Source organism: Quercus lobata, chromosome 2, assembly GCF_001633185.2.
Source record: "Quercus lobata isolate SW786 chromosome 2, ValleyOak3.0 Primary Assembly, whole genome shotgun sequence".
Taxonomy (NCBI): Eukaryota; Viridiplantae; Streptophyta; class Magnoliopsida; order Fagales; family Fagaceae; genus Quercus; species Quercus lobata.
This window is the reverse complement of record NC_044905.1, coordinates 18,350,382-18,472,277: the sequence shown is the minus strand read 5'-3', so window position 1 is coordinate 18,472,277 and position 121,896 is coordinate 18,350,382. Positions and strand designations below refer to the sequence as shown.

Here is a 121,896-nt window from a genome sequence, read left to right as displayed (position 1 = left end):
AAGGGGAACCACCCCCCCCCCCCCCCCCCCCAAAAAAAAAAAGAGAGAGAGAGAGGAGGAAAGAAAAGGATTTATAAGGCACATTATATATAAATTTAGGAGTCAAGATCACAAACTAACAAAAGTGGCAGTCAAGAGTTACAAAACAACTTCTCCTTTGTCAATTTATCCTCATTCATGAAGAAGAGATTAGAGAAAAATCTGCCAAGGAAGAGTCAGAAATAGTGAGATGAACACATCAGGGAATCATTTACCCAATGATTCCAAATATCAATTAAGTTGGAGCAATTTATCATCTAGATCATCATGTCAGTCATGCTTTATCTGAAAAATCTTTGCGAGTGAATATTTTACAGACTTAAAAAGACACATACAATTCACAATGTCCTGTTCCTTCTTAGAACACCGGACGCAAACCAAATAACTAATGTGCAACAACTCATATTTGTAAGGAATTGAAAAACAACAAAAGAATTAAAGGCATACCTCTAGTCATGAATCATGATTGTTCAAGCATTCTAATGAGAAAATTACTAATTAAAATAATTCCTATGTGGGCCACATATTTCAAAATATTTACCAAGTTATCAAACATAGATGCCAAATTTTAAGAAAATTTAGAGTTGGAAGAATTAACTCAGAGAAACAACTCTTTGATTACAGGTTGCAGATGACCGCACTTATATGATTAAGATGATTTCTCCTAAGAATTCTCCCCCCCCAAAAAAAACTTCATCCTCAAAATTAAATGAAAGAACAAATGAAATACTCCGTATCAAATGATGAACAAATTGATGGAGCGTAATACAGATATATGGCATTACAACTTCAATTTTACCTCATGAGAGTACCACATAAGCAATTATACGTTTGTGCATGTGGTATGTACACACATAAGCATGTATACAGAATTTGTCACACCTATATGTGAAATGGGAATGAGGTCAACAAGTAAGGTTCATTAGAGGGGGTATTTGAACCCTGAATGTCTTGTTGGAAACACCAGTAATGCTAGTTGAGCTACATGGTTCTTGGTGCATTGCGTGAACATCCTTAATGTTACCAAAGTAATCAAAGATAGAAGCAGAATACCCAGGGACTGCTTGGTAGACTTATTTAATCACTTGTTTTCAGTTTTTAAGCAACATTACACTAATTTCCACGCACTTTTTCACCCATGCATATTTCGACACATATTTTCAAACATCAAAACACATGTACCAAACACTCCAATTTTCACACAACCAAAATTTATTATTTGACCCAAACTAATCATACACAAACCCTCCAACAGTAACACAACAACATCCATGATTAACAATTCGAAATCGTCAAATTCCAACGAAATCACAAACACCCAGAAGCGTATTAGCCCCCAAAATAGCATTACCAATACATACATAGACACCCATTTCATATATAAAGCATGTAAACAAGCTTAGGATTCAAGAAACTACGCGACCAACAACGGGGTACTTAGCTTCGAACTTCTTCTCCCAGTCGTTGAGGACTCCGATCTCCTTGTCGGAGAGGCCATCGAGAGAGGGTGTCACGTCCTCGTCGTTCTTGCTCATCTTGGCCAGAGCTCTGCTGGCGTCTTTGCCGGCGAACATGGCGTAGGGACCTCCGGGGCCGTAGAAGGACTTGCCGTTCGTGACATCGAAGATGCGACCCTTCACAGCCACGTAGAGGGGCTTTGATGCGTCCGTACCATTGTATTGGGTAAGCTGTTGGGATGTCAAATCCATTGCTCTGCGATTGAGTTTAGACTTTCTGAGAGACTGTTATGAGTATGAATGGCAGTAACTATAAAGAAAGAGATTAGATAATGGATTTGGATGGAGCGGTGAGTGGGAAAGGCACTATATATTTATTTAAGTAAAATTTCATTTATTTATTTTATTTTATTTTATTTGTTCAATTATTTTTTTAGTAGATTAATATTTGGTCAATATTAAAACTTAAAACTTAAAACTTAAAAGTGCTTTTATTTTTTTGGGGCTTTTCTTTTAAAATATTTAAAATAGTTGGTAGACAATTTTTTTTTTTTAATAATAAATCTAGTGGCAAAATTTTTAATATATATATATATATATATATTTTTAAATGGTTAACATGACTTGTTATAAAATAACATAAGTTGTAGTTGTAGATCACGAGAGTGATATCAACAATGCTGAAAAGAAGCTGAAAACAAAATTTATATTGCTAACATTATTCAATGATTTAAATTAGAAGGTAAATTCAATAAGAATACTGTTTAAATCACACTCGTCAAAAACACTTGTGGACTTTTATAAATGCTATGACCTTTCTTGTCCATGTTGATGGCTATTTGTTCGAAAGAAGTACTACGTTTATAATATTTTTACAACACTTTCATAATAAATTTTAAGTGTCAGGTTGTTATAGGTTTTTAACTTGAATTTACTACTAAAATTATTTTTTTGCCTACCAATAATAGTAAGTAACAACTTGTCATCTAGGATGTGTTATGAAAATATTGCAAAAATATTGTTAACATAGCATTTCTCTTTGATTGAATCTCAATGACTTGGAGTTTCTTTTCTTTAATACCTACGGAAATAGTAACCTAAAAGAAAAAGGGGCAAAAAACTTGGAGATTTTGCTAAGCCTCCTGGCTATAATTCTCAAATAATTGAAGCATCGTCAACATTGTCTCCAACGACTCTTCACCGTGACCTGCTATTACTCTTTTACATGATGAGATTGAGTTTTGAATTTCTAAATATTTGGGTTTATTTTTTGTTTATAATTATTATCCCACCTATTTTATGAGGGTGAAATCGTGTGTTACGTTTTATTTTTTTATGGTAAAAATCTGATATAGCACATTGGTAGTGGAGGGTATAGATAAAGCCTTCTACACTACTCTTATTGAATTTATTCTACTGATGTATATGTCAAACTCACGAGTCTCAGAAATAAGGTTTTCAGGTTTAAATAGGATGATAGTTGTAAAAGTTTAATGTTGGTTTGTTGGTCCTTTTGAATTTTCTCTTTAATTGAAAATTTTGACTTTTGACTTGTAAGTTAGAATGCTTTATGCGTGCAAGTGCAAATGCTTTGTTGGTATAGTTTAAAATTATAGAGATATGCTATATTCACAATATTTTCATAAAAAATCACATGTAGTAAGTTGTTATTAGTTCAAATTTGAATTCACAACTTAAATTATTTTTTTGCTTACCATAACAACCAATAACAACTTTCCATTTAGGATTTGTTGTAAAAATGTTGTGGACATGACATTTCTCTAAATTACAAGACATTTTTATGATGAGCAATGCTTCAAGCATAATAAATTTCACAACTTTTTTCACACCTTATTGAGTTGGCATAATATAATTAGTTACAATATTATTGTGATATGAGATACCACTAATTGTTGTCAAATTCATTGTGTATTTAGACTTCCTCTTTATATTATTGACATTTTATCTTTGTTTTGTGGTTCCTAGAAATGCTATGTTGGTTTGTAAAAGCTATGTTTGCTCCACACATATACCTAGAGGGTTGTGGTAAGTTGACAACTAGACTAAAATTTAGTTACTCTATTATGAATGGATTCATTATAAATACTCTTCCTAACTAATTTGTTGAAGATCCATTGTTGACCTCAAAATATTGGGACTAAAAATTTATTTTTTGATAATGCAATGAATCGTCAATGAGTCAATCGTCCAAATATGCAGTCATTAGGAGTTCTTGAAGAATAAAAGATCTACATAGTACATTGGTGTGGTGTCAGCCAAAGACCTTCTAAAGGTTAAATTAGCAACTCAACGATTCTTAATAACTCCAAAAGTATGAGAATTGAGAAATTATACATACCTTAGAGAGAAGGGGGCTTGGTGTTTATGTAGTGGTATAGACTTGACCAAGTTCCCGTGAATTTAGGATCTTCCCTCATGGAGAGTCCTAAGATTTTGAGTCTAACTTCCCATAATTGGAGGATGTGAATATGTAGGAGGATTTTTTGGCATGGTGTGCAAGTTCTTTCCATATGGAGAGAGTGTAGTTGAAGATATGCAAATGGCTTGGGAGACTAAGTGCAGGGGGTCATCTGCCAGGTCCTGTTCGTCTGTCACAATGGTGTACCCGACAAGTGGTCATGGGATGGATTGCATTGCAAGGAACCATGCATGGGTAGCTGGCGATCCTCTTGCACATGACGATCCCTCGGAGACAGGATGACTCTCGTGTGTTAGATTTATTTTGCTTTGGTGAAAATATACCCTATCATTGTTGTTGCTGCCAACTTTCTTTATTTTCTCTTGTTCTACTTGATTAGTTGATTTGCAATTTGATTGAAGGAAAGTAAGATAATTCTGGAAGTTAAATATAATGCACTCCTTTCATGGTTCTTTATAAAAATGAGTACGGAAATCTCTTAAGGTGTATAAACTAGAAATTTACTTCTCTCGTGACTTTATGCATATTGAATAGCACAGAGAAGATAATTTTTAAAGCTTCGAGTCAGCTCCAACTTTTGCTCGCAAACTGTGTGGTTGCCTGATTCACTTTGGCATTAGTATAATCCCTTAACCTAATTTAGCTTGGCGTTAGACCTGAGATGTGCATATAGCACTACGCGTAGAAACTAGAGTCTCATGGTTTTCAGTTGTCTTTCAAAATACAATTGAGATCTATATCTAACAGAGAGCCATCTATAGACTATTGCTACCATCGGCTCTCTGGTTAAGGGTGATTTGTGAAATGCCAAAATGTTTTATTTATGTCTACAAACAATCACAGACCGTTAGTATGAAGCAATGAAGGAACTACATTTTGAATAAAGCACAAATCATGATACCATCAACGTTTGCTTACTACGAAGTATTGGATTAAATATTCCAGCATCATCCACTGACTCACAGTATGTTCCACAAAACCTAGCCACTAGTTTGATAAAATTAAATTAAAACATCTGGCAAATCGTCCACATGATGGCCATGCGAAATAAGCCAACAGTCAAAAACAATATCAAAGTTTCATCCGTCAGTCTATTTTAACCAAACATGCACATCAACGTAAAGGAATACCCCCACCAGAATACTCAACTTCCTGAAATCAAAGAAGAAAATGTTAGGATCTTGATAGAGCATTCTGCAGTAGGGCGTGTAAAGAATTCTAGTCAATAATAGAACAAATTTGATGTTTACTACAACCCAATAGCTAGGATAAATCATCAAGAGCAATAATTGCCACAAAGAAATGCTTTAAGAACCAAGCATCAAACCTGATTTCAAGTCTAACTAACAAAATATCATACCACAGAACCCAGAGCAGTCATCTCAAAGTGTAGAACATTAACCTCAAACTATTATTTTGATGGCGTGGAACCTCACCACGGCCCCAGAACAGTGATCTCAAAGGGTAGAACATTAACCTTAATTTAAAATTTTTTATTTTCTTTATTTTTATTTTGTTTATGGCGTGGAACTTCTCCAAGGCAAGGCTCTTTGGACCCATCCTTGGGGAGTACACCTTGGATACACGACTCCACCCGCTAGAACTGTGTACCAAGTAATCCAAGAGAATTTCTAGTGGGGATACAAACCTAGGATGCCTGGATCTACAACTCATCCCAAGCCTCCCACCACTAGGTGGCAGCCTGATGGGTTAAATGTTTGATATAAGGAAGTGGAGTCCCAATCTTTGCCGGACCATATTAAACATGCATTTGCATATCTAAACTACAATGAAATTTAGAGATTGGCAAAAAGGAAACGACTACTTCTATCCCTTCATTTTTAAAATTTTCTTTTTATAATATGATACAGTAAATTACACACACACACACACACACCACCAAGTGGGTCTTGAACCCACAATCTCACCCAACATCCCATTATTATGAGAGGAGGAAGTACTAACCGAGCTATAGCTCATTGGTAACTTCCATCACTTCATGTTTTTAACTTTGGGAAAAGCATGTCAATGGCCATTCATGAATTTTTCATGTTTATATTAGTAAGCAAACAATTTCAGTGTGTTCTCATTCTTCTTTGTGAGATAACTAAATTCTTCACCACAACAAAAAAGAGAGGAAATATAAGGAAAGATAGGATTCAAAATGAGGAATTTCACTCAAAGATAGGAGTGACCCATATTGATGAGAATATGAGGAAAAGCTGTTGGAGATGGTTTAGTCATGTGAAAAAAAAACCAATTAATGCACTAGTAATGAAGAGATGGTCAATTCAAGTCAAGAGAAAGAAAAAAGGAAGAGAAATGCATAATATACATTAGTAGAAGATGCAACCCCTATCCTGTGATAAATTATAACTCAACCTCAATCCAGTAATGTTTACATCACATGGCAACAAAAATAACAATTTTTTTATTTTTATTTTTATTTTTTATTTATAATTGTACAATATTCCAGGAAAACATTCTTAAGGATCCTTATCGTCAAGGTAGACAAACTCTTTCAAAATCTTAAGAAGTTTTATTCACTGTTTTTCTCATCCTCCACCTGTTATGTAGGGTAGGAGAGATGCCATTTAATATACAGAGCATTTTTTAATGCACAATAGTTTTATTCGAAAGGGGAGATAGTTCAAATACACAAATTGTGCATTGAACACTCCTAAGAAATCACAATCTTTTTTTTTTTTTTTTTGATAAATAACGTAAGAATATTATTAATAGTAGAAAAATTGCCAAGCCGAGTACATTGGGGATGTACTATGGGGGCACAAATCAAGCAACAAAAGAACAACGGTCAAGAAAAGTAGAAAAAGGAGAACAAAAAAGATGAGAAAAAACCACACTCCATTCAAAGAGAGTGAGTAAGAAAAAAGACTTAAATCTCCAGCAAAGAACCTTCACAACCCTCAAAGCTTCTAGCATTCCTTTCACACCAAATGCACCAAATCAAGCAATGAGGCACTAATTTCCAAACATCAATGTGACGATGTAGCGCGAACTTTCCTTGCCAAGCCTCAAACAACTCAAGAACAGTATGAGGCATAACCCATTGAATACCAAACAAGCAGAAAACCAAAGACCACAACTCCCAAGCTATAGAGCAATGAAGTAAAAGATGATCCACCGACTCCCCACACCTCTTACACTTATAGCACTAGTCAAGCACTACCACTCGTCTTTTACGAAAATTGTCTGTTGTTAAGATCTTACCTAAGGAAGCAGACCAAGAAAAGAAAACTACCCTTGGACGAACCTTCGATTGCCATATCATTCTCCAAGGAAAGGAAACAAGATTAGGAGGGTAGAAGGAGCTATAATAACCTCTAACCTCAAAACCTTTATTCCTTGCAGGCTTCCAACAAACCATATCTAGGCCAAGCCCCCGCACTGTCGAAGAATAGACCAACCTCATAAACCGGTCAAAGGCTTCTTCTTCCCAATCTTGTGGTGGATGACAAAATTGCACATTCCAGTGGAAGCTCCCAGCAGACCAATCTAAAATTCAAAAGATCTAACCCCTAGATTAGAAAATGCAAGGATACTACCCAAGGTAGTCATCCAATCAAACAAAGATCTTAAAGTAAATTGCTTAGGAAATTGATTTGGGCATCCCATCAAAAGTCTCTCTCTCTCCCCCCAAATTGCCACAATACGTATAATGATATTACTTTCTATATCTTAGTTAAACTCCGAGATAACTGAACCTCTTGTTGAATAGACAGAAAGTTTAAATACAACAAACCAAACAAATTTTCCACATACTCTACTTTCCAATTCAGAAAGTGTCCAGTGAATTGCAGATTCTAATGCCTTGTACCTCTAATATCAATAAGATACATGACTATTGAGGCATCCTTATCCTATGCTAATCTAACCCGATCAGGTCTTTCAAGGGATAGTCAACACAACAAGTCATACCAAAAAATGAACTCAAGAGCCATCTCCAACAACAAACTTAATTAGTTCGAAAAAATTATTCCACCCGCTAATAATTATCAGTAGGCCTACCCTGTGTGAGTCCCTCGAAAAAAAAAAAAAAGTCTTCATACTTCATACAAATGACTAAAGATTCTCTTGTCAGTTCCAAACCTCCGTAGCCATCAAGCTAGAAGGGTTTTGTTAAAAGTACTCAATTTGCAAATCCAAATCCTCCCTCATTTAAGAGTGAACATGCCTCATTCCAGTTTGCTAGATGGAATTTAGAAACATCACCCATTCCTCCCCACAAAAAATTTCTCTGAAGTTTTCCTATCTGTTTGCAAAATAAATTGGTATTGTAAAGAGTGACATGAAGCATGTAGGAAGGAAACAAAGTTTACTCTTAATGGGAGTGATCCAATTGCCCTATGAATTCAAAAGGAGATCTCGTGATTCCAAATTGGAATACTCAGGTAATAATATTCACATAACTCTTTAGAGCTAGGCACACTTTACCTGCTATTCCTGATAGGTTAATCACTATGTTCTCTCAGTTAACTCCAAAAATTGTCCAATCTAAACTTTAGAAGCAAATAAGAGAGAATTTATTCCACCTATGTATTTTCCTAAAAGCCCTAGACACAAAATCCCCTAAAAATGACACTTTTTGAAGTCTCCAGGAGACCACAGATTTATCCATGTAACCAAGTAAATCTACCAATTCTCATCAAAGGTGAGAACGAGAAAAGGGTTGGGGATGGGTTAAGCCCAGTATATGTATAGGTGCTAAGTAACCGTTCAAACATGGCTAGCCAATATGTTAAAATTTGGAAAATGAAGCACAATAAATTAGAAAGCAATTAAGAATTTAAGAGTATGTTCAAAGAAGAACAAAGATGTCAATTAAAGTATCTGTTCTGTTGGAATTGGTTTGCTGAAACAAAAAGATAAAGAAAAATGATAAGGGATTGGCAGCAACATGGTTTCTTATGTGAACATTTGGACTGTTTGATGTAGAGTATTTGGAGGGAGAGGAATAATTGGATTTTTGAAGGAACCGAATGATTGATTCAAGAATTGAAGACTTCTTTCTTCTATTCTTTGTTTGGGTGGACAAATGTGTTGGGTGTTCTCTCTTTCAATTCTCTGTCTGATTTGTGCTCAATAGATGTAGTTTTTACACTTCTTAGTTTTGTTTGTCTTCTGCTTCTCTTTGTACACGGTTTTTCTTGTACGTGTTTTTTCTACCAATGAAGTTTATTGCTTATCAAAAAAAAAAAAAAAAAATTGGACTTATAATGGAGCAGAATGCTGTTCAAAACTGAGGCTGCCAGCTAACAAGTTTGGACAAGCAATAGTGGATAGACTATATATAATCCATGTCATTTTCCAGCAAATTATACTTATGGGATATTATGTCAACAGTATACAAGGAACTTTTAATGTTACTATTAATGAATGTACAAAAGTCAAAATAAGAAAATTGCAATAGTGATTTAAATCATTTGCCGTTTGGTTTAATATAAACAATGAAAGTATTCTAGTATAATTTAGAGGAATACCAAGCTTAAACTGCAATAGAAGAAAACTAAAAAAAAGCTAGAGCCACTAGTAGTCTGCTTAAAGTTTTGGCTACTAAAACCATTCAACCCAGCTAGAGAAACATTTCCAGAAAACCCAATTTAAAAAATAATAATAAATAAATTAACAAATTCAATCATCATGGGAGGAGGAATTTAACCTGTGCAGGAGGTAATGAAGAGACCCAGTCTGATGCATGTGTGGGAAGAAGACCCAAAGTGTTAAGCTGCCAAAACAAAAATAGTAATTAAATAAAGGAATTTAAATACTAAGGAACAAGGAAGCATGTCAAAGGAACAAGAGAGAGAGAGGGATTGATATAAGCCTTTTTATTTTTTTGAAAATTGAAACAAGGTGATAATGCAATTAAAACAACAAATGATGAAAAATTGAAAGTAGATCTCACCTTCCAAACACCCAGTGCTAAGCCCCCCAAATTGAGGGCAATGAAGAGTAACTTAGGCCCAAGAAGCTCTACTTTACTGTCTTTATAAGGTTCAAAAACTGCAGAACCAAAATTAGAATTACTTGAATGAACTTGGTGATCAAATTGAAGATCTGAGTAGAATATACAATGAGAAATGCAGGATGCAAAAATCATGTGAAAACTACAGTAAGCCAAACACGAGTGCCAAAATACAATAAATAAGCCATGTCGATCATGATTGGTTATGCAGAAAGGATACTCACATCAACTGGTCAAATTCATTTTTCGAAATGTCCACCACTAGGGGTGGATGAACTAATTGACCCAAAGAATAAAGGACAGAAAAGAACAATTTGTATAAGCAGCACTAGATTTCTTTATTAGATTTATTTTCCATACCCCTACAGATAGGAGGATTGGATCCACCTCGCACATGCACGGAGGAGTTCTTTTTGAAAGGGGGAGGGGTGATTCTTTGATTCACTATATGAAAAAAAATGGGGTTCAAACCTCACTTATCAAAAAAATTGTGGTTTTGAATCTCCAAAAAGGATATGTCCAAGATGTGACACACATAGGACAGTCAATAAGAACAAACTAGTCTGAAGCTATTCATTCTTCCCAGAATATTTTCAGTTGAGTTGCCTTTGAATTATGGCTGGCTGAGATTGCTCACATTTTTTCATTTTTTTGGCCCTATTCAACTCTGGGCTTAGTTTTAGGCCTAGCCAGATTTAGATCAATATGTGTTTTCATACTTGTGTCATTTATATAATTATGCTCCTTTTTCAAGCACAAAGTTCACAAAATTCCTTTCTTTTCTTTCTTTCTTCTTCTTTTTTTTTTGGTGGCTAAATGACAACATTCAAATGCTTAAAGTGTTGAAACTTACAACTCAGGGTAATGGACTAAGGGGTCCAAAACTAGTTCCATACATAGAATGTTAAATTAACCTTCTGTTTTTGGGCTAAGTAGTGAATTTGATTAAGAAAGAGAAACTTGCTCAGGTTCACAGGATATATAAATGTTAAAATTTTCACTATGATATGCATCAAGAAATCTTTAATTCAGATAGCTGTAATCAGTCTGAAGCAAAACAAATGAGTTGGACATGGAATATTCAGAACATGATGACCTGAGCTTCAGCCAAGGTTTTCTTTTCCAGGGCCTGGCTCAAGCTGACCTTGGTCCCTGGCCCAGCTAAGTCTGGTTGGATTGAAATGCCTAGACTAATATGCAATCAATTCATGGCTAGCAAACATGCCATCACTCTAAAAGGTAAACATGAAAAAAATTCGCTGATGTGTAAATTTCGTGTGAACGAAACGAAACATTTATAATGAATAAGAATGAGGGGGGTAAACATTTTTCAAGTTTAAATATCATTATAGCAATATACATTAATGACATGGCTTCCGTCCTAGTAATTTCATTTGATCATTTTTTTTTCATACATATGTTTAATAAATAGTTTGCTTAGCTTCTAACCCAGCTGATAAAAACAAGTATAAGGGGGGAACAAACATAAGAAGGCTTATTACAAATATAGCACAAGGGAGGTAAACAACCTTAAGTGATCCTAATGCCCTGAAGGGTCGTCACAAACCAAGTGCATCATAGTAATAAATTATCAAAAAATATGTAAAGTTAGTGGATTTTAAGTTAAGTAATCTTAGATTTTTCTTCATTTGTAGCCATGGATTCAGGCCATGAAAATTGTTTATGCTTCATGGAGAAGTCAGAATATAAAAAAGTTGGAGATATAAAAACAAAACGAGCAATTTGTCTCATCTTACCCTTCCCAACCCCTTGTAAAGCACTAATTGGCTGCCAAAGAGCCGAAAATGTGATACCAATGCTAAACAAATGCACCGTACTTCCAGCCATCCACATCATGAAACCCATCATTAGTAAATTCTTGAAAGGGGCCTGTGCCACTTCCCAAGCTTTCTGTTCAAACACAAACAGATTATGACATTAAGTACCTTCGCTTCTGATCCAGTCCCATTCTAATCAGCAATAAAAATCAATACAAGTTATGTTTAACAGATAGGATGCACGGACATGGTACAGGTACGATAAGGCGACACAAACAATTTTCGAAAAATTATAACATGATACGGTAGATAAGGCATCGTTATGACATGGGTATGACACAGGTATGGCACTCCAAATGAAGTGTCCGTGCATCCTAGGAATACAGCCTCATTCACATACCAAGTATTTAATAAATCTAACTCCTGAGTATAACATAATCAAACTCCTAATACTAACAGAATAACAACAATCAATAAAACTTGTCGACAATTCAAATGACTAAAGGAAAATAAAACACCTAAGGATGATCACTTCCATAAATATTTCCTGTAAAACCTCATTACCCCGCAACAACAACTATCACCAAAAACAACTTCAACATAGCCTAATTGAATCCCCTTTCTTCCACATATTTCACAAATTTTAGAAACTCACCTCAATATAATTAGGGGTTATTTTGCAACAATTAATCAAATAAAAATTGTCCTTAATCGTAAAACCAATCGAAAAAAAGAAAGAAAGAAAGAAAGAAGAAGCAAAACCTGAGATTTCCAGTTGGCTTCAGCATCCTTCTTTTGGCGACTCAACGTTGAATCATCCTATAGAGAATGAATACATATATATTTATATGTGAATTTTGATCCAATAAAGAGAGAGAGAGAGAGAGAGAGAGAGAGAGAGGGAACCTGATCTTGGGAGGCGCGAGAGAAGCCAGGAGGGTCAGGGATGTCGCGAGAAGAAGGAGATGCAGAATTGTCAGTGAAGTCAACGCCCCATCTTCTACCTCCTACCATTACTCCCTTTCCCTTCTCCATCTTTCCTTCCTTCTCAAATCGAGATTTGATCTCTCGCTACTGCCTCTTTGTGCTTCTTCTAACTCACTCAACTGCTCGCCTTTGGTTACTCCTTTTTTTTGTGTGTGATTTTTTGTTTTGTTATTTTCAGCTGTTGGGTTGTGGGCCTCGTGGTTTATACAACATTTACATGGGCCCAATCAATCTGACCTGATGTAATGAGCTGGGCCTCTTATTTTCTTGATCAGACTTCCTAACTTTGGAGTTCCTACATTTTGGTTGAAGTCTAGAGATGGAAAAAAATGTTCCGACCTGTCTGATTTGCCATGTCCTGCTTTGGAGCAATGTTTATGGCTATGTAATTGCACACAACTTTAGTAATAACAACTTATCATAAGGCAAGTTGTGGTTTTTGAATGACAGAGGTGTGGTGATGGGATCACCACCTCTATTATTCACAACTCGCCATATGGTAAGTTGTGATCAAAGTTATGTACAATTATGTGGTCCTAGTATTTTCCTTGGCTTTGTCCCATGTAAATTTTTTCCCTCCCTTGTGATGAGTTAGGAACAAGTTTTGCTCACCCAAATGTATATATATGCATATTTTATTTATTATAAATTTAATATATTTATAAATATAATTTAATTTTTTTTTATAGATGCTAATTATAATCTATTTTTTTTATACGTATATTTTATTGTCACTTTTAAAATAATTTTTCATCTTCTCTTAGAACTTTCACGATTATCATTTCCCTTTTATGTTTCATATTTATCTTATCGAGTTATAGTAAAACAATTCCAAATATCCCTTATTAATTAGCTTGAATTTAAAAACTGATTCATGACAAAGTTGCATAAGAAAAAGAAATAAGTGACGTGGGTATGACCGAAGTATAAAGTCACGCATCTCTAAAAACAAAAAAAAATACAATCTGCTGGTGGGCCCTATATATTTTCTTCAAGGTGGAGCAGGCTGAAAACCAACCAAGCTCATCCCCTGATCAACCATGGTAGAGAGTAGAGACCAAAGAATACTTGTAGGTCAGCCGTCCTTTTTGTTGTTCATGTTTTGCCTGTCTGATTTGGATTTTTGTTCCTTGTTTTCAGTTGTGGTTTCCTCTAGCCGCAATGAAAATGATGTAACTTAACAAAAGAATTAGTCCAAATTTACGTCATTGAGATCTTTATTATAATGAATCCACTGAATGTTATTGAAAGTTATATAATAAACTAACTTTCGATTAATCTTAAGATTATAATAGTATTTTAATTCTTTTTGTTCATAATTTAGATATTTCAATTGAAAATATCAAAAAGTGTCGATCAATAGAGTTACGAGGAATTTGGCATAAGTTTAATTGATAATAGTATAATTGACCCGTGTATGCATAAGTTTAAGTTAGTTATTCACAGTGGATCTTATCAGTTATTACCCAAATTATATGCTAAGGTCCTACAATATATTTAGGGTTTGTCTGTGTGTGTGAGAAGGAGACAATATATGGTTGGCATGCGTGAGAACCTTGCCAACAATCCTTTGTTATAATTGATTTTTGAACACATCAGTAAGGCTTTGTTGGGAAGCAAGGATAGAAAGTGATTCTTAATCCCCATCATTTTTCTGTTTAATAGAAAAGATGAAATTTGGTATAGTGGGCCACTAATATTGGATGAAGTAAATTCTTTCTGGTAAGACAAATCATAGTGCTTGGGGAACATTTTCTTTGAGTAACAGTGATGTTACTACTCAACAGGCCTGAATAGTGGGCTTGGAAAATTCCAGCATCCTCACCAGGTCTGAGTCTCAGAAAGGGCAGTAGTGGGATTCTACTATAAGCCCATACAATCAGAAAATAAAAGAACAAAGGCAAAGAATTAAGCACAACATCTACCATAGCAACATGCTACTCTGATTACCTAATGGTCACACTCACAAAAATAGGTAGACTGTCAATGTGCATATTTCTATCTTAGGTGAACAACAGCCTGTATCGTGTAAATTATGTCTATGTTAACCGTCTGCTCCTCCAAAATTTATATGTGGTTGCTATGACTCTTTCTTGCATGAAAACTTGTCTGAAAGGTTTGCCAATATAAATCCTGCAAATACCTGAATCCAGTTGAACTAGTTAAATGAACTTTCTACTCTGGTAAGGTTGAAGTAAATCATTGGATTTTATGCCGAGAAGCTGGGCTTCAAAGGCAGCAATGACTTTCCAAATGGCCTGTGAGTGAGAGAGAGAGAGAGATACCTGAATGCACCCAAGGATGTAGACTACAGAGTAGTGACGGCCATGTAATACCACATCAGCTACCATTGCGAGCGGAATTGTCAAGGACATGCCTAGTGTTGCAACTAATGGAGTTGTCCAAACAACAGAAAGGGCCCTGAAATGTTTTACTAGAAGAATCAGATTGCAATTACATCAACATGAAGAAAGTACTAGTATGACTGCCGAAGTGCTTATAGGCTGTTTGGACGCCATAAAAGAAATGAAATCAAACCAATCCTTGTGCATCAAATTGAAAAGGCGATGCTGGAGCCTAAACAATTATTCTTAAAATTTGATTACAAAAGGTACAGTTTTAATCATCAGTGGTTTAGCTAGCAGTAAATCCAAAAATATTCTTCACAAAATATTTGAAAAAATAAAAATCCAATAATATGCAATTATTACTATGTTTTCTTCCTTATGCTAATGGGTGGAGGTTGACTTCATTGTGAATTAGTATGAAAGATCAAAATATAACATTCTTATGTTTTAGTGTTGTCAAATCAAAACCCAAAGTAAATGGAGGTGGCTCTACTACTTACCAAAAGTAATCTGACAGAACACTTCCCAGAAAGCCATTTAACAGCACAACTTCCTCAACAGACGCTGAATGTGGAAATTTAAATGGAGGTTCAATCCCCACAGCAGTGAGTGGCCACACTGCATGAAATATCATTGCTGTGAAAATCCAACTATAGGAAACTGGTACATTAGAGCTATTTTGTTATGAGATTATCACAGCATTCTCAACAAGATTGTTTAGTTGATTTGAGGTAATATAATTGAAGCATGAAACTGTGACACAGCAGAACAGCTTAACTAACAACAACTACTTCATTAGGGGCGAGGTCCCTGGAAATCCTAATTATGTGAACTCAATAAGAAATCGTTGTAGCCAATTCAACTTGCAGTATCTTTCACACAAACAAAGCTCTTCTCTCATCTGTATAGAATTTGATAGAATAACATTTCTTAGCAATGGACCACTCAAAACACTTCTTCTGGGAGGTCATCCTTTGACCTGTTTAGTGAAATTCTAGCTATCCCCTTAAATTGTAATACCATGGATATCGATCTTTGAGCTTTCATTTAAAACACTAGCAAAAATTCTATCACCTCATTATTTATCAAGATTCAACAATGCCTATTAGACCCCAGTTATCCGTAGAGCTCATCTAAATCAAGGTTGATGAATGAGGAGGTGACACAGTCCACAGGAAAAGAGAAGAAAGATGGTGGGCAGAAAACAAACCACCACCTCTGTAATAAGATGGTATGACACCCATGAAAGCTTTCACATAGATTTCGAAAAGAAAAAAACTGTAAAGAATTGTGCTTCTCTTGCTCCAAACACACTGTATGGTGTCAATTGAGGCACATTTCCAAGCTAGACTCCTGTCCAGCCTTCAAACTTAGTTATTATCAGAGTGACATAGACAAACCAATTTCCAAATTCTTGTAAGGAAGCAATGGATTCAAACAAGAAGGGCAGCATCTAGATTGACCTGACCAAATTATGAGTTTCAGAAACTTCAGTTTATATGCTTTTGCTCCACTATCTGAATTTTCATCTAGAAGCATCTTGAGATATAAAGCATTGCGAGTCCTGAAACTCATGATAGATGACCAAACCAATGGTGGTTCAGTTGTCTGAAACTATCACTGCCATTTTATCAAATAATCTTGATATTGTCAAAGATTTCGGAAAGTTTATCCTAAAAAACCACAACAAACAACTGCTATACCCTAATTCCAGTTCAAGTATTTTTAAATCTTACTCCTACAAATTTGTAGTTATAAAGACAATACATCAAAAAAATTAATAGTTCAATTACCAAGCCACCAAAGACCAAGGAGAGAAAAGAGACCAATGTATCCAAAAAACTTTTGCATATCAACCTTGTCCCCTTCTGATCCAGAAGATTTCTTCAGCAGCACTGTACTAAGTACACCAGTAATTTAACAATTACACAGGGGACTTAAAAAAACAATTTTAAATTCATATCACCACTTCAATTATTAAATCCAAAAAAGAAAAAGAAAAAAACGGTTTTGTTATGTTTTACCTGTAAATATGCCATATGATACCGCCGAGAGAAGACCAAAAGCATCCCCTGTGATAGAGTGCTTTCTAGGCCTAAGCAACAAATACATGGTTCAAATTTCGGATAAATATTAATACTGGTATCTCAAACAAATTCAAGTGAAAGTAAATATCTCTGCACATAAGGTGAAAAAACTGAATGAAATTTACAAAATATAATAGGCTTTGTTAGCTGTAGTAGGAATAAAGATGTAGTTCTTGATCCATAATCACATTGACGTAATTGCCAATCTAGTCTACAGCCAAGATAAACAATATCTTGATTCTAGGTGGAACATAAGCTCCCCTCTTATTTTTTATTTTTAAATGCAGAATGCAACAGAATAAAATCTGTTTAATGATGAAAATTAGCTCTCTCTTTTTTTCTTAATGATTATTTTTTTTCATTAAAACATGATTGCCAAAAGACCGAGATAGAATCTTTTTGCTGACTTTATTTCCTACATAAACCCAGTGATTGTCAGCAACTTGCAAAAAACACATGCTATCAATCAGCCAACCTATTAAGTATTAAAAATATTGGAGTTAAAACATATTATTGAGATATAGCAACATGCCTTTTGACCATGAGCAGTCTAAATTTATACTATCGGAATACTTAACAATGTACAGAATCGGGGTAGGAAGAAAAAATCTTCTGTTGGAGCGGCTGCCCCCCCACCTCCCCCTCTTTTTCCCCAAAAAAAGGAGAAAAAATAAGAAGCAAGGTTTTCAACTGTAAAAATTAATGCAGATAACATCTCTACAATGCTTATGGATGCAATCTAAATCTATAATACCATCAAATTACACAGTAAAAATGAAATAGAATAACGTTATGCGCCGCACACAAACAGATAACTAAAAGTGGTATGACATTATCATATAGGAACTGGGTTGGCAGAAATGTAGAAAACGCTTTATAGAAGCCTTCTACTGCTAAGAAAGCAGTGATAAACTCACTCAGAGATGCTTTGCAGTTCAGTAGGTATCCAAGTGTTTCCAAATGTGGTCATGGCAACACCAGCCATGCAGATAAAAACAGCAACAACCTTTGTGATATTTACCGACTCTTGGCCAAGAAGAGCTCCAAAGAAAAGTGTAAAGAGCCCAGATGTAGAAGTCAGGACAGTTGTACTTGCTACACTAGTATTCGCCAGTGCAGAGTTCGATAAATACTGCATGACATCAAAACAAATGTAACACTAATTACATTGCTTAAGAAATAGATATTGATAACTGGCATATCATGAAAAAATCCATAAAACCAACATTGAGGATAGACACATGTCAAAATGAAAAAGAATTTATTACATGCGTAACAGTTTGCAATGTTAAACTAGTCCTACTCCTAATGAAATTTACAGACTATTACCTAATGGATGCATTTACTTTTTAAAAAATAAAAAAGTAATATAAGCCTCGAATCCAAAATATCATGGTACACTTTGACCAATTGTTAACCACATTGTTTGAGAATAAGTCCTCAAAATCATAGGGGCCATGTTGATTTAGCAGACAGGACAACCTCCTAAGTCAACAGAAGTACAATGAGATGTTATTGGCTTAGCAGATTTTTTATAAAGTCAAAGTTGTATTGAATGATCCACATCACCAGATCATCATCAAAATATGTTTTTCAGCTACCACATTTACAACTTACTTGATATTGATCATGAATTTTGAGGTTCTCTGGGGCTATAGAATCACTGAATTTTTCAAGATCTTTAACTATTTTCACAGGATCCATTAAGCTTGTAAAGGTGCTTTTTAAAGGTGAGATCATTGTATTGAGGGACATTAATGAGTTTATTGACTTTGATGTATGGACTGCAAAAGTGATTAGAGGTTTAGATTATGTTGGTTTAATTTTCTAGTTAATGATCATCAACAATAATTCACTATATTTGTTTCAATCTCCTTAATTTTCTCTAGGATTCATTACCTATGACTGCCCGTCCGGTATCAAGTACAAATGGAGAATACAATAATCTCAGAATTTAAAAATGAAATGCAAAGAATGAAGATGTAGGAAATAGAAACCTTTTTTTTTTTGGGAAACTTGTGATATGAATGAAAATAAGAGAGTATAAGGATTTTTTTTGGGATAATTCAATAGTTATAACTAGTGGGATGGGAGATTTGAACCCTATTTCTCCTTATAAAGGAAACCTGATAATGCTACTGCGTTACAAGGCTCTTGGTGAGAGCATAAGGAAATGATTTAGCCTGTATGTGACATTTTACAACTTATCTCAATAAATTGACAGAAGTTTCTAGTTACGTTCTCCCCTAGTTGATAAATCTCATAACCATGTATTCTTAAAATTTAAATGTTTTCCCCCATTAAATGATGAGTTGTTCATTGCCTTGCCCTTTGCTGCCTTTTCTAATTTTCAATCAAATCCTGCAGGCATACAATTGTTTAAGTCAAGAAACATTCTTGCAACATTAAGCATTGACCAGATTATGCTGCTGTTTTTGGATGTCTGTACTACTAATCCACTCAGACATTTTCAGCCAACCAAATAATTTAATTTTGCCACACAATGCAAATTTGAAGAGAAGTACAAAAGGTCATACACAAAGAACAGAAGATATCAAAATGAACATGTTACCTCTGTTGCAAACCATATTGGAGTAAGATATAAACCACACTTGGCAATATCCCATGAACTAAGTTCACAACTTTGTTCAAGCAACTGAGACTCATCTTCCTCATTCTTCGCGATCAAAGGCCACCCCTCTTCCCTTTCACTAAGATCCTTGTCAGTAATTAGGCCGTTTTCCGTTTCTGGTCCATGGTGCATTTCATTAATTCTAAGAGGGGTATTAAGTCCAGTTGAAGTGCTTATAACATTTGAGTCAACACAAAGGTCCTTATATAAATATGCATTCATTAAGCTGCAGATCCAATCTTTAAGAGCTGCAATTGGTAGATAGACCACCATAAGAGACACCCCCAAATAAGTGATTGCAAATGGCTGCTTATAGTCTGTGAAAATTCTCTGCAGCAAATAAGTAGTGTAAGTTTAAAAGATCCTTCAAAAATAAACTTGACTTCTGATAACACCAGCTTTTGCTGTATAATTTGTGCATTATACAAGATTGAGGCTGCTCAAAACCAAACATTGTTCACAAAAGAACAAAAACTTTCTGTAGTATCTGTGTTATACAAGATGCAGTGTTGCTCAAAATCAAGCATTTTTCACAAATGAAAACAAATTTCTAGACAATGTTATATAGAACAATAAGAAAGAAGAATATATATATACATAAAGTGATGCAAGAAACAAATTAGGTGATATGCTTTTAAACAATTACTCAATGGGTGCATCTGTTCCTAAAGCCTTAGGATATGATTACCCAAGAAGGTGTTGTAGTAATAAGAAAAATATGGAGACAATGTATTACCAAAAAGGGTCAATTACACCCACTCAGCCACATGGCATGTTTAAATGGGCGCACATCAAAGGGCCTAGCAAAGACTCATTACACTTACTCTTAACCTTAGTATCCCGGACATTGGACCAGCCTCAGAGCAAAGCTTTTTCAGGCACACTAAATGCTGACAACTGTCAGTTGTGCCCAAGCACATAGTTAACTTAAAAAAGTGGGGACAACTGACCTCTACTTGATTAATATGCAAAGCACAATCTTAATTTGTAGAGATCAGTAGGGAAGTCTACATGTCAGAGTCTTGAATGGAATTGAAAAGCAACAAACACTTCATCGCCAACCCAAAATTCTTCAAAATTCTTTGTCCATTGAGAATGGCATTATGTTAGTATCACCCAAAGAATCAGAGGATGCCAATTTGAATCTGTCATGGGTGTTGGAACAATGAGAGAGCTATGGGGAAGATGGGGGCTAATATTTAGCAGAGAAGTTTTCATTTTTCAACAATTTAACTGAATATCTATCAAACCTTTTCCAGATGTGAGGCAACTAACTATTTATCTAGAATTTTAAGTATATGCAAATATAAAAGCATATGAACTAGTTCAAGTTATTCACATCAACAGTAAACGTGGAAAAGAAAAGGTTACATAATCAAGGAATAAACAATCTGTAAAGTCCCAAGAAAAGTCTCAACTGAGTATTATACAAATATTTAGGCCATTTGGCTTAGTTGAAGAGCGATTGCAAACATTTGGGAACAAAAAAAAAAACTTCAATCGGATTTGACTTTACATACTGGATCCCAGGATCAAACTAGCAGATAAGGGTAAGTTACAAAGCTAAGGGATACTTGCAAATTGTCACGTAATACTAATAAGCACATTGACTTAAAACTTCAATTTTACATTGTGTGCAAACAATTTTGAATATCAGAGACACCAGATTAGTAAATTTTATTAAATTACCGTTAACAAAAATATTTCCCTACCAATTAAAAAGGCTTATATAACCACGTATACCAACCAATCCCACCAAAAAAAAGTAATTTCTTGTTATTATTAAAACCAATTATATTCAGATTAATCAACACGTATGGATAAATATAAGAACAGAACAAAAGAAAGAACATTTAAACTAGTTTTACCTAGTTTTGTTAATAGCAATAAAAAGAAAATTAACAATTCAGACTCTTCTTTTCTTCAACTACCTTATCTTAGCAACCTAACCGGCTAACAGTAACAGAACAAAGTCATGAGAAAAAGCATAACAAACTAACAAACCCCATTATGCGAAAGAAAGAATCCAATCAGAAATGAAACAAAAAGAGAGATACTACAAAGTATAAGCCCTAACCTGAGTAACTTCTGCAGAGGTAACCCATATGAACACAATTATGCCAATCAATCCCAACCCTGCATTGTATTTCCAGCCCATTACTAAAAACACCAAAAAAGTCTCTTTTGCTTTACAACCTAACCCGAAATGTAAACCGGGTAGGCTCAAGTTTTGCTATAAAATCAGCATTTTCTCTGGAAAACTCTGGAGCATTAAAGCAAATTGTTTAGTTAATTTGTGTATGTATTGTATTTATGGCCATGAAATTAGCCGAGGTTATGGAATCCAACGTTTGGAAGTTGACATTTGTGGCAACATTTTTAGTAAAGTCACGAAATAATTAGTGTCAATTGTCAAACGGCTGGGACAGACTTTGCTTTGAAGTCTTTCAAGTTTCAGTTTTTTTTTTCTTGCTTCTCTTCAGTGTACTGTAGGCAATAAAAGCTTTGTGAGACTGACAAGTGGAAGTGGCGCTCGTGGATTAAACTATTAATAAAGAAGGTCGTTGTAGTATCAAGTCTTTTGGCCGGATGTTGTGATACACTGGTGCTATTGCTGTAAGATAAGGTGCTACGCATGTGATATTCCTTCGGTTGTTATTTTGCCTTTGACTTCGATTGACTGATTGTTGTACTCAGTTGCTGTAGTCGGCAGAGTAATGTAGGCGGCAGAGCAACGTTAGGAGTTATAACACAAAAACTTAACACAATTTATACCACAATTCGGAGTGACAATTTTTATCTATATTTATGAACCCATCTATTATTCACATAATTTGGATAAGTTTTAACCTAACTCATTTGAATATTTGAGGATATTTTGGTCATTTTAGAAATTTTGGAGATATTTTGGTTATTTTAGTGGTTTTTGAGCATATTTAGTAATTTTAGAAATATTGGAGGTATTTTGGTTATTTTAGAGGTTTCATAGATATTTTGCTCATTTTAGAGATTTTAGGGATAATTTTGGATGTCCAAGGATATATTGGTAATTTTGGAAGTATAGGAGTATTTGCATCATTTTAGGTATTTAAGGTTATTTTGGAGATCAAGAGAGTATTTAAGTAGTTTTAGAGGTATTTGGATCATATTGGGTTAAATGAGTAGGTTATTAATAAAATGGGTTGGGTTAGTAATGGATAATTAATTTATATATAAACGGGTTATAAATAAATAAATGGATAATTACACACCCAACTCATTTATGACCCAACCTGCTCATTTGCCATCTCCTAACCACAACTAGCGACAATCGAGTAGTAAGTGGTGGAGGTGTGAACTCATATAAACACACTACTCACAACTCACCATATGACGGTTACGGATTGAGACAAAAATTGTATAAGTTTTTGTGATCCTTGCATGTTTTTTAGTGGGCCATAGTGACTTTGGCAACCTTAAGTTGTTAAGACCATATTTGTCCTCTTAACTATTAATTTTGAATTGCTAAAGACTTGGCAAATTTGAATCTGGAACTTGATAACTTGATTGAACTCGAATGAAAAAAAAATATGGCGTATCGAAAATGGGCCATAGAAATAGCTACATGTTTTTGTCTAATAAGTTGTGTACTCAAACTCGAACCCGAACTTAACTTGCTTATTAAGCTTTTATTATAAAATTTAAAACTTAATTGTTTTTATTGACTCATTTTTAATGTATGTTTGTGTGTAATAAAGTCATATTAAATCTTCTACATTGTAGATGAGAATAACGACATTACTTATCAACTTTACAGTTAATTATCAAATATAAATGTTTTCCGTGTCTAATCTAGTAACATGTTTCTTTTTTGGAAATAAAATATAGAAATCCAGTAACATGTTTTCGTAGAATAAGTTTTTGGCCCAAACCTGATTTTACTTGAATTTGACCGAGTTGATCCCTAAAGAGCTCAATTGAACTAGTTTTCTAGGTCTCAATGCTTGGTAAAGGTGATGTACCCACTTTATTATTAGCTAAAATCAAGGCAAGATACCAAATTTGGACAATTTCATTATTACCATATATGACTCTAGTTAACCATCTTTAATATTGTGATCTTCTAAAGAAACAATCGCACAATATCCTTCAAACAATCACTCCTCTGATACCAAATATAGTCTTTGTCAACCACCATTACTATTAGAGTCCTCTAAGAGAGCAAATCACATGATCTCCTCCAACAATCACTTTTTTATAATTGATTATATAATTTTACGATTCCTACTATGTAGAGATCAAGACTTTTTGTATTTTATAAGGAGATGTAATCACATTATTATACAATAATTTTTCTCCATTATTTGGTTACATTTGAACGATTTTTTTTAACCCGCCTCAAAACATAGTGAGAAAGAAGGAGAGGCCTATTAATTCAAGGTCACTACGAAAAGGGTCGGTCAAACAAAAGGAAAATCCACCACACCCCTGCTCAAACAAAAGGGAAATCCTTAACCCTTGTTTATACTGTTTTTTAAAAATAAAGAAATTATAATGCTATAATAACAGCTTCATTACAATGATAATGGTAATGGTGGTAGAATTTGATGATAGTACTGGTACAATACCAAGATGTTGGTGAGAGTGATGGTGACATTGAATAGTCATTATAGTGGTAGACGTTGATGGTAATTATAAATAAAGGGATGACAATGGGGCGGGGCAGGGCTGAAGGATGGGGTCTTCATTCCCACCCCGCATGGTTTTATCTTTCTTACCTCATCCTCGCCCCTTGGGGCCCCACGAAGTCCTGCTCCACCCCGTAAAACTCTACTTTTTATTAATTTGCCCTACAACTAGTACAATTTTTTTAATGAAACCTATTTCATTGATAAAAATATATTTAAAATTACAACTAAATTTATCCCATCAAATCAAATCAATTTTTTTTTTAAAAATTGAATAATATATCCAAGTGTTTAATAAGAGAATCATAAAAAAAAAAATAAAAAAAAAATCTCATAATATAACACATAACAAAATAAAGGAAGATTAGAATAAAATAAGCTAATATTGATATATTTGTTTAAATAGTAGAGTTTTAGAGTATAAAAAATTTACAATTATAACCTTTAGCAACACGGGACGGGATGAGGACGAGGAGGGGTGGGTCTAAAAAGTTTAAACTCATCCCTGTCCCACCCCGTCGTACGGGGCTAAAATCTTGCCATATTCCTGCCCCACCACCTTTGCGGGGCGGGAAAAACCCACACATGGCGAAGTAGGGAGGGACGGGGAAAAATTGCCATCCTGTGGTGATGGTGTTGATAGAACTTATAAATGACACTGTTACCTTTCATAAATATCATTTGCCTATCGTTTTTATTCATTTGATTACTTTAATATAAAATACATTTGAATTTGACGTTCAAATTTTCAAAACAAATCCCCCAAAGCAAACTTTAAACAATCTCAAGATTCGTAACCCTAAAATAATAATTTTTAAAGGGGATTAGGATAATAATAAATAATTTTAGTAATATGTCAAACATACTAAAAAAAAAACACCAATTATTTTTGACAATTTAATAATTGAGAAATGAATATTTAAACTTTGAATGTCTCTTGTGTGTTCCAGTTAGCTCAACTGGTAAAATCTTTGATAGTTGTATAAGAGATCTGGGGTTCAATCCCTGCTTACACCAAAACTGATTGGTGTCTTGGTCTGATAATAAAGAGTTATTATCAAGAACAGACGCTATAGTTTGAAATTCTCTCTTAAAAAAAAAAAAAAAAAAAAAAACACTTTGAATGTCTCCTTCTTCTTTTTTTTTTTTTGAATAAACGGCAGAGAATGTCTCCTTTTAAAAGACAAGAAATATAGTTTAACCTTTTGGCTACTAAAAACCATATATAAGTAAAAAGAAGTGTTTGGAGGCGGTTGAGACTTGCAGATAGCTACGGTAGATAAGAGTCAGGATCAGACAAAATCAATCTGATCAAATAAAATAAGACACTTTTCTTAACTCCTACCTACCACCATGAGAAAAGAGGTTGAAGCGATGAATCATTTCTTTTTAAATTTAACATAATTCCTTGAAAATCCGATGTGTGGAATTTTGCATTTAACTTTAAAAAGTCCCTGCTTACAAATATCACAGGCAGATGTTTTATTATGGTAGGAATAAATTATTACTATTATTGATAAAATGAAAAAAATAAGAATGAAAAGGAAAGGAAAACTGTCACTTAATTTGCCCAATGGTGGACCTTGTCAAAAACAGATGTACCAAAATTGATGGGGGCAAGGCAATTGAGTAATTGAGTCAAGTTGTACAGGAAAACTGGGGTATTAAACTTCTTTGTCTAACAAGCTCGTGAAGATCATTAACAATCTTGAATACAGCATCAGGCCGAGCCAGTTTCAACGCATTTTGCGACATGGCCTTCAGCTCATCAGCTTTTGGACCAAACCAGTCTGCAACAATTTTTGCTATCTCTTTGGGAGATTTAGAGAATTTCCCACATCCATTTTCAACAACATATGGCACATTTCCAACCTCCTGCCAAAAAAAATAAAAAAGGCAAAATTGATAGAGCTTTAGTAGATGATTGAGGGGAGATAAGAAGAGAGGGAAAGGGTGGTGACTGCAATCTACTGTTTATGACAATGATGATAATTTTTTTGATACGTAACAGATGATGTTCGTGTTATTATCCAATGCCAATATTATTAGACCGGCTTGTTTGAAATAATGCCCTTAATTGAGCATCCAGTTTCAACATCAAATTCATGGAAAAGCATGCATATAAGATAAACATATGAACTCACTCCAGTAAGTTTCTGAGACATGATAGGACTTGTAACATCTACGCCTCTAGTCTGTCTAGTTTAATTATTTAAGTTGTTCACTCACTACACATTAGTTCTAAAGGTCAGTCTGTTTAGCTCTGTTTGATTTAGCATAAAATGAGAGCTTATTTTTACTGAGAGCTTATACACAGTTTTATAAAACGTCAAATTTTTTTTTTTAGGTACAATAAATTTACACAGCTTACTTTTTAAACAAAATAAACTAATGAAAATAAGCTCATCCCAAGTCCCAACACACTTCAATTCACAAAGTAGAAAAGTTGTGATTGAATTGCAAGATATCTACTCTAAAAAAAAAAAAAAATTGCAAGATATCTGCAATCAAGTTAACGGAGATTTTACTAAGAGAATAAATGTAGATTGAGAATATATAGAACAGTTTACAGCAAAAAATTACCTGGCCAGCAATGAAATCGTTCAGAATAATGGGAAGGCCTTGAATCATGGCTTCTGCAATAGTCCCCGGCCCCGCCTACAGAAGCAAGCTGTTAGTAAATGGCTGATATATAATTAGAATTTATAATCATAACTTTTGTGAGAGACATACCTTCGTAATGATGCAATCACAAGCTCCCATGCATTCCTCCATTTTGGTGACAAACCCCTTCACCTATGTTAAAAAATCAACTTTGGCAAATTATGTCTGTATATAAATTTATAGTACACATGAATGAATTTACATAGTAGTGTTTTTATTGAAGTTTGGCTATGTATTTTGTTCCTAGAAAATACAATCCTCCATGACCATTGCAACAAATTATATAACAAATGCTAATCACAGAGTTATCTCAAATTTGGGTGGCGTCTGTTTCATTTCTGAGGGGAGGAGGTTCATGGGTATAGAGTGTTGTGAGACTTGGAGTGAATACAGGCAGTCAGAAGTACATCCAGATAAACGTGACAAAAATCTCAGTTTCAGGGATCACTAGGCACCAAGTATAACTGAACAGCTATAGTACATGAACTTCAAGGAGGTATTATTGCAGTATCAATAATGACATTGCATGTCTAGTAATTCCAAATAACTTCATACAATTTCAAACACAACTCAGATTTTTTGATGTTTCAGTAAATAATAGTAAAATATTTTAATACATGAACTGAATTATATTTTATGCTTAATGCAAAAACACATGAATAGTGGAGCCTTTATGGAATAGTGTTTATTTGGACCAAGAGATATTTTTTTTTTAATAGTTCTTTTGGCCAAGAGATTGTTTCTAGAGGCACATAAATTGCAGCTAGAAAATTAACTAAATCATAAAAAAGGCACGTAAATAAAGTGGGCCACTAAGCACTAATTTGAATTGAACCTTCAAAATAAACAACATGATTTCAAACAGGCATATAGCAATCAAGACGGTGGGTGGGTTTCAGAGAGTATGTTAATACCTGGACAGGAACCTTCCAATCAATTGAAAGCAATTTGCTGGCAAGCTTTTTGTTGCGGCCGCAAATCACGAGCACTTGGCCTATAGGTTCCCCAAGATTCTCGTCATATAATGCATCCCCAAGTGCTCGAGCAGTAGCCTCAATAGGGCCCATCCCTTCTCCTCCTCCCATCAGCAACACAGCAGGAAGATTCTCGTCCATTCCTAGATCTCTTCTTAGTTCAAACTATAAGTATTGAACAAGAAGTGGGTTAACATTAGTCAATATCATAGTGTTAATGGCATATCTGACAACAAATAAACATTAGGATGCATAAGAATTAACATAACCATCAATTCTGATGTAAAGAAATCCCAATCTGTAACATATCAGAGGAAAGATGCTTTAAAGCACATGCAGCACATATTACAAAGAAGCTTATAAAAAAAGATCAAGTGGTATTTTCCATGAATAAGTGTACAAGGACCGTAAATTCTACATCAAACATACAATGCAACAGGGTACAAACCACATCAGACAGGAACCAAGATTAAAGAAATCAGTTAGAAAGTACCAACCTTTGGCCGAACAGGCTTAATGAAGGAAGGCCGCACAGGAAGTCCATAAACCTTAATTTGGGAAGGCTGGAGTCCAGCTTTTAAGGCCCTCTTTGCCACCTCTGTTGATGGGCAATAGCATCTAGTTACTAGTTTATGAAACCTGAAGATAAAAACATAACTGATCAAAACTATACCTATAGAGTATCATTAAGTAAGACTGAGTGCAGAACTGACCATGTAGGATGGCAAGTGCTTAGATCTGTCACTACTGTGGTGAACACAATCTTCTTCAAAAGACCCTTTGACCTCAAGATACGAAGTGGAACATGTTGCATCAGAGGATGTACACTGATAATAATATCTGGTTGGTATTTCATCAGTCCTTTGGCAACCTCTCTACAAACCAACACAAAAAGAGAAAGGAGAAGATCAACAAATAATAGAGCTAAAAAATTCCTAAAAAAGGGATTATAAAACTCAAAAAGGAAAAGATTACAAAGATGTAATATATAACAGGGGAGAAGTGAGATAATCTACTGCCAAAATGTAACAAAAAAACCTTCTAGCATCATGGCTTGAAAGGCAAAACAGATTCTATTACTGTTTATCCAATATGGAATGCTGTGACTCCTTAGCTGTCACTTTTTTTATTGGTAATTTATTGGTAAGTTATACATTCACCCAGTGGGTTTTGAACCAATGACCTTACCTCCCACCCATTCTTATGAGAAAAGTGCGTGCCATTTGAGCAAGAGCTTATTAGCTCCTTAGCTGCCACTGTTTTTCCACCCACCAGTACTCTAGCAAATGAAATTCATATGAGAGGCACAGAAGCCAATCATCTATAAAGATTTAACAATCCAAAGAGGGAGATTTTCTGAAACATGATTCTGCTATCTAAATTCCTTTGGCATGTCACTCTATGATGTATTTTTAATGCCCGACATGGTGAAATAGTTTGAAAACTATAGTAAAATCCATATGCAACGTTATACCAATACATCTCTAAATGTTATGGCAGCACAAAAACTGACTATACTTCTCTATTTTATGATTTTATATGCTTATGTGCATGTGTCATACTTTGCATGTTCAAGCATAAACACTCTTGATAATTCCCATGTTTTCACAATCAAAATGTCATTTTGAATGGCCCGAGGGTCCAATATTTGAAACTTCAAAACAAGAATTAAATGGAGATGAAGGTGTTCAATGGGGAAAAAAATCTTAGAAGTTCATGCTTATTCATATCTCATGCATGATCAAAATACAGAATTGCACAAGCTGCAGCGAGAGACCAGAATAATCTTACTGCTCCCAAGAGTTAATAAAAACTCCAAGATCTTCATGATATGTACATATAACCTAAATCAACGTTTATCCATAAAAACATCAATTGGTGCCGCCACAAACTGAAACACTAATTCATCACATATATTGCTTTAAATAGAAATTATAATCTTCTAAAACGTTTTCTGCATTAGCATGACACAAACAGGTTACCAAAACTCATCCCAAATTGAAGAGGTCTGCTATGGATTCAATTAATGGATAAGAACTCAGAGGCCAATTAGAAGAAAATGCATCACATAATTAATTTACCAAAAAAAACAAAAAACATGTATTAACTCAGAGACTAACAAAGTCTCACCGAGCTATAAATGTTGAAGTTGCAGCAAAATTAGATTGATGCACCACACGTGGCGTACTTGCATAATATGTCACTTTCCACAATGTCCCATGTTTCACCAAGAAATTATAGCTCCTAGGAAGTTGATTAAATGGCCAAGGCGTATGATCCGTCCATAAATCAGTAACAAACACCTGTGACACGCACTCTTAACACACAGAACATGATCAACAAATACGCAATTCATACACCCAAATGACTTTATTTTCCCAATTCCTCTATTTGGTTTCTATGAAATTGTGGAGAGAAAGAAAGAACATTGAAGTTGCTTTTGGCTTCCTAAAGTTTAAATGTCTTCTGAATTGAACCAAATAGATACATTACTCTCAGCCGACTAAATGTTCTTATATTATCATGTGATCCATCATCATTCACATTAAAATAAAAGTTTTTTTTTATTGAGAGAGAGAAGGAAAGAGCAGAAGCAACGGTTTACATGGTTTAGCCTTATGGCCTACTTTTAAAATAGAAAGCCCTTAGTGGCTACATTTTTTACTATTCTAAAATTTTTTTGATCATATACTACTATGAATTGTGTATTAAACGAACCCAATATAGGGGTATATATCCACAAACAATAATTGAAAAAAAGGGCAACAGATTGTGCCTGAATCAAGGATAATTAATATGCCTTGATTAAGGAAATACTAAGGGGCCACGACTAAGGTACCTATACAGTAAAACATAAATTCAGAAAAAATAAAAGTATAGAGTAAAACAAAAGGGGCAGACACATTAAGTCATATAAAACATGTCCATATACTATCAATTCAAGTCCCTGGCAATGCAAACTTGAAGAACCTAATTTCTAAAAGTCTGTTCTTTTTCCCACATTTTCTAAGCAACCAAACAGAAAGTATTAGATTGAAAAAAAAAAAAAAAAAAAAACCGAACAATCCTTCAAAAAACTGACCTGATACTCATCCCCAAACTGTTCATGAAACGCAGCCTTGATAGCTTCAGCCGAAGCCCGATGACCCCCACCAGTGTCACTCATCAAAATCAAAACTTTTTTGGGGGTTTCTCCGGCCACACCATTCAAAGCCAACCCATCATCTTCCAATACACCACACCCATCTTCTCTAATCCCATTGTTGTCCCCCGAACCAACCCGAACCGAAGCAAACCCAATTGGGATTCTCTCACAATGGAACTTTATAGCTCTGTTAAAGTCACTGAGAATTCTCCGAATACCCGAAACGCCTCTACCGCCCAAACTCAGTGAGGCACGCACGTTGCGCTTTTTTGAAGCAGTAGTACAAGCAAGGGAATCGAAGTGGACGAAGTTGGAGAGTAAAGAAGAAGAGCAGCCATCTGAGTTGTTAAGCTTTGTACTACTGAAGGAAAACCGACCCAATTGAGATACGAAATCGAAGACAGGACTGGTTTCTTGGGTCACAGAGGAACCGTGATGCATGGTTGTCGTTTTTTTTTCTTTTCTTTTCAGTTAGCAGAAGAAAGTGATAATGAATATATATAAGATTAATCTATCCACTAATCCATGGTGGTCTTTGTCATCCAAAAACGACAAATTGGGTTTTCGCTAATGGATATTAGTAAAACTGAAAATCAGGTATGTAACAGAGACTAGTGAGAGAGAGAGAGAGAGAGAAAATCTGGGGCAGTGGTTTGTGGCCACAAAGAGAGGATTTCGGGAAAGAGAGAGAAGATTCTGAGAATTGGAAAAAAAAAAAAATTGTACTTTGGAAAGAACGAGGAGGAGTTGGAAGAGAGTGAGTTTAGGTTCGATATGGGTTTGGTTTGGTTCAATTTTGGTCACAAAGGTTGGTGTTTTGGTCTTTTAAGAGTCCTTTTGGGTCTCTATGAGTCTTTGATGAAATTTTATAGTTCTTTGTCTGAATTGGGATTTGATGTTGGAATTCAACCCCCAACAAAAATACTAAACCAGACAACAATATTTACCACTTTCTTTCACATCATCCTTGTCATCCAACCCTCATCTGTAATTTTCTTTTCTTTTTTTGAGAAAAAAAATAATGTTATAGATAGTGGATGAGGGAGGTGGGGTTTAACCTAGCTTGTACATACCTAAAACAGTACAAAAGATATTATTAACACTGAGTTATTATTTTAACCCCAAAATTTATCCTATAATTCCTATCCTATCTATAATGTATAAATATTTTTACTCTAATTACCTCAATTAGATTTTTTTTTTTTTTGGTCATTGAATAAAGACTTAGGATCAAATCCTACCCTCCCTACCTACAACCTACCTACACAAAAAGTAAATTTATTTGTTGAGATCTTAATTGGATGGTAAAATTAAATCATTATAGAGTGGATACTATTTATGTTTAAATTCTATCATATATATATATATATATATATATATACACATATATAAATTATGCTATAAAGGTAATGTTTACTTACCAAGTTACCATCCAATTTTCCCTTTTTGTGGTGCTATTTCCACCCCCCCCCACCCCCATCCCACCCCCAAAGAATTGCATGTACACATGGATGGTTGCCACGTCAGAATGAAGTTTGACATTGGAACTTCAAGTCCTTTGCCCTAATAATACTCACCAGACATCTTCTAAAATATATATATATATATATATATATATATATACACACACTAACTAGACAACAAATTTTACGGGCTTTATTATTAGGACAAAGTTTAATTACAAAATTGGTTATAATTTAAGGTTACAACCTTACCCAATAAAATAAATATTACTACATATTTGAAAATTTAACCGCTAAATTGCATGTTTTTTACGCTCTTAATACACGTATTAAATTTTGTATCAATCGAATATTATTTACTATTTAATTTTTAAGCTTAAATTTTATGCATAATTTGAAACTACAAAAACTTGCAATAAAAATAATTTATTGATGACATAACTATTGATCCTTAATTTTCTAGAAATTTTGCAAGAATGGAAGATATAAGAAGAATATGTAATCCAATGGTGAATTTATCAAAATTCACCTTCAAATCCTACCTGCCTACACAAAAAATAATTTCATTTATTGATATCTTAATTGGATGGTAAAAATTAGATCATCATGGAGTGGATACCATTTATTCAAGTTCTATCATAATTATAAAAAATAATAATAACAACAAAAATTCTGCCCTGAAGGTAACATTTACTTACCATCCAATATGCTATTTTTTGTGGTGCTATTTTTTTACATAATTGTATTCAGTGTTTTAATAAAAATAATTCCACTTGAATTAAAATTCATCCCAAAAAAAAAAAAAAATTACAAAGGAAGAAAAAGAATTTCGGATTATTTATTTATTTTTGCTGAGTCATCCAATTTTTCTTCATTGATCACTTTGGCATGTAAAATGCTACAACAGCATGAATTACATTGATTAAATTTCCAACAACTGTTCATGGAATATATAATAATGCATATTATATATATATATATATATATAAGTCAATATTAGGACTTTGGGAATTTAAATCATAGATATGTCTATTAAAAAAAAAAAAAAAGCCAATTCAACAGCTTGTTCTACCTACAATATGAACTTATAATGCAAATTAATTCAATGTATAGAAAACATGCCAAATGTTCAATGTTATCCAGCCAATTCCTCATGATAATTCTTTGACCTTTTGACAATTTTGACTTTTGAACTCCTGGCCTGAGTTTTTTTTAATTTACTTACATGTAACATGTGTTTCAGGTCAATAGCTAAAAACATGTGTATAAAATCAACGGACCCTTTATTAAAAAGGAGGCCAAAAGTCCAAAAAACATGCACTTCAATGAATTTTGTGCTGCTCTTTTTGAATGGAATGCGCATCTAGTTCCATTTGTTCATTGTCTTCATCGTCATCGTCATCATTATCATCATAAAGTTGCAATTTTCTTTCTCCCAAGGATCTCATAAAGTTGCCATTTACATCTTAAAATTTGGAAATATTTTTATTTTACGGTTTTACTATTCTAACGTTACATATTTCTTTAATTCAGACCCTTCTGTTGATGAGGTGGGCCATTAAATTCCACTTTAGCTCAGCTCAAAATGATTTTTTATTTATTTATAAAAAATTTAAAAAAAGAAAGATTGAATTACCTCCCTGTATTTTTTTAATTGGATATATATTTTTGTTTTAAATATACAATGATAATAAGTAGTAGTGAGTTTTAATTTCTATTTTTTATTTAATTAATGGATGATGTGGTAGTTTCTTATTAAAATAAAATGAAATTTTAGTTAAAAATTTACGGGAGGCAAGTAAAAAAAAAAAAAAAGAATTTATGGAAATATAAATTGTATAAAAAAAGTGTATAAATAAAATATGTGAAAAGTGGAGTGTGAAAGTTCCACGCTTAGAGTAAAAAGGTGTTTGGAAGTGGTTGGTCAACAACAATCAATGGTGATGGTGTTAGACAAGGTGATCAACACTTGACAATAGTCAAGGAGAAAATGGGCAAATGCCCTTTTCGCGCAAAATTTTTAGCATTTTGTCTCTTTTCTCAAACTAATTAGGGAAATGTCCATCTTTTGAAATTTGATTTTCTAAAAATTGGGTTTCAATTTAAAATTTCATTTTTGGACAATTGAGTTATAGCAAATTGAAAAAAAAAAAATACTGGAATTCGAGCTCTATGAACTTGAGTTCCATGCAATTTTTTAAAACCCTATAGTGGCGTTTTAAAACCCTATAGTAGTGTTTTAAAACATGCAAGTTTTTTTCTTAAGTTTGATCGCTCCATAGGGAGCCCTATAGTGGTGTTTTAAATATATATAGTGGCGTTTTTTATGGAACTCGAGCTCCATGAACTCGAGTTCCATGCAATTTTTTATTTTTATTTTTTTTACCTATAGCTGCATTTCATGGAGGCCTATAGTGGCGTTTCTTATGGAACTCAAGTTCTATGAACTCGAGTTCCATGCAATTTTTATATATTTTTTAAGTTTGATCGTCCCATACTCGATTTTCTACAAATCGAGTTTTACATTAAAACTCAATTTTGAGAAAATCGAGTTACAAAAGAGGGGCATTTCCCTAATTAGTTTAGAAAAGGAGGCAAAACGCTGAAATTTTTGCACGAAAAGGGCATTTGCCCATATTCTCCCCATAGTCAATGATGGTATGACATGGCAATAAGGTTGACAAGATGTTGACTTGAATTGCTAGGGTTAATTTTAGTGTCGGAACATGATGTATATATGTGTCGAAATTAAGTCATTATGAGTCATTGAAGATTAGATCAAGTTCAAGACATACAGTGTAAGAAACAACTTAAGAAAAGCAAATTTGACAGAGTTCAACTACCATTCGATCAACTCTTGATTATCAAAGTTTGACAGCCCTATCGATTGAAGCTCAATGAATCAAAAATCATGGATAATGTGTTTTGAAAGTTATAAAGTCTATTGTGAACAAATTTCCTACTCTAGTTGATGTCAATATAAAAGGGATTATTTAGCACGACTTTCAAAGGGGCTTGAGAGGATGCTATTGTACTCTAGAGAGATATCACATCCAAGCCTAATATCATTCATTCGATGAAATCAAACTTGAAAGATGATTCCACACTGCGATTGAGGTCAAATTGGGCAAATGCTCATTTCACACAAAAAATCTAGCATTTTGCCTCATTTCCCAAATTAATTAGGAAAATACCCCTGTTTTGAAACTCGATTTTCTAAAAATCGAGTTTCAAATATATAACTTGATTTTTGGAACATCGAGTTATAACGAACGTGAACTTAGAAATTTTTTTTATTTTTTATTTGGAATTCGAGTTCCATGAACTCGATTACCATGTAAAGTACTCGAGTTCATGGAACTCGAGTTCCACTTGAATTTTTGCAAGGAACTCGAGTACTTCACATGGAACTCGAGTTCCAGAATTTTTTTTTTTAATTTTATAATTTTTTTTATAATTTTCAGTTTGTTATAACTCGATTTTTTTCCAAAAATCGAGTTTAAAAACATGGGCATTTCCCTAATTAGTTTGGGAAAGAGGGCAAAATGCTGGATTTTTTTTTAAAAAAGGGCAAAAGCCCATTTTCTCTCTGCGATTGAAGATATTGAGCAATAAGATTGAAACACACATGACACATTATTGTTGTTGCTGCTATTGTGAAGAAATCTTCTGGAGGTTCTTGGATTCAATCAAGGGTTCCTATCTCACCATAGGTGTTTTATCCTTGAAACATCCGAATAATTGAAGAGTTTAGAGGTTCTAAAGCTGTAGAAAGTTTATGAAGTAAGTTGTTCTACTTGGTTTGTAGAATCTAGGTAATAGTTTTATGCTAGATTGTAATCTTCTCTTGATTATAGCAGATTGTTTTATTGGGAAAAGTTTCCCTCGAAGTGGTTTTTTCTTTAGAGTGTTTTATATTGATTTTCCACTTTGTCACCATATCATTACCACTTTGTGTGATTAATTCACTTAACATGGATGATGGCCAACATGTTTGATATGATATGTTAGGCATGTAGGCCATATGATGTTAGGAATATGAAATAATTGTTGTAATCCCTGTGGTTAGGTAGTTAGCTAGTTGGTTGAGATTATGATGATTTAGTTAAGATTTGATCACATGTAACTCATTTAACACATGACTTAATTCATAAAGCACATGTTGAATTAACTAGCCAATTTTCTTAAGCCATGTGGGCTAATGAAATTAGGGCTAGTTTTAAAAAAATACATGATTGTAACTCAACATTAAATATCATTGAAGAATAAACCAATTGCTTACTGCATTAGTGCATCTCTTTCTCTTAATCCCTTTCTTTCTCTATGGAAGATGACTACCTCGAATTAAGTTAATTATCTAATAATTCCGATCCATCCCCATTAGGAACTACTGGGTTCCTAACATATGATGGCATGCAAGCAACTTCTTGTTTGACTCGTGAGGAATGTGAGAAGCTCCAAGGACATGGCCGGATCATTGGTGGAGTATGGGAGAATGTGTGGCCTTCTTTTAGGGTGGTTCAACTTGCATTCAATTGATCTTTAAGTTATGTATCAATTGTTATGCTTAATGGCCAAAAAAAGAGAGAGGCTATGAAGGCTGTGATTTAGGGAAAAAATTTATGTAAACAGTTAGGAGCTTAGGATGGTGGTAAACATTGACTAGTCCCAACGTTGAGCCAAAATATGGTCAATAGGGATTGAGTTGACCAATGGTCAGAAGAGGCCTTCTACAACCTAGTGAAGGCCATAGAAAAGTGACTTAATTTAATACCATTTTTAAGTTTTTGAAACATAACTTTGATACTGTGTTAAAATAAAAACAAGAAGAAGGCAATTAAAAATAATTAGTTTGTAACATGTGATTACACATGGAAACACTCAACAATAGTGATAATAAAGAGGTATTACCTAGGTAAGTGAGATGATCCTCTTGGCACTCAAATTAGAAGAATTAAAATGGACACCTAGCTAAACTACAATTAAAAACTAATTTGGATTCTACTCTTCAACTATGTACACATACACATACACACACTAATAACTACGATTATTAACATTTATAATGAATTCACTCCCATTTCAATTTTAAATATAAGCTTGAATAAAAAACAACTCCAACAACATATGTAATATATATATATATATATATATATATATTTTTTTGGTTTCCCACAATGTATCCTCAAAGTTTTCAACCAAAGACTAATCACTGTTCGTGACGGGTGGACCCTGGTGGGGTAAATCGTTGGCTTAGGGAGTTTTTTCAAAGTACAGGTATCCAGACTCAAACTGGGGAGCACACCCAGTTGAACCTAGGACAAGCACTTTGACGCCAAGTGCCCAACCACTTGGCCAACCCACCTGGGTTTATGTAAAATATTTTGAAGGCTATAAATAATTAATAAAAGAATGATGTATTTGAAAAGGTAATATTTTATGGACAAAGTTTAGCTACAAAATTGATTTTAGTCTTATGCTACAACCTTACTTAATATCTTTTTATTGGATTTGAATTTTGACAAATCCATTGTTGGTTTACATCTTCTTCTTATATTCCCTATACTTTCAAAATTTCTAAAAAATTAAAGATCAATAGCTATGTCATTAATAAATTATTTAAATTGCAAGTTTTTGTAATTTAAAATTATGCATAAAGTATAAACTTATAGATTATATAGTAAATAATATGAATATCAGATTGACACAAAAGTTTACATGTGTATTAAGAGTGTAAAAAACATGCAATTTAATAATTAGATTTTCAAAATATGTAGTAATGTTTATTTTATTGAGTAAGATTGTAATCTTATATTACAACTAATTTTGTAGCTAAACTTTGTCTATATTTTATTATTCTTTTTTTTTACAACATTGAAATATTGTTGCTTCACATGGATCTTAGATACTCCATAACCTGTGTATAGGTTTTATCCTTATCCAACTCAATTATCAACCCTATATGTTTCCTCCCCACCCCAAGAGTTATTGAATAGGTTGAAACATCTATCCAATTAAGGTGGCTCTCATAGGATTATATCTTAGATCCTCATCGTACACTGTAGTCAAGTATACTTATTCCTCGTGAGGAATTGAGGATACATGTATCTACAACTTGCATTTACATTGACTGGGTGTTGCACCCTCCAAAACACACATTCTGCTATTGTTATGAAATAAAATATGATATGAAAAATCCATTCGTTTCCAATCACATTTTGAATCCTTAAAAATGGGTCCTTCTAGAGATTTAAGGAAAATATTAAATATGCCTGCATCAAGATTAAAGGTGAAAATTATTTATTCATAAAGAAAAAAGCAAAATTAAGTACGAACAATGACAGTACATGATCAAATAAATCACTACTTGACTTTGTGAATAATCAATATTACAATATATTTTATACCCACTACCCAATGTCGTTGATCGCATTGTCCTCACCGATCTTGTTTCCACCTCCTTGAACTTGAAGTTCTTCTACAGTACTTGTCCACACATAATAACAACAATGAGTTAAGGGGAGAAAAGTGAGAAGAAATTGTCCAATAAAGAAGCAATAATAAGATTGATTTAAAAGACATCATTAGTGTTGTACTTCTTGATGAGAAGGTATCTCATGCGCTGGGCACATGAGATCTTTGTCACACTGATAGACGGCCCCCATAGGTGTGAGGCCTGCCCTGTTAGTGAGACAAATGGTGTATGCACTTGACGCATACAAAGTTTTTTCACTTCTTGATTGCTTTCTTGGGAAAATTCATCCACGCGGCCTCATGGGTTGAATTCTACCATAGGAGAAAATGTGGGTAGAGTTGGCAATGTCAAAGCCCTTTGGAGTCTCCAAATACAAAATTTTTTCACTTCTCAATTGCTTTCTTGGGAAAATTCACCCATGTGGCCTCATGGGTTGAATTCTACCATACGAGAAATGCAGGTAGAGTTGGCGCCAAATATTTCTGCATAACTTATTCCTGACAGTGGTTGGTGGAGGCCTAACAGATAGTATTGGCTATAAATATAATGGTTCATTAGTATTGAACTCTTCGTTTTTTTGACCGAGAAACTTTTCGATTTTTGGACTAAATAACTCATTTGGTACAAAAATTAGAAAGTTTAAAGGGGACACATGACACAAAATTATACTCCAATTGAAATCCAATCAAGTTGGATTTTAATTGAATTTTCTCTAAATTTTGGATATATATATATATATATATATATAGATGTAGAGAGATACAACAGACGTAAGAAGACGTGAAATGCGGTTTGGCCTAAGGCCTACATACATAATAAAAGATCCTTAATGGCTACATCTTTACTAAAATGTTATTTTACAATGAATTCTAAGTAAACTGTATATAAGAACTCACTCTAGGCTAACTCTAGACTAACCCTAGAGTTGTAGCACTTACACAATTAGTGTAATAAGAGGAAATTTTTTTTGTTTTACAAATACATTAACCTACAATATAAGTCAACCTCTTCAGCAACCACAACATTGTGAACACAACCACAATATATTTAGCAATTTCTCAAATTATATTTAAATTTAGCATGAAATTCAATGCCAATAATAAGACTTAACATTCACGACCAATTTCGTACCTATAAGAATGCTATGACTAAAAATTCATCACTAATTTCAGTAAAAGGAAAGCACAGGCAATTTGAACTTTGAAGTTACTTTATTTGCCCTTTTGTTTTTTGTTGGTTTTCATTGTATTTGGCCTATAGAAATAGAAGCAATTTAGCCTTGCTTGTTGTATTCAAGAGAAATTAGAACTCTAATAATGTTAAAATTAACTTCTATAAGTGGAATCATAATCTGAATGTAATCCTTATGTACGTTTGGAATGCCTCATCCATGAATTTTAAGCTTGTTCCGTAGGGTTCTTATGGCTTTTTCAAAGGCGTTATAATTTATCTTTGTCACTTTCGTGAATGATTTGAGTTCCTATAGGTGACTTTTATACAGCAAAACAATTGCTTGCTTCTCAAAATTATTATCTATTCTCATGATTGAAAATTAAACAGTTTTGTAACACTAATTGTGTATTAAATTTTATAGGAAAAAGAAATTAAATCGTATAATAGTTTAGAGAAAAACCTCCATTAATTAGCCAATCATATTTCATTCACATGTTGTGCTTGTGGGATTGGGAGGTCAATATTAATAAGAACCCATAATCAAAATGGATTGAGGCTGTCAAGACCATGAGCTAAAACCTAAGTTGGAATACACGAAGCCAATATGCTGACTGACATGAAAAATACTCACCTAAGAAGTCTATTGTAACTATTAATCTAAGCACTCTTTGTGTGCTAGGAAAATTAGGAGGAACAACTCTGATTTAAACGACCTAGACGAGTGAGGTGCAATGAGGATGCCCCTAATGCCATACTAGTTGGAACATCCATGGCATCTCAGACCAACCGATGATGCCAATTAGAGTCTTATAGATGAGTAGAATTGTATGCTCTGCTTTATGAAAAGAATTAGGATTCAAATCCTCACTCCTCTTTGTTATAACTATCGAATTATTAAAAAAAAAAGAAAAGTTTGGAATATGTCATATATATATAAACACATTTCATTCTTTTAAGGTGCTAGCACAATATGATCTTACTTTCATGATTCTCTAAAATTCTATGTTAATTTAGCATAATATTCAATGCCTATTAGAATACCATTACTAAAAATTCATTAAAATGTAAGCAGAGATGGTGAGGAACTACTTTATTTGTTTTATTATTCATTGTATCTGGCATATAGATGCATTTGGCTTTACTTTGATTGTTGTATTCAACCTTTATAAAAAAATATTTAATAGAGCTATTTTCTTTTATCCATGTAAGATTTTAGTGACATAACATTAATTAAATAATTCATTTAAACATGAATCATTGGGATTTTAAGAATTTTAAGTTGGGTTACTAGTATATTCTAACCTAAAATCAGTTATCATTATTCATTCTATGGTGAAATAAAATTTTAAATAACTTAACACAATTTCAATTAAAAAAAAAAAACAAAAACTTACCACCATATTCACTTTTACCCGTATTAAAACTAAAATTTCATTATAGGATCTTGAGGAGTTCTGACATAGATTTCATTTCCCCTAATCTCACTCAACTTTTATTTTAAAATTCATTGAGAATTTTACTAGGATTTTTCAAATTTCTAAATCACTATCCTCATCTCAAAAGGTCCAAAAAGAACTTTTGGTAATTACGGTACAGAGTCAATCATGTCCAATGTCCTTCATTTAACATTTCCATTGGTTTTATCAATGAATTTATTTATTATATCCTAATCCATAATAATTCCCACCACGAGCTAACATTTAAGGTTCTGTCAAGTGCAGGCAAAGAAATCTTGATTAAACCAGTAACCCAAACTATTCCGGCCTATACTATGAGCTGTTTTAAGCTCCCTGATGCTCTGTGTGATGAACTTGCAGGCATGGTGAGGCGATTTTGGTGGGAGCAATAGGAAAACCATAATAAATTGGCATGGCTAAGCTGGGACAAGATGTGTGCACCAAAAGAGGAAGGAGGTATGAGTTTTCGAGATTTGAAAGCTTTTAACATTGCTTTGCTGGCTAAACAGGGGTGGAGGTTTCAGAATTGTTCAAATTCATTATTTCACCTAGTGTATAAAGCTAAGTATTTTCTGAATGGTGATTTTTTAAATGTGTCATTGGGGAGGCATCCATCATATTCTTGGCGTAGTATTATGGAAGCTCAAAAGGTTGTTCAATTAGGATGTCGCTGGCAGATTGGTAATGGAGGTTCGGTTAGCTTGTGGAGAGATAAGTGGTTGCCCTCTCCGCCCTCATTTCTTCCTTGATGATGCCTTAGTTTCTACCCTGATTTACCCGGAGACAGCAACTTGGAAGTCAGATATAATCCATGAGGTTTTTCTTCCTTTCGATGCTGAAGCTATTCTTTCTATTCCTCTTAGTCTGTCGTTGCCTGCTGATAGGTTGATTTGGACCTACACTCCTTCAGGCCGGTTCATTGTGAGTAGTGCTTACTGTGTAGCTCGCCAAGCTTGGTGTGATACTCATTAGGGAGAAAGCTTGACCTCACAGCCCGTGGTGTCCTTTTGGCGTTGTATCTGGAAGTTGCCGCTGCCCAACAAAATCAAAGCTTTTGCATGGCGTGCTTGTAGGAATATCCTACCCACGAAAGCCAATTTGTTCTCTCGGAAAATAACCCAAGATGATGTTTGTGATGAGTGTGGGACTACTGTGGAGTCCACGGCTCATGTGCTTTGGCATTGTGTTAAAGCTAAGGAGGTGTGGACAGCTGCGAATATTGATCTTGGTTTAGACGCTGGAGAGGTGAGGGATTTTATTGATCTGGTTTGGTATGCTCGGAATATGAAATAGTGGTCCATTCAGGAGTTGGCTCGGCTATTTTCTGTGGCTTGGGGCATTTGGTCCAATAGAAATGAGATTCGGGTATGGGGGCCTTGCAAATCAGCTTCTGGTATTGTTGGCTGGACGTTGGAGTTTTTGGAGGAGTTTCAAGTGGCAAATCATTGTATTAAGATCAAGACTCCTGAGGTCGACGTTGGATGGGTTCATCCTCAGCAACCGTGGCTCAAAGTCAATGTTGACGGTGTAGTTTTTGAGAGACAGCGAGCTGCGAGTGTTGGTGTCGTTATCAGAGGCCATCTTGGGTTGGTGCGTGCTGCACTGAGCATGAAGATCCACGCTCCCTTAGGCTCTTTGGAGATTGAAGCCAAGGCGATGGAGGAAGGTATGCGTTTTGCTTGGGATCATGGTTTCAGTTCAGCTATCTTTGAAGGCGATTCCATGGTGGTTCATAACTCTCTGATCGGATCAATCAATTCTCCTGCCAGTATCTGCAATCTGATATCTGGCTCTTTAATTCAAGCTACTCGGTTCAGAGAATGTTCATTTTCTGTTGTGCCAAGGTGTGGTAATAAAGTAGCGCATGGGTTAGCCCAGCATGCAAAGTCTTTATCTAAGTCTGTCGTTTGGTTAGAATCTTGTCCTCCTTTTGTGAAGCATTTAGTGACTTCTGATGTAATGTTTTCTTCTTCTTAATAAAATTGTCGTAGTTCACATCAAAAAAAAAAAAATGATACTACGTCATCCATATTAAAATTTAATAAACGAGAGATATGTGTATAAAAATAACTATCCACTAACACATGTCTTTCATTTATTAGTGGATTAATTATTTTTTGTTAATATGTCTTACACTTATTGGATTTTAATACCGCTGACATGATATCATTTAATACCAAATACCTTTTCATTACTTACTTGCTCACTTTATTATATTACTATTACTATAACTCCATTACCTATAACCACCAGGACGAAATCCAGTTCTCCCTCCAACAACATCATACACCACCTCTAATCCTTTCTGTTGTTCATTCCCAAAAACGGCAACGTTGCTTGGATTACTATTTCTAGCAAAGGCCAAACAAGCTTTTGTTTGGCTCAACATGACAAGTACTCCCACTTTCTCCAAATCCACGCTCACATCACCATTGAAAAAAAAAAGCTTATGTGCGGAATTGAAACAGATTGGCTCTTGCTAAGGTCATAGCATGTATCAAATAGTGACATACTTGAGCTTGTCATTGGATAATTACGCATCATTTTTCGAAATATTGTTTGCAATGCATTGTATGCTGTAGGAGGCAAATGTGTAATGACTGTCCTAGAGTCAATTATAGTACCCACAGTTGAAAAAACTGATGTGGGAATCAATAATCTTAGTCCACCCATACTTATTCCAATCAAGTTGAGGCCATAGAATGATTGCCCTAGAGAAAGCATTACCATAAGTGTGAACTTTAGTGAACTCGAAAGTTCATTGCCTTTTCACAAAGTAAGGTATCCCGTTGAGCTAATTGTGGAAGGAAGACAATATGAGAAAAACTTCTTGTACTTTTGTGCAGCTTGTTGTACAAAGGGAAACTTGGCTGCGACCGAGGCCTAGCAACCCAGCAATGCCTCCAAAGAGGCTTTCATTGGTTTGGCCACAACCGAATATGAAGTTGTCCACCACATCTGATGTTATGGTTAGTCTCTTTTTGCTGAAATATCCAACTGTATATGATTTGTCATTATAGTGTTTATTGTATACGCATTGTGAATTGGTGGAGCATTTTCGTGGGCTTCCTATAGTGTGAATAAAATGTAAAAATTAATTAAATTATAGTACCAAATTCACAAGTTTACTATTGCTTAAGTTCATTTGGTAAAATTTTTTGTCATCAAATAAGAGATTTAAGGATTGAACCTCACATACGTTAAAAACTAATTGATATCTTGGGCTTGATGATAAAAGACTATTATTATGAAATAGACTTCATAGGTTGAAATGCTAGAGTTTCTATAATGAAAAAAAAAAGTGTATGTGTAACATTATCCTTAGTCTCTAAATAATCTTTTTTAATTTTTTTTGAATAATTGGGTAAGAACTTCTCCAACTTACCTTTTGCATAATGCTTGGGATTCTACTGATTTTACTAGAGGAGTCTATATATCTAGTTACTTAATAACATTACATGAAATGAAGCGAAAAAAATCCAAAAAAAAAAAAATCCTCAAATTTAGGTCAAAATCACCAAACTTTGGAAATTCTAAATTCCTCATTATGTTACTATGATGTTGATTAGAGAAAAAGAGCAGTACTAAGGACACCAAAAAGTTCACAACTTTTATTACAATTCACTACTGTGAGTTGTAAGTGGTGAAGGTAAATGATGGGTCCACACCACCTCTCAAAACTATCCACATAACAAGTTGTAGCAAAAATTATGAACTTTTTTTTTATCTTTAGTATTTTCCAGATAGAAAATAAGGAGAATTTATTTTAATAAGTAAATAAAAGATAAGTGAGTTGAGAGCATAAGGGTGTAAGACATGAAATGTCGGCATAGAATGTGGATTTGGATGGGCCAAAGATTGGGTCTACTTGCTTAAAGCACTTTTCTGCACATGGTTCACACTGTGCCCATGTGAGGTCGCTACCAGTGTCAAATGCGAGTTTTTGATCGGTTTTGGGAGTGCCAAGGCCCACGGTGACAATGTAGATACCCATGCCGATGGTGAGACCAGAATTATCTGGAAGGGTGGTGGCCTGAGATTCTCTTAATTTGTTGCCATCTGAGTTGTTAGAGAACATGGAGTGGATTGAGTTCACTCTGGATTGGTCTTGAAGGAGGATTTCAGTGTGATTGAGAATCAGTAATTGGTCTTTGAAAGCATGGGCCATATTTGTGTATCACCGTTAAAGATGCCTCCCTTTTTGGACCTGAACTTAAAATGGATCATCAATTGGAATTTGGAACAGTACATACATATATGAATATTGGATATAATGAGGATCAAAAGATTCAAAACAAAATAATTCTTGCATTTAGTCAATTACAACATGCTTTTACGTCCATAAAAAAATTTACCATTAAATCGATGATAAAAGCCAATGCAGAAAAAAAAAAAAAATAAATAAAACAAGATAAAATAAGTTGTTGCCCACATATTACCTAAGTATTAATTGATTATGTTAGATTTGTCAAAATGATACATTTTTTAATTAATAAATTGTTACGATTGTGCTTATTGATTTTTCAGATTCTGAAACCCTGCTCAGTTGTCTCATTATTCACGCAAATAAGCACTGTATTTCATGCAAATAAATGTCATAAACATTACTTTTTTGGATGTGTGTATATATATATATATATATATATATATATATATATATATATAGACACACACTAGAAGTAGTTTAGATTGCTTTAAAATAGTCTATGCAAAGGTTAGGACACCACTTTCTTATATATAAGGGATAATTACAAATAACCCACCTGTGGTTTGGGTGAAAATCACCTTGTCTACCCGTGGTTTAAAAAGTGTCACTCAACCCCCCTGAAATATGTACCGTTTGTTTTTCGTAACCCACTTCTGTTAAAATTAGGCGTAAATAGATATTTTTGCTTAAATTTTATGTCTCTCTCCTCCCAAAACAAAAAATAGCACAAAAATTGCGAGAGGAACAAGATCAAAATGGAGGGTTTTGTGAAAATTAATATTTGGATGACAAGAATGTGATGATTGTTGTGGCTCAAGGCGTGGTGCCTGTGTTGGTGAAATTGCTTGATTCGAACTCATTTGAGATGAAAGAGAAAGTTGTGAGTTTGATTTCGAGGATTTCATTGGTGGATTCGAGCAAGCATGTGGTGATTGCTGAGGGTCTTTTGCTTTTGAACCATTTGTTGAGAGTTTTGGACTTTGGAGTGCTTTTGCTAAAGAAAAAGCATGTGTGGCACTTCAAGTTCTAACATTTAGCAAAGAAAACGCACGGGCTAAATAATAGCACAAAAAATGCGAGAGAAATAAGATCAAAATGGAGGGTTTTGTGAAAATTAATATTTGATTTGGTGGGTTCACTTTGCAGATTTTTCCTCTCTTCGCCTTTGCAGTGGTGGGTTCGTAGTGGTTTGTGGGTTTTAGTTAGGACCGGATCCCATCCTGTTCCTCGCCATGATCGCCGTCGAGAAAATCACACCCATCCTACCTTGCTCTTCGACAAAGTACCCTCTCGGCGTCTCGATCATTATTAAATCCCACTTGGTCTCGTACACCTCGTAGGGAAGATTCTCGAGCACCAAACGACACCACGTGTTGCATCGTAGGTAAGCATCAAACGACGAGCAAGGGTGTTCGGAGCTGTACGAGGAGAGGAGATCGTCGGCCTGGGAGAGTTGGGTTCGGTACTTGACCGTGTTGGCCTTTAGGTACGATGAGTCCTTGAGAACCGTCTGGAACCACTTTGGATCTTCCTTGAGGAACACCGTTTTGCCACGTGGGTTCAGCGAAGTCCACATCAGTGAGTCGTAGCTGAGTGACCTAGAGCTGGATCGGCGTAGAAGAGTGACCGCTCGCCGCTGCCGTTTCTCACAGCGGCTAGTGAACAAAACAGAGAGTTTCTCGATCTTGAGTCAATGAAGCCGAAAATGAGAAGCACGCTGGCTATAAGACTAGACAAAGCTGCTTCGAACAAAGATTTTCCGAGAATCGAGTTCCGATGATTATTATTGTTCTTCATGTTTTCTCTTGAACTGTTGTTACTCATTCTCCGATGTTGTTGGGAGATTTGAAAAAAAAAAAGGAATGGGTACTGCAGAGGATAGAATGAGGATATCAATACAAAGTGTTTTTTTACAGCGTTAAATTTTCTCAAATTTGGACAAGTATTTTTATATTCTTATTTGTGTAGGTTGATTTGGGTTTTATTTATTTTTGGGTATGTTCTTCATGTTCAAGATTTATGTGAATTGAGAGAGAGACCAATACCACTTTTTGATCTTGTTTCATTTGTATTTTTGTGCTATTTTTTGTTTTGGGAGGAGAGAGACATAAAATTTGAGCAAAAATACTTATTTACCTCTAATTTTAACAGATGTGGGTTACGAAAAACAAACGGTACATACCTTAGGTGGGTTGAGTGATACTTTTCAAACCATGGGTAGGCAAAGTGATTTTCCCTCAAACCACAGGTGGGTTATGTGTAATTATCCCTATATATAAAGTGTGAGTTTGGATAGTGCGTTTACGCGTTTTCAGTGTGTCTGCGTCTTTTTCCTGTGGGTCCCGTGCACTGTTCACAGGACCCACAAGTACGAATTTCAGCAAATTTAACTTTAAAACTGGGTCACACGGCACTATTTACACATTTAAAAATTATTTTGCTACAATGTTTTCAGTTTTCAGCAATAAGCGGTATCCAAATAGACTTAAAAAAAGTTTTAAATAAGTTAAAATTATTACACGTCTAAAGTTTTACATAGAAGTATATTATATGCTGACCAATAATATAATATATTTATTTATTTGATAATTTGATAACTACAATCGGGGAGAGGGATTAGAACCTTGGATGTCTTGAAAACATTATGATGTGCTAACCAATTGAATTACAAAACTCTTGTTAATGCTCATTTTGGAAGCCCAGTAGTAGGAAGAAGCCCAACAACATGGGTAGAGAAGAGTTAGTGGATTGATAGAAAAACCATTAAGCTCGAATGGCAGGAATAATGGATCACAGACCCATAAAGTAAATAAATGGGTTTTAAGGAAAGCAAACGGGCTTAAAAGAGCCTGGAGAGAAAAGTAGTAAACCCATGGGTAGTATGTGATGTAGAAAAGTGAGAATGGATCATAGCAAGCCCAAAGTAATACAAGTAAAGAAAGTAAGGGGTTGATGGAAAACCCATGAGTCCTAAGGTTGAAGGATAAGGTAATTGGGCTAAGGAAACACAAAAGAGTTAGTAAAGGCCCATGAGAACACAGAATTAGAAAATGAGTCAAAGATGCCTAAGGAAAGCAAATGGTCCAAGGATGTCCAAGGAAAGCAAATGGGACAAAGGAGCCCATAAACAATGTAATGGGTTAAGAAAACCCAAAGTAGCATGAGTATAAATACAATGACCATATGGAATCATTGAGAGAAGAATAGGCAACAGGCCCAAAGAGGCCCAACAGGCTCACCATAGCAAGGAATAGCAGGATAGCATAGTAGGAATGGTAACAAGACTACGAAATGAGCAAAAGAGTAGGCTAGAGGAAGAAAAGCCCACAATCAAACAAGGCCCACCCTTAAGAGAAGCAAGCCATAAGAATGAGAAATCAGAAAATAGTTCACGCCATAAGAGGTCAAAGATGAGCGACAGAATGCACAGACGATCCTCCAGACCATGGCAAACGCATGAGCAGTGGACAAGCTTTGGACGTACGCAGAAGTGGAGCATGCGCAAAGCCTAGACACCACCAACTTGTACCCAGCCAATACATGAATGGTGGGTCGTGAGTCAGAGGTAAGAGAGGGTATGGTTTGGTGGTGGGGAAAAGGGAAAGCCTATTTTGAGGTTTTTGCTTAGATTCTTTTAGGGGTAATGTCTTGCTGGGATGACATATCACCCAAAAGAAGCAAGGGTGAGTTGAAACTACAAAGTGCATGCCATGAGGGATAGCAAGAGAGAATACCCACACAGTGGTGGATAAGAATGCCAGGGTGAGCAAGCAAACAAAGTAATCTTCTTTTTCTGGTGATGGGGAGTGGCGTAGCTAGCATAGGTAAGTGGTGATGGCTAGACAGTTGACAAGCCTGTGGTGGTCAGCAAGGACACCCAAGCTAGACAAAAGGAGTTAAAGGCTAAAATGGTAAAAAACCAATCACGGCAGGTAGTATAAAAAGGGGTCCTTGCCGTGCACAAGTGGGATCATCGTAACAATAACAATCACTAGGTGAGAATCCCAGCACTACCTTCACCATAAAACTACAAGTGCTAAGAAAGAAAGAGTAAAAAGAAGGGAGAAAGAATCAAGAATAACAAAAACAGAGAGGGAAAGAAAGAACTAGGAAGAAAAACAGAGTGTAGAATGGCAGGCATGCACCAATAGGCTAATCCCTTCTCTCCCTCTAAAAGCCTACCCTCTGCTAAGGATAAATGACTCATTTGGGCACAAGTCATTCAGGTTAATTCCCTCAAAGTGGATAATTTCTATAGTAGGATTATCTTGAGAGATTACCCACATTGAGGAAGTGGTTCCCTCCTTGGCCTTAGTCTCGTTGCGCAATCAAACGTGGCAAACTAATCTTTTATTCTTCGATTTTATCACTTATTATCATTGTTTCTTATCTCGTTTTTGCAACTTCACTCAGAATGTGTCTTCCTTCCCTGTTTGACTAAGGATCTCTCGCTTGTCCTGCCTTAATAGTAATATATTTCTTTTATCATTGCTTTATCATATTTGTCTGCCGTAACCCTTCTATAACAGCTGCACCTACCATGGACATGTGATTAAAGTTTTGGCAAACGAGGCATAGTTTGTGCACAGGCCGGATCAAGGTGAATTGCAATTGGACCGGTCCTAACTCCCTTATCCAGAACACTTGGGCCTAGTGCAGCAGGAGGTAGTTCAGCCCAAAATCACAAAAGGCCCACCACAACTCTTAACCATTTTTATGTTTTTTTAAGCTTAGATTCATGAATCTACCTGTCAAGACACTTTGCATGAAAGAGAAATGCTATGTCCATAATAATATTACAACAAATCTTAGGTGACAAGTTGTTATTAGTGGTTATTTATATATAAAAATTTAATTTTAGTGTTAAGTTCAAATTGAAACCAGTAACAACTTACCACCTAGGACTTATTGTAAAAGTGTTATGAAAATCTTATGGACTTAACACTTTTCTTGCCTGAAATTAGAGATGAAATTAAGGACACTTGGCACAAATATTCGAAGTCCATCTAAAATATAAAATATAAAGACAGTTGACATTAAATTAGTTGGCAATCACTTAAAACAAAATTAGAATGCAATTAGTATCTAATTTGAATTTTATATATGTGGGGCCCGAAATCTGAAGTCCCGGCCCACTTTGTATTAAAAGCCCAAAGCCCAGGCCGAGGAGCCCTACTGTCAAGGACGCGAAATGGAAACTCCTTGAACGCCCAAGAATGTGGCCGAGGACGACTTTACGTCCAACATCCCCCAGAAACACTTGAAGAAAAGGACAGATTTAGCACAGGAACAGCACAAGGGAGAAGGTTGCCAGCACCTTAATGTGGAGCCCAGCGCCTGACAAACCCATACTCATACCTTGCTATCCAGCTTTCCCCAACCACTCTGATGTGAGGATTGATAAGACAAGTAACCACCCTGAACAAGGGGAAACGGACACGTAGATGAAGATTGGGAAGAAAATACTAGTATAAAAGGGAAGCTCGTTGCATTAAAGGAGGGGGGGATCTCTATCTCTCTCTTTTTCTCTCTCTCTCTGGAGGAACCAGAGGAAAAGGGTGAGAACGAACTCACAAAGAAGGAGGATGGCAAGGACGAGACTCTCCTCGGACTAATTCCGAGGAGATAGATCTTCACACCGCTTCCGTATAAGGCTTAGACATATGGGCTTCCCTGAAAATCCCGACCTAACCGTCACCCAAAGACCAAGATCCAGCCTTCCAAAGCCCACTCTCTACAAATCGTATTGTTCGAGCCCCTTTTTATATACGAGCCCATCCTTGGGTCGTTAAAAATTGTGTCCTTACAATTGGCGCCGTCTGTGGGAAGGCTTGCACGTTGGCGCAGGTGGCGGTGAGGTCAACTCTCTAGCAAGCAAAGATTCGCGGGGCTTTCTCCATCTCTGGCGAACATGCAGCTGTTGCTCCGACATAAACTTCTGCTAGGGGCTACGCCTTGCAGTGCCAATGGCGCCGGCGGCTCCAGGGGCTTTTGGCCTCAAACCAGCTCTCCCCGCCCTGGTCTAGGGGCTTACGTTTGAAACATAAACGAGTGCAAAAAGAAAAATCACAAGTTTTGGACAGAACCAAGGCCTTGCATGGTCCTCGGACTCAAGCCTATGGGGAAACCAAGTACAAAAAAGAATAAATCACAAGTTTTGGATAGAACCAAGGCCTTGCATGGTCCTCGGACTCAAGCCTATGGGGAAACCAAGTACAAAAAAGAAAAATCACAAGTTTTGGACAGAACCAAGGCCTTGCATGGTCTTCGGACTCAAGCCTATGGGGAAACCAAGTACAAAAAAAAAGAAAAAATCACAAGTTTTGGACAGAACCAAGGCCTTGCATGGTCCTTGGACTCAAGCCTATGGGGAAACCAAGTACAAAAAAGAAAAAATCACAAGTTTTGGACAGAACCAAGGCCTTGCATGGTCCTCGGACTCAAGCCTATGGGGAAACAAGTACAAAAAAGAAAAACAAGTTTTGGATAGAACCAAGGCTTGCATGGTCCGGACTCAGCCTAAAACCAAGTACAAAAAGAAAAATCACAAGTTTTGGACAGAACCAAGGCCTTGCATGGTCCTCGGACTCAAGCCTATGGGGAAACCAAGTACAAAAAAAGAAAAAAAATCACAAGTTTTGGACAGAACCAAGGCCTTGCATGGTCAAGCCTATGGGGAACCAAGTACAAAAAAGCCAAGGCATGGTCCTCGGACTCAAGCCTATGGGGAAACCAAGTACAAAAAAGAAAAAATCACAAGTTTTGGACAGAACCAAGGCCTTGCATGGTCCTCGGACTCAAGCCTATGGGGAAACCAAGTACAAAAAGAAAAATCACAAGTTTTGGACAGAACCAAGGCCTTGCATGGTCCTCGGACTCAAGCCTATGGGGAAACCAAGTACAAAAAAGAAAAATCACAAGTTTTGGACAGAACCAAGGCCTTGCATGGTCCTCGGACTCAAGACTATGGGGAAACCAAGTACAAAAAAGAAAAATCACAAGTTTTGGACAGAACCAAGGCCTTGCATGGTCCTCGAACTCAAGCCTATGGGGAAACCAAGTACAAAAAAGAAAAAATCACAAGTTTTGGACAGAACCAAGGCCTTGCATGGTCCTCGGATTCAAGCCTATGGGGAAACCAAGTACAAAAAAGAAAAAATCACAAGTTTTGGACAGAACCAATGCCTTGCATGGCCCTCGGATCCTCAGTACCAAAGGGATTGATGCAATATAGAGCAATATGCTACCAAAAACACGATTGAGATCCCTCACTGCTCGGCTACCCTTTCGAATGAATTATTTAGAGTTTATCGTTCTCGGACGTTTATCTAGCATGCATCACACAACGCTCGTCCATTATCTCGGTTAGTTCCAAGAGTTCAATTTATTAAGAATTACCATTGCTTAATTAATTGGGAATTACCATTGTTATGCTTGATAATGTCAGTAAGTTTAAACTAGTAGGAATTTGTTCTAAGGCATTTTCCTGCTCCAAGTATCATTAAAGGAAAACGTATACTCAACATTCATTCACAAAGTTATTGCTGCCAAAAGGAGAAATATTTAGAAAGAAATAAACTCATTTTTTTTTATTAAGACAAAGAAACAGTACATGGTACAATGAAAAGCTGGAATAAGCTTACATTAAAGCTAATTACATAAGTGAAAAGAAAAGATACAAAAGAATGAAGATAAAGCCGAAGAAGAAGTGCAGAGGAGAGATTGGCTGTTGCTCCAAGATGCTGTTTAAGGAAACCATTCCTCAATACTTTTACATGCCCATAGCTCAGGCAGCCAAAGAACCCAACGTGGGGCTAGCAGTGTTGAAGAAAAGGTGCAGGGAGCACCTGGCTTCGGGCTGGCACAGTTGAAGAAAAGGTGCAGACAGCTGGAGGTTGATGGGCCTCCACGGAACCACGTCTGCAACAAGGCAGACGGCAATGATGGCGGAAATTCTTTCTTCTGACATACCAAAAATCTGGCATGACCAGAACCTGCTTCGGATTTTGACTAAAAGAAGGAGGAATACCATCTTCCCCCTATCAAAACGGAGGACTGGTTTGAATCTGTGCCATCCTTGTCCATACCATATCACCTTGAGGATTCGGTGCCTCTGAAGCGTGCGAAGACCTTTCATCCCTATCCACGCCTCAAACATCTTGCTTGAGGCTGAGTGGCACTAGAAATGAAGATCACGAATATGAAAGAAGAAGTATGATCCTGAAGAAAACAGGAGAGTTCATGTGCAGATGGAGTGACCCCCTGCCCTATTTATACACAGAAGTAAACCGGTGGCATTTAATGCATGTAATTTTCCAAGGGATGCGACGAACAAAGCAGGCTCAGCTCAATTTCCAAACCTCATCCTCAGCCGTAGGATCTGAAGATCCTCGAGAAGGCGCGCCTCGAGTACTGAAATGTCAAAAGACCCTACGTGAGCGAAAAATAAAGGAGTGGTCCTTATCTTGACACGCCTCCCATGTAAATGAAAAAATGCAAGTAATAATGGAGTACTGGATTTGAGCAAGCCGTAATGTGGGCCTAATGTCACCAAAACCCTCCTCCCCAACTGAAAAGTCGGGCAGCAGGATTTTGAGGGGCTATTGTGGGGCCCGAAATCTGAAGTCCCGGCCCACTTTGTATTAAAAGCCCAAAGCCCAGGCCGAGGAGCCCTACTGTCAAGGACGCGGAATGGAAACTCCTTGAAGGCCCAAGAATGTGGCCGAGGACGACTTTACGTCCAACATCCCCCAGAAACACTTGAAGAAAAGGACAGATTCAGCACAGGAACAGCACAAGGGAGAAGGCTGCCAGCACCTTAATGTGGAGCCCAGCACCTGACAAACCCATACTCATACCCTGCTATCCAGCTTTCCCCAACCACTCTGATGTGAGGATTGATAAGACAAGTAACCACCCTGAACAAGGGGAAACGGACACGTAGATGAAGATTGGGAAGAAAATATTAGTATAAAAGGGAAGCTCGTTGCATTAAAGGAGGGGGGGATCTCTATCTCTCTCTTTTTCTCTCTCTCTCTCTGGAGGAACCAGAGGAAAAGGGTGAGAACGAACTCACAAAGAAGGAGGATGGCAAGGACGAGACTCTCCTCGGACTAATTCCGAGGAGATAGATCTTCACACCGCTTCCGTATAAGGCTTAGACATATGGGCTTCCCTGAAAATCCCGACCTAACCGTCACCCAACGACCAAGATCCAGCCTTCCAAAGCCCACTCTCTACAAATCGTATTGTTCGGGCCCCTTTTTATATACGAGCCCATCCTTGGGTCGTTAAAAATTGTGTCCTTACAATATATATAAAGGGTTTTAAGAAATTTTAACAATCTTAATCTTCGTCTTTTCTTTATTTTATTTTTCTCTCTCTTGTTCTTGATTATATATTTATTTATTTTGATGAACCGGAGAATTTTCTCCACAAAACCAAAACAAGAAGCAATACAAAACAAGAGACAACAAACTAACCAACAGGCTCCTCCTCAAAAGTGATTTTTACAAAATTTAGCAAGTGAAGTATGTAAATGTACATTCCACATTACTTTATTTAGCTTCTTACTGATTTTTTTTTTTTTTTGGTTTTGTTTTGTTTGTTTGTGTTTGTGTTTTTTTTTTTTTTTTTTTTTTTTTTTTTTTTTTAAGAGTCAGTGGCGGCTCTAGGATATATTTTTGGGGGTTTAGTAAGAAGTTGCATTTTGGGTTAAAAAGTGAATCTTGCGGTCTATGTAATTTCTTTATTACAAAATTTTTTATAGTACATATTGGCAAGAGAATAAAAGATGAGGAATACTATATTACAACATTTTCACAACACTTTTCCAAAAAATTATAGGTTATAAGTTGTTATTAGTTATAATTTAAACTCACTACTAAAATTATTATTATTATTATTATTATTATTTTCTTCCATTAGTAAAAACTAGTAACAATCTGCCACTTAGGCTTCGTTGTGAGTGTATTACGAATATAGTGTTTCTCATATAAGATAAACTATGATTAAGCTCATTGCATCTTGTTTATTAATACGATGAAGATACTAATTATTGTTGCTAAGATTAAATTTTGGAAATCATCTATTGTTTTTAAATACAATCAACATATGAATTATTGTTGTTAAGTGAACTCCACACGAGATCTAAATACAATAAACTTTTATGTAGTAGTTTATTTCAAATTTGTTAAGATCTAAATGATTTTTTTAGATTTAGGATGAACAAATTTATACTTTTGTTGTTAAGCTTACTATTTTTTTCCCATATTTTAGATCAAATTTGTTTGTTATTGGTTTTTTTTTTTTTTTTTTTTTTTTTTTTTTGTGTGTTTAAAAAGATCAAGATATTGTCAAGATAATCATATGAAGTTCATTTCAGTTAGGCTTAAAAAAAATTTAAGTCTAGAGGGTACAAAATTTATTTTAGGAGGCTCAAATAAAAAACATAAAAAAATTATATATAATTTTTTTTTTAGCCCACCAGGCACCAGCTCGAGGGATTCATTTGAACCCCTGGATTGTACCTAGAACCGCCCATGTTGAGAGTGTATTAAAGTATAATTATTCTTGGAAAACATAAAAACCAAAAAAGAAGAAGCTAAAAGTTGAATAAATAAATAAATAAATAACCAATTCCAAAGGCACACTAAAGCCTATATTCAGCAATTGCTAGGTTTTATCATTAGTCTTTTTTTTTTGGGGGGGGGGGGTAATTATTACCTTGTAATATGTATGCTTAGACAAGTTGGAATCACATGACTTTAAAATGTTGTGGAGATTATACTTCTCAATTAATTATCAAGGACCTTTCTTCTCCAAAATAAAATTATCAAGGACCTATAACTTCATCCTTGACTTAGCCTTAATCAAGTGATCAAATTGTGTTTTCTAACCTAGAAAGTTTTTCTTTTGATTTTTCAATGAGGTTTGAGTCGTTTGACATATACAAAAGACGCATTAAAAAGTAAAGGAGAGACAGGTTTAATGGGAGAAATTGAATCAAATAATTTGGGGATTCAAAAGGTAGGCACGAAACTAGATTCTTCTTCTTTATTTATTTATTTATTTTTTCTAAAGATAAAAGATAGAAATTGTATTGATTGTAAAGAAAACTAGTTTTTCTTTCAACCCAAATATGTCTTTTCCCATTTTGTAAGTGCACAAAAATAGATCAAAGTGGTCCAAAATGGATTGAAGTGGTCAAATGGACTGAATGGAACAAAGTGGACCAAATGGACAGAATATGACCAAATAGAAAAAAGGTGGACCTAATAGGACTGAATAAGAACAAATGGAATGAATAAGACCTAAGTGGACATAATGGAGTGAAAGGGACTAAATAGGACCGAAGTGGACAGATTGGATCAAATATGACCAATTTGGACTGAACAGGATCGAAGTGGACTAAATAGAACCAAAGTGGACAAAATGGACCAAATAGGATCAATAATGGACCAAATAGAACAGATGGGGACCGAATAAGACCAAAGTGGACAAAATAAGACCAATGTGGACCGAATAAGGCCAATGTGTATTGAATGGACCGAAGTAGACTGAATAAGATCGAATGGACCGAATAGAACTTTTTTTTGGGTCAAACAAACACACTCACATACACAAGGGAGAGGGAAAAAGGATTCCAATACAAAGGCACACCACAAACTCCACTCAAAAGTTATGGTAACTTTAGTGGATAGAATGGACTAAATAAGACATATTAGGACCATATGGACCGAATAGGAAAGAATAGACCAAATAGAACCAATGTGGACCAAATAAGACTTTTGAATATTTATCATTTTTATTGCATTTTTAGGGCTCATATTTTATTTCTAATGTCTATTTTCTTTGTATTTTTTTTAACTCAAAACGAAAGATTTTAACCCAAATATAATAAAACTTCATACTTTTCAACCCAAAAATTAAGAAAAAAAAAAAAAAAAGAATTTTTGGGCTAAACTTGAAAAGGCAACCTATAAAAATAATAAATTTAAGGCCCAATTAGTCTAAAATGAACTGAAGGGGACCAAAATTGATTGAGTGGACTTAATTAGACCGAAGTAGACCTAAATGGACAAAATAAAAACTATTTAATTTTTAGGGAGAACAAATTTTCTTCAAAAAATTTTAGAGAAAAAATTACACATTATATTACCATACAAAATAATTATTTATTCTCACTTATCACATGGACATGCGACTAATTTCAGTAAAAGGAAAGCACAGGTAGTTTGAACTTTGAAGTTACATTATTTGTATTCAAAAGTGTAAGGTTGAATTTATTCAACCATCTAATTGGCTTTATTCTGTGCCAAATTTGCTTGTAATTCAGCATTTAGTAACCCTGTATTTAGGTGGGTTTGATGTAAGGGTAGTGAGTGAGATAGAGTGAAGATTGCTTAAGAGTGTGCAAGAAAATAGAGACTCGCGGCTGGGACTCGCGGCTGCAAGCCGCCAGACGCAGCACACGTGCCAAGCATGCTGGAAGATGAACAGTCATGCTAGCTGGAGTACTACAGGACAAAACAGGACAACTGGCCATACAGTTATCTCGCGACTGGATCTCGCGACTTAGTCAAGCCGCGAGGTCAAGCCACGAGCCACCCCTATTTTGTTAAACCTAACGTTTCACATTCCTCTCCCACTCCAGTATAAATACCCATTTTACCCACGATTGAAAGACAGCTTCCAGAGAGAATTTTGAGAGAGAAACCCTAAAGAAAAACAAGATTGATTCACCCATAATCTATACCTTAAAGTCTCTTCAAATTCCTCAACTCTCTTCCTCTCCATTGTCAAATCCTTGAGAGGCATTATACCAAACCTGGTTCTCACCATTATCATCACTGTGAGACAGTTGTTTGGATTTCTGGGAAGCAGTTAGGAAGGAACCAATCTTCATTGGTTGATGCTACGGTCTAGTAGCGGAATCCGGGAAGCTAGAAAAGAAAAAGGTTCGGCGCAACCTCGTTGGAGCAAGAAGCTTAGAGGGCTTAGGTGCACTGGGTAGATTAGGCTTGGAGGGTCTTTTGCTATCCATGTATCCCAACTGTATTTTCTAGTGGATTGTTTACCGCTTGGAGGGCGGCAGAGAGGTTTTACGCCGAGGGTTTCGGTTTCCTCTTCGATAACACATCGCGTGTTGTCTTTGTGTTTGCATCTTCCTTCCTCTCTATCTTTGCCTTTATACTATCTGCTGTGGATTTTATTTTGTGTTGGCTTAGATAAATTTTAACCAATTTCATATTATAGCATATGTTAAGTTTCCGCACACTAGTTGTTTGACATATTGTTTAAATTGGTTTAGTTGTAATTTGGGGGTCTAAACGTTCAAGGGTGTTTTTACACGTTTTTGAACTTTCAAAAAGAAATTAGAACTCTGATAATGTTGAAATGAAATTCTATAAGTGGAACCATAATCTGAATTTAATCCTTATGTTTGGTATGCCAAATCCACATTCATGAGTTCTAAGCCTGTTCCATAGGGTTCCTAGTTGGTAGCTAGCTGCAATAGAAAAGGTTTGATCTTTGGAACCTCGATACACAACAAAAGTCTTCAAAATAGGAAAACCCACAAAATAAGAAAATGAGAAAGAAATTTTCATACCCAAGGAACTTTTGGCACAGATCTTACTTTGATGAAATTTGAGAGGTAAGTAAAACCCACTTCTTTGTATGGTAGAAAATGAAACAAGAGTTCACATATCAAACACAAAGGATGAGAGTGGGAAAGAAAGAAAGCAAAGGAAGTGAAACCCAAAACAAAAGCCCAAAGCTACCCAACCTCCTTCCTTCCAAATGCGACTCTAGTAAAAGTGTATGGACCACCCATGTCCACAACTGTGTCTAAGGTATTAGATTGTCTCTATGAGAAAAACTTCAAGTTTCAGCTCATCTCCATTAACATCTCCAAGGGCGAGCACAAGAAGCTTAACTTTCTAAAGATCCAAGTACGTTCAAAGAAAGAGATTGCGTTAAATGGAAAGGAATCTAGTTTTTCCCTTTCTTTTTCCTGATTATTGGGAGATAGACAAATAGTTACTACCTGTGTTTGATAAAAAAATTGAATTGATATATTTGATAAAAAAATAAAAATCTATTTTCTCTTCTTCTTCTTTTTCTACAAAAAAAAAAAAAAATTGTTATTTTGGATTTAAAAAAAAAAAATTAATAAGCTCAAAATGATCTCTTTTTTTGGGTGACTAATGCTGTCATTTTAATGAAAAGATTACATTGAATAATTGTTAAAGTTAGATGACTCAAATGATTGAAACCAAAGTAAAAAGACTTAATTGAATTTTAGACAAAATTATAGAGTACAATTTACAATTTAGCTTAGTTAATTTAACCATGAATCATTAAGATTTTAAGAATTTTACCTTGGAGTTACTAGCCTATTCTAACCCAAAAAATCAGCTCTTATTCATTCCACTATGAAATAAGATTTTAAATAACTTTACACCATTTCAGGCACCCCCCAACACACACACACACACAAACCATATTCACTTTTAGATGTATTAAAACTAAAATTTCATTATATAAATGAAGAGGATCTTGAGGAGTTTGACATAGATTTCCACTAATCTCACTCAACTTTTATTTCAAACATTGAGGATATTGCTAGGATTTTTCTAATTCGCTAAATCACTAAATCCTCAAGAGGCCCAAGACCATGTCCAATGACCTTCATTAACATTTCCATTGATTTTTAACAATGGTTTTATTCATTATACCCTAATTCATAATAATGCCCACTATGAGCTAACACAAAGGTTCTCTTTGTTACTCACTTACTTTATTATATTACTATCCATTAGCTACAACCACCAGGACGAAACCCAATCCTCTTTCCAACAACATCATACACAACCTCTAATCCTTTCTGTTGTTCATTACCGAAAATGGCAATGTTGCTTGGATCTCTATTTCCAGCAAAGGCCAAACAAGCTTCTGTTTTTCTCAACACGTAAAGTATTCCCACTTTGTCCAAATCCACGCTCACATCACCACCAAAAAAAAAGCTTATGCTCGGAATCGAAACTGATTGGCTCTTGCTAAGGTCATAGCATGTATCGAATATTGAAGAACTCGAGCTTATCATCGGATAATTACGCATCATTTCGCGAAATTTTGTTCGCAATGCATTGTATGCTGTAGGAGGTAAACGTGTAATGACCGTCCCAGAGTCAATGATAGTACCCGCAGTTGAAAAAACCGATGTGGGAATCGATAATCTTTGTCCACCCACACTTATTCCAATCAAGTTGAGGCCATAGAATGATTGCCTTCGAGGAAGTGTTAACATAGGTGTGAATTTTAGTGAACTCGAAATTTCACTGCCTTTTCCCAAAGTAAGGTACCCCGTTGAGCTAGTTGTGGAAGGTAGACAATGCGAGAAAAATTGGCTGTACTTTTGAGCGGCTTGTTGCACAAGGGAAACTTGGCCGCGACCGAGGCCTAGCAACCCGGCAATGCCTTTGAAGAGGCCTTCGTTGTCTTGACCACAACCAAATACAAAATTGCCCACCACGTCTGATGTTATGGTTAGCCTTTCTTTGCTGAAATATCCTTTTGTAAACGAACCATCGCCATAGCGTACACTGTATAAACACTTTGAATTGGAGCACTGTTGTGGGCTTCCTGTATTGTTAATAAAATGTTGAAATTATTGTACCAAATCCTCAAATTTAGGATTCCTTAAAAAAAAGTGTATGTGTGAAACTGAGCAAGAAGTCAGAACTTCTTCAATTTACTTTTTGCAAAATGATTGGGATACTACTGATCTTGCTACTTAATATTATTTGAAATGAAGCGACAAAATCTATAAATAGAAAAAATCTCATCAAATTTATGTCAAAATCCCCAAGCTTTGGAAATTCTAAATTCATCATTCTGTTTCTGTTACCATTATATTAACTAGATGTAGAAAATACATTACGGCCAATTTATTTTAATAAGTAGAGTTTATTAAAAATAGCTAAGTTAATTGATTGACTAAAATAGCTAGGTAGTAATAGCAATGCCCTTTCTATTTTATTGAGTGGGATTGTATTTATATGATTTACCTCTGGTAGAAGAAGTGAGTTGAGTGCACAAGGGTGTAGGACATGAAATGTTGGTGTAGGATGTGGATTTGGATGGGTCAAAGATTGGGTCTACTTGCTTATAGCACTGTCCTGCGCATGGTTTACACTGTGCCCAAGTGAGGTCGCTACCAGTGTCAAATGCCAGTGTTTGATCTGTTCTGGGAGTGCCAAGGCCAACGGTGACGATGTAGTTACCAGTGCCGATGGTGAGACCAGATTTAGCTGGAATGGTGGTGGCCTGAGATTCTCTAAATTTGTTGCCATCTGAGTTCTTAGAGAACATGGAGTGGATTGAGTTCACCCTAGACTGGTCTTGAAGGAGGAGTTCAGTGTGATTGAGAACCAGTAATTGGTCTTTGTTGCTTTGAAAGCATGGGCCATATTTGTGTTTCACCGTCAAGGATGCCTCCCTTTTTGGACCTGAACTTAAAAGGAATTTGGAACAAATGCATATGAATATAATGAGGAAAATAATTTGAGAATTCCACTGTAAAAAAAAAAAATTGAGAATTCCAAATGCATACCTGTAAATAATTCTTGCATTTAGTCTACTACAACATGCTTTTGCGTCCAGAAAAAAAATACTATTTAATTGATAATAAATAAATAAATAACCTATGCCAGAAAAACAATAATAAAACAAGATAAAATAAGTGGTTACCCACATATTACTTTTACCTCTTTTTATTTTTATTTTTTATAAATAGTATTTTAAACCTATATTATTTGACTATTTATAAAATTATTTACGTGTATTAAATCAAATAATTTAGTAAAATATTTAAAAAATTATATAACTATTAAGTAAGTCATGTAAGTTAAAGTAGTTGAGAATATATTTCTAAATTACCATATAATAGGTAGGTTGGAGGAATATATTTAAGAAAAGTCTTTGGCAACGGGATCATATTATATATATATATATATATAGAGAGAGAGAGAGAGAGAGAGAGAGAGAGAGAGAGAGAGAGAGAGAAGGAGATACACCTCATATTTTTGTGGGGCTTATTTTTGTTTGGTTATAAAAATTAAAATATTTGATATGTTTATATGTGGCTGAAAAAAAAGAAAAAGAGAAGGAGATATACCTCATATTTAAGGTTTGTATGGATGAGAGAGAGAGAAGTACTCCTTATTTATGATGGGCCACGCCACAAAAACCAAACAACTCAATGTGTCCATTTCTCGTGTATCTAAACTTCTGTGAGATTTTTGTGAGGTTAGTCTTATTTTAAAGTTTTAAATCTAAAATTCATGGGGCTTATTTTTGTTTGGTTATAAAAATTAAAATATTTGATATGTTTATATGTGGCTGAAAAAAAAGAAAAAGAGAAGGAGATATACCTCATATTTAAGGTTTGTATGGATTGGATTTAATTTATTTTCAACCCAATTCCACCTCTCCAGATTAAGAAATTTCAATCAAACCTAAACATATAACTTTAAAAATCCAACCCTCCTATCCATAGAATCTGAGTTACTTAGGGCTGGGTTGTCAGCTATCTTGTCTTGTCATATATATATATATATATATATTTATAAAGTAAGTTTTTCTATCAAAAAAAGAAAAAAAGAAAAGAAAAAAAGAGTAGGTTTTCATTCAACTATTGAAACCCATTATTGAATAAATGAATATAATTTATATAATTCAGCATAATTTTCCAATTTATCAAAAAAATACCTTTTAAAAAAAATTTAGAAAGATTCTCAAAATTCAAAATAAACCAAGTTAATAATTAAAAAAAAATATTAATAGCATGGTTTGTGTCAAGTTACTTGTAAAAAAAACTTAAATCCGATTCAACCCAAGTTTTAAAAAATAATTAAAAAAAAAATCTAATATATCAACGCATGGAAAAATAAGTCAATGTATTGGAATTAGGTTGGATCGGATCAAGTTTACCCCGTTAGTAGATTGAATACACACTGCTTCTTATATTATATATGGACATGTTGCATTCAAAACTGATAACAGGACATCACATGTATCAAGCTTATATTGTCTAACCATACATTCTCTAATCTGAAGAAAAAATGAATTTCATTTAAGCCTTTTGAATAATAATAATTAGATGAATTAACCAAAACAAATTCTGTTTATATCTTATTCCATCTCTCCCTTAAATCGATTTTTTTTATGATCTACAAGAAAGAGACAAAGGTTTTAATATCTAAAAAGAATATATTAAGAACGTAAAAAAAAAAAAAAAAAAAAAAAAAAAAAAAAAAAAAAAAAAAAGAATCTAGCAGAGGCTTCGTTATATCTACTCAGGAAAAACTAAGACCGCATGAAACTTTTGATGAAAGAGATGTTAGAATTTTTTTTTACAATATCTGATATTATGGAATTGTGATTTATTCTACCAAATAATTTTAAATATTTCTATTTCATAAATGTGCACTTCAAATGATAGTCTTATTTAAAATTCTTGTAATGAGTTTCTTCTTTTGATCTGGATATTTTTTTTCTTTCATGTTTTAATCTTATCAACATAAATAGAATCCTAGTTCTACCATTGTTTGGGAGTAATGATAGAAGAGAAATTTTTTTTCATATATATATATTTTTTCAAAGCTTGTTAAATTGGTAAGTTAATATATGATTGGAATGATATCACTTTCCATTGGATCTATTATTGATGTCTTTTATTTTTATTATGTATCAATTACAACATATTACGTCAATAATTGTGAAAAATAAATTTTTTTTTTTTTTAACTATCATTTCCTACAATTGTGAAAAAATGTCATGTCCTTACTTATTGCATTGTTAACCATGAACATTCTTTGTGTTAATTACTATTCTTATATTAGGTTTCTCCATTTGACTAAATTGTCTGAAATAAAAAGTTATCCATCATAAAAGTTGGCATTTTGGTAATTGACACAGCTATTGCCACAACTTTCAAACTTAAATGATTCAAAATAAATATCTTAAGGCAACTATATACCAAGAATTAATGTTGCTATTACCAATGCTGATAAACAAAGCAATCAAAAATGGAACTGGTTGTTTTAAATTAAAGAACGCCCATTACGGAAGAAACTTTCCTTTGCAAGTCTTTTGGTGTTCAATAAACTATGTACTTTTATTCTAATTTTATCAATTATGTTTTACTAACCATGGCTAAATTTGTATGAGTTTTAGTTAGGTCAATTGGTATAGTATCTGATGATTGTATAAGAGATCTAGGGTTGAATTTCCGCTTACACCAAAAACTAATTGGTGTCTTGGTCTGATAATAAAGAGCTACCATTAATTAGAACGGACGCCATAAATTGAAATTTTCTATAAAAAAAAAAAAAAAAACCATGGCTAAACTTTATAAAAGAGAATCTTTTAAAATTTTCTAATATTCCATTATTAATATCAATAGAGAGTACAGTTTTGGGATCGAGTATTATTTTGCCAAATCTTAAAGGAGTGGATAGTAATATCCCAATTTTTTTCCTCTCTAGTTTTTTGCTTTGTAGGAGGAACAACGGCAATTACAATAGGAGTAAAGATAGAGATATAACGCAGTGATGACCATGATGATTTGAGAGAGAGAGAGAGAGAGAGAGAGAGAGTGTGTTAAACCTTTGGTAGAAGCAGTGCAAGTAGATGATGGTATTAGAGAGCTGACTTGAACAGTATGTGTATGATGAAGGTGGTAGCTTTCTGTAATCTCTCTTGCTTCATGGGCATGAAGGCATAGAAAAGCAGAGAAACTATAGATATAGAGGATACACCTAACGAAGGAGGAGAAGCGAGTAGCCATGGTTTAGTTTTATGCTGAAGACCATGTACTCCTGCAGTCATATATATGGTGGTTGGCTTGATAAGTGGGTTCATACACTGCTACTGCTAGGTTTGATTAGTCAATTTAATTACTATTTGGCTCTTAACTGATAGTGATTTAAATAATTTTTTTTTTTTGGTCTTATTATTGTAATTATTGCCTTGTAACAGGTTTGCTTAGACAAGAAGAAATCACATGACAATAAAGTCTAAAGAACCAACATAATTTTAGAACATTTCACAACTTCTTTGTTTTGAGTTGTGATATTGGGTTTCGGTATAATTTATTATAATATTTTATTTCAACTTGTGAAATTTTGTTGTGTTTTGAGAATAATTCATTACATGACTTAACTATACTCTAGACGTATGGTGAGTATATTGTATATTTTACTTGTCTAATTTTCATGATTGAGCTAAAATCAAAGATATTTGTTTTTGTACAGTGTCAACCCTAAGGCCTTTATCTTCAGCACTTCTCAATGCTTTTTTCTTTTTTCTTTTTAATAAGAATCGTTCAAAATATAAATTTGATATAAAATGACTCTTCACTAAAGCTTTATATTTTCATGTTCTTTGTTTCTGTTTTTATCTTAGCTTGGTCAGAGCCACTAATTTGTGGCCTCCAGTAGTGCTTGTCAGTTTTCATCACACATACATAGCAAACCTTGAGTTAACCTCAATGCATTAAAAATTTAAAATTACATAATGCATATTATATTGATCAATATAATTTTGTTCAAACTTGCAAAACGCAGAAAATGAAAATGTTCTCCTTCTCAAGTTTGCCTTACCCAATGATTCTTCTCAACTCTCAACTTTGAACGCTATAACCTTCCAAAAATATTATAGCATCTCATTTGCAGTATGTAAATCATAAAATCAAGATAGTCAGAATTTCATCTTAACTCAATTTAATTATTTGGAATAAGATATTAAATTTCAATTTTTTTACCTCTTTTTTTTTTTTTTTTTTCAAAAGAGGATAGAACTGATATTATAAAAAGACAAAAGTGCAAAGGTATAATAAAGTGTCCTGAGCCACTCAGGCCTACACGCCAGCCTGGGCTAGGACAAGGACAGGATAGCACTGCCAAAAAACTAATAAACTAATGGAGGAAAAGCTAGCAAGCTGAGAACTAGCATGTCGGCTGATTGGCTATTATATTTTTACCATTAAACGCATAAAAATAATAATAAGAAAGAAATATGTAAGGTTAGCCCACCATCATATTATTGTGGATACTAATTTGTTAGTCTTGAGTCCGTTTAAATATAACTTATTTTTATTGAAATTAAAAAATTTAAAGTTGAAAATACTATTGTAAGGACACAATTTTTAACGACCCAAGGATGGGCTCGTATATAAAAGGGGCCCGAACAATACGATTTGTAGAGAGTGGGCTTTGGAAGGCTGGATCTTGGTCGTTGGGTGACGGTTAGGTCGGGATTTTCAGGGAAGCCCATATGTCTAAGCCTTATATGGAAGCGGTGTGAAGATCTATCTCCTCGGAATTAGTCCGAGGAGAGTCTCGTCCTTGCCATCCTCCTTCTTTGTGAGTTCGTTTTCACCCTTTTCCTCTGGTTCCTCCAGAGAGAGAGAGAAAAAGAGAGAGATAGAGATCCCCCACTCCTTTAATGCAACGAGCTTCCCTTTTATACTAGTATTTTCTTCCCAATCTTCATCTACGTATCCGTTTCCCCTTGTTCAGGGTGGTTACTTGTCTTATCAATCCTCACATCAGAGTGGTTGGGGAAAGCTGGATAGCAGGGTATGAGTATGGGTTTGTCAGGCGCTGGGCTCCACATTAAGGTACTGGCAGCCTTCTCCCTTGTGCTGTTCCTATGCTGAATCTGTCCTTTTCTTCAAGTGTTTATGGGGGATGTTGGACGTAAAGTCGTCCTCGGCCACATTCTTGGGCCTTCAAGGAGTTTCCATTCCGCGTCCTTGACAGTAGGGCTCCTCGGCCTGGACTTTGGGCTTTTAATACAAAGTGGGCCGGGACTTCAGATTTCGGGCCCCACAATAGCCCCTCAAAATCCTGCTGCCCGACTTTTCAGTTGGGGAGGAGGGTTTTGGTGACATTAGGCCCACATTACGGAGTATTGGATTTTAGCAAGCCGTAATGTGGGCCTAATGTCACCAAAACCCTCCTCCCCAACTGAAAAGTCGGGCAGCAGGACTTTGAGGGGCTATTGTGGGGCCCGAAATCTGAAGTCCCGGCCCACTTTGTATTAAAAGCCCAAAGCCCAGGCCGAGGAGCCCTACTGTCAAGGACGTGGAATGGAAACTCCTTGAAGGCCCAAGAATGTGGCCGAGGACGACTTTACGTCCAACATCCCCCAGAAACACTTGAAGAAAAGGACAGATTCAGCACAGGAACAGCACAAGGGAGAAGGCTGCCAGCACCTTAATGTGGAGCCCAGCACCTGACAAACCCATACTCATACCCTGCTATCCAGCTTTCCCCAACCACTCTGATGTGAGGATTGATAAGACAAGTAACCACCCTGAACAAGGGGAAACGGACACGTAGATGAAGATTGGGAAGAAAATACTAGTATAAAAGGGAAGCTCGTTGCATTAAAGGAGGGGGGGATCTCTATCTCTCTCTTTTTCTCTCTCTCTCTGGAGGAACCAGAGGAAAAGGGTGAGAACGAACTCACAAAGAAGGAGGATGGCAAGGACGAGACTCTCCTCGGACTAATTCCGAGGAGATAGATCTTCACACCGCTTCCGTATAAGGCTTAGACATATGGGCTTCCCTGAAAATCCCGACCTAACCGTCACCCAACGACCAAGATCCAACCTTCCAAAGCCCACTCTCTACAAATCGTATTGTTCGGGCCCCTTTTATATACGAGCCCATCCTTGGGTCGTTAAAAATTGTGTCCTTACAACTGTAATAAAATAATTTTTAAATGAGTGAATAGTACCGTAGGACTTCTATTTAATATTTTTTTTTCTGAATAAAGTAACTATAGGTCCCATGAACAGTACATAAACAGTGCGTGAATAGTACATAAACAGTGTTGTGAACAGTGATGAACAGTGTTATTTGTCTCAAAAAGCAGAAAACACGTGAAAAAAAAAAAGAAAAAAAGAAAAAAAAAGCAAAACGCAAACATTGGATCCAAACACTCACTAGAAGTACAAAAAAATTTACAACCATTAAGGTGGCAAATTAGTATTGCTAGGTAAAAAATAGTAATAACACGTTAGTAGTAAGCCAACACAAGAATCAATAAAAAATTTACTAATTTAATTGTTATAAAAATATATTATGAAAATTGATGTGTCGATAGCATTACTCAATTTGACCACAATAACCGGTCATAATTTTTGGGAAGGAGGAGTATTTGACTTGTCAAATGGCTTTCTTTATAATAAAATAGAGGCATATATAGTTGTCAGTATGGTACCATACGTAATACGTATTGTACGATATGTATTGTATCGAGTGAAAAAAAGTATTGTATTGTAGATACATATTGACCATGTTCATGAATCCTGCATTGCACATGTTTATAGTATTGTATTGTAAAATCTTACATATTGTACGATATATAGATATGTTAGTTTAATTAGATTGGTTTTTTTTGCTAAATTGTGTTTTGATTTAAGTCCAACAAGTTGTTAGACTTGTTTATAACACAAAATTATAGGACACTTGATTGAGCATAATAAAATAACATGCCAATTTTTTTTTCTCTTCTCTTTTTCCAAAAAAATTTGAATTATACCCTTTACAAATCACCATTTTTTTCTTTGAATACAGTGAATAAGGTATTAAACAAAAATATACTTATTTTTATTTATTTTTGTTATTATTGTTATAAATCTAAGAAGCTAGAATATTAAGAAGAAATATAAATTAAAATTATTAAAATAAAAGAACAAGAGATAGTAAATATTGATGATGGTGAAGAAAATGTTGATAAAAAAATAATTTTGCTAGATGACGAACATAATAATAAAATTAACTTAGATAATTTTTTTTTTTTTTTTGGAGAATGAACTTAGATAAAGTTAATCATGCATAATGATATATATGATAATAAAAATTTATTATTTTGGCTCATATATGTCGTATATTATCACTTATTAGTTTAATCAATATGATTGTAAATGCTATAAACATATGCTAATTTGATTTATTCAATCAATTTTATTAAATATTATCACATAAGTGATGTTAAATTAATTATTAGTTGAATATGTTATAAATTTATAATATATATATATATATATATATATACACATATATATTTATAAGTTGGATAAGACTTAAGTACAGTACTTATATGTTATTCCTTAGAGTTTTCTTTTAAGATTCTATCATGTAGATTTTTGCATATGAAATGAAAGTATATTTTTTAATTAAATAACCACATAATTAAATTTTAAGAGATAAATGTAAAGAACAACACCTAAAATACTATTCTTAAATTTTAAACTTATAAGTTTTATTAGATATTTATATGTATATATATATATATATATATATATGTTATGATACACGATAAAAAAAATTAAAAAATAAATTGATTGATGACAACTTTTCTAAAGGATGTCATAGTCTGTCTCAAAAAAATAAAAAAAAAAGGATGTCATAGTCTTGTGGAAAAAATGGTAGGGGTAGGACACGTTTTTCACAAAAGAATGGGAAACCTCTTATTATTATTATTATTATTATTATTAACCTTGTGCGGGGAGGATGGACCCCGTAGGCTCCACATAGCTCCGCCAATGTTTGGCATTTGCGTGTGTAGGACATCCACGACCCATAAGTCAGTCAAGCCATCCACAATGGAAATGATGGTGTAATCTCATACCATCATAAATGTTTATTTTCATGAATAATAAATTCTATTAATTAAATTTATGTTGGAATTTATCATTTATATAAGAAAAAAATACACATTTATCATACTTCGGAAGTACTTAATAATTTTTCTATTAACTGACACTTTAGGGTAAGTCGGTCAAGTCGTTTACAACAAACTTTTCTGCAAACACACAGTAATTCCATTCTTATCTCATTAATGAGTTTGGAAAAATGTCACATTGTCACTACGAGTTATTCTAGAAGTAAAATTTTTACAAAATTATTTTTTACTGCTATTTGATGTGGCAGGTTATAATTAATTATAGGGATAATTACACATAACCCACCTGTGGTTAGGGCGAAAATCACTTTGCCTACCCGTGGTTTGAAAAGTATCACTTAACCCACCTGTGGTATGTTTCCGTCAATCTCCGTAACCCACCTCAAGTCCAGCCGTTACAAAAACGCCTCTTAACTCCAAAACACAACATAACGCGAATCAAAACACCCAAAACTCAGAAACTTTTCAAGAGAGAGACTTGTGGTGAGATCAACGTGTTCTTCGTGGTTTTTATATCTTTTTTTCAGCCTGTCCTGGCCCGGTGGTTTCATCTCATCACGGTGGTTCTGGCTATCCATAAGTGGTTACAAATTTTCTCCCCATTAATGAGTTGTGGCTCTCCATTTGGCGGTTTTGTGTCACCATTTGTGGGTTTTGTTGGTTTTTGCATTTGGGTGTGCTTTATTTTTTTTTTCCCAGAAATCACGGTGGCCAGTGGTTATGGGTTCACAATAGAGAGAAAAGAAAGATAGAAGTTTTCCCCATTGCCTCCCTCAACCCTTTGGCTAACTCCTCGAATTTAAAAAAAAAAAAAAAAAAAAAACCCAGTTGCCCATAGCCACCAGAACCTCCATAGCCACCCGACCCACCATTCGAAACTGTAGAAACTAGAAAATGATCAAAACCCAGTTGCCCAAATCTCATTTTAGAACAGCCCAAATTCTTAAACTTGGCTCCATGGCTAGAACTCAACGGGTGAGAGTAAGAGTGGCATGAAGAACAAGTACGAAACCCACTAATCTGAACTGGGTTTGTGGGAATTCGGGTGGAATGCGAAATGGGTTTGTGAGAAAACCCCATGAAACTGAAAGAGAGTAGGGATTTGTGGGTGAGTGATACTGAAAAAGAGATATAAAAACCACAAAGAATACGTTAATCTCACCACAAGTCTCTCTCTTGAAAAGTTTCTGAGTTTTGGGTGTTTTGATTCACGTTATGTTGTGTTTTGGTGTTAAAAAGTGTTTTTGTAACGGCTTGGCTTGAGGTGGGTTACGGAGATTGACGGAAACATACCACAGGTGGGTTAAGTGATACTTTTCAAACCACGGGTAGGCAAAGTGATTTTCGCCCTAACCACAAGTGGGTTATGTGTAATTATCCCTTAATTATATGTTACTTTTATTTAGTGATTAATTATATGTTACTTTTATTTAGTGTATATGTATGAGTGAAGTTTCAAATTGAATAATGTGAGAAAGATGAATGGTTAATATAATATAGTTGACCTTATACTTATTGACCTTAGGTCTTTTGGGCTAAGTGTGTTTTTGTATATTATATTAACTACTTAAGAAGTCTTCTCAATGTATTTTCCTCCCAACAAGTGGTATCATACCTCATGGTGGTGTGCAAAATAGCCCAGCAAATAAGTATTGTTAATGGTGCTAGGCATTAATGATAAAGTGCGAGATTCCCATGGATAAAAGACGTGCATGGTTGACATATGGAAGCCCATAGATGATACACTAGTGAAGCAAAAAGCTTATAAGGCTAGAGATAGCAAGTATGACTTATTCATGACCCACTGAGAGGTCTTGAAGTACCCAATGAAGCAAAGATTTACACATGATGGGAGAAGAAAAATGCATAGGATATTGTCACCAATGTCCAAACATTTTGACTCTTTGAGTGTGTAATGAAGAAAAATGCTAATATTATTATAAATTTTATTACATATACCTTACAAATTGATAGCGATGAATGTAATTGATGGACTTCAATCACTTAATATATGTCTATATATATTTATATATGCCTATATATATATTTATATTTATAAGGTTTGAATTGTTTTTCGGTAATTGGTGACACACTAATTTTTAAAATATTTGTAGTATCTCTAACATATATAACTCAATTTTCAAATTTATCCATTATCTCATATTTTTGGGATAAAGCACAGAGTTAATACTGTACCAAAAATTGTTTCGGAGTGGTTAGGGGAATGAAATTTTTTTGTGCCACTCTATATCAGTGTATCCTTCAGGAATCACTACGTATTGAAACTATCTTCAAAGTAGATCCTATTTACTAGCTAAGCCCAGTAAGTTTTTGTCTCTTACGAGTTTCTCTTCGTAATCACATCTTGTCTTTGTGTGTGTGCATTGTAATTTATTGTTTAATTTATTCATTGTGATTGCAATTTTAATTGAATTAATCAACCACTTGGTGAAGTTTACTTGGATTAAATTCACTACTAAGCTGTTCTCGGTGTGTGTGTATATATATAATTTTCTTGTATAAAAGAAAATTTTATATAATTAAAAAAAATAATGTATGACATCCTTAAATTTTATTAATCATAAGTAATATCCTTTCAATTTGCTCATCACGTCATGTATGTATTATATCCTTTTAATTTGTTCATGTGATAAAATGTTAAAATGTAAAAAATATAATTTAATTAGTTTAATAGATTTTAGAGACATTTTAATTCTTTTAAAGGTTTTTAAGTTTAGTTATGTTAAATATTAGTATTGATACACTATGTTGAATATGTTAGTATAGATGCGGAAGCGAAAGCATAAAGTATAGAACACAATAACACATGAGGGTTACGTAGTTCAGCCTAACGATCTACATCCACAGAGGAAACCCTAAATGGCTACATAAATAATATATTAGAGTGTAGTACAAATATTGTATTATAGTGAATCATAACATGTGTATATATAGTAGACTAAACCTTAGACTAATAGACTTCTAGTACAAGTAGGAGATTTGACTTGCACACAAAGTAGAATTAGGTTTGGACTTATGCTAATGGGTTAATATATCTCTAACAAGCTAATTACATGGATTAGTTAAAGACGTGTCAAGTTTAATTGGTTTAATTAGTATACATGACAAGTTGATGTGTTACTTAACAAACACATCAACAAGAAATTGACGGAGGGGATGCTAATCCAAATGGCATATAACATTAAGGAACAAAATCCAAATTATAATATTTCAAGGTGTAAAATTCAAATCAAATTTTTTTTTTTTTAGATATATAGATGGTGAGGGAGGCATGGGATTTGAACCTCAAACATGGGACATCACAAAGGACGTAATTATAATTTGACTATTACTTGAATATGAAATTCAATTATATCTACACAAAAACAAATAAATAATTTTACTTGAATTATCTCAATTTTTATTTTTGGACAAAACCCAAATTATATTATTTCAGGGTGTAAATTTCAAAAACCCCAAACTTTAGGGGTGTGTGTTCCCCCATTTTAGCCTAAAACATTTTTTATCAGCGTTTCATTTTTGGAGATATATAGATGGTGGGGCAGGCATGGGATTTGAACCTTAAACATGGGACATCACAAAGAATGTTTTGTATTTTGACTATTACATGAATCTTGTGGGGGCTAGTTAGTTAGGAAACTTTATTAAGGCTGTGCAAATTGGGCCTATGGCCCAATCCGAGGACATTAGCTAATCCGAGGATGGCCAAATGAGGTTATAAGGGGAATGGCATAAAGAGAAAAGTAAAGATAATACGAAATAAGTCCATCGAACATCCGAGGAGAAAAGCCATCTCGGGAATAAGGGTCCGAGGTCAGTAAGAGTGCCATATCACCCTAGACTTTCTTCAAAGTTATATCACAACTAGGAGTTAGATGTTGGACAAGGGGTAGGAAAAGGGGGGCAACAAATATCTTAAAAAAGCTGCTACCTCCACATTAAATGCCTCCCAACTAACTCTCTGGCCGCATTAATGTGAAGGTGATACTTGAACAGTAGTCAAGTAGCCTTACAGTTACTAGTTGATGGTTCTAGGAGGTGTTGGATGGGACAAGAAAGATTTCCCAGAATCTAATCTACACGTGTATGGTAGGGATGATACTAGGATTGTAGTATATAGTATGGAAAGATGGTCTAAAGAAGGGGATCGGAGAAAATCAAGAAATTTTGGTAATAACACTGTGAAATCTTGTAACTTTGTTCATCAACAAAACATTATAATATGAGCTCTTCAGGCCACTTTGAGGACAGATTTTTTATCTTGTGTTTAATCATCTTAAATTAGCAATTTTTATCGTTTTTCTTCTGGAGTAGATCTAGTTTTTTCATCGACGCTCTACAAATTCATTGTATGGGCTTGTTGGGCTAAAACCCAATCATATATTGGGACCAATCCAAACTCAGTTCTTACAATTGGCGTCGTTTGTGGGGAGAGCTCGATTGATTCTGAATGAGATTCGAGTACAATGTTCATGATGGAGGAAGCAGGTCCACACCAGGCAGCAGCAGGACCACACTAGTAGATGCTAATCTACATCGAACAGAATCAAGGGGTTCTCAGCATAGCAATCCGCGTAGGAGCCTTGAACGGAGAGGAGGCCGTGAGGGAAGTGTGCACACAACTTATACCAGCAAAAGTCAATTTCGAGGGAAGAGCCATGTTTCCCATGCAAAGGATAGTAGAGCCATCCAACGTGAAATCAATGAATTGAAGAGGGAACTGTGTCATGCTCGGCGAAGACATCCATCGCCTAGCTTCGAGCCGTCCTCTAAAGAGACAGATGGTGCTAGTTATAGACGGAGATCCAGAACTCCGTCTAGCGAGACCTTTTCCTATGACAAGGACCACCACCATAGATGTAAATACAAAAGCCCGCTTTGCAAAGGCTTGGGGAACGATGCCATGAATAAGGCGCTGAGTCAAGTTTCTAAATCATCCTTCACACGGAACATAGAAGATGCGAGTCTTCCTCGGCGATTTCATCAACCCACGTTCACCATTTATAATGGTCAAATAGATCCGGTAGAACATGTCAGCCATTTCAGTTAAAGGATGGCTGTTCACTCCAAAGATGAGACCTTGATGTGTAAGGTCTTTCCATCTAGCTTGGGCTCAGTGGCAATGAGGTAGTTCAATGGTTTAGAGGCGAACTCTATTGACTCCTTTAAGAAACTCACCCGGGCCTTTAGTGCTCGCTTTATTACTTGTAGCAGGGTTCCTCGGCCTTTAGGATCCTTATTATTAATGTCCATGCGGGAGGGTGAGACTATGAAGGCTTATTCAGATAGATATTGGGAGATGTTTAACGAAATAGAAGGAGATTACGATGATGTGGCCATTAGCACTTTTAAGGTTGGCCTTCCAGTCGAGCATGATTTAAGAAAATCTCTAATTGGTAAACCTGTTACCAGTCTACGTCAACTGATGGATCGGATTGACAAGTACAAAAGGGTAGAAGAAGACTAACTACAAGGGAAATGAAAGGCTAAGGTGATCCCTCAGGAGAGGAGGGATTTCAGGTCAGACCGGTACAATAATAACCGACCTCGGAAAGACTTTGTTGGGCAGCCAGGACCTACCAACACCCAGGCGGTTAACGTCATGTTTCGAGAGCCAGTGTAACAGGTATTGGAGAAGATTAAGAATGAGTCGTTCTTCAAATGGCCACACAAGATGGCAGGAGATCCTATGAAACGCAACTAGAACCTTTATTGCCACTATCATCAGAATCATGGACACATTACTAAGGATTGCAAAAACTTGTAGGACCATCTGGATCAGTTAGTCCGAGAAAGGAAGTTGAAACAACTCTTGCATCATTCTAGTGGTCGGGGAAGCCAAGCAGGTTCGGAGCTTTAGGGAGAAGCTTCTTTAAGACTCCCCCTTGGCACAATAAATGTTATTTTTACTGCCCCGGGGAGGACCGGGTTTTGTCCTTCTAGGGTAATGTCAGTATCCCGTTATCCAGCCGAGGAGTCTAGTTCAGTGCCTAAGAGAGCCAAGATGGGCATCTCGTTAGTGTTAGGTTTTTCAAATAAGGATAAAGTTGGAACTATACAGTCCCATGATGATGCTTTAGTGGTTACGCTTAGAATTGGTCGGTACGATACGAAAAGGGTGATGATTGACCAAGGCAGCACTTTTGACATAATGTACCCTGACTTGTATAGGGGGCTAAATTTGAAACTTGAAAACTTGACGGCTTACAGTTCTCCTCTGGTGAGTTTTGAGGGTAAAATAGTCATCTCGAAAGGTCAGATCAGATTACCTGTGCAAACCGGCACAAATGTGGTGGAAGTGGACTTCATTGTCATAGATGTTTTCTGTCCCTATACGGCTATTATGAGCAGACCCTGGCTTCATACCCTGGGGGCTGTCTCCTCTACTCTTCATTAGAAGATGAAGTACCTATTCGGAGACCAGGTTTTGGAGATAGTAGGAAATCAGTTTACAGCCAGACAATGCCTGGTAGCGGCTATCCAACATCGGCCTAAGGCGGAGACCTCGGCCACCGCTGATAATGGTTTATAGAAATCAGAAACCCTGACGTTGCCCTTCAATGGACCAGCCGATGAGGTAGAATGTGAAGATCTAGAGAGGGTAATCGTTGGCAATGATCCGGAGAAATTCTTTCAGGTTGGAGTTAAACTGTCTTTGCAGGAGAGGGAGCAATTGGTTGAATTCCTCAGAGAAAATGTTGATGTGTTCGCATGGAGCACGTATGAAGCCCTGGGTGTAGACCCAAGTTTCATCTGTCATCATTTAAATGTTAACCCTTCCATCACCCTGAAGAGACAGCCACCTTGGCGTTCGTCAAAAGAGCATGCCAAGGCTGTCAGAAATGAAGTAACCAAGCTCAAGCAGGCATGGGCTATCAAGGAAGTTTTCTATCCTCAATGGTTAGCTAACACGTTGGTGGTGAAAAAGAAGACTAGGAAATGGCGTGTGTGTGTGGACTTCACGGACCTCAATAAGGCCTGTCCCAAGGACCCTTTCCTTATGCCTCGGATAGATCAATTGGTGGATGCAACGGTAGGTCATTCTTGGATGAGTTTTTTGGATGCCTTTCAAGGATATCATCAAATACCGTTAGCATTGGATGATTAGGAAAAGACAGCTTTTGTCACTCCCATTGGAAATTATTACTACAAAGTGATGCCTTTTGGTTTGAAAAATGTAAGGTCTACTTATCAACGAATGATGACTAAAATGTTCGAACCACAATTGGACAGGAACATTGAAGTCTATATTGATGATATGGTTGTAAAAAATAAGGTGGTGTCTGAGCACGTGAGAGATCTTGTGAACATTTTTGGAATTCTAAGAAGGTACAAGTTACGCCTGAATACTTCTAAGTGTTCATTTGGTGTAGGCTCTGGAAAGTTCTTGTGCTACATGGTGACTCATAGGGGAATTGAGGTGAACCCAAATCAGATTAAGGCCATTAACGGCTTGCAAGCACCTCGGAACCCTAAGGAGGTCCAGAAATTGATAGGGATGGCTGCTGCTTTGAGTCGATTTATCTTCAGGTCAGCTGATAGATGTAGACCTTTTTTCCTTTTACTGCATAAATGGAAATGATTTGAATGGACCGAGGAGTGTGCTGTAGCATTTCAGCAACTAAAAGAGTACCTATCTCGGCTGCCCATCATGTCCAGTTCTGAGATGGAGGAAGTTCTGTTTGCCTACCTGGCAGTAGCCTCTCATGCGGTAAGTTTTGTTTTGATACGGGTAGACAGTGACGTCCAGAGACTAGTCTATTACATAAGTAAGTCACTTCATGAAGCTGAGGTGCGGTATTTATCACTGGAAAAGGCCATCTTGGCAGCAGTGCATGCTACATGAAAACTCCCCCATTATTTCCAAGAGCACACCGTGGTTGTTCTAACTCAGTTACCGCTCAAATCCATACTTCAGAGCGTGGATTATGCCGGGAGGATTGCTAAATGGGGCACGATTATAGGGGCTTTCGACATCAAATATATGCCTTGTACCTCTGCGAAAGGCCAGGTCCGCGCCAATCTAATAGTCGAGTTTGCTGAACTTTTATAGGAAGCAGAAGTGAAGCAACATGGCATGGATGAAAAATCAGTTGGCCTAATCTCCATACAAGACCCCTCATCTTGGAAAGTATATGTGGATGGAGCAGTAAACTAGAGGGGAGCAGGAGTGGGGCTAGTTCTGGTATCCCCTGAGAAGATTATCATCGAAAAGTCCTTGAGGTTGGGATTTTCGGCTACAAACAACGGAGCAGAATATAAAGCTTTGTTGATGGGAATGGCGATGGTCTAGAAAATGGGTGGAAAGGCAGTGGAAATGTTCTCAGATTCAAGACTGGTTGTAGGCCAGGTAAAAGGGGAGCTGGAAGCCCGAGATACAAGAATGCAAGAATACATGGGCCAAGTTAGGCGTATACAAACGAAATTTGAATTTTTTGACTTATCGCATATCTCCAGAAGTGGAAATACCCATGCAGACTCTTTGGCTACCCTTGCCACTTCCTCGGCACAGGATTTGCCTCGAGTGATACTTGTTGAGGACTTATGCACCCCTACCCCAACAAAGAAAGATTTGCTCTAGGTCTATCAAGTCAAGTTAGGATCAAGCTAGATGGATCCTATATGGTTGTTCCTTGAAAGTGATATATTGCTTGAGGAGAAAGCAGAAGCTGAGAAAATACGAAGGAAAGTTCCTCGATTTTGGTTGTTCGAGGACAAAAAATTGTATAAACGTTCTTTTTCTGGGCCATATCTGCTTTGTGTACATCCCGATATATCAGAGTCACTCCTAGAGGAACTAGATGAAGGAATTTGCAGAAGTCACACGAGGGGAATATCTCTATCTCACTGGGCTATTACTCAAGGATACTGGTGGCCAAGCATGTAGAAAGAAGCACAAGAGTATGTTAGAAAGTGTGATTAGTGTCAGAGATTCGGGCCAAACATTCACCAGCCTGGAGGAGTTTTTAATCCTCTTTTCAGCCCTTTCCCTTTTACTCAATGGGGTTTGGATATTGTAGGTTCTTTCCCCAAAGCACTAGTCGGCACAGATTATTTTACCAAGTGGGTCGAAACTGAACCTTTGGCTAATATTAGAGAAGTAGATGTCAGAAGATTTATCTAGAAGAATATCGTTACTCGATTTGGGGTTCCCCATACCCTCATCTCGGATAATGGCCTTTAGTTTGATAGCAAAGCCTTTAGGCAATACTGTACTGATCTGGGGATAAAGAATAGATATTCCACTCCGGCCTATCCGCAAGGAAATGGGCAAGCTGAAGCTATCAACAAGGTTATAGTGAATGGACTTAAAAAGAGGTTAGATGAGGCAAAGGGAAAATGGGTGGAGGAATTACCACATGTCCTTTGGACGTATCGAACAACGCCTCAACGATCAACAAGAGAGACCCCTTTCTTAATGACATATGGAGCCGAGGCTGTAATCCCTCTGGAAACAGGTTTCCTGACATTAAGAACTAATGCATTTACCCCGAATGGTAATGATGGGTTGTTGGAAAAAAGTATGGACTTGATAAAAAAGCGAAGGGAGAGTGCAGTGGTCCAACTGGCTTACTACCAGCATAAGCTCAAGTAAGGCTACGATACCAATGTAAAGCTGAGGCCATTGGCTGTAGGAAATCTAGTACTGAGGAAAGTTTTGGGAACTACCAAGAATCTAGCCTGAGGAAAATTGGGGCCTAATTGGGAAGGACCATATCGGATAACTTCGGTGGCAGGAATATGTGCATACTATTTGGAGGATCTAGATGAAAAAACTGTATTCCACCATTGGAATGTAAACAATCTAAAAATGTATTATTAATAATAAAAATAGTCCTATTTAGTTTCTCTTTAATTTATTCCAATCATATATCATGTGTTTCCCCATCTATTGAAGTATTAAACAAAAACTAAGTTATGTCAGGTTTCTCGAACCACAAATTTAGTGGAAATTAATACCCTATGACATTTATTGAAGTGTTAAACAGAAACTAAATTATGTCAGGTTCCTTGGACCACAAACTTAATGGAAATTAATACCCTATGACATCTATTAAAGTATTAAACAGAAATGAAGTTATGTCAAGTTCCTCGAACCACAAACTTAGTGGAACTTAATACCCTATGACATCTATTGAAGTGTTAAACAGAAACTAAGTTATGTCAGGTTCCTCGGACCACAAACTTAGTGGAAATTAGCACTCCTTGCACTGGGTTATGATCAAATTTGTAAGCCAAAGTAAAATCCATAAGCATCACTTGAAGCATTTTGAGATATCCTGGACTTGCCTGCTATTTAAACGTTTTGATATTTTCTCAGAGTTGGAAACTTATTAGAATTGATAAATTAAGAAAATGTCTTGATAGTGCTGTGGATTTAACAATCATGATTTACTCGAATTATTAGTTAAAATATATAAAACTGTGTTTTCTGTCATATCAGCAAACTTCATTTTTCTATGGCATATGGTTATGTATGAACAAAGAACAGACAAAGTGAAAATTGCATAAATAAAAGATAAAATAATAATAACCCATATAAATTTGGAAAGGTGAAATCTACATCTCATTAAAACATGTCCTAAAAAGAAAAATGAGAATTTCATTACATTAACTGCAATTACACTATATAAAAATAAAGAGTTATGGTTTTAACTTTATTTGGAACTTGTTCTTGGAGGCTTTGTTAGCTGCCTCAGGAGGAACAACTTTCTCTTTCTCCTTAGGGACTTCTCTAGCAAGTATGGTGGTTGAAGTTAAAGTCTGCTCGAAACTTTGGGAAGCTGCCCCATCCTGAGGAACCTCTGTAGCCTTGTCCAAAGAGGTATCTTTAGGAGCTTCAGGCTCTTTTGATTGCTCCTGTTGATTGGGAGGAAGAGGATCTTGAGTCTAGACTTCATTAGCGGTGTTAGCAACTATAGAAGCCGCCTCCTCTTGGTTGGATGGAAGGTTCGAAACTCAAATGGCTGGGGGGAAATAGACATTTTTTGGCCTTCTCAGCTCAGAAGAAGCCTTAACCCCAGCTCGGTTGAGAGCTTCCTCCCAAGTTTGAGAACAGTAGGCACAACATACAGCAGGGACCTCTGCCCGAAGGGTATCCTCGATCTCGGTTACGCTAATGTCGTAGCCATGCTGTTCAGCCTCTTCCCTCGCCTTTTCGGCCTCTACTTTTGCTTTCTCCACCTCGGCCTTTGCTTTTTCGGCCTGATCTTTGAACCTTTGGGCCTCTTCTAGTTGTTTCTTAAGAGTTTCAATCTATTCCTTGGAAGCAGCCAACTGATCAGTGGCCTCGAGCAGGTGCTTCCTCTGATCCTCGGCTTGCCTTTGCGCGCTCTCCAGGGCCGAGTCAGCACTCTTACGGGTATGCTCCTTATCGGCCATCTTTTTCTTTAATTCAACATTGCTTTGATCAGTAATGTTGAGTGTTTGCATAGCTGCTACCCGCCTTTTTCTTTCATCTTCCAGTTGCTGGTAGCATGAATTGGTTATCTCCTCAAGCCTGAAAGTGGCTTGGATAGCCTAAAAGAAAAGGGGTCAATAACACAACAAATAAAAAGTATATATATATATATATATAGTAATTATAAGTAAAAAAAAAAAAAAAAGTTAACGTCATACCATGCCCAAATATCTCTTACAATTGAGGAAGACCTCGTTCTTCCTGATATTCCGTAACTTGGTCATATCTTTTGGAAGTAACAAAGCCTCCTCTAACGCCGAAGCAACGTGGCACCCAATGCCCCCGTTGAAGTCCCTCAGTGATGCATCATCTCTCAAGGGCTCACCGCCAAGCATGGGTGTTGGGAGCCAAGCCTAAGACTCCGGAGGCTGAGTATCTGCCCTTTCCATGCCTAGTTATGACACGTGGCTAACTTTTTGCTGCTTCGCAGCTCGTTGAGCCTCGTCTTCACGAGTTGGACGAGATCTCCCGGTCTCTACCACATCTTTACCTTTCAGCTCTCTCTTCCTCTTCGGATTGACAAGTTCAGGTCTAGAAGGTAGAGATGGTTGAGGAGGAGGGAGAGGAGATTTGGGAGGAGAAGGAGGAAGTTTAGGTTGAGTGGAATTTCCTGGTGCACCTCTTCTAGGTTGATCTTCTATCAGTTCCATCAAACTCCTCTGGGATTTCCTCTGGATGCCCATTTTGTTTGATATACTCTCGGGAGATGGTGGCTGGTTGAATACTTCAAATTCGTCCGAGGAGTCTGTTAGGTCCATAATACCCTCTGAACCTTTTTATTTTTCTTCTTTTTCTTCTTCTTTTCCTTCTTCCCTTTCCTCAAGAATAAGCTGGGATAAGGATGCTCCTATTGAAGGAGTGGCCACAAAGAGTGGTTGAGAATGGGGAGTACCTTCAGGAATTGGGACACCCTCTGGAATAACGAACCCTAAGTAGGCAACATTGATACGGTGGAGCCGAGAATCGTGGGCTTTGATTACATACTGAGGGGCTTAGAATGCGAGTGAAATGGGTGTGTACACAAGAATTAGGTGGGCTACTCGGAGTTGATCGTCAGCTTTGTTCACGTATACCTCGGCTTGCAAAATCCTATCTAAGCTTTCTTTGTTGACTAAATTGAGCTTGGGTTTAGTAGAATTTTTATCTGCAAAATCATTAAATTAGAATAAAAATTTTGTCAAAAACAGGAGTGTTGGGAAACAAAAAAGGAATGCAAGCCAAGACACATAAATCTACGGCTATACCTCCACCTGGTTCTCCCCCCTTAGTCGGATAGGGTACGCCATTGTGCCATTCCCCAGAAAAGATTAAGAAATCCTTCTTTAAGTTTTTGTTTGAAGTGGGGAGACGCTGGATTAACCTTACTTCGGGATGCCTCGACTTAAGGTAATACCGCTGTCCCTTCAGGTGGTGCAAGGTGTATACCCAATTTACATCGTGGTGGGTCAAATTTAGGTTCATTCTCTTGTTTAAAACTTCTATACTCCCCAGGACCCTAAACATATTTGGGGCGAACTGAGTGGGAGATAGTCTAAAGAACCTAAGGTAATTCCTATTGATGGTACCCATAGGAATGGTCATCCCTCCCTCTATAAAAGTGGTCATGGGGATGACCACCTCTCCGGTTTTTCTAGCATCTACCTACTCCCCTTGAGCAACGTACCTCATGCCTACTATTGGTGGGATCCTATACTTAGCCCTAAAACTTTCCATACCCTCCTCGAACTTGATTAAACGTTTGAACTTACCCATTTTTTCTAAGAGGCTTTGAAGAAAAATTAACAAGTTTAAAATGAAAACTAAAAGGGTTTAAGAAAACTTACAGGTTTAAAAAAGGGGGTCCTCGGACAAATTTCTAGTATTTGTAGACGCACAGGGAGATGAGAAAAGGAGACAAGTTCAATATATGAGCTCTAGGATTGTGTGATTGTTGAAAGTAGGAAAAAGATTTGATTTGAAAAGCTATTTATAGAAGTGTAGTAATTACAAGTGGGAAAGTTCCCGCTCGTAAAACAAGAAAAATCCTCCATCATACGATTTACATCCTACCGTTAAACGTGGGGGATAAGGGTGCTGCCAGAATTTAATGATAGCACGCTTTGGACACCAAAGCGTCAGGAGCATGCCTTGAGCAGGTAAAAAGGCATTCAGGAGATTAGGAATACAGAATAGGACCGTAAACAAGATGGGCTGAGGACGTCAAAATCATCATTTCCTCTTGAGGAGTCGAAAAACAAGATTTTGAGGGGCTATTATGGGGGCTAGTTAGTTAGGAAACTCTATTAAGGTTGTGCGAATTGGGTCTATGGCCCAATCCGAGGACATTATCTAATCCGAGGATGGCCAAATGAGGTTATAAGGAGAATGGCATAAAGAGAAAAGTAAAGATAATACGAATAAGTCCATCGAACATCCGAGGAGAAAAGCCATCTCGGGAACAAGGGTCTAAGGTCAGTAAGAGTGTCATATCATCCTAGAATTTCTTCAAAATTACATCACAACTAGGAGTTAGACGTTAGACAAGGGGTAGGAAAAGGGGGGCAACAAATATCTCCAAAAAGCTGTTACCTCCACATTAAATGCCTCCCAACTAATTCTCTGGCCGCATTAATATGGATGTGATACCTGAACAATAGTCAAGCAGCCTTACAGCTACTAGTTGATGGTTCTGGGAGGTGTTGGATGGGACAAGAAAGAGTTCCCAGAATCTAATCTATACATGTATGGTAGGGATGATACCAAGATTGTAGTATATAGCATGGGAAGATGGTCTAAAGAAGGGGATCGAAAAAAATCAAGAAATTTTGGTAATAACACTGTGAACTCTTGTAACTTCGTTCATTAACAAGACATAATATAAGCTCCTCAGGCCGCTTCGAGGATAGATTTTTTATCTTACTTGTGTTTAATCACCTTAGATTAGTAAATTTTATCGTTTTTCTTCTGGAGTAGATCTAGTTCTTTTATCCACGCTTTACAAATACATTGTATGGGCTAAAACCCAATTCTATACTGGGACCAATCCAAACTCAGTCCTTACAAATCTCAAATTCAATTATATCTATACAAAAATAAATAAATAATTTTACTCAAAATTACCTCAATTGTTATTTTTTTTTGTCATTGAATAAGGGCTTGGGACCAAATCCAACCTACCTACCCAAAAAAAAAAAAAAAAAAAAAACTATTAATTGATTCCTGAACCTGATAGTAAAGATTAATAATCATGGAGTGCATATCATATATTCAAATTCTATCATATTCTTAAAATAAATAATTTTGCTATAAGGGTTTTTTGTTTTTTTTATTAGAATCAATTTTTTGCTATAAAGGTAACATTTACTTATCATCCTACCTATAAGGTGTTAGGCTTATTTTTTGTAATTAGCTAATATTTTGTCAAAATGCACTTACTTGTAATTTGATAGATCTAAGATGAGTTTAGTACTTCAAGAAATATGTTGTTCGAGTCAAGTATAAAAGATATGAAGATTGATCTAAGAAACAAGTGAAGAAAAGCTATTCATTAAATCTAGATAGATAGCTCGATAGATGCTTGCTATTGAGACTTAATGTGAGGCTCGATAGATAGCTTGATAGCAGATCGATCTATCGAGACTTACAATTTTTAGTTTTCCAAATCTAAGATTCGACCCAAGCTTATATGTTTGTTTAGGATTTTTTTTTTCACAATCCTAGACATATATGAGGCTTATTTTAAAAGTCTTCATATATGGATATAGAGACCAAAAAACTTATTTTCTTTGTGAGAAAGCGTTTGTATGCCATAGGGTTTTATAACCAAGTACTTCCTGATCTTCATTATTGATGAAGTGAAGAACTTTGCAGCTAATAACAACCATTCAAGTTGTTAGAGTTAGTCACGTATTAGGATTCGTGCAAAGGGTTAGTCACAGATTGGAGATTTGTACATCAAGGGAAAGAAGGCTACTACAAGGTCAAGTCTAATTGGGTATTGGAGCGAAGGTTCAACTGTAGGTTGATATTTCGGGATAGGTCAGGGTAGCTGGTAAGATTACCTATACTTGTAACTGCTTGATTGTTGATTAGTGGATTCTTGGGAGTTGTGACCTTAAAATCACCAAGTGGAGTTTTTACCTTACGAGATTTTCCCCATTTGTCAACAAAACACCATGTCAAATTTATTTTGCATTACATTTAGTATTTTTGGTGATTTGTTGATACCTCACCGATTTGCATGCAATTGAACGTAATTAATTAATTTGGGTAATTGAATTAATTAATCAAGGTCAAGTTATCTTAACTAAACATAAGGCCTTTTTGTGGTGATATTTTTACCTGAATTGCATTTAGTTTTGGTAAAAAAAAAAAAAAAAAATCCACTTAAATAAATTCAACCAGAAGAAAATAATAATAGCACAGGAAGAAAATGGCTTTCGTACTATTTTGGCTGAGTCATCCAATTTTTATTCACTGACTGCTTTGGCATGAATTACAAAGATTAAATTTCCACTAACTATTCATGGGAAATATAATAAATATTTTTAAAATGAAAGATTTGAAACTTTTTTTGATAATTTGATAATTGGTAAAGGGAGATTTAAACTTTTAATGTCTAATAATGCCAAAAAGTGTCGGTTGAGCCACAAATCTCTTAACTAATAATGCTTTCTTGATTCTACCAATAATGTAAACGTATAATGCAAATTAATTTAGTGAAAATAATAATAGCACAGGAAGAAAATGGCTTTCGTACTATTTTTGCTGAGTCATCCAATTTTTACTCACTGATTGCTTTAGCATGAATTACAAAGATTAAATTTCCAATGACTATTCATGGGAAATATAATAAATATTTTTAAGATGAAAGATTTGAAACTTTTTTTGATAATTTGATAATTGGTAAAGGGAGATTTAAACTTTTAATGTCTAATAATGCCAAAAAGTGTTGGTTGAGCCACAAATCTCTTAACTAATAATGCTTTCTTGATTCTACCAATAATGCAAACGTATAATGCAAATTAATTTAGTGCAAAGAAATCATGGCAGAGGTGCAATGCCATCTGGCCAAACCCTTAAAATATTTACTCACTCTTGAACACCCGCCTCCTGGCCTAAGCTGTTTTTATTTTATTTATTTTTTCATCCCTAAATTTTTGTTCATGTAAACAAGTTTTTGAAGTCATTAGCTAAAAAGATGGGTTTCAAATCAACGGATTAAAAATGTGTACAGTTCACTTCTATAACTTTTGTGCATTTCTTTCTTTTTGAAATGAAATGCGAATTTAAGGTGTATAGTTCAGCTCCATAGGGTTCTTAACTTTCTTATGACTTTATTGTTAATAATAAGAATAAATTATAAATTATACCCTATAATTTTGCCTAAAATTTAATTAAGTACTGTAATTTCAATTTCATTCTCCGAATTTTATCTTTTATCTTTGAATTTTTTAAATTAAACAAAGCTTTTTCTTATTATCAAAAAATAGAAAACCTTGGAACCTGAACCATTCATCAATAATAATATGAATAATGAAGGATCAAGCAAACACAAATTAAATCAAAGACCGCAACAAATATTATGGACGAACTATAAAAAAAAAAAGAAGAAGACCAAATTAAAACATAATTCCACTGTAAAATATTACAATAACTATATTTTTACAATCGTATGCAACTAGTGGTAAAATCTTCAACGAATTTCGTTGCCATATATAATCAATTGTAGATGGCAATCTCAAATTCGACAACCAAACAAGTTCATAACCCTTACAAGTGACATCAAACCTAATCCTAACTGTAATTGAGGGACAGGAAAATGTGGAATCTAGAGCTTCTCTCTGCATGCAACTGAAATTTGCCCTTCCCCCTAAATGTCAGAATCTGTTTGCCTTTCCTTTGCTCTCAATTTGTTCTTAGTTTCCTCTTGCTTTCACTTGTAAGTCTTGCCATCAAAATTTTAGTCTAGGTGGCAGGAGTCAATTGTGCACACTTTCATTTATTGACGAGCTACATGAATTTGAGTTTTTGTGGGTCTTTCGCTACATTTTTAGCATCAAACTAGTTTAGCTAGTCTGATGCGAATGCTCTAATGGCTTGTGATAAGGCTAGTTGATTTTTTTTTTTTTGGAAATTGTCACTTTGGCTATACAAAGGATATCCTAAATGTGCTATCCTTGCCTCGGCTGGTACTCATACATGTTCCTTCTTTGATGTTGTCTCTTGCTGTATGAATTTTCAATTTTATCCACTATCTCATATTTATGGGTGATAAAAGTATTATTTGACCCATAGTCATGAGAAGGTATCTCAAGTATCCTGTCTCTCATTGTGGCAGGGCCCTATAAATAAATACGAAACAAGAACTGAAAATGAGGGGAAAGAAAACCCCCATAAACATGAACCAAAAAATCCCATTTGTTTCCATGTACAGAGAGGTTCTTGAACTTGGTTACAGTGGGGATTTTCATGACAGAGGCTTGGAGTCCAGATATTTTAGTTATCGTTGTGTTAGAGCCTAAGCCACATAGTAGAGTGGTGTGCAATTCATTAAATTTTTTTGTTTTATAAAAGAAGATATATCTGAAATAATAGAGAATTTTGAAAATTTTTTAACAACAGCTTTCTATTTTTTAACAATAGCTTTCACTAAAATTTTTTTTATCAGGTTAATTATGAGATTTTTTGTTTTTAAAATTAAATTCGGACTCTTTGCAATTTAAATATATAAAAAAAGGGGAAATATTCTTTTCTAAGATGGGTCCCCAAAAAAAATAAACGACCACTTCTCTCTTTCTCTCTATTAAACGCAGTTCTTTATTCTAAATTATAATTTGTAACTTCTTAGTTTGCACATTGTGGGTTTCGTTTAGTTCCAAAGCTTCAATTTTTTATTTATTAATTAAATTTCTCAATTTTCATCATGTTTCTAATGTAGTTCTTCATCCATTCTGAATATTTTTAGACCCCTTAAAAACACAACTGAATTAACCTAGTAAATTAGCCAAGTGATTATTTAGTCCAAATTATATATCTAGGTTAACGCAATCATATAATCATATCAATACAAAGTGTGGAATAAAAAGAACACAAAAATATGATGACCTAGGAAACCACACCGGTAAAAACCTGAGGAGGATTTAACCTAGTTATCCTCAAGGTAAACCTGAATTTACTATGAAATAATCGAAGTTTTACAATAGCGACTTAGACCACTAACATCCTATTACTACCCACCGGTAGAAAACTTATTGACACTACCACATGCAAGCTCTGAGACCACGGACTCCTTCTTTCTTGGATTCTCCAGCAAATACAAGTACACCCGCTTGTGTTTCTTTAAGCTCTTTAGTGCAGCAACTGAATGATCATCAAGCTCTCAATGAAATCTCCTTCTTGATAATCCTAAGTATGTGTGAAGGCAACCACCTCTAGATCTCACAAGAGATTCACACACCCAACAAATAGAGCAACTACAAAAACGTCGCTAGGGTTTCCCTTTTATACCTAGGGTAAAACATAAAACCCTACACGTCATATGGGCTTAGGGCTGAGTTGGAAAAATCTGCAGAAAAACATTCTGCCCGACTTTTGATCGATCGAGTTTAATTCTCGATCGATTGAGCCAGATCAAATTGCACAATGAATTCTGCAACAGTTCGATTCCAACCTTACACAAAAGACCTATACTTTGAACAAGTCTAAACAAGACTAAAAACCTGTTTTAATCATAGTTTTCCAACAATATCAATTAGAGTTCTAATATATAAGTTCCTAAGTACTTAAAACCTAACACATTCGTCCAGTATACTCTACACTGTTTTAATTCAATAAAACGACTCTACTTTGCAAATTTTTAACTTCCAAAACAATTTAATAAAAGCAAGAAACTAATTTTAAACATTTTGTGAAATACAAAAATTCATTTTCTGAAAAAGAAAAAAAAAAAACCCAATGTTGGAACAAAAATTTGTTTTGACGAAAAGAGACCCACTTCGGAATTTGATATAGGGGATTGCCCTGCCAGAGAGCAGAGAGCCCCTTATTTGAAACTAAGGAATACTATAGTTTTTCCATGGCTTCATTGAGAAATGATGTGGCCTCGCTGATTTCAATGGAGAAATTAGAATAGGTTTTCTATTGGAAAAGTCTAGCGAAATCGAAATTATCACCGACTTTTTCAACAAAACTGTGTTTGTGCTGTGGTGCGTCTTAGTGAGGTAACTTTATGATAGAGTATGTGACATTTCCTGTAAAACTTTTGATGTCTAGCAGAATATATATATATATATATATATATATATATATATATATTTATATATATTGTAATAGTTGATAGTGAAGGCAGTGGCGGTAGCCTTAAATTTTTTTATTAGAGTAGTCATTAAGGAATTTTAATGGCAAAATTACATTATTAGTTCCTAAAGTTTACCCTGTGTGCGCAATTAGTCCCTTAAGTTTCAAGCGAATGCAATTGGTCCCTCAAGTTTTCAAAATGAGCAATATAAATCTTTTGGTTAACTTCCGTTAGTGGTGTTGCTTACGTGGCTAATGGAATAATGACTTGGCATTTTTTAAATGATATGACATTTATTTTTATTAAAAAATTCCAAAATTAAATTTACATATAAGAAAGAAACTAGACCCATTCCAATTCAAATATTTATCCTAACCCGGTACAAAAAAATCTCCATTTACGGTGAAAGAGCGAAATTGATGATTTTCAATGGAAGCACATATTCATAAATTTATTTGCATTGTTTTGACTTGTAAGTTAACAATTGTATCATGAAAATTTTTGTTTTTCGGCTGGGTTTGGACCTAAGAGCCACTGCCACAGCCAACTTATTTATGGATGCAATGTGCATTGGAGAAAAAATCATTAATGTCAATGACGAATACTGCTTTATTCTAAAGATAGAGACGGGCAGCAATTTGCGAGGCTCAAAGTGGTCCAAACTATGAGATCATCCACCATACAATATGGGCTTTTTGATTCAATTCGAAGTCTCAAGGCTGCTTAGGATGAAAACTCAAGCTGAAGAGGACGTGTTTTGGGAAACCAGCACTGAGTCAGTCATGGAGGTGGGTCAGTGGCTGTGCGAGATAAGGAGGGAGGCGGGACAGTGGTTGTCTGTTGGAGAAGGATGTGTGAAGCAGGAGGCCTCTGTCTCCAGCGGAGGGCAGCGGCATCGCTGGCGGCTAGGCCTTGGTTCTATCATTGTCTCTCCCTTCTTTCATGGTTTGTAAATCAGATTGCAAATGGAGATTTTTTTGTACCGGGTTAGGATGAATATTTGAATTGGAATGGGTCTAGTTTGTTTCGTATGTGTAGATTCAATTTTGGAATTTTTTAATAAAAATAAATGCCACATCATTTAAAAAACGTAAGGTCATTATTCCGTTAGTCACGTAAGTAACACCACTAACGGAAGTTAATCAAAGGATTTATATTGCTTATTTTGAAAACTTGAAGGACCAATTGCGCTTACTTGAAACTTGAGGGACTAATTACGCACATAGGATAAACTTCAGGGACTAATAACGTAGTTTCGACAAATTTTAATTATACACGATTTAATAAAAATAAAAATTGTATATATTGACATTAACAAAAAAACACACAAATACATATAATTTTACAATTTTCTTCTACTAATAAAATGAAAAAGCAAAAAGGTATTGATGAGAGATAAAATGAGAATTGAAAATAGATGAAAGTAATAAAGTAAAAACCATTGCACACCCTTGGTGCGATGATCACTCCACAAATATAAGTGCTTGTGGGGTGTGGGGGGGTCAGGACCGGAGTTCGAGCCTCCAAGAAGGAGTTTCATACACATATAGATTTAGATTAGACTATAATAGAATTTCTATTTTGTACTTAAAAAAGTAAAAAAGCCTAAAATAATAATAGAGAAAAAAAAAAAAAAGATGGAGAAAGTGATAGAAGAGGCAAAGGGTAACGAATGATACATTCTGCAACTGTGAGCCAAGCCACCAAGGAGAGCAGAGCTGATGCGATTGCAAATTCAAGGAGAGCAAAGCTGCTAGTGTAACCAAGGAGAATTCATAGCCACAATATCTCTTTTGGTGTCTTTTCTAAGGAAAAATGAAATTAGGGATCATTTTTATGGAATGAGTTGAACGGGTTACGAATTTGAATAATTATGAGTTTTTATTATTTGTTTTTGAATGGGATTTTTGTTGAATATTTTGTTACTTTGTTGTTGTTTGGACTATTTTTGTTGTTATTTGGACTAATTTTTATTGATTGTTATTTGAGCTTTTATTATTATTGTTTAAGGGGTTAAGGCTGGAGGACTAATTGAACAAAAGTGAAGTCAAATGACTGAATTGAATTTTAAGCAAAGTTAAATAATGTAATTTGTAATTTCACCTAATTTTTACTAGGTTTTTTGATTTTTTTAATGTTAGGTCCAAAAACGATGTCTTTGTGGGAGTCATTAATGGGCGATTCTAATAGAGACTAACATGAAGATTGAATTGAATGAAGTTGAAACTGAGATGATTGAATTGAACAAAAGTGCAGTTACATAATTGAATTGAAATTTCGCAAAGTTATAGTGTAATTTGCAATTTATCCTAATAAGAATTTGCAATTTGCATCATAAAATTTGGAAGCATTTTGATTTTGTCCCCTAAATATTACATATCGCTTTAATTCAAGCCTTTCCATTTAGCATTTATATCCTTTGATAAGTAACTCACCTCAAAATGAAGGAATTTTAATGTGCTAAAATTATGTCATTTTATTAGTTAAAACCCCAATCCATAATAATTTGATGGGTTTGGTTTACCTACAGTATTTTTTTAACTAGAATCTTCTTTTATTTTAATGAGAAACTGCCACATCATCCACTAACTAAATAAAATGTGGAGATTAAAACCAATTACTACTTGTTATTGTATATTTAAAACAAAACACTACAAGAAATCCGTACTATTGCGTCGAGCCAAATCAGCTTTTCTTTTCTTTTCTTCAGATCACCATTTTATCTCTATTTTTTCTTTTTACTTCACATTTCTTCTTCACCAAACCCAGCTCTTCTCTTCTCCCTCTTCATTATTTATTTATTTCTTTCTTTCTTCCACCCATTCCTCAACACTCCTCAGCCCTTGCCTGCCAAGCCACCAGCGACCTAAGCCCCAAGTCATTACCGACACAAGTCCCAAGCCGCTGGTGACCTAAGCCTGGTGGTGGTGGTGGTGGGTTTTTGTTTTTTTGATTTTTTTATTTTTTTTATAAATTAGAGTTGTGGGTGGTGGTGGTGGTGGTGGTGGGTTTTTGATTGGGTTGTGTTCATGGGCTTGTGTTTGTGGTTGGGGTCAGGATTGGGATTGGACTATGTTTGTGTTTGTGGGTTTGTGTTGATGGTTGGGATTGGTTGGGTTGAAGCTTGGTTTGGCTTGGCATTGCTGTGGGCGGTTGTTGTTGGCTGTGGCGATGGTGTGGGTTTTTTTTTTTTTTTTTTTGGCTGTCATTGGGTTCTTTTGTTGCTGGATTTGTGGGTTTGTTAAATTTCGGTTGTTTTTATGTGTGGTTTTGGTTGGTTTTTGAGATGATTTTGTTGCAAATTTGGTGGATTTGGGTTGTGTTAATGGTGGCTTGTGAACAGTGGAGGTGGCTGTGGGTTGTGGGTGGCAGTGGAGGTGGCTGGGGTTTTGGGTTTGCTTGTTATTCTTCAAAATCTTCAGATGAGAGAGGGAGAGATAGGTGTGAAAGAAATAATAAAAAATTAATAAAGAAATAATATTTAAATGAATAGGTAAAAAAAATAAAAATAAAACCACTAATGTTGGGTGTTTTGTAAAGTGGGAAGGTAAAATAGATAAAGTAGCTTTTTGTGGTGCCAAATAACTAAAAAAATAACTCCACCAATATGGATGCTGAAAGTTCAAAAACGTGTACAAAAACACCTTTGAACGTTTAGACCCCCAAATAACAACTTAATCAATTCAAGCAATATGTCAAACAACTAGTGTGCGGAAACTTAACATATGCTATCAAACGAAATTGATTAAACACTATCTAAGCCATAACAGATTAAAATCCACAGCAGATAAATAAAAAGGCAAAGATAGAGAGGAAAGAAGATGCAAACACAAAGACAACACGCGATGTGTTATCGAAGAGGAAACCGAAGCCCTCGGCGTAAAACCTCTCCGCCGCCCTCCAAGCGGTAAACAATCCACTAGAAAATACAGTTGGGATACATGGACAGCAATAGACCCTCCAAGCCTAATCTACCCAGTGCACCTAAGCCCTCCAAGCTTCTTGCTCCAACGAGGTTGCGCCGAACCTTTTTCTTTTCTAGCTTTCCGGATTCCGCTACTAGACCGTAGCATCAACCAATGAAGATTGGCTCCTTCCTAACTACTTCCCAGAAATCCAAACAGCAGTCTCACAATGATGATGATGGTGAGAACTTGGTTTGGTATAAACCTCTCAAGGATCTGACAATGGAGAGGAAGAGAGTTGAGGAATTTGAAGAGTCTCTAAGGTATAGATTGTGTGTGAATCAATCTAGTTTTTCTCTAGGGTTTCTCTCTCAAAATTCTCTCTGGAAGCTCTCTTTCAATCGTGGGTAATAGGGGTATTTATACTGGAGTGGAGAGGAATGTGAAACGTCAGGTTTTTACAAAACAGGGGTGGCTCGCGGCTTGACTAAGTCGCGAGATCCAGTTGCGAGATAACCGTATGGCCAGTTGTCCTGTTTTGTCCTGTAGTGCTCCAGCTAGCATGACTGTTCATCTTCCAGCATGCTTGGCACGTGTGCAGCTTCTGGCGGCTTGCAGCCGCGAGTCACCCGCGAGTCCCAGCCGCGACACTCTGTTTTCTTGCACACTCTTGAGCAAACTTCACTCTATCTCACTCACTACCCTTACATCAAACCCACCTAAATACAGGGTTACTAAATGCTGAATTACAAGCAAATTTGGCACGGAATGAAGCCAATAAGATGGTTGAATAAATTCAACCTTACAATCTCCCCCTTTGGCTATTCCGTGACAAAACCCTAAAACAGACTCTAGACTTAACATGGGAGTTGGGAACAGTTGAACAAAACTCACTCACGCCTAACTCTAGAAGCTGTGAAGCACTTGAATCATATGAACATAATACTCCTGAAACACAACAATACACCATGATCATTGTAAGCAGAGAATTATAAAATGCATATAAAACAGGCAATAAGTGATCAAGCAAAGATGGAGTTATGAAACAAACCATGGCTTGATCAACCAAGTGAACACCACAAGGTAGTGATCACAATGCTCATTCACACTTGGAATGAACACAAGGACATACAAGTTAACAAGCACAAGGCAAGACACTTGTATGCTCAACACTCAACCAATGCATATCACACAAGTCATATGCATCTAGGAACAATCCTACAAGGGCACAAGAGTGACAGTACATAAACCAAAATGCATACCATTTAGATTAAAATACTGATTTCAACATAGCATAAAGGCTGCAATAAGCAAGGTACATACCATAAAGCCTACAAATATGCATAAAAACATAACCCTAAAAGCTTACATAAGCACATGGGTACAAAACACATTATATTGAATAAAAACTTAAACAATATAAACTAAAAGTGCTTAAAATTTCTCCCCTTCAAAGTGATGAGAAGCTGTGATGCACTTGGAACATATATATACTTGTACCCTGAAACACTTGCACAAAACACATTAGACCCTCAAGGTAGAGCAAGTAATAAATGACAAGTATAATATAACAAGTATAGAAAAGACTACAATGATCACATAGCAAAGCAAAAGATCATCTGAACATGCATTCAATGAAGCATAATAACATAGGGACATATGCATGTCCAAAGCACAAACATGATGCAATGAGAACACCAAAGCATAACACAAAGCACCATAAAGCCAACAAGAAAACAAATAGAACAAGGTTTTCTAGTTAACACAATGTCTTCTCCCCCTTGGTATATGCATCTCCCTTATGGAATATCTCTCCCCCTACAAAAGTGCATGAGAAATAAAATTTCTCCCCCTAAGGATGTGCACAAGAGTCATATAGAAATGACAAAATACTTCGAAACATTCTCTAGAGTATACTCTCCCCCTTTTTGTCAGGAATAGACAAAGGGTCAAGAAGAAACGAGGGCAAGAGATGAAGGTACGAACAATGCTAATGATGCATGAGGGGTGCAAGATGAATGAGAAAATGAAGCTCAAACCCATGACAAAGTAAAATGCTACAAAGCATAAGACAGACATGACATGCTAGGATGAAGAAGCAAGGTATAGACCAATGCATGACAAGGGTAGCAAAGGTGTGTGCAAGAGGTGGCTAAGTGCAATGCATGACTAATGCATGAAAAATGCACATGTGGGGTAAGGTGTGTTAAATACACAACCAATGAACCAAACATGTTCCTAATGAGGAAACATGAGAAACCCCAAAGTTTGGTACTCATCGGAGTCCAAACAAGCGAGAAAATGTCTAAGAGGCATTTTATCAAACACCTAGCATGCACACTATGAACAATAATGTGAAACAATGCATGAACATCATGAAATCTACCCTAAATACATGTTCTTACTGCCACAAGGGGCCAACATCCAATGCATATCAACAAAAGAAACCAATCCTATGAAGAAATTTGACAAAAATTAAGTTTTCCCAACCCCAATGATAAAAATCCCAACCAAGAGTACAAAACTTTTCAAAACATAATCCAAGGATAAAAAATAATGAAAAGAATTTATAATTACCTTAGAAATGTTAATGGAATGAAAAACCATTCAAATTGGTTGGGTTTTAATATAAAAATATTGAAAGAGGGGTTTTAGAAAGGATGGGAGAGGTTTAAAACAAGTTTTCCACAAAAAGCCCTTTAAAAACTGTTTCTGGGCGTTTCGCGACTGGGCGAGTCGCGAGGTTCAGTCGCGAGCAAGCCGCGAGTGAGCCGCCAAAAGCTTCTGGATGAACTCGCGACTGGGGTTTCGCGACTGGCGAGTCGCCAGCTGAGCCGCGAAAAACTCTGACACCTGTTTTTCAATTCAGAACATGTTTAAACATTGAAAAACAAAGTAAACACTAAACATGAACACAAAGAGTGATAAAAATCACTTCCAAAAACATATAAAATGATCAAAAATCTTTTTGGATTAATCCATATAAGATTGAGCAAATACACATCACATTTAGACAAGTACAATCTAACAAATGAATAAGACATTCATTGAGCATTAGGCATGTGTGTTGTGTGTGTGTGTATCAAATGTGGAATAGTCCTTAGTCTAGAGTGAAGCTTCAATGATCAATTCAATCAAGTCATACACAACTAGTACTAAGTCAAGTGGTCTATCTCAATTATAGAAATGAACATATATGACCTCCCACAAGAAAATGATTACATATGATGAAGCTTTTCATTTGGCTTCTTTACAATTTATAACATTTGATCATTTTGAATCAAAACATCTCATTTTGAGATCGATGCCTGAAATTTTTGATATTTCAATTTGATGAACAAGTCTTGGGCTTTTTGGGCATCATACAATATCATTTAAGTCGCTTTCCCTTTTTCCTAGTCAAATACTAGTATATGCGACGGCTTTTGCAGCTCATTATCTCTTTTCATTTTGAGATTTACATTTATTGAGCTCTTTAAGCAATAACAATAAAAGAGTGGGAAGAGATATAAGCACAAGTCTACGCATGTATCAAAACCAACATGACTATTGACAAATCATTCATGACAAGTTTGAAGATCGATTTACAACAATCACACAAAGATGTCAAGATTTTTTCCACAAAGATATAGGTGCAAAAATAACAAGCTAAGCTCGTAAATGCACAAAATCATTTGTACAAAGGTACAAGGCCAAACTCACATGTGATATGTGCTCAAACAAATACGATCAAACTTTTTGAATTTTTCACTTTTTATGTGGTTTTGGATTTTTACTCACACAAAATAGAAACATAAAAGTAAGATCAAAAACGAAACAATGCATACAAATAAATACAAGATGCACAAAATGCATGATGATATGACATTTAATGCATGAAGGGTCCAACAAAGATCGAAAGAATTAGATCAAGGACCAAAAGAGCAAAGGCTCAACCATAGGAACCCTTCCTCATCCAAACGGAACGATTGTTTGGAATGAGTGTCTTAAGGGAAGTGAGACGAGGGTTAGAAGAATGAGAACCGGAGATGCACATAGACAAGGAGGTAAGAGCATTAACCACTTTCTTCAACAACTTACCATTTTCCATCCAATCCGGTTTAGCTTTCAAAGCACAACTTCCAAAAAGCTCAAGTTTCTCTTTTCTTTTGATTCTTTTAAGAGCTTGAAACTTAGAGCAATGAGGTCTTAGATGACCAAAGGCACCACAATGGTGACAAACAATGTGTTTAGGTCCACTAGGCTTTTTGGGAAGGGATCTACCAACAAAGGTTTGTTCTCTTTTTAACTTGGGGCATTGGGGTCTTATGTGACCAATCATACCACAATGGTGGCAAGTTGGAACAAACTTAGATTCATCCAAAGCCTTAGGTTGAGACCTAAACAGAGGCTTAGGCTTAAGAGCCTTTCTCTCCACTTTTTGATTTCGTTTGTGTGGAGGAACGTACACCGATTTGTCCTTTGAGATAGAACACACAATAGGCACAAAATCGGGTACCACAACATGATTGCAACATACATTTTCTTCCATTTTAGCAACAGGTTCAGCAATCAAACACTTGGCATGCATCTTAAGAGATTCATTTTCAGATTTAAGATCATCAACAAGTTTGTTAGACAAAACAAGTTTAGCATCCAAGTCCATATTCAAACATTCAAACTCTTTCAGCTTTTCAAGAGAAATTTCAGCAAGTTTTTTATATTTCTCAACCAATTTGTTGGATTCATTGAGCTTAGCAATCAAATCATCCTTTTCACAAAATAACTTGCTCAAATTCTTTTGAAACTTCTTAGCATTTTTCTTCAAGAGTTTGTCAACAACACCCATGGATTCAAATAACATATCATCACACTTATGAGGATTAACACTCATAGAGGCATTTTCACAAACACATGGCATGTTACATTCATCACCAACCAAATCATGCAAAGAATCATACAAGGCACAATCCATGGCAAATAAACACAAGGGGTCAAGGATCACACTTAGGTATTTAAACCACAACAAGTGTACCCGCTCTGATACCAATTGAAAGTTCAAAAACGTGTACAAAAACACCTTTGAACGTTTAGACCCCAAAATAACAACTTAATCAATTCAAGCAATATGTCAAACAACTAGTGTGCGGAAACTTAACATATGCTATCAAACGAAATTGATTAAACACTATCTAAGCCATAACAGATTAAAATCCACAGCAGATAAATAAAAAGGCAAAGATAGAGAGGAAGGAAGATGCAAACACAAAGACAACACGCGATGTGTTATCGAAGAGGAAACCGAAGCCCTCGGCGTAAAACCTCTCCGCCGCCCTCCAAGCGGTAAACAATCCACTAGAAAATACAGTTGGGATACATGGACAGCAATAGACCCTCCAAGCCTAATCTACCCAGTGCACCTAAGCCCTCCAAGCTTCTTGCTCCAACGAGGTTGCGCCGAACCTTTTTCTTTTCTAGCTTTCCGGATTCCACTACTAGACCGTAGCATCAACCAATGAAGATTGGCTCCTTCCTAACTACTTCCCAGAAATCCAAACAGCAGTCTCACAATGATGATGATGGTGAGAACCTGGTTTGGTATAAAACCTCTCAAGGATTTGACAATGGAGAGGAAGAGAGTTGAGGAATTTGAAGAGTCTCTAAGGTATAGATTGTGTGTGAATCAATCTAGTTTTTCTCTAGGGTTTCTCTCTCAAAATTCTCTCTGGAAGCTCTCTTTCAATCGTGGGTAATAGGGGTATTTATACTGGAGTGGAGAGGAATGTGAAACGTCAGGTTTTTACAAAACAGGGGTGGCTCGCGGCTTGACTAAGTCGCGAGATCCAGTTGCGAGATAACCGTATGGCCAGTTGTCCTGTTTTGTCCTGTAGTGCTCCAGCTAGCATGACTGTTCATCTTCCAGCATGCTTGGCACGTGTGCAGCTTCTGGCGGCTTGCAGCCGCGAGTCACCCGCGAGTCCTAGCCGCGACACTCTGTTTTCTTGCACACTCTTGAGCAAACTTCACTCTATCTCATTCACTACCCTTACATCAAACCCACCTAAATACAGGGTTACTAAATGCTGAATTACAAGCAAATTTGGCACGGAATGAAGCCAATAAGATGGTTGAATAAATTCAACCTTACAGATGCTCTTATGGTTAGCCTCTCTTTGCTGAAATATCCAACTCTATATGACTTGTCATCATAGTGTTCACTGTATACGCATTGTGAATTGGTGGAGCATTTTCGTGGACTTCCTGTAGTGTGAATAAAGTGTCAAAATTAATTAAATTATAGTACCAAATTCACAAGTTTATTATTGCTTAAGTTCATTTGGTAAAGTTTTTTTGTTGTCAAATAAGAGATTTGGGGTTTGAACCTTGCATACATCAAGAACTAATTGATATCTTGGACTTGATGATAAAAGACTATTATTATGAAATAAACTTTATAGGTTAAAATTCTATAGCATTTATAACAGAAGAAAAAAAAAAGTGTATGTGTGAAATATCCTTAGTCTCTAAATAATCTTTTTTATTATTATTATTATTTTAAAATATTGGGTAAGAACTTCTCCAACTTGCTTTTTAATGCTTGGGATTCTACTAATTTTACTAGAGGAGTCTATGTATCTAGTTACTTAATAACATTACATGAAAAGAGGCTGAAAAAAAAAATCCTCAATTTTAGGTCAAAATCACCAAACTTTGGAAATTCTAAATTCCTCAGTATGTTACTGTAATGTTGATTAGAAAAAAAAAAAGTAATGTGTGGGACACAAAAAGTTCACAATTTTTGCCACAATTTGACACATGACAAGTTGCAAGTGGTGAATGTAAATGATGGGTCCACTTTACCTCTCAAAACTATCCACATGACAAGTTGTGGCAAAAATTATGGATTTTTTTTTTTTTTTTTTTGTGTTTTTAGTATTTTCTAGATAAAAAATATTGGGAATTTATTTTAATAAGTAAAATTTATTAAAAATAAAAGATTGGATTGATTTACCAAAATAGGTAGTGAGTAGTGACAGTAGCAAAACCCTTTCTATTTTGCTGAATGGGATTATATTTATAGGGTTTACCTATAACAGAAGTGAGTTGAGAGCACAAGGGTGTAAGACATGAAATGTCAGTGTAGGATGTGGATTCGGATGGGTCAAATTTGATAGCACTGTCCTGCGCATGGTTCACATTGTGCCCAAGTGAGGTCGCTACCAGTGTTTGATCTGTTTTGGGAGTGCCAAGGCCAACGGTGACAATGTAGTTACCAAAGCCGATGGTGAGACCAGATTTAGTTGGATTGGTGGTGGCCTGAGATTCTCTTAATTTGTTGCCATCTGAGTTGTTAGAGAACATGTAATGGATTGAGTTCACTCTTGATTGGTCTTGAAGGAGGATTTCAGTGTGATTGAGAACCAGTAATTGGTCTTTGTTGCTTTGAAAGCATGGGCCATATTTGTGTATCACCGTTAAGGATGCCTCCATTTTTGGACCTGAACTCAAAATGGATCATCAATTGGAATTCGGAACAGTACATACACATATGAATATTGAATATAATGAGGAATCAAAACAAAATAATTCTCTTTCTCAAAAAAAAAAAAAAAAAAATCTTGCATTTAGTCAGTTACAACATGCTTTTACGTCCATAAAAAAAAATTACTATTAAATCGATGATAAAAGCTAAAGCAGAAAAAATAAATAAATAAATAAAACAAGATAAAATAAGTTTTAATTGATTATATTAGATTTGTCAAAATGATACATTTTTTTAATTAATAAATTGTTACGATTGTGCTTATTGATTTTTTAAATTCTGAAATCCTGCTCAGTTGTTTCATTATTCATGCTAATAAGCACTGCATTTCATGCAAATAAATGTTATAAACATTACTTTTTTTGGGGTCAAATATATATATATATATATATATATAGACACACACTAGAAGTAGTTTAGATGTCTTTAAAATAATCTATGCAAAGGCTAGGGTACCACTTTCTTATATGTAAGAAAAGTTTTAAATAAGTTAAAATTATTACGCATCTAAAGTTTTACATAGAAGTATATTATATGCTGACCAATATTATAATATATTTATTTATTTGATAATTTGATAGCTACAATAGGGGAGAGGGATTAGAGCCTTGGATGTCTTGAAAACACCATGATGTGCTAACCAATTGAATTACAAAACTTTTAACCATTTTTATGTTTTTTTAAGCTTAGATTCATGAACCTACCTGTGAAGACACTTTGCATGAAAGAGAAATGCTATGTCCATAATAATATTATAACAAATTTTAGGTGACAAGTTGTTACTAGTGGTTATTTATATATAAAAAAGTAATTTTAGTGTTGAGTTCAAATTAGAACCAGTAACAACTTACCACCTAGAACTTGTTGTAAAAATCTTATGAAAATCTTGTGGACTTAACACTTTTCTTGTCTGAAATTAGATATGAAAGGACACTTGGCACAAATATTAAAGTCCATCTAAAATATAAAATATAAAGACAGTGGACATTAAATTAGTTGGCAATCACTTAACACAAAATTAGAATGCAATTACTATCTAATTTGAATTTTATATATATAAAGGGTTTTAAGAAATTTTAACAATCTTAATCTTCGTCTTTTCTTTATTCTTATTTCTCTCTCTCTTGTTCTAGATTATATATTTATTTATTTTGATGAACCGGAGAATTTTCTCCACAAAACCAAAACAAGAAGCAATACAAAACACGAGACAAAAAACTAATCAACAGGCTCCTCCTCAAAAGTGATTTTTACAAAATTCAGCAAGAGAAGTATGTAAATGTACGTTCCACATTACTTTATTTGGCTTCTTACTGATTTCTTTTTTGAGAGTCAATGGTGGCTCTAGGATATATTTTTAGGTGGTTCGGTAAAAAGATGCATTTTGGGTAAAAAAGTGAATCTTGTAGTTTACGTGATTTCTTTATTACAAAATTTTTCATAGTACATACTAGCAAGAGAATAAAAGATGAGAAGTACTATATTTACAACATTTTCACAATACTTTTTCAACAAATTTTAGGTTATAAGTTGTTATTAGTTATAATTTAAACTCACTACTAAAATAACTTTTTTTTTTCATCAGTAACAGTTAGTAACAATTTGCCACTTAGGCTTCGTTGTGAGCGTATCATGAATATAGCGTTTCTCATATAAGATAAACTATAATTAAGTTCATTGCATCTTGTTTATTAACACGATGAAGATACAAATTATTGTTGCTAAGATTAAATTTTGGAAATCATTTATTGTTTTTAAATACAATCAACATATGAATTATTGTCGTTAAGTGAACTCCAAGCGAGATCTAAATACGATAAACTTTTATTTAGTAGTTTATTTCAAATTTGCTTAGATCTAAATGATTTTTTCTTGGCCCACCAAGCACCAGCTCAGGGGATTCATTTAAACCCCTGGATTGTACTTAGAGCCGCCCATGTTGAGTGTATTAAAGTATAATTATTCTTGAAAAACATAAAAATCCCAAAAAAAGAAGAAGCTAAAAGTTGAATAAATAAATAAAAAACTAATTCCAAAGGCACAGTAAAGCCTAAAACCTCACGTAGCAGACTTTAAAGACCGTCTAGGTAGGCACATGAGCGGCCCTATTAAAAGAATTCGGAAGCCCAGTATTTGTTATTATTGCACAGTACTTCAATTCTCCGTGGACTCTCTTGGTGGAAGGGCTGGGCCTTGTGTTTTTATGGAAAGCTAATAAGGAACCTAGTCTTTTCACCTTCTTCTTCTTTTTCTTTTTTTTTTTTTTTTTTTTTTTTTTTTTTTTTTGAAGGCTACGTTTAGGGTTTGTTTGGTTGGAGGGATGAAAAAGTGGAATAATAGAAAATAGTAAGAGGATAGAAAAAATTTTAATTTCTCTCATTTTTTTGTTTGGTTGAGAGTGAAAAAATGGAGGGATGGAAAAAAGTGAATTTGTATAAATTTACTCCTACACCATTGTTAAAAAATGATGGCCAATTAAAACAAAAAAGTGACAAACAACCAAAAAAAAAAAAATAGCCAATTTATTAAAATATAAAAAGAATGTCCAAAAAAAAATCATGTCTAGTTAAAAAAAAAAAAAAAAAAAAAAAAAAAAAAGAAAAAGAAAAAAAAGAAAGAAGAAAAACAAAACAACTATTACACCCACAGCCCAGGAAATCAAAAAAAGAAAAGAAAAAGAAAAAGAAGGCAATGTCCAGGATAGGGAAAAAAGAAGAAGAAGAAGAAGAAAGGAATTAGACTAATTGCCCATGTGTAAGTACATATGGGTATTTTTGTCTATTAAGCAGCTCCATTTTCTCTCTTCAGTTTCCTCTCCATTTTGAGGAGAAAACTTTTTCGTAGGCCCGGGAAGAAAACACCTGGGTCTTACCATTTATTTTCCTTCCTCTCCACCCAATCAAATACATTCCAAAAAGGTTTCTCTTCCCATTTTCTCTCCAAAGGTTTCCATCTACCATCTTTCACCTCCAAAAAAACACACCCTTAAGGGAAGGCCCCCCCCCCCCCCCCCCCAAAAAAAAAAAAAAACTCATTGGTTTTGTTTAGGATAGCATTTAGAAATGCATATTTGCAAATAATTTTTTTTTTTAATAAAAAAAAATCTTATAATTGTCGCCACAAAAATATTTAATAGTAGAAAATAAAAAGCCCTTGAAATTATCTAATATTTCACCTATATCCCAAAGTTCTTAAAAATTTCAACCTGTGAAATTGCATCCACTTACTATTAGGATTACGTATTATGGATGGACAATGCTCTTCACTAATAGCAACTATGTTGGTCAAAGATGTAAGTATTTAACATTCATTAATATAGTTTAGATCATCCCAATATATGCTTGATGTGTGACTCATCATACACTAACACAACACAAACTCAATCAATAATCCAATCAATTTGGGGCATCACAATAAAAATTAACATAGGTAATATTTCTATATGTGGTGAAGAAGAAAAAAAAAAGGAAGAAAAGAAAGAAAAATAGATATACCTTATATTGAAGGGTTTATATGGATTGGATTGGATGTATTATCAACCCAATTCCACATGTTTAGATTGAAAATTTTCAACCCAACCTAACCTATGATAGTTTTGAAAACTAATTTAGCCCTTCTTCTAAGGTCATCCATAGATTTGAGTTAGGTTAGGCTGGGTTGTCGGCTATTTTGTTCTATCTAATAAAAAAAAGTGGGTTTTCATTCAACTATTTAAACCCATTATCAAACAAATGAATATAATTTATACAATGGTTGAGCATAATATTCCAATTTTATCAAAACTAATACTCAAAATACTAAAATAAATTCAACAAACAAATTTAAACAAAGTCTCAAAATCCAAAATAAACCAAACTAATATTTTTTTTTAAAATTTATATATATATATATATATATATATATTTATATATATAAATTATTAATAGCACGGTTGGTGTCTAGTTACTTGTATAAAAATAATTTCAACCAACCAAGCTTTGAAAAAAAAGAATTCCATTTAAGCTTTCTATAATAATTAGATGATCGAATTAAATAAAACATATTTTCTTTATACCTTATTACATGTCTCTCTTAAATAGATTCCTTTTATGATCTACAAGAAAGAGACAAAGCTTTTAATATCTAAAAATAATATATTAAGAACATTTGTAAGGTAAAAAAAAGAGTAAACTATGTTTCTGGTTTTTATCCTATACATTATATTTCAATTTGATCCTTAACTTTTCAATTGTGTCAATTTGGTTATTAACCTTTTAGTATCGTGTAAATTTAGTCACTGCCATTATCTTTTGAATGAAAACTGATGACGTGTTTAATGGTTAAAATAAAAAATTATCTTCCGTTGATGTGAGAATAAACTAAAATTTTATTTTGGTCGTTTGACATGTTAGCAATTATCATCCAAGATATAATGACAGGGATTAAATTGACACAACACTAAAAGGTTAGGGACCAAATTGACACAAATGAAAAGTTAGGGATCAAATTGAAATATGGTGTAAAGGATAGGGATCAAATATGTAGTTTACCCTAAAAAACAATTATCATATAGAGGCTTTGTTAGTTATTATTTTTTTAAGAGATAGTTTCGACTTATGGTATTCGCTCTTGAAAGATTATTTTTTATTATCAGACCAAGACACCAATTAGTTTTTAGTGTAAACGAGAATTGAACTCCAAATCTCTTATTAGATAATAAGAGACTTTACCAATTTAGCTAACTAAAACTCACAAAAATATCGTTATTCAATCAGAAAAAAACTAAGATCCCCTTGTAACTTTGATGGAAGACATATTAATATGTTTTTATAATATCTGATATTATGGAATTTTGATTTATTCTACTAAATAATTTTAAATGGCTCTATTTCATAATTGTGCGCTTTAAATAGTACTTTTATTTAAAATTTAAAATTATTGTAATGAATTTCTTCATTTGATTTGTATATATATAATTTTTTTTTTCATTTTTTAATCTTATCAACTTAAATAAAATTCTAGTTTTGCCATTGTTTGAGAGTAATGCTATGACAAACATTTTTCATAATTATTTTTTCACAACTTTAAAATTAATAGAGTTTTGGATTGGAATGTATCACTTTTACTTTATCATTGTAAGGACTGAAATTGGATTGGACCCAATATAGGATTGGTTTTCAGTCGAAGAAGCCCAAACAATAAATTTGTAGAGCGTGGATGAAAGAACTAGATCTACTCCAGAAGAAAATGATAAAATTTGCTAATTTAAGGCTATTAAATACAAGTAAGATAAGAAAGTCTATCCTCAGAGTGGCCTGAGGAGCTTATATCATATTGTCTTGTTCATCAACAATGTTTTACAAGAGTTCACAGTCTTATCGTAAAAATTGATTGATTTCTTCTCCGATCTCTTTTCTAGTACATCTTCCCATGTTATATACTACAATTTTAGTATCATCCCTACCATACACATGTAGGTTAGATTCGGGGAATTCCTTCCTATCCCATCCAACATCTCCCAAAACCATCAACTAATAGCTGTAAGGTTGCTTGACCACTGTTCAGGCATCACCTCTACATTAATATGGCCAAAGAGTTGGTTGGGAGGCATTTAATGTGGAGGTAGCAGCTTTTTGAAGATATTTGTTGCCTTTCTCCTTTTTTACCCCTTGTCCAACGTCCAACTCTTAGTTGTGATGTAATTTCGAAGAAAGTCTATAAAGATATGACACTCTTACTGACCTCGGACACTTGTTGCCGAGATGACATTTCTCCTCGGACATTTGTTAGACTTATCTCATATTATCTCTACTTTTCTCTTTACTCCATTCCCCTTATAATCTTATCTGGACATTCTCGAATGGTCTAATGTCCTCGGATTGGGCCATAGGCCCAGTTAGTATTGCCTTAATAGTACCTCCTGATTAACTGGCCCCCACAATAGCCCCTCAAAAATCTTGCTTTTCGACTCCTCGGGAGGAAAGGATGATTTTGACGTCCTCAGCCCATCTTGTTTATGGTCCTATTCCGTATTCCTGACCTCCTATATGTCTTTTTACCTGCTCAAGGCACGCTCCTGACGCTTCGACTTCCAGAGCGTGCCATCATTAAATTTTGGCAGCGCCCTTGTCCCCTACATTCAACGGTAAGATGTAAATCATACGGTGGAAGATTTTTCTTGTTTTACGAGCGGGAACTTTCTTGCTTGTAATTTCTGCACTGTTATAAATAGCTTTTCAAATCAATTCTTTTTCCTACTTTCAACAAACACACAATTCTAGAGCTCATACATTGAACTTGTCTCTTTCTTTCATCTCCCAGTGTGTCTTCAAATACTAGAAATTTGTCCGAGGACCCTTTTTTCAAACCTATAAGTCTTCTTAAACCCTTTTAACTTTCATTTTAAACTTGTTAATTTTTCTTTGAAACCTCTTAGAAAAATGGGTAAGTTCAAACGTTTGGTTGAGTCCGAGGAGGGTATGGAAAGTTTTAGGGCTAAGTATAGGATCCCACCAATAGTAGGCATGAGGTACGCTGCCAGGGGGAGTAGGTCGGTGCTAGGAAAATAGGAGAGGTGGTCATTCTCATGATTGCCTTCATAGAGGGAGGGAAGACCATTCCCATGGGTAACATTACTAGGAATTACCTTAGGTTTTTTAGATTATCTCCCACATAGTGCGCCCCAAATATGTTTAGGGTCTTGGGGAATATAGAAGCTTTAAATGAGAGAATGAACCTAAATCTGACCCACTACGATGTGAATTAGGTATACAATTTGCATAACTTGAAGGGATAGAGGTATTACCTTAAGTCGAGGCATTTCGAAGTAAGATTAATCTAGTGTCTCCCAACTTCAAACAAAAACTTAAAGGAGGATTTCTTAATCTTTTTTGGGGAATGGCACGATGGCCTACCCTGTCCGACTAAGGAGAGAGAACCAGGTGGGGGTATAGCCGTAAATTTGTGAATTTTGGTTTGCATTTCTCTTTTGTTTCCCAACATCATTGTCTCTGACAAAACTTTATTCTAATTCAATGATTTTGTAGATAAACGTGCTACTAAACCTAAGCTTTGTTTAGTCAACAAAGAGGGTTTAGATAGGATTTTGCAGGCCGAGGTGTACGTGAACGAAGCTCACGGTCAACTTTGAGTAGCCCACTTAATTCTTGGGTACACCTCTCTCGCTCGCATTCCAAGCCCCTAAGTACGTAATCAAAGCCCGCGATCCTCGGCTCCACCGTATCAGTGTTGCCTATTAAGGGTTCATTGTTCTAGAGAGTGTCCTAATTCCTGAAGGTACTCCCCATACTCAACCACTTTTTGTGGCCACTCCTTTAATAGGAGCATCCTCATCCCAGCTTATTCTTGAGGAAGAGGAAGAAAGAAAAGAAGAAGAAGAAGAAGAAGAAGTAGAAAGCCCAGAGGAGGTTGTGGATTTGTTAGACTCCTCGGACGAATTTGAGGTATTCAACCAGACTCCACCTCCCGAGGACATATTAGACGAAATAGGTGTCCAGAGGAAACCCCAGAGGAGTTTGATGGAGTTAATAGAAAATCAACTCGGAAAAGGTGCATCGGGGAAGTCCACACAGTCCTAGATTCCCCCTCATCTTCCCAAATCTCCTCCTCCTGCTCCTCACCCACTTCAGCCTATCAGACTTGAACCTACTGATCCAAAGAGTAAAAGGGAGCAGAAAGGGAAAGATGTGGTTGAGACTGGAAGATCTCGTCCAACTCGTGAAGACAAGGCTCAACGAGCTGCGAAGTAGCAAAAGGTTAGCCACGTGTCACAACAAGGCATGGAGAGAGCGGACACTTAGCCTCCAGATTCATAGGCTTGGCTCCTAGCATCCATGCTCGGTGGTGAGCCCCTGAGAGATGATGCATCACTCAGGGAGTTCAACGAGGGCATTGGGTGCCACGTTGCTTCGGCCGTGGAGGAGGCTTTATTGCTTCTAAAAAATATGTTCGAGCTGCAGAATATCAAGAAGAATGGGGTTTTCCTTAATTGTAAAAGATATTTGGGCATGGTATGATGTTAACACCCCCCCCCCTTTTTTTACTTATCATTATTATATACATATACACTTTTTATTTGTTATGGTATTAACCCTTTTCTTTTAGGCTGTCCAAGCCACTTTCAGGCTTGAGGAGATAATCAATTTGTGCTACCAACAACTAGAAGACGAAAGAAAAAGACGGACAGCAGCTGTGCAAACACTCACCATTGTTGAAAATAGCAATGCCGAACTGAAGAAAAAGCTGGTTGATGAGGAGCATGCCCGTTGGAGTGTTGACTCAGCCTTGGAGGGTGCACAAAGGCAAGCCGAGGACCAGAGGAAGCGCTTGCGCGAGACCACTGATCAACTGACTGCTTCTAGGGAATAGATGGTAGCGCTCAAGAAGCAACTGAAAGAAGCCCAAAGGCTTAAGGATCAGGCTGAAAAATCCAAGGATGAGGCTGAGAAGGTAAAGATTGAGACTGAGAAGGCTAGGGATGAGGCTGAGCAAAAGGGTTACGACCTTGGAGTAGCTGAGACCGAGGAAACCCTTAGGTAGAGGTCCCAACTGTGTGTCGTATCTACTGCGCCTAGACTTGGGATGAAGCCCTTAACCGAGCTGGGGTTGAGGCTTCTTCAGAGCTGAGGAAATCTGAAAATATATTCTATCCCCCTGCCATACGAGCCTCAGACCTCCCTTCTACTCAAGGTGAAGTGGCTTTTACAGTTCCTGATCCGATTAAAGAAGCATAGCCTCAGGATCCTCCTCTTCCCAGTTAGCAAGGGCCGACAAAAAAACCTAGAGCTCCCCAAGAAGTACCCTCGGACAAGGCTGCAGTGGTTCCAGAAGTAGGAGCAGCTTCCTAGGGCTTTCAGCAGGAATTGGCTTCAATTACCATGCCTGCTGAGGGAGCCTCCAGAGATAAGGAAGGAATGATTACTACAGAAGCAGATAACCCAGCTAACAAGACCTCCAAGCTTCAGATTAAATTGAAAAAATGAACCTTCTTTTGTATTATAATTATGATTTTTGTAAGGGATTTTGTTTTTCTCAGACATGTTTTAATGAAATATGCATTTTTACCCTCTCAAATTCGTTTGAGTTATTATTTATTTCATTTTTATTTTATCTGTTTTGTTATTTTGGTTTTGAGTAGTTTTCATCTTGACTGTCCTTTATTTATATAAGAGAAGAACAAAGTTTACACATACTTTTAATTGGTAGTTAAAATGGACGATAACCATTGAATCCATAACACTACCTATACATATTTTGAATATATATATCTATTCTAACAAGTTTAACCACAAGAAAATATCCTAACGTTTGATTAAACAAAGTTAAGTCCAGGGCACCTCAGAATGCTTTAAGTGATGCTCATAGGCTTATAGAGGTTTACATCTTTATTAGGTGATCACAAACCTTGTGATCCGAGAATGGGAATTAAGGGTTTACTCCCTTTAAATGCTTAAGTTCATGTTGAACTAGCATTTTAATAGTACCAGGGTGTATTAACTTCTATTGAGTCTGTTTAATGCTTCAATAGATGTCAAAGGGTATTAATTTCCACTAAATTTGTGGTCCGAGGAACCTGACATAACTTAGTTTCTGTTTAATACTTCAATAGATATCATAAGATATTAATTTCTACTAAGTTTGTGGTCCGAGGAACCTGACATAACTTAGCTTCTGTTTAATACTTCAATAGATGTCATAGGGTATTAATTTCCACTAAGTTTGTGGTCCGAGGAACCTCACATAACTTAATTTCTGTTTAATATTTAATAGATGTCATAGGGTATTAATTTCCACTAAGTTTGTGGTCCGAGGAACCTGACATAACTTAGTTTCTATTTAATACTTCAATAGATGAGGAAACACATGATATATGATCGGAATAAATTAAAGGGAAACCAAACAGGACTATTTTTATTAATAATAATAATACCTCTTTAGATTGTTTACATTCCAAGGGCGGAGTACAGTTTTTTCATCTAGATCCTCCAAATAGAATGCACCTATTTCTACCACCGAAGTGATTCGATACAGTCCTTCCCAGTTAAACCCCAATTTTCCCCAGACTGGATTCTTGGTGGTTCTTAAAACCTTCCTTAGTACCAAATCTCCTACGGCCAACAGCCTCGGCTTTACATTGGTATCGTAATCTTGCTTGAGCTTATGCTGGTAGTAAGCTAGTTGGACCATTGCACTCTCCCTGCGCTCTTCGATTAAGTCTAGACTTTTTTCCAACAACCCATCATTACCGTCCGAAGTAAATGCATTAGTTCTCAACGTCGGGAAACCTGTTTCCAGAGGGATTACGGCCTTGGCTCCATACGTCATTGAGAAAGGGGTCTCTCCTGTTGATCGTCGAGGCATTGTTCGATACGTCCAAAGGACATGTGGTAATTCCTCCAGCCATTTTCCCTTTGCTTCATCCAACCTCTTTTTAAGTCCATTCACTATAACTTTGTTGATAGCTTCAGCTTGCCCATTTCCTTGAGGATAGGCCGGAGTGGAATATCTATTCTTTATCCCCAGGTCAGAACAGTATTGCCTGAAAGCTTTGCTATCGAACTGAAGGCCATTATCCAAGATAAGGGTATGAGGAACTCCGAATCGAGTAACGATATTCTTTCAGATAAATCTTTTGGCATCTACATCTCTGATATTAGCCAAAGGTTCAGTTTCGACCCACTTAGTAAAATAATTTGTGCTGACCCCTTTGAGCGAAAGGCCAAGGGCTGGAAAGAGGATTAAGAACTCCTCTAGGCTGGTGGATGTTTGGAGCGAATCTCTGACACTGGTCACATTTTCTAAAATATTCTTGTGCTTCTTTTTGCATGCTTGGCCATCAGTATCCTTGAGTAATGGCCCGGGGAAATAGGGATCTTCCCCCCGTGTGACTTCCGTAAATTCCTTCATGTAGTTCCTCTAGGAGCGACTCTGATATCTCGGGATGTACACAAAGCAGATATGGCTCAGAAAAAGAACGTTTATACAACTTTTTGTCCTCGGACAACCAAAACCGAGGAGCTTTCCTTCGTATTTTCTCGGCTTCTGCTTTCTCCTCAGGCAATATATCCCTTTTGAGGAATAGCAGTATAGGGTCCATCCAACTCAGCCCTAAATTGACTTGATGGATCTGGAGCAAATCTTTCCTCGTGGGGTGTGGATGCATAAATCCTTGACAATTATCACTCAGGGCAAATTCCGCGCCGAGGAAGTGGCAAGGGTAGCCAAGGAATCTGCATGGGTATTTTCACCTCTGGGATATGTGATAAGTCAAAAAATTCAAATTTCGTTTGTATACGCCTAACTTGACCCAAATATTCTTGCATTCTTGTATCTCGGGTTTCCAGTTCCCCTTTTACCCGGCCTACGATTAGTCTTGAATCTGAGAACATTTCCACTGCCTTTCCACCCATTTTTCTAGACCATCGCCATTCCCGTCAGCAAAGCTTCATATTCCGCTTTGTTGTTTGTAGCCGAGAATCCCAACCTCAAGGACTTTTCAATGGTGATCTTTTCAGGGGATACCAAAACTAGCCCCACTCTTGCTCCCCGCTGGTTTGCTGCTCCATCCACATATACTTTCCAGGATGAGGAGTCTTGTGTGGAGATTAGGCCAACCAATTTTTTTATCCATGCCATGTTGCTTCACCTCTGATTCTTCTGGAAGTTCAGCAAACTCGGCTACTAGATCGGCAAGGACCTGGCATTTCACAGAGGTACGAGGCATATATTTGATGTCAAAAGCCCCTAGAATAGTGCCCCATTTAGCAATCCTCCCAGTATAATCCGCACTCCGAAGTATGGATTTGAGCAGTAATTGGGTTAGAACAACCACGGTGTGCGCTTGGAAATAATGGGGTAGTTTTCATGTAGCATGCACTATTGCCAAGATGGCCTTTTCCAGGGATAAATACCGCACCTCGACTTCATGAATAGTTTTCGTAACTTACTTACGTAATAGATTGGTCTTTGGATGCCACTGTCTACTCGTATCAGAACAAAACTTACCGCATGAGAGGCTACCGCTAGGTAGGCAAACAGAATTTCGTCCACCTCAGGACTGGGCATGGTGGGCGGCCGAGATAGGTACTCCTTCAGTTGCTAAAATGCTATAGCACACTCCTCGGTCCATTCAAATCCTTTCCATTTATGTAGCAAAAGGAAAAAAGGTCTCGTTGGGCGGAGTTCTGGATTTCCACCTATAACTAGCACCATCTGTCTCTTTAGAGGACGATTCGGAGCTAGGCGATGAACGTCTTCCCCGAGCATGACGCAATTCCCTCCTCAACTCGTCGATTTCAGATTGCATGTCTTTGTCATTCTTTGCATGGGAAACATGGCTCTTCCCTCGAGATTGACTTTTACTGGTATAAGTTGTGTGCACACTTTCCTTACGGCCTCCTCTCTGTTCAAGGCTCCTAAGCGGATTGCCATGCTAAAAACCCCTTGATTCTGCCTGATGTAGATTAACATCTACCTGGTATGGTCCTGCTGCTACCTGGTGTGGACCTGCCTCCTCCATCGTGAATATTGTAATCGAATCTCCTTTAGAATAGATCAAGCCTCCCCACAGACAGCGCCAATTGTAAGGATTGAAATTGGATTGGACCCAATATAGGATTGAGTTTTAGCCCAAGAAGCCCAAACAATAAATTTGTAGAGCGTGGATGAAAGAACTAGATCTACTTCAGAAGAAAAACGATAAAATTTACTAATTTAAGGCTATTAAACACAAGTAAGATAAGAAAGTCTGTCCTCGGAGTGACCTGAGGAGCTTATATTATATTGTCTTGTTCATCAACAACGTTTTACAAGAGTTCACAGTCTTATCGTAAAAATTGCTTGATTTCTTCTCCGATCCCCTTTCTAGTACATCTTTCCATGCTATATACTACAATTTTGGTATCATCCCTATCATACACGTGTAGGTTAGATTCGGGGAACTCCTTCCTGTCCCATCCAACACCTCCCAGAACCTTAACTAATAGCTGTAAGGCTGCTTGACCATTGTTCAGGCATCACCTCTACATTAATGCAGTCAGAGAGTTGGTTGGGAGGCATTTAATGCGGATGTAGCAGTTTTTTGAAGATATTTGTTGCCCTTCTCCTTTTTTACCCCTTGCCCAACGTCCAACTCTTAGTTGTGATGTAATTTCGAAGAATGTCCATGATGATATGACACTCTTACTGACCTCGGACACTTGTTGCCGAGATGGCTTTTCTCCTCGGACATTCGTTGGACTTATCTCATATTATCTCTACTCTTCTCTTTACTCCATTCCCCTTATAATCTTATCTGGACATTCTCGGATGGTCTAATGTCCTCGGATTGGGCCATAGGCCCAGTTGGTACAGCCTTAATAGTACACCCTCTAATTAATTGGCCCCCACAATCATTATTGATGCAACTTTTATTTCACATCAATTACAACAAATTATGTTAGTAATTGTGTGAAATTTTTTTTGCAATTTTTAATTTTTTTTTGAATAATCAATTCCCAAAGTTGTGAAAAAATGACATGTCCTTAGACTTATTGCATTGTTCCATGAATAGAGCAAATAACTTTAGTGGATAGAATGGACTAAATAAGACATATTAGGACCGTATGGACTGAATAGGAAAGAATAGACCAAATAGAACCAATGTGGACCAAATAAGACTTTTGAATATTTATTATTTTTATTGCATTTTTAGGGCTCATATTTTATTTCTAATGTCTATTTTCTTTGTATTTTTTAACTCAAAACTAAAGATTTTAACCCAAATATAATACAACTTCATACTTTTCAACCCAAAAATTAAGAAAAAAAAAAAAGAATTTTTGGACTAAACTTGAAAAGGCAACCTATAAAAATAATAAATTTAAGGCCCAATTAGTCTAAAATGAATTGAAGGGGACCAAAATTGACCGAGTGGACCTAATTAGACCGAAGTAGACCTAAATGGACAGAATAAAAACTATTTAATTTTTAGGGAGAACAAATTTTCTTCAATAAATTTTAGAGAAAAAAATTACACATTATATTACCATACAAAATAATTATTTATTCTCACTTATCACATGGGCATGCGACTAATTTCAGTAAAAGGAAAGCACAGGCAGTTTGAACTTTGAAGTTACATTATTTGTATTCAAAAGAAATTAGAACTCTGATAATGTTTGTAAGGTTGAATTTTATCAACCATCTTGTTGGCTTTATTCCGTGCCAAATTTGCTTGTATTTTAGCAATTAATAACCCTGTATTTAGGTGAGAATCATGTAAGGGTAGTGTGTGAGAGAGTGTGAAGAAATGCTCAAGATTGTGCAAAGAAGCAGGGACTCGTGATTGGATCTCGTGGGTGGCTCGCGGCTTGCAAGCTGCCAGAAAGTTGCACACATGCCAAGCATGCCAGAAGCTGAAGAGTCGCACCAGCTGTTGCACTATAGGACAAAAGTCCCAGGCTGGCTAGGCCGTTAGCTTGCGGCTTGAACTCGCGACTCAACCCAGTTGCGAGGTCAAGTCGCCAGAACACCCTGTTTGGGAAAAACCAACTTTTCACATTCCTTCTCACCCTACTATATATATACCCTTGTACCCACGATATTTAGAGAGCTTCTAGAGAGAATTTTGAGAGAGAAATTCTAGAGAAAAACAAAATTGATTCATCCACAATCTTCACATAGAGACTCTTCAAATTCCTCTACTCTCTTCCTCTCCATTGTCAAATCCTTGAGAGGTACATTACTAAAACCTTTTCTCACCATACCCATATTTGTGAGGAGGCCATTTGGTGTTTGGGAAGCAGTTAAGAAGGGACAAATTTCATATTGGTAGATGCTATGGTCAAGTAGCGGAATCTGGCAAGCTAAAGAAGAAATAGGTTCGGCATAACCTCGTTGGAGTAGGAGCTTGGAGGGCTTAGGTACATTGGGTAGATTAGGCTTGGAGGGTCTTTTCCTATTCATGTATCCCAACTACATTCTTTAGTAGATTGTTTACCGTTTGGAGGGCGGCGAAGAGGTTTTACGCCAAGGGCTTTGGTTTCCTCTTCGATAACACATCAAGTGTTGTTCTTGTGTTTGCATCTCTCTTCCCTTAATATTTTCCATTTAATTTCTGCTGTGGATGTGATTTTATTTGGTTTAGATTATTTATAAATTCTGTATTAAGCTTATGTTCATTTTCTGCACATTAATTATTTGATATTAAGCTTGAATTGGTAATTTGTAAATTGGGGGTCTAAATGTTCAAGGTGTTTTATACACTTATTGAACTTTCAATTGGTGTCAGAGCAGGTGCACTTGCTGGGGTTTAATTACCTAAGTGCGATCCTAGACCCCTTTGCTATAGATGCAACTATGGAAAAGGCCATGCTGAATTGTGGTTTAAATGTTTGTGATAATGACTCTATGAGTGTGTTTGAAGGGTGTCCTATCAATGAACTCTTAGAGTTATTAAAAACAAAGAAACATGCTAAGATGTTTGTTCATATGCTGAAATATTTTGAGAATAAGAATCACATCTTACACAATAGCCTATCTGAATCTAACTCTTTGATTAAGAAGTACAAAAGAAAAAATAGAATATTGTGTGAGAAGGTTGATAATCTGAAAAAGAAAATTCAGTCTAACAAAAGCATGAAAATTGAAGATAAATTTCTGTTTGAAGGTCAAAAATGTTTGTCTCATGCTTGTCTATTTGTGCACACCTCATTGAAGGTATTTAATTCATGCTTATGATATCTTGATAGTGGTTGTTCTCGGCATATGACAGGTGATAAATCACTATTTAAGTCACTCAAAGAGAAGGTTGGTGACTATGTAACGTTTGGTGATGAGAGTCATGCTTAAGTTCTCGGCAAAGGGACTATTGAGATACTGAGATTACCTTTATTGAAAGATGTTTTATACATCAAAGGGCTGAAGGTGAATCTCTTAAACATCACTCAAATATGTGATGATGATTTCCTTGTTCAATTCTCAAAGAAGGGATGCATAATCATTAATGAAGAAGGGATTCAAGTCTTGGAGGGAAATAGGACTACTGATAATTGCTATGGAGTAGTTCCTATGGCACCCATTTCATGTAGAAGTGCTCGTGTTGACATTTTGGAACTTTGGCATCACAGATTTGGGCATGCAAATTTCAAACAAGTAGCTAAAGTCTCTAAACTTGAAACTGTTGAGGGACTTCCAAATTTGGAAAGGTGAAGAAGACTATTTGTGGTGCATGCCAAATGGGAAAGCAAACAAAGACAAGCCATCACAAGGTGAATGTGATTGCTACTTCACGATGTTTAGAACTTCTTCATGTTGATCTAATAGGGCCTACAAGAACTGAAAGTCTAGGAGGAAAGAGGTACATTATGGTCATTATTGATAATTTCTCAAGATACACGGGTTGAATTTCTTAAAGAAAAATCAGAAGCATGTGAGAAATTGGAAACTCTTTGCAAGAGACTACAAAATGAGAAAGGGGTTCCTATTGTCAAGATAAGAAGTGATCATAGCAAGGAATTTGAGAATGCAAGATTTGAGTCATTTTGTGAAAAGAATGGAATTAAAAGGGAATTTTCAGCCCCTAAACTCCTCAGCAAAATGGAGTGGTAGAGAGGAAGAATCGGATGATTCAAGAGATGGTAAGAGTTATGTTACTAAACAAGTAAATTCCTCAAAAGTTTTGGGGAGAAGCTCTGAACACCTCATGTCACATTGGTAATAGAATATTTTTCCAAGTAGGAACAAAAAAGACCGCTTATGAGATTTGGAATGGAAAGAAGCCAAGAGTAAAGTACTTCCGAGTGTTTGGAAGCAAGTGCTACATTCTAAATGATCGAGAGAACCTTGGGAAATTTGATGCAAAAAGTGATGAAGACATTTTTCTTGGGTCTTCAACAAGAGAACTAAGACAGTAATGGAGTCCGTCAATGTAAAAATTGATGATGACATAGTAAAGGTAGAGATGGTTGATGATGGAGAAAAACCAAGCACCAAAGAACCCACTGATGAGATCGAAGCTCTTGACATAGAAGTTGAAGGACCTACACTGGAAGAAGAATCAACTCCCATGAACCCAAGAATGGTAACAAGATCAATATCTAGGACATCAAGTCCTCTCACTCCTCCGAAGTTCATCCTCCCATCTCTCGGAATGATAAAGTCTCCACATCAAAGAAGCCATCATCAAGAGTGACTAAGAACCATCTGGATAGCAACATTATAGGCTCTTTGGATGAAGGTCTTCGTCTTAGAAAAGGAAACATACTCTTGGCCAATCATGTAACATACCATTGCTACCTTGCTCAGTTTGAACCAAAGAGGGTAGAAGAAGCTCTCCAAGATGAAAATTGGGTTAAGTCAATGCATGAAGAGCTGAATCAATTTGTGAGAAATGATGTGTGGGAACTTGCACCAAGGCCTGAAAATGTTCATGTCATTGGCACAAAATGGATATTAAAAAACAAGACCGATGAAGATGGGGAGATAATCCGGAACAAATCTCGGTTAGTAGCTCAATGATACACTCAAGTAGAAGGAGTAGACTTTGATGAATCCTTCGCTCCTGTGGCTAGACTTGAGTCTATTCGAATTCTTATGTCCATTGCATGCACTATAAACTTCAAACTCTACCAAATGGATGTAAAATGTGCTTTTCTAAATAGATACCTGAATGAAGAAGTATTTGTTGAACAGCCCAAAGGATTTGAGGATCCTCACTTCCTTGATCATGTGTTGAGACTGAAGAAAGCCCTTTATGGCTTAAAACAAGCTCCTAGAGCTTGGTATGATCGGCTTACCCATTACCTTTTGGAAAGAGGATTTTGTAAGGTTGAATTTTATCAACCATCTTGTTGGCTTTATTCCGTGCCAAATTTGTTTGTATTTTAGCAATTAGTAACCCTGTATTTAGGTGGGAATCATTTAAGGGTAGTGTGTGAGAGAATGTGAAGAAATGCTCAAGATTTTGTAAAGAAGTAAGGACTCGCAACTGGATTTCGTTGGTGGCTCGCGGCTTGCAAGCCGCTAGAAAGTTGCACACGTGCCAAGCATGCTAGAAGCTGAAAAGTCGCGCTAGCTGTTGCACTATAGGACAAAAGTCCCAGGCTAGCTATGCCGTTAGCTCGTGGCTTGAACTCGCGAATCAACCTAGTCGCGAGGTCAAGTCGCCAGAACACCCTGTTTGGAAAAAACTGACTTTTCACATTCCTTCTCACCCTACTATATATACCCTTATACCCATGATATTGAGAGAGCTTCTAGAGAGAATTTTGAGAGAGAAACCCTAGGGAAAAACAAGATTGATTCATCCATAATCTTCACATAGAGACTCTTCAAATTCCTCTACTCTCTTCCTCTCCATTGTTAAATCCTTGAGAGGTACATTACCAAAACCTTTTTTCACCATATCCATATCTGTGAGGAGGCCATTTGGTGTTTGAGAAGCAGTTAAGAAGGGACCAATTTCATATTGGTAGATGCTATGGTCAAGTAGCGGAATCTGGCAAGTTAAAGAAGAAATAGTTTCGGTGTAACCTCGTTGGAGTAGGAGCTTGGAGGGCTTAGGTACATTGGGTAGATTAGGCTTGGAGGGTCTTCTGTTGTTCATGTATCCCAACTACATTCTTTAGTAGATTGTTTACCGCTTGGAGGGCGGCGGAGAGGTTTTACGCCGAAGGCTTCGATTTCCTCTTCAATAAGATATCAAGTGTTGTCCTTGTGTTTGCATCTTTCTTCCCTTAATCTTTTCCATTTAATTTCTGCTGTGGATGTAATTTTATTTGGTTTATATTGTTTATCAATTCTGTATTAAGTTTATGTTCATTTTTTGCACATTAATTGTTTGATATTAAGCTTGAATTGGTAATTTGTAAATTGGAGGTCTAAACGTTCAAGGTGTTTTATACACTTATTGAACTTTCAGATTCAAAAGGGGATACACCGGCCGGACTTTGTTTGTCAAGAATGATGAAAATTACCTTCTCGTGGCTCAAGTATATGTAGATGACATAGTATTTGGAGCTATCATTAATGATCGGGCTATAGAATTTTCTGAGGAGATGAAGAAAGAATTTAAGATGAGTATGGTGGGGGAACTTACATTTTTCTTGGGTTTTCAAGTCAAACAAAAGAAGAAAGGCATATTCGTGTCACAAGAAAAGTATGCTAGAAACATTGTCAAGAAGTTTGGACTAGACTCCAAAAAGCATGCCTTGACTCCCAAGAGTTCGTCTACAAAACTGAATGTTGATTCTTCTGGAGTGGAAGTGAGTCCAATCTTGTATAGGAGTATCATTGGGAGTCTCTTCTATTTTACAACTAGTAGACCGGATATTGCATTCAATGTTGGTGTTTGTGCTAGATATCAAGCTGCTCCAAAGGAATCACATCTGACTGTGGTGAAGCGAATTATACGATATATCAATGGAACTCCAGATTATGGGTTGTGGTATTCAAAGGACTCAAATGCATGCCTTGCCGGTTATTCAGAGGCAGACTGGGCTGGTAGTGTGGATGATAGAAAGAGTATTTCAGGAGGATGCTTCTACCTTGGTAACAATCTCATCTCTTGGATGAGCAAGAAACAAAATTCCGTGTCTCTCTCTACAGCTGAAGCAGAGTACATAGCCGCTAGAAGTTGCTGCACGCAACTCCTTTGGATGAAGAAGTTACTTCATGACTATGAGATTCCTCAAGATACTATGTGTGTTTTTTGTGATAACACTAGTGCCATTAATCTCTCTAAGAAACCAGCTCAGCATTCAAATTCTAAACACATAGAGATACGTTATCATTTCATTCGGGATTTGGTAGAAGAAAAAGTTGTATGTCTTGAATTCATACACATAGACAATCAAAAGGCTGACATCTTCAGCAAGCCTCTCGATGGTCCACGATTTGAATCCCTCCGTAAGACCATTGGTGTTGGTACAATTCCTTGACTCTCTTGTGTATTGTGTGCTTTACCACTTTATATTGAGTTAATTTGTT

The 121,896-nt window shown here is 35.8% G+C and overlaps 5 protein-coding genes across 5 annotated transcripts; all 5 read right to left on the bottom strand.

The window, feature by feature from the left end:
• Window positions 1-1,223: 1,223 nt before the first annotated feature.
• On the bottom strand, window positions 1,224-1,842 carry LOC115974816 (probable steroid-binding protein 3). Its single transcript, XM_031095339.1, has one exon. It carries the CDS (start codon window positions 1,746-1,748, stop codon window positions 1,446-1,448), a length of 303 nt encoding a protein of 100 aa, XP_030951199.1. The 5' UTR covers window positions 1,749-1,842; the 3' UTR covers window positions 1,224-1,445.
• Window positions 1,843-4,789: 2,947 nt separating this feature from the next.
• LOC115974815 (ER membrane protein complex subunit 4) lies at window positions 4,790-12,855 on the bottom strand. The gene is made up of 6 exons (XM_031095338.1): window positions 12,607-12,855; window positions 12,463-12,519; window positions 11,680-11,833; window positions 9,863-9,960; window positions 9,617-9,682; window positions 4,790-5,088 (listed from the first exon to the last, which is right to left on the bottom strand). Exons 1-6 carry the CDS (start codon window positions 12,733-12,735, stop codon window positions 5,050-5,052), a joined length of 543 nt encoding a protein of 180 aa, XP_030951198.1. The 5' UTR covers window positions 12,736-12,855; the 3' UTR covers window positions 4,790-5,049.
• A 1,531-nt stretch (window positions 12,856-14,386) lies between these two features.
• On the bottom strand, window positions 14,387-22,297 carry LOC115974814 (thiamine-repressible mitochondrial transport protein THI74-like). Its single transcript, XM_031095337.1, has 8 exons — window positions 21,832-22,297; window positions 19,695-20,084; window positions 18,040-18,254; window positions 17,060-17,130; window positions 16,829-16,930; window positions 15,536-15,653; window positions 14,973-15,108; window positions 14,387-14,830 (listed from the first exon to the last, which is right to left on the bottom strand). The coding sequence occupies exons 1-8, from the start codon at window positions 21,910-21,912 to the stop codon at window positions 14,768-14,770; spliced, it is 1,176 nt and encodes a 391-aa protein (XP_030951197.1). The 5' UTR covers window positions 21,913-22,297; the 3' UTR covers window positions 14,387-14,767.
• A 3,560-nt stretch (window positions 22,298-25,857) lies between these two features.
• On the bottom strand, window positions 25,858-32,009 carry LOC115974813 (monogalactosyldiacylglycerol synthase, chloroplastic). Its single transcript, XM_031095336.1, has 8 exons — window positions 31,142-32,009; window positions 30,190-30,362; window positions 28,773-28,934; window positions 28,557-28,698; window positions 28,000-28,224; window positions 27,155-27,217; window positions 27,005-27,079; window positions 25,858-26,296 (listed from the first exon to the last, which is right to left on the bottom strand). The coding sequence occupies exons 1-8, from the start codon at window positions 31,643-31,645 to the stop codon at window positions 26,060-26,062; spliced, it is 1,581 nt and encodes a 526-aa protein (XP_030951196.1). The 5' UTR covers window positions 31,646-32,009; the 3' UTR covers window positions 25,858-26,059.
• A 28,589-nt stretch (window positions 32,010-60,598) lies between these two features.
• LOC115974811 (aspartyl protease family protein At5g10770-like) lies at window positions 60,599-66,027 on the bottom strand. The gene is made up of 3 exons (XM_031095335.1): window positions 65,654-66,027; window positions 62,053-62,493; window positions 60,599-61,627 (listed from the first exon to the last, which is right to left on the bottom strand). The coding sequence occupies exons 1-3, from the start codon at window positions 65,832-65,834 to the stop codon at window positions 60,801-60,803; spliced, it is 1,449 nt and encodes a 482-aa protein (XP_030951195.1). The 5' UTR covers window positions 65,835-66,027; the 3' UTR covers window positions 60,599-60,800.
• Window positions 66,028-121,896: the final 55,869 nt, after the last annotated feature.

What these genes read in the sequence shown, in the direction of transcription:
- LOC115974814 (XM_031095337.1), bottom strand. Translation starts at nt 21,912, where the DNA reads ATGGGCTGGAAATACAATGCAGGGTTGGGATTGATTGGCATAATTGTG. An exon ending in CAATATGGTTTGCAACAGAG is followed by an intron (nt 18,255 to 19,694) that starts GTAACATGTTCA and finishes GATGTCATGCAG; the next exon opens with TATTTATCGAACTCTGCACT. An exon ending in GAACTGCAAAGCATCTCTGA is followed by an intron (nt 17,131 to 18,039) that starts GTGAGTTTATCA and finishes TTTGTTGCTTAG; the next exon opens with GCCTAGAAAGCACTCTATCA.
- LOC115974813 (XM_031095336.1), bottom strand. Translation starts at nt 31,645, where the DNA reads ATGCATCACGGTTCCTCTGTGACCCAAGAAACCAGTCCTGTCTTCGAT. An exon ending in AGTTTGGGGATGAGTATCAG is followed by an intron (nt 30,363 to 31,141) that starts GTCAGTTTTTTG and finishes TGCGTGTCACAG; the next exon opens with GTGTTTGTTACTGATTTATG. An exon ending in ACGATTTCATTGCTGGCCAG is followed by an intron (nt 26,297 to 27,004) that starts GTAATTTTTTGC and finishes TTTTTTTGGCAG; the next exon opens with GAGGTTGGAAATGTGCCATA.
- LOC115974815 (XM_031095338.1), bottom strand. Translation starts at nt 12,735, where the DNA reads ATGGAGAAGGGAAAGGGAGTAATGGTAGGAGGTAGAAGATGGGGCGTT. An exon ending in CTCGCGCCTCCCAAGATCAG is followed by an intron (nt 12,520 to 12,606) that starts GTTCCCTCTCTC and finishes CATTCTCTATAG; the next exon opens with GATGATTCAACGTTGAGTCG. An exon ending in TAGCACTGGGTGTTTGGAAG is followed by an intron (nt 9,683 to 9,862) that starts GTGAGATCTACT and finishes TTGTTTTGGCAG; the next exon opens with CTTAACACTTTGGGTCTTCT.
- LOC115974811 (XM_031095335.1), bottom strand. Translation starts at nt 65,834, where the DNA reads ATGGCTACTCGCTTCTCCTCCTTCGTTAGGTGTATCCTCTATATCTAT. An exon ending in TTGCACTGCTTCTACCAAAG is followed by an intron (nt 62,494 to 65,653) that starts GTTTAACACACT and finishes TTTTAAGTTCAG; the next exon opens with GTCCAAAAAGGGAGGCATCC. An exon ending in ACTCACTTCTTCTACCAGAG is followed by an intron (nt 61,628 to 62,052) that starts GTAAATCATATA and finishes TTAACAATACAG; the next exon opens with GAAGCCCACAACAGTGCTCC.
- LOC115974816 (XM_031095339.1), bottom strand. Translation starts at nt 1,748, where the DNA reads ATGGATTTGACATCCCAACAGCTTACCCAATACAATGGTACGGACGCA.